The 144,179-nt window shown below is 41.8% G+C and overlaps 7 protein-coding genes across 23 annotated transcripts in view; 5 read left to right on the forward strand and 2 right to left on the reverse strand.

Moving 5' to 3' along the window:
* Window positions 1-5,767: 5,767 nt before the first annotated feature.
* Window positions 5,768-24,248, forward strand: LOC124049069. 2 transcript variants are annotated; one of them, XM_046370398.1, is made up of 10 exons: window positions 5,768-6,158; window positions 6,818-7,211; window positions 7,673-7,733; window positions 11,016-11,324; window positions 13,708-15,631; window positions 15,780-15,836; window positions 16,051-16,255; window positions 18,913-19,046; window positions 19,166-19,237; window positions 20,511-24,248. In XM_046370398.1, the coding sequence occupies exons 2-10, from the start codon at window positions 6,837-6,839 to the stop codon at window positions 20,779-20,781; spliced, it is 3,408 nt and encodes a 1,135-aa protein (XP_046226354.1). In that variant the 5' UTR covers window positions 5,768-6,158; window positions 6,818-6,836; the 3' UTR covers window positions 20,782-24,248. The 2 variants fall into 2 exon arrangements, with proteins under 2 accessions (XP_046226354.1, XP_046226355.1); XM_046370399.1 differs by having other exon boundaries at window positions 16,054-16,255.
* A 1,523-nt stretch (window positions 24,249-25,771) lies between these two features.
* On the forward strand, window positions 25,772-65,691 carry LOC124049070 (phosphatidylserine decarboxylase proenzyme, mitochondrial-like). Of its 6 annotated transcripts, none has more exons than XM_046370402.1 (8): window positions 25,772-25,889; window positions 30,282-30,352; window positions 35,286-35,461; window positions 61,459-61,695; window positions 61,891-62,038; window positions 62,265-62,414; window positions 62,734-62,894; window positions 64,403-65,691. In XM_046370402.1, the coding sequence occupies exons 1-8, from the start codon at window positions 25,792-25,794 to the stop codon at window positions 64,676-64,678; spliced, it is 1,317 nt and encodes a 438-aa protein (XP_046226358.1). In that variant the 5' UTR covers window positions 25,772-25,791; the 3' UTR covers window positions 64,679-65,691. The 6 variants fall into 6 exon arrangements, with proteins under 6 accessions (XP_046226358.1, XP_046226359.1, XP_046226360.1 ...); XM_046370403.1 differs by lacking the exon at window positions 25,772-25,889 and adding an exon at window positions 26,946-27,035; XM_046370400.1 differs by lacking the exons at window positions 25,772-25,889; window positions 30,282-30,352 and adding exons at window positions 46,638-47,066; window positions 52,695-52,860 and having other exon boundaries at window positions 35,336-35,461.
* A 16,378-nt stretch (window positions 65,692-82,069) lies between these two features.
* On the forward strand, window positions 82,070-86,102 carry LOC124049072 (RING finger protein 224-like). Of its 2 annotated transcripts, XM_046370406.1 has the most exons (3): window positions 82,070-83,684; window positions 84,346-84,619; window positions 85,020-86,102. In XM_046370406.1, exons 2-3 carry the CDS (start codon window positions 84,347-84,349, stop codon window positions 85,320-85,322), a joined length of 576 nt encoding a protein of 191 aa, XP_046226362.1. In that variant the 5' UTR covers window positions 82,070-83,684; window position 84,346; the 3' UTR covers window positions 85,323-86,102. The 2 variants fall into 2 exon arrangements, with proteins under 2 accessions (XP_046226362.1, XP_046226363.1); XM_046370407.1 differs by having other exon boundaries at window positions 82,070-84,619; window positions 85,023-86,102.
* Window positions 86,081-119,269, reverse strand: LOC124049073 (high affinity copper uptake protein 1-like). 10 transcript variants are annotated; one of them, XM_046370416.1, is made up of 13 exons: window positions 107,980-108,135; window positions 102,932-103,067; window positions 100,196-100,268; window positions 99,886-100,054; window positions 95,997-99,602; window positions 95,833-95,891; window positions 94,842-94,975; window positions 94,570-94,744; window positions 91,444-91,603; window positions 91,123-91,211; window positions 90,810-90,890; window positions 89,996-90,191; window positions 86,081-86,596 (listed from the first exon to the last, which is right to left on the reverse strand). In XM_046370416.1, the coding sequence occupies exons 2-5, from the start codon at window positions 103,046-103,048 to the stop codon at window positions 99,401-99,403; spliced, it is 561 nt and encodes a 186-aa protein (XP_046226372.1). In that variant the 5' UTR covers window positions 103,049-103,067; window positions 107,980-108,135; the 3' UTR covers window positions 86,081-86,596; window positions 89,996-90,191; window positions 90,810-90,890; window positions 91,123-91,211; window positions 91,444-91,603; window positions 94,570-94,744; window positions 94,842-94,975; window positions 95,833-95,891; window positions 95,997-99,400. The 10 variants fall into 10 exon arrangements, with proteins under 10 accessions (XP_046226372.1, XP_046226370.1, XP_046226367.1 ...); XM_046370414.1 differs by having other exon boundaries at window positions 90,821-90,896; XM_046370411.1 differs by having other exon boundaries at window positions 90,810-90,896.
* On the forward strand, window positions 94,960-98,738 carry LOC124047696 (anaphase-promoting complex subunit CDC26-like). The gene is made up of 3 exons (XM_046368004.1): window positions 94,960-94,980; window positions 95,819-95,926; window positions 96,733-98,738. Exons 1-3 carry the CDS (start codon window positions 94,960-94,962, stop codon window positions 96,916-96,918), a joined length of 315 nt encoding a protein of 104 aa, XP_046223960.1. The 3' UTR covers window positions 96,919-98,738.
* A 1,231-nt stretch (window positions 119,270-120,500) lies between the features above and the next one.
* LOC124047905 (V-type proton ATPase subunit G 1-like) lies at window positions 120,501-122,593 on the reverse strand. The gene is made up of 3 exons (XM_046368239.1): window positions 122,215-122,593; window positions 121,274-121,374; window positions 120,501-121,072 (listed from the first exon to the last, which is right to left on the reverse strand). Exons 1-3 carry the CDS (start codon window positions 122,294-122,296, stop codon window positions 120,899-120,901), a joined length of 357 nt encoding a protein of 118 aa, XP_046224195.1. The 5' UTR covers window positions 122,297-122,593; the 3' UTR covers window positions 120,501-120,898.
* Window positions 122,594-131,288: 8,695 nt separating this feature from the next.
* LOC124049075 (3-hydroxy-3-methylglutaryl-coenzyme A reductase-like) overlaps window positions 131,289-144,179 on the forward strand; it is a 19,458-nt gene continuing 6,567 nt past the window's right edge. Inside the window, exons 1-10 of the mRNA XM_046370418.1 lie at window positions 131,289-131,422; window positions 131,970-132,171; window positions 132,343-132,454; window positions 132,590-132,677; window positions 136,345-136,429; window positions 136,714-136,926; window positions 137,112-137,231; window positions 137,351-137,511; window positions 137,858-138,117; window positions 138,248-138,453. Of these exons, the coding sequence (XP_046226374.1) occupies window positions 132,007-132,171; window positions 132,343-132,454; window positions 132,590-132,677; window positions 136,345-136,429; window positions 136,714-136,926; window positions 137,112-137,231; window positions 137,351-137,511; window positions 137,858-138,117; window positions 138,248-138,453 (1,410 nt within the window). The 5' untranslated portion in view covers window positions 131,289-131,422; window positions 131,970-132,006. The remainder of the gene's footprint in view (window positions 131,423-131,969; window positions 132,172-132,342; window positions 132,455-132,589; window positions 132,678-136,344; window positions 136,430-136,713; window positions 136,927-137,111; window positions 137,232-137,350; window positions 137,512-137,857; window positions 138,118-138,247; window positions 138,454-144,179) is intronic.

The raw sequence follows: 144,179 nt of genomic DNA on the forward strand, positions 1-144,179 counted from the left end.
ATAATAGCTTCCTCTGTCACTTTAGTGAGGACAATACTGTTCTGGTTACACTAGTATGTACAGAGGCCCTTGATCATCAGGTTTTGTCTTTTATTTTGTGACACTGTTTTTACGGTCTTTTTGTTTGTATTAGCTGCACTAAAATTTCAATCAACTCTGTTGATATGCCGATTGCAACAGTTGTCAGTTGGTGTGACTAAAATACAATTTCATGTCTTGTATATTTTCCATGCTTTTTCTTTTAAGAACTTTATCCTCGAGTGTTATAATTTCAGTAACAGCTACTTTGCTTTGGCTCTTATCACCCCATACATTTGTATGAATAAAATGAGAAATTAAAGTAATGCTATGTCTATGATCTGGTTTCTGAGTGGGATACTTTGCTGAGCCTACTTTCAACTGGCCTTTTGTATTTATTACGACTCCCCATTAGCTGCTGCAGGGGCAGCAGCTACTCTTTCTGGGGTCCAGCAAAATGAAGGCAGTTATAAACCATTAACAGATTTCAAAACACACTGGGTGCCCTCAGGCCACTACTCTACTACCACATATCTACAACATAAAATCTATGTGTGTGTGTGTATAGTGCGTATGTTATTGTGTGTGTCCCTTCACAGTCCCCGCTGTTCCATAAGGTGTATTTTTATTTGACTTTTAAGTCTGACTTTACTGCTTGCATCAGTTACTTGATGTGGAATAGAGTTCCATGTAGTCATGACTCTATGTAGTACTGTGTGACTTCCATAGTCTGTTCTGGACTGGGGGACTGTGAAGAGACCTCTGGTTGTCAATACTTCTCACAAATACAAGTAGTAATGAAGTCAATCTCTCTACTAGGGCTTGTAGGACCTGTCTTGTTGATAGCGTTAAGGCAGAACCATGCTTTATGGACAGACCTCTCCTCATTTTAGCTACTGTTGTATCATTATGTTTTGACCATTACAGTTTACAATCCAGGGTTACTCCAAGCAGTAGTCTCCTCAACTTGCTCAATTTCCACCTTAATTATTACAATATTTTGTTCAGGTTTAGCATTTAGTGAATGATTTGTCCCTACCAAATTAGACAGGACAACATGTTTTTGATGTAATTTTTTAACCTTAACCCCTAGTTCTGATTCAATCACAAAGGAATGAAGACCAAGAGCCTGTCTGGGGGGAAGCTGAAAATGTTGCCAAGGACCATTAGGCATGGCAATTGCATGTTGCTGCCTTATGCTCCCCAGAGGGCCAAGTACTGTACTTTCTATTGTCCTTGTCTCTAATGCTGAAAAGCCTGTGTGTAACACGTCCTGTTGGATGAGCATGGACTATCAGCTAAATTAAACGCAAATTCCAAAAGACTATAGTATGACCTACACACTGCTTTCATTATGGCAGTCATTGAGAATGTCAGAGATCACTCACCTCTGCATACAGCGCAGGAAAACGTGTCCTTCAGAACCTGCTGCTGAAAGATTTGCTGGTGGAGGCTGGACATAGGCCACCACTGCAGGAAGCTTGTCAGCTGCAAAAAACACTTCCTCTATCTTGCTATAAACCCTCCTGAGGGAAAAGGTGTATTCCTCCCTGTGGAAGGATCAGACCCTTTTTTCCGCCCAAAATGACATACCCGAATCTAACCTGGAGAATATAACACATTAGATCTGGTAAAAGACAAAGAAAAAAACATTTTTTTTGTGTATTTTTTTTGACCATCTTTGAAATTCAAGAGAAAGGCCATAATGTATTATTCCAGCCCAGGTGCATTTAGATTTTGGCCACTAGATGGCAGCAGGGTATCTGCAACGATTTAGACTGATCCAATGAACCATTGCATTTCTGTTCAAAATGTTGTATCAAGACTGCCCAAATGTGCCTAATTTGTTTATTAATAACTTTTCAAGTTCAAAACTGTGCACTCTCCTCAAACAATAGCATGGTATTCTTTCACTGTAATAGCTACTGTAAATTGGACAGTGCAGTTAGATATCAGATATGTCTATGTCCTGGGAAATGTTCTTGTTACTTACGTACAACCTCATTCTAATCGCATTAGCCAACATTCGCTCAACTGTCCATGGGGGACCCACCAATCCTGAAGAAGTAATGGCTTAAAAGAGATTAAAACAAAAATTGAGATGCAGGGTAACATCTTCTGAATATCATGTCCTTGTAAATTAACAAAACAGCAATTTACTGCCACACATCAGCTTGGCAGCAAACTTGCACCTAAACCCAATTTCTTGCTCAACGCATGCTTCTTACATCTAAGTTCCATTGCCTTATCCACACCCCAACATATTAGTATTGATACAATCAAGTCTAGACCTTTGATGACATTGCATTTGTTGACCATAATTTTATGTTAATGTGCAGATAAATAATTTCCTTATACAGCATGTGTACTTACAATAACCCTACTCTTTAATGAGTCTGGACTAATTACCTACATGACTCTATGAATAACTGATCGAAACCAGACATATCAATGGATATAATAACACAAATAAAGAATCAAATGTATATTTTCTACAATTGGAAATCTATAACTGGATTGGAGCTCTTTAACTGGCTATTAACCCATAGTTGGGGCAGTGGTTGGGTGTATCCACATTCCAGTGGGCATGCACATTACTCCTCTAAGACCCACTGCTACTGCAAGATCACAAGTAGTTTTGCCTAATTCGTAAGTAAGCTAGTAACCATATGTTTTGCCATGAGGAGGCACTGCAAGGGTCTTGGTGGTGGAGAGGCTACTGTCAGGGGAAGTCTTCCTACATCTAGTTTCAAGCTGTGGCCCTTGGAAACTGCACTTGACGCACTACTTACCCTGTAGTAGAACCACCAACACAACTCAAGTAGGGATACAAAACCTTTGTACAGTGGAGTACATTTATTTAGGAAATTATACTCACTTTTGCAGCACAATACATTATATGTATAGGATTGATTAGGGATAGCAGAAGGAGGATAAAAAAACTATTTATGCATGATCTGAAAATGGGGTCCGGAGGCTCCATGCTGAGGGTGTGAGACAATTGCGGAGCCTCTGGAGGCTTGCGGATGCCAAATCGAGCTCTGTAAGGCGATACCATGTGCCTCAAAGACTCTTCATGGTCAATCCACATCTGCAGTGGCTGTAAAGCATTTACTGCAATGCCTTTCTGCAGAAGTCAGCATTTCTCATACTTCTTGTGCTTTGAGGAGCTGTCATACTGCATCCAATAAATTGGACTGTACTGCACCACTCGTAGTGATTCAGGGTTAAACGCTATAGCCATCAGGTAATTACAAGCAACTGGCTAAACAAAAGACAAGACCTTACCTCTTCTAAAATGTTGGAGTCCGTTTCCGGGTGCTTGACTGAGTAGCTCAGCCAAGATAACATAAATTTAAAAGGCTACACTATTTTCCAACCTCAATCTCTATCCCGAATCTCCCCTTTGCCCCCCAGCAAAACTTTGCCCACATTTAGGCTATTGTTTATATGTGTATTTCACACTCTGTTGAGCTAAAATTCGGAGTATAATGCGTGTATGGATGTCAACCAAATACATATTAATGTCATCGTTATCAATCAACTGCATTACAATTGAAAACTACTTTGACTACCACCACTGATTTCTGTATGCTAGCTATGCTACCAGCTTATACGAACAGGAGTTAGCATTTAGCAGTCACCTTTTCTAAACCTGAAAAGGGACAACTTCTAAATGTTATGCAGCGAAAACAGCCAAATATCAAAATCTGATTTTAGTAACCCCATTGTGGGCCTGTTACAATACATCAATCATGACAGATTTGACAAATATCCACTTTATTGTATCAGATTTGTTGAATGTGCGCCAATCCAGCATCCAGCATCAAACACATGGAAACCATGTGTTTTATGTGTTCAATACCATTCCATTTATTCCATTCCAGCCATTACTATGAGCCCGTCCTCCCAATCAAGATGCCACCGGCCTCCTGCGCCCAATACCTCCCCAAATTCTTTCCAGGAGTTCCAACTCATAATGATGTTTTTATTTGTGAACTTATTCTGATAGCCTTTTGTCAAAGTTGTCCATATTTGTTGTCAAGGAAGTGAGTTTGTGTTTATACAATATGTACCTAAAGTTTCTTATTAGGAATTTTCAAATCAGATTTTTCTATATGTGGCCATGTTTGGAAATCAGTGGCAGTCGGCACCATTTAAGATTAGGAAGGACATTTTTTTTTTAATGAGCATCGCCTTATTTCTATTACAGCATATTGTAACATTGATGTACATAATATATGTAATATATGTAATATAACATCGATAGGTTTAGGCTACTATATGATACTCACATTTTCCCTATACACATCATGAGGTTGCTACAACCTTAGCCAAGTTTACAACGTTTGTGTACATGTCGAGATACATTTGAGTAATCAGGTAACAGACAGCACACATTCAATACCGCCTTCAACACTCTAGCTTACATCGAGCTCTCACATTTTCCCTTTGTTTGTAGACTTCAGCGCACAACACATCAACTGTCTGTGACCAGGTGAAAACACCTTTCCAAGCCAAACCATCATATCATAACCGCTAACCTCTAAACATAGCCTACATCGTTGTCACCATATTAGCTAACATCATAGTAAACATAGCTAAGAGAACTAACGCATTAGTAAACCCGCCACAATCATGCAGTACAGTGTACAGTCAGCAAGCAGTTTTAGCAGTTACACCGGCGGGACCCGGTGGAAATAAATGAATACCTTGACTTGGAAGAGTTCCAGTGTTGGATAGCCACAGTCAGCTAGCTAACATACTATCCCTCTCTGTTTAAGCTGAGTGTTTGTGTAGGCTAAACTAACGTTGGCTAGTTGCATTTGCTAGCAATGTAAGTGAAAGTGAAAAAAAACACAAGGAAATATAGCTAGCTTTCTCTCTCTCTCGCTTTGCCATAATATTTGAAGAAATGTATTTGTTCAAAACTTTTCAACTATTTTCTTTCTCTCTCTTTGAGTCAACTACTCACCACATTTTATGCACTGCAGAGTTAGCTAGCTGTAGTTAATGCTTTCTGTACAAGAATAATTATCTGATCCTTTGATTGAGTGGACAACATGTCAGTTCATGCTGCAAGAGTTCTGATAGGTTGGAGGACGTCCTCCGGGAAGTTGCCATAATTACCGTGTACATCTATGGAAGGGGTGAGAACCATGAGCCTCCTAGATTTTGGATTTAAATCAATGTACCCAGACTGCTGTTGAGGCTACTGTAGACCTACATTGCAAAACAATGTGTTTTAATCAGTTATTTGGTGACATTCATATATTTAGTATAGTTTTATCTAAAAAGTACAACTTTTTCAATATTTTACCATTTTTATTTCATTCCTCCTCTGAGGAGCCTCCATTACCATTGGAAATTGTATTTCAGGGCCAACCGTCAGTAAACGTGCAGTACCGAAGCAAAACTGTAGGAGTATTCGAAACCGTGCATCAAGACCGGAACCATGTCCCTTTGCCAGTTCTACATTTTTGTTGTTGTTGTTGTTGGGGACCAAATAAAAATATTTTATAATCTTATTGATATGGAACCCAATATGACAGCACCACTGAGGAAATTCAAAAACAGACTGGTTTTGTGTATGTGATTTGTCTAAAACGAATATATTGTAAATATTACGTCACGCAAACAAGGCCTATACTGTACATTATTTTGGTAACCCATAATGCAGTTTCTCATCGATGCACCAATGGGAGGAGAAGAGTGCTCGACCCGGCTGGTCTGCGCCAATGGCTGAGTCCTTCAAAAGGAAGTAGGCTACGATCCAAGCGAGATTCATTTATTTATTTGTTCGTAAACAAATCTGTATTTCTTGCAACAAAAAAAACATTGGCAGTTAGCGTATAACTATTTTGCAAATATACGGTTAGCTAGATTTTAAAGAGACATCTTGCCATCTCTGTATACTGGCTTACAAAGTGTCTAGGTTCTGAAATGTAATGCTAAACTTCCTTTTCGCCTTCCCATCAAGAGCCGCTTACCACCGGAAGCGCAGTTGAGATAGAAATCATTAGCACGGGACGTCTGGATGGAACAGCAAATTTGAATTTTATCTAGGAGTTTGTAGGGCACGTCTTGGGGCAAGTTTGGTAAAGCCACATATCCACAGTGGGCGCAGAGCTCTGTTCGAGGTATGTTATCACAATTCTCTAAACCTACCGTCTAAAATGCTTCAACAAAGAGCGACTCGTGTAACACGGGCCCTTCGACGTTTTGATCGCAGTGACTAGCTACATTATGCTATAGTATAAAATATGTAGACAGTCGTGTTATTGTAGAGAGTATTGGGAATCCAGGCAGGCAGGCAGTGAGTGAGTGAGTGAGTGATTGATTTACGCTTGATCAGTGTTTTTTTTTCTTCAATAGACTCGCTATTATGTTTGGTGTCTGTTTTGGTCATGCTAGTAGTAGTAGATTCGATCTGTCAAACCACAAAGCTAGCTTGTGCGTGTAGCGAGACAGTTTACTTGTTGTAGCAGTCGGGGATTATGCGTGGGGTTAGGTAATGATGGCTAGATTAACTAAATGTAACACTGCTGGGTAATAATAGAGAAATGATTTGGTATTCGCCTCAAGGTTGCATGCAATAATTAGATTGAAATATGTTTATTTTAAACATTTTTAAAATGTAGATTTGTTTATTAAATGTGGTTGATTATCCAGCTATCATAAGGTGTTATATTCAATCACTGGGCATCTCTTGGTTATTCAACCATGTTGTATTGGCAATAAAGTTATCTGAACCGGTATCTGACACAGGAACCCCTCTTGTCCACTCTCTGCTCCGCAGGCCCTTAAGCCCATGTGCGATGATGTTGTCATCTGTTTCGGCTGATCCGAGAGGTGCTCAGCAGCTCCCCGGCTCCACGTCGGTGGGTCCATGCCCTTCTCTCTCCCAACTGTACCATGAACAACTGGCCACGGGGTGCAGAGAGACTAGCAAGGACCAGAGGAATGCTGTCGAGGATGGAGGACCTCTGGTGACCGTGACTATGTCTCACAGACCAGCAGAGAGCAGAGATAGAGATGGTAGTCTTGGGATGGACTCTGGTGTGAGAGAGAGACAGACTCAGGCAGAGCACAGGCAGAGGGCTTTGGGTTCAGTCTCCAGTTTGAGAGGTCCTGTCTATGGGACTGCAGGCTCTTCCGATTTCAGAAGAACAGAGACACAAGTGTCAGACCAGGTGGGGAATGTGTGTGGTGTTCTTAGTGCAGCGATCATCAACTAGATTCAGCCGTAGGACTATGTTATTATTATTTTTTGTGAGTGGCGGCCGGCCGTAAAATAATTACAAATCATTGTTAGACTGCAAATTAACCGCAATCTGTTGGACCTAACATATCTGTTTGACTAAAACATAATCATTTCAAACCTGGTTTACGTTTGTGTATGTTCACGTGTGTATATTATGCGTGGGAATACTTGGCAACATATTTATTAAATTGAAGCCACTTGGAGCTGATTTCCTGGTGTTTTTACAGTCTTATGTCCAACAATAAAAATACCCCCAAAAACCGTGAAGGGCCAAATAAAACTTGGGCCGCCGGTTGGGGAACCTTGTCTTAGAGTATGCTTATGTTTTTGCATGTGTATCCAATGTCTGTGTATTGGATTGTGTGTAAATTTGTGCGTGGTCATTTTCAGGTCCAAGGCACCCAAAGACCCGGCAACAAAGGCAATGTCTGCGTTCATCCAAAACAACTAGGTAATGTACAATTGTTGTTATCAGTTTCTTGTGCATAGAAACTAAGGGGGTGCCAACCTGGCCATACTCGTGATCATATCTGTAAATTGACAGTTGATAGCCGAATTGGATCGGAAGATACTCATGTTCAGAAAACACGGAAGTGTTGTAATATGCCTAGTTATTTTGTCAACATGTACTTATCAGTCTACAAGTTTAAAGACCAAAAATGCTTCATATTAGGCGTAGCGCTCGAAGGTGTGTGTGTGTCTGTCTGTCCTTAACTTGCAGCGGGCAGACAAATTTGCAGTCACTCAGTAAGAATGCGCCTCGGGGCCTCCCGAGTGGTGCAGTGGTCTGAGGCCCAGCATCGCAGTTCTAGCTTTGCCAGTCGAGATTTTTTTGTTCAGGTCCAGGCTCTGTTGCAGCCGGCTGTGACCGGGAGACCCATGAGGCGGCGCACAATTGGCACAGCGTCGTCTGGCTTAGAGGAAGGTTTGTCCGTCAGGGATGTCCTTGTCCCATGGCTCACTAGCGGCGACTTTTGTGGCGGGCCGGGCACAGTGCATGCTGTCTCCTCCAACACGTTGGTGCGGCTGGCTTCCAGGTTAAATGGGCATTGTGTCAATAAGCAGTGCGGTTGGGTTGTGTTTCGGGGGACGCAGGCTCTCGACCATCGCCTCTCCCGAGTCCATACGGGAGTTGCAGCGATGAGACAAGACTGTAACTACCAATTGGATACCGCAAAATTTGGGAGTAAAAGTGGTAAAAAAAATATATAAACATAATGCGCTTTGACATTTTATATTTACCTACCAATTCACCGCTTGTTAGATTGGCTATTTTTTGTATATATTTTTTATTTCACCTTTATTTAACCAGGTAGGCAAGTTGAGAACAAGTTCTCATTTACAATTGCGACCTGGCCAAGATAAAGAAAAGCAGTTCGACACATACAAACATACAGTCAATAATACAGTAGAAACAAGCCTATATACGATGTGAGCAAATGAGGTGAGAAGGGAGGTAAAGGCAAAAAAAGGCCATGGTGGCAAATTAAATACAATATAGCAAGTAAAACACTGGAATGGTAGATTTGCAGTGGAAGAATGTGCAAAGTAGAAATAAAAATAATGGGGTGCAAAGGAGCTAAATAAAATAAATACAGTAGGGAAAGAGGTAGATGTTTGGGCTAAATTATAGGTGGGCTATGTACAGGTGCAGTAATCTGTGAGCTGCTCTGACAGCTGGTGCTTAAAGCTAGTGAGGGAGAAGTGTTTCCAGTTTCAGAGAGTTTTGTAGTTCGTTCCAGTCATTGGCAGCAGAGAACTGGAAGGAAAGGCGGCCAAAGGAGGTGTTCGCTTTGGGTGTGACTAGTGAGATATACCTGCTGGAGCGCGTGCTATGGGTGGGTGTTGTTATCGTGACCAGTGAGCTGAGATAAGGTGGAGCTTTACCTAGCATAGACTTATAGATGACCTGGAACCAGTGGGTCTGGCGACGAATATGTAGCGAGGGCCAGCCGACTAGAGGATACAGGTCGCAATGGTGGGTAGTATATGGGGCTTTGGTGACAAAACGGATGGCACTGTGATAGACTGCATCCAATTTGTTGAGTAGGGTATTGGAGGCTATTTTGTAAATGACATCGCCGAAGTCAAGGATTGGTAGGATGGTCAGTTTTACAAGGGTATGTTTGGCAGCATGAGTGAATGATGCTTTGTTGTGAAATATGAAGCCAATTCTAGATTTAACTTTGGATTGGAGATGTTTGATATGAGTCTGGAAGAAGAGTTTAGTCTAACCAGACACCTAGGTATTTGTAGTTGTCCACGTATTCTAAGTCAGAGCCGTCCAGAGTAGTGATGTTGGACAGGCGGGCAGGTGCAGGCAGCGATCGGTTGAAGAGCATGCATTTAGTTTTACTTGTATTTAAGAGCAATTGGAGGCCACGGAAGGATTGTTGTATGGCATTGAAGCTTGACGGGAGGGTTGTTGACACAGTGTCCAAAGAAGAGCCAGACGTATACAGAATGGTGTCGTCTGCGTAGAGGTGGATCAGAGACTCGCCAGCAGCAAGAGCGACATCATTGAAGTATACAGAGAAGAGTCAGTCCAAGAATTGAACCCTGTGGCACCCCTATAGGGACTGCCAGAGGTCTGGACAGCAGACCCTCTGATTTGACACACTGAACTCTATCAGAGAAGTAGTTGGTGAACCAGGCGAGGCAATCATTTGAGAAACCAAGGCTGTCGACTCTGCCGATGTGGTGATTGACAAAGTCGAAAGCCTTTGCCAGATCAATGAATACGGCTGCACAGTAATGTTTCTTATCGATGGCAGTTAAGATATCGTTTAGGACCTTGAGCATGGCTGAGGTGCACCCATGACCAGCTCTGAAACCAGATTGCATAGCAGAGAGGGTATGGTGAGATTCGAAATGGTCGGTAAACTGTTTGTTGACTTGGCTTTCAAAGACCTTAGAAATGCAGGGTAGGATAGATATAGGTCTGTAGCAGTTTGGGTCAAGTGTCCCCCCAACCCCCCCTTTTAAGAGGGGGATGACCGTAGCTGCTTTCCAATCTTTAGGAATCTCAGATGACATGAAAGAGAGGTTGAACAGGCTAGTAATAGGGGTGGCAACAATTTTGTCAGATAATTTTAGAAAGAAAGGGTCCAGATTGTCTAGCCTGGCTGATTTGTAGGGGTCCAGATTTTGCAGCTCTTTCAGAACACCAGCTGACTGGATTTGGGCGAAGGAGAAATGGGGAAGGCTTGGCCACCCGTAGAAAAATCCTTATTGAAATTCTCAATTATAGTGGATTTATCAGTGGTGACAGTGTTTCCTATCTTCAGTGCAGTGGGCAGCTGGGAGGAGGTGTTCTTATTCTCCATGGACTTTACAGTGTCCCAGAACTTTTTTGAGTTAGTGTTGCAGGAAGCAAATTTCTGCTTAAAAAAGCTAGCCTTGGCTTTTCTAACTGCCTGTGTTTAATGGTTTCTAGCTTCCCTGAAAAGCTGCATATCACGGGGACTGTTCGATGCTAATGCAGAACGCCATAGGATGTTTTTGTGTTGGTTAAGGGCAGTCAGGTCTGGGGAGAACCAAGGGCTATATCTGTTCCTCACCATTTGATTTATCATAGTAGTAGGCTAACAGGAGGCAGCAGCAATCTAAATGATCAGACTGAAACGCGAGGAGAAGTGATCGGGTGAAATTATGAAAAGGTCTCCTTTAGCTACCTGACAATCAACCTCCCCAGTTCCAACTCACCCTCTCTGTGACTGTGTTCTGTGCACAGAGCCTACCTCCCCTCCTCAGGTGTGCCCCTCTGATCCTACTCCCCCGGCTGGCCCCACGGGAGAGCAGCTGGGGACCCTGAAGCGCTGCCTGGAAGCCCACCAGGCAGAGATGAAGCGGCTGCTGACGGGCTCCCTCGGCTCCCTGTGCCAGCGTCTGGAGGTGGTGGAGAGGAGGATGGAGCAGCTCTGTGAGCAGGGAACCACGCATGGCAACAGCCTGTCTCTGCTCAGGATCCAGGTGGGCCAGCTGGCAAGAGGGATGACTGCTGCTGTCGCCAAACAGGACCTGTCACCTCTCCATGGTCTGGGTGAGTTCAAGTTGACTCACTAAAGATTAGAAGGCACCACGGTGAAATGTGTGTGCATACCTCCCTGCTACATTTTATTAAGAAATTTACAAAAGGAGAAAAGTCATGTTTTTAAGACTGAGTGTGGATTATATATCGTTGAAGTCAGAAGTTTACATACACGCAGGTTGGAGTTCTTGAAACTCGTTTTTCAACCACTCCACACATTTCTTGTTAACAAACTATAGTTTTGGCAAGTCGGTTAGGACATCTACTTTGTCCATGGCACAAGTAATTTTTCCAACATCTGTTTACAGACAGATTAATTCACTGTATCACAATTCCATTGGGTCAGAAGTTTATATACACTAAGTTGACTGTGCCTTTAAACAGCTTGGAAAATTCCATAAAATGATCTCATGGCTTTAGACGCTTCTGATAGGCTAATTGACATAATTTGAGTCAATTGGAGGTGTACCTGTGGATGTATTTCAAGGCCAACCTTCAAACTCAGTGCCTCTTTGTTTGACATCATGGGAAAATCAAACAGAAATCATCCAGGACCTCAGAAAAAAAATTATAGACCTCCACAAGTCTGGTTTACCCTTGGGAGCAATTTCCAAACACCTGAAGGTACCACGTTCTTCTGTACAAGCAATCGTACGCAAGTATATACACCATTGGACCACGTAGCCTTCATACCGCTCAGGAAGGAGACAGGTTCTGTCTCCTTGAGATGAACTTACTTTGGTGTGAAAAGTGCAAATCAAATCAATCCCAGAACAGCAGCAAGGGACCTTGTGAAGATGCTGGAGGAAACGGGTTCAAAAGTATCTATATCCACAGTAAAACGAGTCCTATATCGACATGACCTGAAAGGCCGCTCAGCAACGAAGAAGCCACAGCTCCAAAACTGCCATAAAAAAAGCCAGACTACGGTTTGCAACTGCACATGGGGACAAAGATCGTACTTTTTGGAGAAATGTCCTCTGGTCTGATGAAACAAAATTATAATTTGTTGGCCATAATGACTATTATGTTTGGAGGAAAAAGGGGGAAGCTTGCAAGTCGAAGAACACCATCCCAACCATGAAGCACGGGGTGGCAGAATCATGTTGTGGGGGTATTTTGCTGCAGGAGGGACTGGTGCACTTCACAAAATTGATGGCATCATGAGGGAGGAAAATTGGGGTTATATTGAAGCAACATCTCCGGACATCAGTCAGGAAGTTACTTCCAAAGTTGTGGCAAACTGGCTTAAGGACAACAAAGTCAAGGTATTGGAGTGGCCATCACAAATCACTGACCTCAATTATATAGAAAATTTGTGGGCAGAATTGAAAAAGCATGTGAGAGCAAGGAGGCCTACAAACCTGACTCAGTTACACCATCTCTGTCAGAAGGAATGGGCCAAAATTCACCCAACTTATTGTGGGAAGCTTGTGGAAGGCTACCCAAAATGTTTGACCCAAGTTAAACAATTTAAAGGCAATGCTACCAAATACTAATTGAGTGTATGTAAACCTTTGACCCACTGGGAAAGAAAAGCACTTTTTTTGTCCATTTTAAAATAACAGCATTTTGATCAGAAATGCAGTGTAGATTTTGTTAATGACTATTGTAGCTGGAAACGGCTGATTTTTAATGGAATATCTACATAGGCGTACAGAGGCCCGTTATCAGCCACCATCACTCCTATGTTCCAATGGCACGTTGTGTTAGGTAATCCAAGTTTATCATTTTAAATCATCAGAAAACCCTTTGAGATTGTTAGCACAGCTTAAAACTGTTGTGCAGATTTAAAAAAGCACTAAAACTGGCCTCCTTTAGACTAGTTGAGTATCTGAAGCATCAGCATTTGTGGGTTCGATTACAGGCTCAATGTCCAGAAAAAAATAACTAACTTCTGAAACTCGTCAGTCTGTTCTTGTTCTGAGAAATGAAGGCAATTCCATGCGAGAAATCGCCAAGAAACTGAAGATCTCGTACAACGCTGTGTACTACTCCACAGAACAGCGCAAACAGGCTCTAACCAGCCAGTTGTATGGCCAGTTGTATTGCTTCTTTAATCTGTTTTCAGCTGTACTAACATAATTGCAAATGGGGTTTCTAATGATCAATTGGCCTTTTAAAATGATAAACTTGGATTAGCTAACACAACATGCCATTGAAAAACAGGAGTGATGGTTGCTAATAATGGGCCTCTGTAGGTATTTCCAGCTACAATTTGTTTGTTGTAAATGACTGTCTGCACGGTATTTTTAATGGACAAAAAATAAATGTGCTTTTCTTTAAACAAGGACATTTCTGAGTGACTCCAAACATGGGGGCCACGGGCTGCCAGTGTTTAACTACTTGATTGAAGATAATTTTGTTGGTAAGTAATGTTTCTTGTGTTGTACAGGAAAGGAACCAAGAGTGCTGGAAGAAGAGGACTTCACCAAGTTGTTACCACACAGTCCTAACCCTTTGTGCAATATGGGCTCCTCAGGAGCAGACTTAGACCAGGGGAGTGTCACTGGATGTCAATGGATGATGACGACGACAACATTTTCACCCAGCCACAGTCCGGCCCCGAGCAGTGACCACAAAGAGGGGTTAGGTGGGAAAATGAAAAGAACAGAGTCAGGCCAGTCCGTATCCTCCAAGGGAAAAGCGGGGTGCAAACAAGGGAACTACTCCCCTGTGTCGGACATTGAAGATCTGGACGTGGAGCTGGCGGCCGAGAAGGGGCGGGATGCTCTTAACTGGTTGGTCAATTCTGCCCTGGCAGACACAGAGTCTAGTGACAGCCAGGAAGTGCCCCTTCCATCCCCTTCTCAGAAGGCACAATCTGGGAACAGGAGAGAGAGTATAGAGACCCATCCACACTCTCCTCATGTACACTTCCCCACTGAATCCCAAGGCCTGTCCAAAAGCACTGAGGTCCATAAGTGTCCACTTACGGGTAAGGGTAGGACTATGGCTGCATTTCCTGAGGGGGTACAGTTGAGCCCTATAGGAGCTTTCTCTCTGTCGCCAAATTCCGTTGAAGTTGTAAGGTCATCTAGGCCTGAGCACACGGGAAGAATAGCTCCTGCTTCAACTAACATCCAACTTAGGATCACCAGCCCACCTCGCACTGACCACACGGCCTACACTCAGTCCTCCAAAGAGGCAGAGAAAGACCAGAAGCCTGAGAGGAAGAGGCGGAACAAGAGGGAAGCGAAGGCACACTCGGTCGATGAGTTTAACTCTACCGCCACTAAGTCCGTCAAGAGTAGCTTCTCCGCTCAGATACAGGACCAACCACAGGTTGGTGTGGGCAGGGAGGCAGCCGAGGAGAGGCAGCAGAGTCAACAACACAAGCAGACTCTAAACTTTACAATACCTCATCAGCAACACAATCCATTGTCCCACGCCCAGCTGAAGTCTCCAGATGGAGCATCATCACTATCAGGTTCAGTCTTTGCACCCTCTTCCTGGTCCCCTCTGTCCTCCCCACCCATGTCTGGCTACGTGGACCCTCAGAAGGGCAAACAAGCCACGGATCGATCCTTCCTGCACTTCCACTCTTCCAGCCCCTCTCTAGACTCCTCCGTAGCCTCCAAGCTCTCCTCTCCCCGAAATGGCTCTTCTAAATCTCTCATGGTTGGTGTTGGATCCATTCACCCCCAGGGCCAGGCCCTCCTACTCCAGCTGTCGGACACAGCCAGCCGGCTTGTACCTTCCAGCCCATCCCCGGAGCTCCCCTCACCCCCGGATGGTGGTCAAAGTAGATGGGGGAACATCCCGTGCGTCTTCAACTCCAAGTTCAAGAACCACTGGAATAAGGACCGGTCCTCCTGTAAGAAGCGGCCCCTGAAAGGCGTTCACAGCACGAGTGGTGCTCTAGCCATGTCTCTCCCGGAGCTGGAGGAGGAGACGTCGCAGCACCACTGGCAGCCCCTGGTGATTCTGGGCAGCCCAGTCTTGCCTCTGTCCCCCCTGCAGCTAGGGCCCCTAGCCCAGACCTTCTCCTCCTTATGCTGTAGCAGCAAGGCCCTGGACAGAAACTCTTCTACCCTGCAGCACGGCCTCTTCCATGCCACAGGCCAGTTCCCCATGTCCCTCTTCAGCCAGATGGGCTTCTCCAAGTTCTCCAAGGCGGGTCTGAGCACTGTGCTGGCTGCATCCTCCCCCGCCTCCTTCCACCACTGGTTCAGACACAAGTGCCCCATGCCCCTCATGAGGTTGTCGGCCACAGCGGTGGAGACGGTGATGTGTCAAATTATAGAGTCACAGAAGAAGTACATGTATCCTCCCCTCAAGGACTACACAGGCCCTCCTGGCCTGGACAATGACCACAGGTCAGTATTGATAGGCATTTTAATGTGCTACGAGCCGTTTTCATAAGCAATATGTTAATAGAGAGAATAAATATTTACTTATTATAGTAAACATTTGAAGATATTCTGCTGATTTCTTGTTTGCTTGCTTGTTGGTTTGTAATTGCAGTTATGCTCAATCGTGCAGTCAAGAAGCTACCTCTGTCAGAATATCTAGCACAGCAAGGTGAGCAGACGTCTAGACATGGCACTATTGAATGTCCATGAAATGCAATGTAATAATTGATTGGCAAACTAATATGGGCTGGCTACATTACATCTGTTACTGCTATTGTCAGTGGCATCTCAAAGGATAAACAGCATGTATAAGTGATGCACAACCTATGCCTATTATTGAATATCATCACGAACTATGTGTCTCCATTCTGTTTTCCGCCCAGCAGTACGTCTCTCACCTTCTCACCGACAAGGCGACGTTGGGTCAGACTCCCCCCAGAGCGGGCCCTTTCCAGCCCCAAAACCAGTCATAGCCACAGCCCCAAGACCATGCGTCTGGATAACCAGCCCGAGCCTGTGCCCAGCTTTGCCATCGCCAGTGCCAACGTCAAATACCCTGGTCTGCATGGCCGCAGCCCAACCAGAGAGGTGAGTCTGGCATGTACAGTAACTTTGTCTTAGAATGGACTTTGATTGACTAGACAGGTGTGATTGGTGTGGGGGCCACACTCACGAGGGGCCGCATTTGCTCGCAGGTGTCTCTCACACTCTGCATGGCATGCACATGCTGGCCAACCACAAGCATCCCTGGTTAGAGCGTACATTTAGATGCTGGTGAGGAGAGAAAGGGCTTCACCAAAGACAGTACAGTATGAGGTTTAGCAACTGTGGTTTTACCTCAGTGTGTCCGGTGCTGCTAGTGCTAACAAGAATGTCAATTTAGTGCCAAGAAGGGCGCATCTTCAGTGCTATGGCAGTATTTCGGTACAGGCAAACCTCAAAAACTGTCTGAGTTGTCTCGACAATTGATTTAATAATTTGAAGAATAACCATCCACTACTTCATGATGATTGAATAGTAAAAAAAAGCACCCAACAGCAGCCAAGCCCCTCAGCCACAACCAGCCGCCTACGTGAAACACGCATTGGTTGATGATGCGTTTTCAAGTGTAACACCCTACAAAAGAACATCCCGTATAGAAGTCCGAGGCTATCAGAGCCAAAGACATGGTTCCTATTTACACAGTCAGCGAAGATGGCTTCAAGAAGATGATAAACAAGCTGGATAAGAAGTATACATATTTCTCCCAAATCACCATCCCAACACTGTATAACAAAATGAAGGGAGGAGTTGAAACATGTCACATTGAATGACTGGACCAGACGCCAATGTTTTGGACACAGACTGCACCTTGCAATCAGTAGGCTACGTGTTACAATTTTTTAAAGGCACTTTGACTTATAATAATGTTTCAGCCTATTTATACATAATTACACAATCATAAGCTTCATATTCCATCTGCAGCCCATGGCTGCTTGAATAAATAATTAACTTAAGAACTCGTATTGGGAAATAGGAACTCATAATGTTATTCATGAATTAATCAATAATATATTTTGTCTTGTTTATATGTAGGCATTATAATCCCATCTTTTATTACATTTACATTTAAGTCATTTACATTTAAGTCATCCAGAGCGACTTACATATAACAATGTTGGGAAAGAAGAGTTTAATTTGGTTTTGTGTTCAGTTAGCACAGTGTGTTAATCCACATCTCATGTTAGAAGTGATGTTCTCTACCCAGACAGTTGTTTTAACCATGTCTGATGGAATTACCAAGTTTTCACCCATGTGTTGCAATTCATAATAGAAATTGCAATATCTGGCCCAAAAATCGCAATTATATATTTTGTCCAAATCGTGCAGCCCTAGAAAAAAACATTTACGTTTTAAGTTTTAAAGCAAGTTTGCTACAATTCTACTCATTTTGCCATGGGGCGGATAGGAAAATTAGCTGTTTTACAGCCAATTTCCTGCAGTTCTACACATTTTGTCATAAGGTGGGGAGAAATGTTTGCAGTTTTTAATGATATCTGTAGCACTATAAGGCACTGCGTCTCAATTTCTAAAGATTAGTATTGTCATTGTGTCAACTCAACATTTATCTGCAAAAATGACAAATTTGTGGTTTTCAGATTTAAAAAAAGTAGGGGGACAAAAAGCATAGGTACCTGAGCTGCCCTATGGTTCAGCTCAGGTACCTACATACACACACACCATTGACATTGAGGAACACACACACTGAGGGCCACTCAGCTTAGAGAAGAAATCCAAAGCTCAGACAGATCCAGCTCAGAGGCCCAGCTCCTGAGCTCCCATCAACAGCAGATATAAATGGAAAATGAATGTTTTATGCAAAAAAATGCATGTAATTGTATCAAATTGATCCAAATCACATAAATTCATTCCCCTAATCAAACCAAAACACACAATTGATCCAAATGAAAATGTTTGCTATTGGAGCCAATGTATCTAGATGCATATCAAAGAAGAGATGCACATCCCTAGACACCATTCTTCCACAAGAATTTCCAGAATTCGGTGTTTTGTTGATGGTGGTGTAAAACGGTCTCAGGCGCCACTCCAGAATCTCCCTTAAGTGTTAATTTGGGTTGAAATCTGCTGACTGAGACAGCCATGGCATATGGTTATCATCGTTTTCATTCTCATAAACCATTCAATGACCACTCGTGCCCTGTGGATGGGGGCATTGTCAACCTATGGGGGCCAAAATAATGGCCCGCACAGAATTTGTTAACTCAGGAACCACACTTGTGTGGAAGCACCTGCTTTCAATATACTTTGTATCCATTTACTCAAGTGTTTCCTTTATTTTGGCAGTTACCAAAACTGTGGCTCTGATTCTGTACAATCCTTACAATTTATAGGGATCATGCACAACAAACGTTCCACCCAGATTTGAGCAATTTATCTAATTCTTAGTTGCAGTCTCTGCAGTCTAGTCCTGGACCTAAGGGGGCTGAAGAATGTTGTGTGACAGTGGGAACACCATTTTGGTGTTGACTGAGGTTGCTCATTTGATCCACAGAGTGACTTTTGTATTTTATTCCCTGTGAGCATCATTGATTTTTCAAGGAAGCACCTCTTCCATTGTCTGAACACAAACTCTTGCAATCCAGCTAGTTGTACCTCTTCCTTGTGACTTATTTGCTATATTATTAAAATTCAATTATTTTCTGGTTCTGTGATCTTGCTCACTTTTTCTTTATTTTGTTCTGTAGGGTGGTCTTTATGATGCGAGTGTGGGAACCCAGCCATGCCAGCGCTCCAAGAGGGTATCCCAGATCCGCATTCGGAAGACTGTTCCCAAACCAGACAACAACCTCACTCCCATGGGCCTGCCCAAACCAAAGAGGTAAGTTTTTAAAAACTCAGTAACTAACAAAACAATGGGATTATTGAAATACCACGGCTCATGTGATCACACAGAGTGCCAACTGTGTTTTACATGTTTTTTTGCGTACATCCCATCAGGCTGAAGAAGAAGGAGTTCAGCTTGGAGGAGATTTACACCAACAAGAATTACAAATCACCCACTCCCAACAGGTCAGCCATCATCATATTTATTATTCAAACTATACCTCAAGTTGGAGAACATGACAATTGACAGTATATTGAAACCGCTTGTTGTTGGTCAATAGGCTATTAAAATAGGCATAGGCAATTCCAAGTTAACAGAATTACGCTGAGGCTCAGATTTTTCACTTTAAAATGTATGCCAAACAAAAACCATTGATTTAAAAGTTTAACAAACCATACACCTCTATGCACAATGACTACTTTGAAAAATGTATAGAGTAAATACAAAAACATTAACTGTAAAAACTGTGCAGATACAAAGTTTGGTAACAGTTACTGTAAAATTTCCCTGAGTTTTATTCTGTTAACAAACTTTGTATCTGCACAGTTCTTCTTGCACATGTGTTTTAGTAACATTTTCTGGGGAAATTGTTAAAAGTAGTCCTTGTACATAGTTGTATGGTTTATTAAACTTTGATTTCAATGGTTTTTGTTTGGTATACATTTTAACGTGAAAAATCTTAATCTCAGTGTAATTTCCGCTTTAATATTGTTCATCATATGGTTTATCATTTTGTTTAGTGTATGGTATTGCTCAGCAGTTAACTGACATTTCTGTTCTTGACATTTTTAAACAACTTATTGACTAATGTTGGTTGTTATTTGAATTCCATTTCAGTCTTTTTTTTGTGAGCTTGTAGTTTAGCGCAGAAAACATGGTAATTAACTACAATGACCATAATCCATTATGTGCCTACTTGTTCGGTCTGTGTAGCTTTTACGCATGTTATGTAAAAGAGACAGAAAAATGTGTCATCATGAGGGGAGGAGTTGCGAGGTCTCTCTACCTGAAAATACATGATCTTAGTGATTGATAGTTGGTATTCAGCAGTCATACCAGAATGCCTTATTTACTTTGAAAAACTTCTAAAATAGTTTATTTTTATTTTTTTAGATTTTGTCAGACAGCATAGATAGCAGCTCTATAGAGATGACTTATAATGAAATAATAACTCAAACAAACTGAATAAAATAAAAAAAAGTAATATCAATATATTCTGATTTAAGTGATGAGCAGTAATGGGCAGTCACTACCATCATGGGACTTTTATTAATTGTTTTATTCTGTGTTGAAGCATTCGACACACATAATGCATAGTGCATTTAATGTTTTTTATTTTAAATAACAGGAATCGAAAACATTAATTTATTTTTTTAATAATCGAAACTGAACCGACCTCAAAAAAGCACTTTCACTCAGCACTAGTATATGGTTGATCATATTGTTTTCCCATACCAGGAGCCTGGAGACCATCTTCGAGGAGCCCAAGGAGAAGAACGGATCTCTGGTCTGCATTGGCCACCAGAAGAGGAAGCGTGTACTGGACTTCCCCGACTTCACATTGCCGCGCAAACGCAAAGTCCGGGCCAACATGGCTCCCCTGCGCATAAAGGGCCCCAGGGGGCGTGGTCGGCGGGGGAGGCCTGACGATGCCGACCTGGATGTCATGCTCATCGAGAGGCTGAGCGAGCTGGAAGACTTCTTCACCCGCCAAGGCCTGGAGGACTGAGCAGTCCCACAATACCCCTATTTCACATCCAAATACAAACTCTCACAAATGGTACTCTATTCATCATAGTGCTCTACTTTTGACCCAAGCCCATCGGGTCAAAGTAGCATATTATAGAGTGAACAAGTTATCATTTGTGACATGCTACACACATGCATTGCATATGGTTCATCATTCTCAGTTTTTGGACAGCTTGTTTTGTAAATTGATTGGGCTTATGAAACTGGATTTTAATAATTAGATCATTTTAAGAGATTTCTATGATCGTGTTAGGTTTTTCTACTTCGGGGCCCCTGAAATGCCCATTCAGATGATTTGTTTCAGAACTGGCAGACTTTGAAGTGCTAGAAAAAATTGACTTAATGTGTGCCTTTTATGGAAATTTAAACTCAATCCAGCAAAGAGGATTTTTATGATATATAATGAATAGTGGTTGAACAATTACTACTTTGTTCTTAGGAACTATAATTGAACCTGTGATAACAGAATTGTGGGTGCTCATACTTGGATGTGTGCGTTCGTACACACACATGGAACTTTCGCATGTGAACACATGGAAGACAAGTTTGACAACTCATACCTGAGCACTTTCCCTCTTACCTCATTCAGATTTCTCATCAACTCATTCATTAAATTGTTGTTTTGAACGGGACCTTGTGAGGACACAACCGTTTCTGACAGAGTCAACGGTATATGTGCAGCTTTACTCCCCTGATGACAGCCTCACTGCTAGCCTGGCCTTAGGAATGGAGGTAACTGACCAACTGGATTGGTGCCCCATGTCTCTCTACCTCTTCATGCATTGTTGGGAAAGATGCTACATGTGGGGGCATCAGTTCAGTACATCTCCCTGATAACCCGACTGGGATCTAGATGATGAGTTCCCATCCTGAATCCTAGTGAAACAATACATGTATTTTACAGTATTTGTAAAGAAAAGGAAAAGTCAGTCTTTTTCACTTGATGTACATCATCCGGTCCATCATCTGATGTGCGAACACAATTTGATACATATGTGAAAATGTCATTTTCTTATAGATGGTATATTATCTCTACTTCAGTCTTGAGGACCTAGATCAGGACTGGACAAACTATGAGCCCATAGGATGTTTGAGAAATACAAGTTTAAAGTAAAAATGATTATTTTGGGTTAGATAAAATACTCAAGGCCACTCTTGGTCATTTAAATCTAGATGGTATGTAGAAATTATAATGGGCCTTTATTTTTTTTTCTGGACCGCAAATTGATGTTAACAAACCCGTCCGTCCCCAAAAGAATCTGTGCGGCCCTCCATTGAATTTCGAAATCCTGATGTGGCCCTGAAGCCCAAAAGTTTGCCTTTCCCTGACCTAGCTACACAGTCGTACTACGGGGCCATTTTGGGTTGAAAGGCCTCAAGGTTTTAGTCCCTTGGCTCACTGTAAAGGACTCAGTACCTATGGAAATGGTCATTTGGTAGAAATGGACCTAATCTTTGATCACAAACTGGATTTTTAAAACTTTTTTTTGCAGTTTCTTTCTGTGGATTGATTTTCCTTTTTGGTGCATCATTTTTCTTTGGACATATGAAATATGCAACATCTTTGTGTTTAGATTTTCTTGTAGGCAGCCCCTTTTTTGTTTAAACTGTCAGACTTCAAACTCATCTGCATAGGGACTCATGATACCATTGACCATGTCTGTCTCCCAGTATTCTAATGCTGGATGGTCACAGGTTAGGGTTATTCAATTGTCAGGCTGTGATATGGCCTCATCTTCTAATAGCTGCTGAACATTTCTAGGGACAGGATTTTTCCTGAACATGTGTCCTGGAAAAACTCTGGGCCCTAGTTATCTCAAATGCATACTCCTTGTGTCCTCTCTCCTTTTCAAAACCCATTGGATGAGAGAGCCAGAGGTCCCTTCCCTCTGACCTCCAATGGGTTTTAAGAAGTAGACAATGTGAGGCGTTTTCAATTGAGATCTTCCCACAGAATCTTTCAGGTGGTCACATGGTCAGGAAAAACTCCTGGCTCTAACCATTTTCCAATGGATAAGAATGTGTTTGAGGATTTACAAGTAATGTGCACTGAGTGGTCCTGTGCTTGGATAAGTGAGTGTGGGCTGCGTGCCTGTAGATATTGTCCTAATTCCTATTGCTGCTAAACCACCTACCTAGTATATTATATTGCAAAATGTATATTATAGATGTTAAAGTTCAGAATGGATTTTTTTTGTTTTGTTATTTAAACTTTATTTTTTTTATTTTTTACATGTGATTCATAAAATCCACATCAGTCCATGCCACATGATGTGGAGCAAAATATGGATCCACTAACTGGTCTGTCTTACAACAGCATTTACCCATCTTCTCTTTGTGAGTGTGCAGCAATCTTTCATGTAAAAGTTAAATCAGGCCTGTAAATAGGTCCATTAAGAACTCTGATGCCTTAGATTGGAAGACCTAGCTTGGTTGCCCGATCTGTTTCTAAACTTCTAGCATTGTCATACCAAACAGCCTGTCCTTATTGCAATCTCATTTTTACATTGAATAATGACTGTGGAGATAAGGATTTTGTTAAAGCAGAAACTTATCTAGGAACCAGCAATGAAATAGTTGTAGTGTTCAAATTCATTACCATAATTCTCATCATGCATTATTTTTAAATCATGACCATTTATTGTGGAACACTCATTTGAAGTGAATACTTTGTCTATCTGGGGTCAAGCATCATTACATATCAGGTCTTTGTTTGGAATCAAGTGGAAACATTCAGCTCAGCATCAGCACACATTGACATAATCCTTTCATGAATTGTTCAGAACAATTTTTCAAGTGTCATTACCTGACTGATTTAATGGGGTTTGCATTTAACACCCAAGTATTCCACTGTTCAAACTTGTCCATAACTTTATACAGTGTTCTGCCATTATATAAAACAAATCTGGAGTTTTTTTTTTTTTTTTTGTCATTTTCTCTTGTATTTTTTTTGTAAGTGTATAGATACTTTCTAAGAGAGCCTTCATGCAGATTTCAATCGTTGTTTATATACTCCTCCACTGCCCTGGACCTATTTGCTAGTGTGGCAAAAGTCTGCACATATTTACTCCCAAAGAGCCAGACCCTGTGAAGTGTTCTAGTGCCCCTTCCTCACTCTGACCTCTGCTCTTGAGGCCAGACATGGAATGGTAGAAAAATGTGACGTGAGTGATGTGAAATCTTTTTTCTTTTTAATTTGACAATAACAGGATTATTTAGTTTACACTGGTGTGTAGTGGAAAACGTGACACATTTTGGGAACCCCCATGTCTGAAAATAAAACTTTATATTGCTTTTTATTTTTTTTAAAGTTCCTTATTTCATCCTATGTTAAGTGATGGGCACTTACCGTAGACATGCATCTCACAGACCAACACTAAAGATTAGTATTGTCAATCATTTTAATTGTAATATTTTACGAATAAAATAGTGTATTTGTGTAATTTATTAATTTGTTGGATATGTAAACTGATCTATTTGTTTGGCTGAAATAACCATCTTTCCTTTTGAGAAATCTGGAAGTGAAACAGACCATGTAGGTGTAACAGTATAGCTTCCGTCCCTCCCCTCTCCCCAACCAGGGCTCAAACCAGGGACCCTCTGTACACATCGACAACAGCCACACTCGAAGCATTGTTACCTAACGCTCCACAAAAGCTGCGCACCCCGCTAACTAGCCATTTCACACCGGTTACATAGGGTAAACCGTCTATGGACAAGGTATGACAGCAATCCATGCTTTGGTTTTGTTTACCTGGCCTCTGTTACAACTTCAAATTATAACTTTTTAGCATTTGTGGCACAAATCCAAAGTAAATCAATGCTACCTTTACTGAACAAAAATATAAACGCAACAATTTTACTCTGTTATAGTTCCTATAAGGCCCTAATATATGGATTTCAAATGAATAGACGGGTGTAGCCATGGATGAGCCTGGGAGGGCATAGGCCCATCCACTAGGGGGCCAGGCCCAGCCAGTCAGAATGAGTTTTCCCCCACAGAAGGTGTTATTACAGACAGAAATACTCCTCAGTTTCATCAGCTGTCTGTCTGGGTGACTGGTCTCAGACGATCCCGCAAGGGGAAGAAGCCAGATATGGAGGTCCTGGGCTGGCGTAGTTAATGTGGTCTGCGATTGTGATTCCGGTTGGACGGACTGCAAAATTATGGTAGAAAAATTATCAGGTAACAGCTCTGGTGGACATTCCATCAGTCAGCATGTCAATTGCTCGCTCCCTCAAAACTTGAGACATCTGTGACAAAATGGCATATTTTAGAGTGGCCTTTTATTGTCCCCAGCACAAGGTGCTCCTGTGTAATGATCATGCTGTTTAATCAGTTTCTTGATATGCCACACCTGTCAGATGGATGGATTATTTTGGCAAAGGAGAACTGCTCACTAACAGGGATGTAAACAAATTTGTGCACAACATTTGAGAAGTTTTTTTTGTGCATATAGAAAATGTTGGCGATCTTTTATTTCAGCTCATGAAACATGGGACCAACACTTTACGTTTCTTTTTATGTTCAGTATATATTTGCGTGTTCGCGCTTCTTGACCAAATCGGGATATTCACCAATGCTGGAAGTGGGGCCGAGAATAAAGGTTTGGGAATCACAGATCTAAATAACTTATTGTTTCTATACTAAGTGAAATAAAATAATGGCAGAGAAAACATTGGCCAAACTGTGAATACATCTGCCATGTTGACGCACTTAAAGTTGGTAAGCACCTCCGTACAAGTACAATACCAACGCTATGGTGCTTCCCGAGGACAGTGATGTTAGCTGATTGGCATTCCACGGTGACATCCTTTTATTTCTTTTGATTTAACTAGGCAAGTCCATTAACAACTAATTCTTATTAACAATGACGGCCTATCAGAAGGCAAAATGCCTCCTACGGGGGCCGGGATTTAAAATAAAATATAGGGTAAAACACACATCACGACAAGAGAGACACCTAAGAACATAGCATGGCAGCAACACATGAAAACACAACATAGTACAAACATTGGGCACAAACAGCTCAAAGGTGCAAGAAGGAAGAGATACCAATACATCACGCGAAGCAGCCACAACTGTCAGTAAGAGTGTCCATGATTGAGTCTTTGAATGAAGAGATGGAGACAACAGTTTGAGTGCTTTCTTTTTTGCAGCTCATTCCAGTCGCTAGCTGCATCGAACTGAAAAGACGACCGACCCAGGGATGTGTGGGTTTTGGGGACCTTTAACAGAATGTGACTGTCAGTTCGAACGGGTGGAGAATGAGGGCTGCAGTAGGTATCTCAGATAAGGGGGAGTGAGGCCTAAAAGGGTTTTATAAATAAGCATAAATGTAACCTTAGCTTGCATCGTTATGACGTATCCTTATGAATACTAACTGTCATCACAGATGAATGAGCAAACCAATATACAGTCTATAAATAAAAGCATATTTTCTACCATCGCCAAAGGTCCTAACTTTTGGAAGCTATCATCATAGCAACATAATACTCCAGGAAGTCAAAACTCCCGCGGTATTTCAATTGTAAATCTCGCCACAACCCACACTCAAATTTAGAACAATGAGACAAGATATTTATCCGGATGTGACCGGATGTTAATCGGATGTGTAGTGAGATAGAGCAAAATGGATTTTGCCCCTCATTCTGCAAATTTTCCCCATCGATTAAACATTTCATCTAAATACAGTTTTCTGTTTCAAAAACTAAAATACGTTATGAGTAGAGTGGACTAAGTTTTGTAGACTTTACCCTTTGTCAAAGTTTGAAAAAATGTCGTTGTTCAGAAGGAATGCAAGGGCGAATTAAGAAATGGCACACGCGCACCTCACAGAGTATGCGTTCCCTAACGGAAATATGCCAATACATGCTAGAACGCCCCAATAGCTCGTGCTTGGCTCTGCCCACCTTCTTGCTCGTTCTGCCCGCTATGATTAATTAGTTCCCATAGGAAACAACAGTCTGTGTTCTATCTTGGGTTAGTTATACAAATCTTTGCCATACTCTTTGGCACAATCAGACACAGTGTTATAGTATTACAATCCTTTAGGTGGCGACAAAGACCTCCAGCAAGGATTAATATTCGTCTTGCGAAGACGAAGAAGCTTTCCTCAATACCGAGTTCTGATTGGTTGTTTAAACGATTGTTCTACACACTCACAAGATGGCAGCGTCCTTCGGAAAGTTGTGCTGTAATCAGCTGCCACTGACAGCGAGGAAAATTAGCAGGTAATGTTGTAATTTGCTTGTAAACGTTTATTTGTCAGAATTATGTTGCTATTCCAATGCATGGTGGCTACACACCATTGGAAGAGTAATAATATAATTGTGTTGATGGGAGAAAATGAACACCGGTTTGCTAAAGTTCTTGCGGCTAGCATTAGTTACCTAGCTCTTATGATGCCAATGTCTTGTCACTCGTGTCAATAACATTTTATATTTAACGTTACTACTAGTCAGTAATATTTGTGTTGTTTACAACCCCACCTACTATGTCATGATTCTGCATTATGACAGTGCCACTAACAGTTTAGTAGTTTGGCGAACATGCTGGCAGGAAAAATATGAAAGTACTTTTGGCGCAAAAATTTGAACTGTTTTAGACTGATCCAATGATCCATTGCATATCTGTTCAAAATGTTGTATCAAGACTAGAGGTAGACCGATTAATCGGAATGGCCGATTTCATGTTTTCATAACAATCGGAAATCGGTATTTTTGGATGCCGATTTTGACTTTTTTTAACGTTTGTTTTAATTACATTTTTAAAAACCTTTATATAACCAGGCAACTCAGTTAAGAACACACTCTTATTTTCAATGACGGCCTAGGAACGGTGGGTTAACTGCCTTGTTCAGGGGCAGAACGACAAATTTTTACCTTGTCAGCTCGGGGATTCAATCTTGCAACCTTACGGTTAACTAGTCCAATGCACTAACCACCTACCTCATGAGGAGCCTGCCTGTTACGCGAATGCAGTAAGAAGCCAAGTTAGATGGCTAGCTAGCATTAAAATTATCTTATAAAAAACTATTAATCAATCATAATCATTAGTTATAACTACACATGGTTGATGATATTACTAGTTTATCTAGCGTGTCCTGCGTTGCATATAATCGATGCGGTGCGCATTTGCAGAAAAGGACTGTCGTTGCTCCAACATGTACCTAAACATAAACATCAATGCCTTTCTTAAAATCAATACACAGAAGTATATATTTTTAAACCTGCATATTTAGCTAAAAGAAATCCAGGTTAGCAGGCAATATTAAGCAGGTGAAATTGTGTCACTTCTCTTACATTCATTGCACGCAGAGTCAGGGTATATGCAACAGTTTGGGCTGCCTGGCTCATTGCAAACTAATTTACCAGAATTTTATGTAATTATAACATAATATTGAAGGTTGTACAATGTAACAGCAATATTTAGACTTAGGGATGCCATACATTAGATAAAATACAGAATGGTACCGTATTTCACTGAAAGAGTAAATGTTTTGTTTTCGAAATGATAGTTTCCGGACTGGACCATATTAATGACCTAAGGCTCGTATTTCTGTGTGTTATTATGTTATAATTAAGTCTATGATTTGATAGAGCAGTCTGACTGAGCGATGGTAGGCACCAGCAGGCTTGTAAGCATTCATTCAAACAGCAGGGGTGCGCGCTAATAGCGTTTCAAACGTCACTCGCTCTGAGACTTGGAGTAGTTGTTCCCCTTGCTCTGCATGGGTAACGCTGCTTCGAGGGTGGCTGTTATCGATGTGTTCCTGGTTCGAGCCCAGGGAGGAGCGAGGAGAGGGACGGAAGCTATACTGTTACACTGGCAATACTAAAGTGTCTATAAGAACATCCAATAGTCAAAGGTTAATGAAATACAAATGGTATAGAGGGAAATAGTCCTATAATTCCTATAATAACTACAACCTAAAACTTCTTACCTGGGAATATTGAAGACTCATGTTAAAAGGAACCACCAGCTTTCATATGTTCTCATGTTCTGAGCAAGGAACTGAAACGTTAGCTTTCTTACATAGCACATATTGTACTTTTACTTTCTTCTCCAACACTTTGTTTTTGCATTATTTAAATGAAATTGAACATGTTTCATTATTTACTTGAGGCTAAATTGATTTCTATTGATGTATTAAGTTAAAATAAGTGTTCATTCAGTATTGTTGTAATTGTCATTATTACAAATTTTAAAAAAATGGCCGATTTTAATAGGCATCTGCTTTTTTGGTCCTCCAATAATCGGTATCGGTATCAGCGCTGAAAAATCATAATCGGTCGACCTCTAGTACCTATGATAAAAATTACAGACCTCTACATGCTTTGTAAGTACGAAAACCTGCCAATGTTGCAGGTTATCAAATACTTGTTCTCCCCACTGTATATAATGTAGGTACGTCAGCTTTGACATCGGTTATGCACATTGCCGTTAAACTAGACATCGGGCCGATGTCATTTTTAGCAAATATCGTCTGATTCCAATATATGCTCCGATATATTGTGCAGCTCCAATCTCAACATCAACTGTTCCAAGGAGACTGCGTGAAATCATGCCTTCATGGTCAAATTGCTGCAAAGAAACCACTACTAAAGGACACCAATAAGAAGAGACTTGCTTGAGCAATGGACATTCAACCAGTGGAAATTTGTCCTTTGGTCTGATGAGTCCAAATTTGAGATTTTTGTTTCCAACCACTGTGTCTTTGTGAGACGCAGAGCATGTGAACGGATAATCTCTGCATGTGTGGTTCCCACTGTGAAGCATGGAGGAGGAGGTGTGGTGGTGCTTTGCTGGTGAAACTGTGTGATTTATTTAGAATTCATTGCACACTTATAACCAGCATGGCTACCACAGCATTCTGTAGTGATACGCCATCCCATCTGGTTTGCGCTTAGTGGGACTATCGTTTGTTTTTCAACAGGACAATGACTCAACACTCCTCCAGACTGTGTAAGGGTTATTTGACCAAGGAGAGTGATGGAGTGCTGCATCAGATGACCTGGCCTCCACAATCATCTGACCTCAACCCAATTGAGATGGTTTGGGTTGTGTTGGACTGCAGAATGAACAAAAAGCTGCCAACACGTGCTCAGCATGTGGGAACACCTTCAAGACTGTTGGAAAAGCATTCCTCGTGAAGCTGGTTGAGGGAATGCCAAGAATGCAAAGCTGTCAAGGCAAAGGGTGGTTACTTTGAATAATCTAAAATATTTTGATTTGTTGAACACTTTTTTTTCTTTTTTTTTCGTTACTACATGATTCCATATGTGTTATTCCGTAGTTTTGATGTCTTCACTATTATTCTACAATGTAGAAAATAGTAAAAAATAAAGAAAAACCTTTGAGTAGGTGTCTAAACTTTTGACCGGTACTGTATATTGTAGCTCCGATCTCTTAATGTGGTATTGGGATAGTTATTGAAATATATAACTAGAGTATGTGCTTCTTCTGTCTGCCTGCAGTGGCTGGCTCCGGTTCAGAGCACAAGGAGCTGGACAGTTTCATCCAGGGCCATGGTGTTCATTATCCAGTGGTAAGTTTCACACTGACATCCTCACACAACAGTCCCAGACAAGATCCAGGCTTTTACAACCAACATGGTTGTAACTGGGGCTGTCAAACACTCTTTGACTACATTCCCAGTAGTCTCTGTGCTAATAAGATGAACATGCTCAGTGGTAGTAAGTAGTGTGTTAACCAAAAGTAAGGTGACATTACTGCTATCCTGTATCACTTAAACTCTCTTTAAAACACCTTAAAGACCCTTACAAGTACATTACTCCAATGGCGTCACAGGGGCACCATCTATCCTCTGACACCAGTGTAGCAAATTCAGAAACTGAGGTGAAAATTGTAGTACCAATTTACTGAACATTCCAATGGCCTTAGTAGGTGTATCAATCAGTTGCTATTGTTGTATTCTTTTGACAAAGCCATTTATTTTTTGTATTTTACAAGACATTTGAGTCTTAAATTATGCGCTAAAGGATTACACGCAGTAATGTAGTGGGTAACAAATGTGTGTAAATGCTTGTGCAAAATAAAAAAAGGTTGGTAATCATTTACCCTCTGCTACACCTCTGATTACACCACAATGGTTTCAGTGTGCATTGATGCAAAAAAAATCGAGACATAACTTGTTAGGCCTAGATATTATTCTACGTTTGGCGCAACCACCCTGGGCTGTGGGATTGCCAAAACACTGGTTTATTAATTGTTCGTATTAGAGCTTCTCTCATTCTGGCCAGTACATTATCAGTTAAAACTTTCAGACACAAATAATTACATAATTTGTGAGTCAACTCTATCACACTATCCAGCGAGTAGCCTAGGCCATTGTCTCAACTCAGTAATTAGTCTACCCGGTTCTATGGCGTGAACATTTAGCTACAATAGGAATTATGATTAAAAAATATATATACAGTACCAGTCAAAAATTTGACTATGTCACGCCTTGGTCATTGTATTTTGTGTTTTTGTTATGTGTTTGGGTTGGCCAGGGTGTGACATGGGTTTATATGTTGTTTTCATATTGGGGTTTATAGTATTTGGGATCGCGGCTGATTAGGGGTGTGGTATAGGCTTGGCTGCCTGAGGCGATTCTCAATTAGAGTCAGGTGCTTCGCGTTGTCTCTGATTGGGAACCGTTTTTAGACAGCCTGACTTTCACTTTGTATTTTGTGGGTGTTTGTTCCTGTCTCTGTGTTGTAGTCACCAGATAGGCTGTAATTAGTTTCACGTTCCGTTCTGTTGTTTTTGTATTTAGTTTCAGTTATTTCATGTACCGCGATTCTTTCATTAAAGTCATGAGTAACCTACACGCTGCATTTCGGTCCGACTCTCTTCTTTCAACAGACGAACGCCGTTACAGACTACTCATTCAAGGGATTTTCTTTATTTGTACTGTTTTCTGCATTGTAGAATAATAGTGAAGACATCAAAAATATGAAATAACACATGGAATCGTGGTAACCAAAAAAAGTGTTAAACAAATCAAAATATTTTAGATTTTTCATAGTAGCCACCCTTTGCCTTGATGACAACTTTGCACACTCTTGGCATTCTCTCGCTTTTCCAACAGTCTTGAAGGCGTTCCCACATATGCTGAGCACATGTTGGCTGCTTTTCCTATGGCCCTTTGAAATCAGTTTTAGTCTTTTCCAAATTCTTTTTTAAATTTTTTTTTTTTAATTTTCTGAATTCTGTGTTTTACGATTTACACTAATTTTATCATCAGAAAGAATGTCTATTCATATGAATGAATTAAACGTCAACAATTGAATAAGATGATGCAACATAACAGTGCACTATTTTTTTTAAATCAAGTCAAGTGCTTCAATACAGCGTTCTACTAAGTGTTTCATTATACATTTTTTTTTAAGTCATGCAAGAATCTAGGTAAAATGCAGCAACCTTCTCCGTTTCCAGCTGGCTGAGGATGTTTGTGACTGCCTGGGATGATAACTTTTCTGCCAACAAAAACTCTCTGTACGGATGAACATGCTCTGCATGGTACTTCACTGCCTCAAACCAGCTATTCCATCTGGAGCTCACTGCTTCAGGAGGAGCCTTGGCCTGCACAAACTCCTTCATAATGAGGAAGCTCACCCATCTTCTCTTTCCATGTCACAACTTCAGAGAAGTATTTGTAGTGTTGCCAGGTCTCACCCACCAGATTGATGACATGGCAGAGACCGGTTACATGGGCACTGTTGGGCATCACTCCTTACGAGGAGGTTCTGAATGCCCTGAGGCAGTAGGAGGCATCATCTGTGACCAAAGCCCAGGCATCATTCAGGTTCAGATCGTTGCTGTGGAGGGAGGCTAGTATAGCTTGGGAAAAGTTGAGTAGTTGCATCGGTCCATGAAAATGACATCCACCGGAAAGTACTGGTTTTCTACACCTGCAATGAAAGATACGGAATAGCTTTAATTATGTTTTAACCTAAAATAATATTGTGAATAAGTTATTTACATTTCAAGTGTAAACACTATACAGCGATAATTGGCTAGATGGAGAGGCAGATAGCTGCTGACATTATGCATCGCTATATTTCACCACGATATCTCGTTGTTTGGAATATCACAATTTGCATACGGACAGTTCACATTGCAGAATGTAAATGTAGGCTATTGCAACGATATATAAATAGGCTGGTAACATTTACATTTACATTTAAGTCATTTAGCAGACACTCTTATCCAGAGCGCCAATGACGATTTTTAGAATCACTTGCCTCTGTTGTCTCGTCAACAACCACCGCAAACTTCTTCTGTAGAACGGCAGTCATGTTGGTCAAACACACGGGGCAGGTGAGTTTGATGGAGGCTGCTCTCATTTTCGGGCAACGCTCCTCCCTGTTTGCAATGCTTCACTAGAAACTGCTGTAGCTTTCTTAGCTTTTCTAAGGGGATGTCAGACTTGGCGCACACAGCCACAGAGTCCTGAATAAATTATCGTCTTGAATCTGCTGATGCACTTGCACTAGTAATGGTCATTTGAAGAGGCATGCTCTGGCTAACTCGGTGCTTTTCCTTGTCCTTCACATGGGCTTTAGACTTTAAGTGGTCATGACACATTTTTACTGGTCAAATCAATAGTATGTTTACAGAATTTGCAGAACAGCTTATCGCCTAACTCGTAGTCCTTTGGGTATTGCTCTGCTCTGAATTTAGGGTTTAAGGTCAAATTTAAATTTAAAAAAATAAAATAATAAAGTCTTATATATATATAATGAATGAGACAACTTGGCCGTCTCAAATGGCCTCTTTGACATGTTTCTCAAAGTGACCACTAAGTTGTGATGTGAAGTAATGGTCACATGCATTCACAACCCAATCAAAAACAGCTTTAGGTATACTCGTCTAATTTGACAATTTTGAAATAATTTAGGTTATTGCATTAATATTCCGTCCGCATTTTCCGCATCACGGAAATCATAGGGCCCTATTTTCCTTCACTCTACGGTCCAATTCATCCCAAACCATCTCAATTGGGTTGGGTGATTGTGGAGGTCAGGTCATCTGACGCAGCACTCCATCACTCTTCTTCTTGGTCAAATACCCCTCACACAGCCTGGAGGTGTGTTGGGTCATTGACCTGTTGAAAAACAAATGATAGTCCCACTCAGAGCAAATCAGATGGGATGGCATATCGCTGCAGAATGCTGTGGTAGCCATGCTGGTTAAGTGTGCCTTGAATTCTAAATAAAGCACACAGTTTCACCAGCAAAGCACCATCACACCACCTCCATTCTTCACGTGGGAACCACACATGCGGAGATCATCTGTTCACCTACTCTGCATCTCACAGAGACACGGCGGTTGGAACCAAAAATGTCACATTTGGCCTCATCAGACCAAAGGACAGATTTCCACTGGTCTAATGTCCATTGCTCATGTTTCTTGGCCCAAGCAAGTCTCTTCTTATTATTGGTGTCCTTTTAGTAGTGGTTTCTTTGCAGCAATTTGACCATGAAGGCCTGATTTCATGCAGTCTCCACTGAACAGTTGAGATGTGTCTGTTACTCGAACTCTGTGAAACATTTATTTGGGCTGTAATTTCTGAGGCTGGTAATTCTAATGAACGTATCCTCTGCAGCAGAGGTAATTCTGGGTCTTCCTTTCCTGTGGCGGCCCTCATGAGAGCCAGTTTTATCATAGCGCCTGATGGTTTTTGCGACTGCAGTTCTTGAAATGTTCCGGATTGACTGACCATATCTTAAAGGAATGATGGACTGTTGTTTCTCTTTGCTTATTTGAGCTGGTCTTGCCATAATATGGACTTCGTCTTTTACCAAATAGGGCTATCTTCTGTATACCCACCCCTACCGTGTCACAACAACACTGATTGGCTCAAAACGCATTAAGGAAAGAAATTCCACAAATTAACTTTTAAGAAGGCACACCTGTTAATTGAAATACATTCCAGGTGACTACCTCGTGATGCTGGTTGAGAGAATGCCATGAGTGTGCAGAGCTGTCAAGGCAAAGGGTGACTACTTCTGAAGAATAAAAAATATGAATTCTATTTTGATTTGTTTAACACTTTTTTGGGGGGGTGGGGTACTACATGATTCCATATGTGTTCATAGTTTTGATGTCTTCGCTATTATTCTACAATGTAGAAAATAGTTTTAAAAAATAAAGAAAAACCCTTGAATGAGTAGGTGTGACCAAACTTCTGACTGGGGCGGCAGGGTAGCCTAGTGGTTAGAGCGTTGGGCTAGTAACCGTGAAGGTTGCAAGTTCAAACCCCCGAGCTGGCAAGGTACAAATCTGTCGTTCTGCCCCTGAACAGGCAGTTAACCCACTGTAGGCCGTCATTGAAAATAAGAATTTGTTCTTAACTGACTTGCCTAGTTAAAGGTCAAATAAATCAAATAAAATACTGAATATGCAAGACCTGTTATGGAAAGAACTGTAACTGTTCGTAATATTACCCTTGTGTTATATGCATGGTGCAGGGCGACAGCGGTTCAATGCAGCCTCTCTCGGCCTTCAGGCTCGCATCAGGCCCTTTCCTCTCCTCATCGCCACAGGTGGAGGCTACATGGGATACGACCAGTACGGCCACTACAAGGACCGGGAGCTAACAAAGATTGGTATCGAGGTGCCTCCACGCATCGCCAATGAAACCCAGGTAGGGAGAACTTCTGGTTTCAATCTACTGTATCTTTGGATCTAGTCATGGTCCCAGGTAGCAGGATGGGTATTATGGAGAACAATATCACATTCTTATGCTTGCCGTCAACACTAGTTCAGCCCACTATTTACTGATTTGAATTTAAAAAGCCTAATCGAAGGAAAATCCACACCCGGTATAATTTAATTTTATTGGTCACACACACCTATTTAGCAGATGTTAGTATACGGGTGTAGTGAAATGCTGGTGTTCCTAGCTCCAACACTGCAGTAATATCTAACAATTCATAACAATACACACACATCTAAAAGTAAAATAATGGAATTGTTTTCTATCCAAATCTAATAATAATAATCTAATAATATGCATATCTTATCTTCTGGGGATGAGTAGCAGGCAGTTGAATTTGGGCATGCATTTCATCCGGATGTGAAAATACTGCCCCCTGTCACCAAGAAGTTAACGATAGATTGACAGCAATGTCGTAGTGCATCAGAGGCAGTAAGACTACAAAGATCTAAGACTTTGTTTAGAGCACACCTGTCGTGATATTTTTTATTTATTAACTTGTTATGCCTGCAATCCCGGTAACAGGATCGATATGACAACTACCAGTGAAAATAGAGGGCGCCCAATTCAAACCACAGAAATCTCATAATTCCAATTCCTAAAACATACATGTGTTTTTTATCATTTTAAAGCTATTCTCGTTGTTAATCCCACCAAAGTGTCTGATTTCAAATAGGCTTTTCAGCGAAAGCACTACAAACGATTATGTTAGGTCTCCACCAAACCACAATAAGCACAGCCAATTTCCAGTGAAATATAGCATTCACAAAAACCAGAAATAAAGATAATTCAAGGTTAGTGATTCATTTTATCTTCATCAGATGACACTCATAGGACTTCCTGTTACACAATGCATTCATGTTTTGTTTAATAAAGTTAATATTTATATCAAACAATCTTAGTTTACATTGGATTCACTAGTTCCAAAAACATAAAGTGATTTTGCATAGCCACATCGTTTCAACAGAAATACTCATCATAGATGATAATACAAGTTATACACATGGAATTATAGATATACCTCTCCTTAATGCAACCGCTGTGTCAGATTTCAAAATATTTTTTACGGAAAAAGCAACACATGCAATAATCTGAGACGGCGCTCAGAACAGAAGCCAAATTAGCCGCCATGTTGGAGTCGACAGAAACCAGAAAATACATGAACTTCATCAAAATGCATTCCTAGGAATGCCAGGTCCACAATAAATGCTGGATTTGTTCGAAAATGTCCTTTGTTTATGTCCAATTAGCTACTTTGGTTTGCGCGTTTGGTAAACAATTCCAAAGTCACAAAGCTTGTCCACTATAACGTGACAATGTCCAAAAGTTCCGTAACAGTCAGTAGAAACATGTCAAACGATGTACTGAATCAATCTTTAGAATGTTGTTTTGAATAACGTTCCAACCGGAGAATTAGAATGACTTCAAATGAGCGGTGGAACGCAGGTGCTTCCCCTGTGAACGCGCATAGTGAATGCATGGTCAACTCGTGGCAATGGTGACCATTTCCTGTCATTCGATTTCCCCCCCCCCCCATTCACATTAGTCATCAGACAAAGTTCTATTGACTGTTGACATCTAGTGGAAGGCGTGAGAAGTGAAAACTCATATCTCGCTGTAATTTCATTGAGAGCTTGGTTGAAGATCTGCCACCCCCAGAAAAAAAACAGACAGTGGAATTTCTCAGGTTTTTGCATGCCATATGAGTTCTGTTATACTCACAGACATAATTCTAACAGTTTTAGAAACTTCAGTGTTTTCTATCCAATACTAATAATATTATGCATATATTAGCAACTGAGACTGAGGAGCTGGCCGTTTACAATGGGCACCTTTTCATCCAAACTACTCAATACTGCCCCTGCAGCCATAAATTAATCTGTCCTCTCTGGACTTCTGTAAATCATAGCTTGAAATTATGCCCGATATGTTGTCTTCGTTAGTTTTAGTGCTACATTTTCATTCTGTCAATTTTGTTTGAGTGCAGAACTAGGCTTATTTGGTCTATCCCTTTGTCTCTAATGCCTTACAAGTTGTTGACCTAATCAAACTCGTTTGGAACAGCTGGATTAGCAAACTTATTCCAGAAGTGATACGGAGGCTCATTCCGTGGGATTTTGTTGGAATAGTGATATTTTAAGTGTACGTAGTGTTAGTGTCATAGGAGTAATCCCGACAGGCCCAATGTCGGTGTGTCATGGTAGTAAGCGCAACAAGCTCCACGTAGCCTATTGTTTGTTTAGGCTATTTAACATGGGAGACTGCCAAGTGTCAAAATAGGTGATGTCATTGCAGATAACCAACAACCATAAGATCAGACCGATCAGAAGGACCAAGCGTACGCCTGTTTTTCATGCCATTTCTGTGACTTTTCCCCTCTATTTCTGTAGTGTAATCATCTTACCATACATGTGTTAGTCTTTGACTTGGTCTTACAGTATCTATCAAATCACTGGGAGTCTTTTAGGGGCACATGCGAGTAAAATGGTTGCACTGTAGAGCCCTGTGTAACCTATATATGAAGCAATATAGAGCTCTATGCTAGCACTAATTATCATGGGGAAAGCCCTGCATTTGCAGGTGTTGGCACTGTGTATGTTTTGAGGTCAGGTGGTAGCCTGTAAGGTCCATGTTGAATGCCTAAGGGAAAAGGTTTAAGTGATATAGGCTAAATCATGACTTTGTAGAGTCTAAAACAGGGTTCCCGAATTTGGCCTGCTAGTGATTTTAATTTGGGGCCCCCCAAGTTTTCTGAGCAAAAAATAAGTTAAATAAAATAATACTTTACAAAATTAGCATTTTTGTTCTTGGACATGATTGTAATATCACCAGGAAATGAGCTCAGTGCTTTTTCTTTATTTAGGAAATCTGTTCACAAGTATTCCCACGCATAAATAGGCATATGCAGTGCTTGACATGGGCAGGAGCTCACTGGGGCAAAGTACCGACAGCTCACATTTTCTAGTGCTTGAGCTCCTGCTCATCTTATAGAATATCATCTCAAAAGTATTGTGGAGCTCCTGCACCTAAATATAAACCGGCCGTGATTGGGAGTCCCATAAGGCGGCACACAATTGGCCCAGCGTCGTCCAGGTTTGGACGGTGTAGGCAGTCTATTGTATTTAAGAATTTGTTCTTAACTGACTTGCCTAGTTAAATTTAAATATATATATATATATAAGTCAAGTTCTGGGCATATATGATCATGTACCAAAGTATTCCTGGTTTGAAAGTATTCTGTTTTTCTCATACTATATCTGTTTCGGTTTCTTGCAGTCGATTTGCAGTGTACAAATGATTTATACCTATGTTCCGACCATCTGCTCAAGGAAAAATCGTCCCACAGCTGAATGTGATTTGGACCCCTGGTCGAGGACTTGTGCCACTGGCACATAATTATGTAATTTTACAGATACCATGGGACCGTATGAGAATTGAAAAAAGCACAGAAGGCATCAATTCAAATTGTCTTCTCTTAATTTTATGTACATTCATTAACCAAATAACATACAGAAAATAAATGGAATCTCCCCCAACCCTGTAAAAATGTCTATGCCATTTCTATCCTCTCTCCCTCTGTAGAATCAGTGCTGTTGTTTGTACACCATAGTCTCTTTTATACTGTTATACTACTGTGACCCACAGAGAATTTCTTTTGACATAATCGTACTTGACAAAATACCCCTGTAAACTTTCACTTCTGTATATAAAGGAACTAATCTTATGTAAATGAACAGATTGGTGGGCTTATTTGCTTTAGCTACAAAAGGGTGAATATTTATACGGCAGTACTGTAATAAATACTTGCCTATTTTGATGTGTACCCTTTGGGGGACTGGTATGCAGACTTTCTCAATAGGGCTTTGCAATGAATTGAGTGTGGGGTGAGGTTCTGTCACAGTGCAAATGGAAGCTCATTGGCTAGTTTGGGTGTTGGGTTAGGGAATTTCCCAGACTTAAGTTGAAGTTTTTGTCTCGCTATATTGTAAATAAGCATGGAACTGTCAACGTGGTGGACTTTTGGTCGCACCCCCCTTTTGAACTGTCCAATAAAACATGCAACTATCAGAAAGTGACTTGGCAAGGTCCCCTGGTCACTGTCAAGGTCAGCATTGTCATCATGGCATCTCAACTTCCCACCGTGACTATGAAGACACACACACACTCACCTTATATTAGTGCTGAGCAATTAACCAAAATGTTGGTTTATTTTATTTTTTAAATAACTGACTGAAGTCCAAGTATTTGAATTCCATGTTTTTTTGTGTGCTCAACGCACCATTTGTGCTGTTTCTTTATAGAGATTTGTCTCTGGGATATGTTGTCCCAACTCATCATAGTTAAGCGCCGAAAGATGGCAATTAACTACAATGACCAGAATCCATTGTGCCTGTTCTCATTGGTTCTTTCTGGGCAAGCCTGTGGGGCAGAGGAAGAGTGATAGATCGACACAAGGGGAATAAGGAGTGGTTGTTTAGGTCTCTACACGACAGTACATGTAATTGATTGATAGTTGTTATTTAGCCGTGTTAAAAGTATGCCTGATCTACTTTTGAAGAACTACTGAAATTGTGATTTTTGTCAGACAAAAGTCAGCAAGTCTGCTATGGTTAGCCTGAAGGATGACTCTGGAGAGCTACAGCCTGAGCAGAGATTATATGAGGAATTGAATAAAATATTAAGTCATCAAAAAAAAAAAAAATTATATACAGAACTGAAATATTTTATTAAAGTAATGTGAATAAAGGATGGTTTATTAATAAGTGATATGCTGTAATGGCCAATCACTACCATTTTGTTTTTTGTTACAGCATTGAAAACCGAGATTTATATGAACCGACTTCAAAAAGCACTTATTGCTCAGCACTACTGTGGACACACACACACACACTTGTCAGAGAGTTAGGCTCACACTTCACAAGTTTCATTTGGCTTCTCAAAGACCCACATGCATATGACCTCCTAACAATGGCCTGAGTACTTCTCAGGGTGAATCTGGGCTGAGACGCGAATGGAATGGTAATGAGCAGACTAGACAGGGGCTCTCAATTTCCCTTCCGACAAGCCAAAGACAGCATTCTGAGCCAGCTACAGGGAAATTGGGGATAGGAGCATTTCCTGTCTCACACTCTCTACAGACAGATTTATCAGTTCCTCTTTGGGTAAAGACAGAGGTATTGTAGTATGGATAAATGCAGATATACACTACTGTTCAAGTTTGGGGTCACTTGTTTTTAAAATGTCATCAAATTGATCAGAAATACGGTGTAGACATTACTAATGTTGTAAATGACTATTGTAGCTGGAAATGGCTGATTTAAAATAGAAATATGAAATTGAATATATACATAGGCTCATTATCAGCAGCGTTGTTAGCTAATCCAAGTATATCATTTTAAAACGCTCATTGATCAATAGAAAACCCTTCTGCAATTATGTTAGCATAGCTGAAAATTGTCCAGGTTTAAAAAAGCAGTAACTGGCCTTCTTTAGACCAGTTGAGTATCTGGAGCATCAGCATTTGTAGGTTTGATTACAGGCTCAAAATGGCCAGAAACAAATACATTTCTTCTGAAACTCTTCAGTCTATTCTTGTTCTGAGAAATGAAGACTCGGACCGATATTGCCGATAGTCCCTTTACACCAGTCGCCACTTTCCGCCTGAGCCACGAGCACTGCACCATGCCAAGGAATGTCAATCTGTGGAAATCACACCAGCTCATTCTCCAACAGAAAGGTGCAGTTTTGAGAAGTGGTTGACTGACACAGTGACCAAAATCAAACTCCTGTTGCAAATATTAGTTTTAGTTAATTCACTAATATTAAGGCTCGTGTCGACTTTCCCGGATATGCATGCAATAAGCAAGCTAGCTAACCAGATTGCTATGTGACCTGTTAGCAAAGATTACAATAACTAACCCTTTCATCTGTGCTGTTAGCTATATTAGCTACTATGCTAGTTGGCTAGATTTTAGATGGTCCTAAGATATTAGATGGGAGGTCATAGAAAACGTAGCTAGCTTTAGCTGGTTATCATTTTGAACATGCACCATTTTCGGCAATGAGCCATCAGACTTGCGGTGTAATGTTAGCTATTTACTGGTGTGCTGATCTGACCAGCCGCAATTGTGTGCATAAATGGTCATATTATGTAAGAACAATGGTGCAATACATAAATAATATAATAATATTATTTTTTAAGCTAATGCACTTTCTCTCGCGTTGCATAGTGGTTGCTGTCCACGGTTCTGAAACACATCAGTGCGCTGTTAAATTGGCACCTTTTCCTTGACTGTTGCTTTGTGCATATTAGCGAAGTTAACCACCATATTGGTGTTAAGAGCAATGCGGCAGAGGCAGCAGCAGAGTTTAGGAGACGAGAAAACAGCCCTTGCCTTAATTGTCTAAGAAAAGAGAGGATAGAGGAAACCCCAACTTAATTAGTTCTATAATCAATAGCCTAACTGTTAAAATGCGCCTGGCTTTAGAAATCATCCATATATATCTACAGAAATGAGACAAATCCTGATTTATGTTGACTGTTTGAGTGTTTGGTTGAAAGCCTACTGATTCCGTGAGCACCAAGTCTCACACATCAATTTCACCAATTCGGCAGTTTTTAATCTTTACTATGCTGTGATTAACACTTTGCACTTTTCATTAGTCCAGCCTCCCTGGTATTATTTCTAATTTATTTACTGTTTACTCTTCCAAATTGTCAAAAATAGATTTATAATAATAATAACCCTCTTTTTCCCTGATCTTGTTGTTGTTATTATAATAATGACATTGTCATTAGTAAGCTTAGTATAGCAGCCAAAGTTTGGACACACCTACTCATTCCAGGGTTCTATTTGTACTATTTTCTGCATTGTAGAATAATAGTGAAGACATCAAAACTATTACATAACATACATGGAATCATGTAGTAACCAAAAGTGTTATCCCTATTTGGTAAAGTGTGTTTATCTTCTGTATACCAACCTTACCTTGTCACAACATAACTGATTGGCACAAATGCATTACAGACAAAAAACTTCACAGTTTACATACATTTTAAAAACATTAACATGAATAGATACTTTTATTTGAATGGAAATATAATACACCCATTTTATAAAGAGATTTACCATTCAAATCAATGGTGGCCCAATGCCCTATTAAGACATTTTTATGTTGGTGTTTCCTTTATTTTGGCAGTTACATGTACATGGCTGCTTGTAGGCTTAGTTGATTACACAGTGCTATCTGTACTGTACACATTTGAATATTTGTGAAGTCTAGTTCATCACCCCAAACTTATCGTTAAGATGGCCCCACTGTCAATTTGATGAATGATGAGATGATTATCGTATTTCTGCTGTAGATTCTACAGTAGATTTGTGCAGTTGGACCATTAGGCTACTTTAGCATGTGGTGTGTCAGATGACATCACCCAGCAATTATAGTCCCTTGAACGTGATATCTGCCCGCCCACCCTCTAGTCTCTTAAAGGGCTTGTCCAGCCTGTACGCAGGACTTTATTGTGAGAGAGTAGAGGGTACTGACTAGCCTTCACCTTTAACTAGCACGCAGTGAGAGACTTAGCTTCCCCTTTGTCTATTTGATTCACTCTTCAGACAACAGAAGGTAATGTTCGGAGTTTCTTTTTCGAAAATGGAAAAACACAATTTTAGATGAAAGTTGTATAATGCATTTTCTGAAATATGTAACTATGTTTATGGAAGTGTTCAATGTAATCTAATTCAACAGAATAGTGTTTAATAGGGAACTGTTACAGGAAGTGGTAACAAAATCCAAAGTGAATTTTGGGATAAACAGAATCTGTACTTAAGTATTACTCTGACAGTTCCTATGTCTTTACAGTAACTGATATTATGAGTAGATTACTCATAAGAGTAGTCCGTAGCATCAGTGTGTCAGTTAAGGAAGGAAGTGGGTGTTGTCCTGCTTTTAGGGACCGGCTCCCTGTTTGGTGAAGACATGCGTTGCTTGAGAGACTAATAGTGTTAACTGAAGAATCTCCCCTCCAAAAAAGGTGCAACATCAGACTGATGGATAAACATTATTGAGAAAATAGTTGGACGCTCTGGGAGTGCTATTTTTCTAAAGAGGCCTTCTAGGTCGCGTTTTCATACTTTTTGGGACCGGTGGGGACCTCGTTTGTGATAGCAAATTCATTATGGTGCCCCTCGTCAGCACACAACTCGCGTTAGATACAAATAGCATATGAGTTTTACTATAACTTCGGCAGTGCATGGCCAGATCAACCAATAATGAAGGCCCGCCTCTTGGCATCGGAGAGAGAACTTTGCTGTTTTCAAGAGAATTTCCTGCAATTCTACACATTTATCATAGTTCAGACATATTTTTTGTTGTCGCTTTAAAGCTAATATCCTGCAATTCTACACATTTTGCTATGTGGCAGAACTTTTCAGTTTTAAATCTTAAATGACAGTACATTTAGGTAAAACAATGAAATGGGGGGGGGGATACAAGATGTTATCATGTTGGAAACTGTATAATTCGTGGAGTACTGTGGATACCAGGCCCATGTTGCTCAGTGTTAAAGGAATATTCCACCCCAAAACTATCTTTTGGTATTTGTTTCATTAGTACATTGTTGATATAGTGCCATTTATTTTTGTTGCATATCAGCAATCATGTTTTCAAGATGTATAATATAGAAATACAGCCGGTATGATGCATTATTTTCCTTCACAAATATTTACTATTTATTAAAATGATTAATAATGTTTTGTAAATGAGTTCATGCCAACAAATCCAATACAAAAACTATGTTTAATAAGCGCAACTTTTTTTATTTTGAAACAATCAGACCAGTGGTCCTGTTTCTTTTACGCTTGCTACGTTAGGTTAGGCGTGAAAAAAACACTACAGCAACCTGAATGGCTGAACATGATATGCAACATCCACAATTAGCATTTAGCCTCTCTAGCACAGTGGGAGAAAATGGTGTTTTCATAAAGTCCACTTCTTATTTTTTTTCACCTTCTCACCATTACAGTTGAGGTCAGAAGTTTACATACACTTAGGTTGGAGTCATTAAAACTAGTTGTTCAACCACTCCGCAAATGTCTTGTTAACAAGCTATAGTTTTGGCAAGTCCGTAAGGACATCTGTTTTGTGCATAACACGATCATAGAAGCTTCTGATAGGCTAATTGACGTAATTTGAGTCAATTGGAGGTCTATATTTCAAGGTCTACCTTCAAACTCAGTGCCTCTTTGCTTGACATCATGGGAAACTCAAAAGAAATTAGCCAAGACTTCAGAAAATGAATTGTAGACCTCCACAAGTCTGGTTTATCCTTGGGAGCAATTTCCAAGGTACCACGTTCATCTGTACAAACAATAGTATGCAAGTATAAACACCATGGGACCACGCAGCTGTCATACCGCTCAGGAAAGAGACACGTTCTGCCTCCTGGAGATGAACATACTTTGGTGCGAAAAGTGCAAATCAATCCCAGAACAACAGCAAAGAACCTTGTGAAGATGCTGGAGGAAACGGGTACAAAAGTATCTAGATCCACAGTAAAAACGAGTCCTATAACGACAACCTGAAACGCCGCTCAGCAAGGATTAAACAACTGCTCCAAAACCGCCATAAAAAGCCAGACTATGGTTTGCAACTGCACATGGGGACAAAGATCATACTTTTTGGAGAAATGTCTGATGAACCAAAAATAGAACTGTTTGGCCATAATGATCATTGTTATGTTTGGAGGAAAAAGAGGGAGGCTTGCAAGCCGAAGAACACCATCCCAACCGTGAAGCACAAGGATGGCAGCATCATGTTGTGCGGGTGCTTTGCTGCAAGATGGATTGGTGCATTTCACAAAATAGATGGCATCATGAGGCGGGAAAATTATGTGGATATATTGAAGCAACATCTCAAGATATTAGTCAGGAAGTTAAAGCTTGGTCACAAATGGCTTCCAAATGGACAATGACCCCAAGCATACTTCCAAAGTTGTGGCAAAATGGCTTAAGGACAACAAAGTTACGGTATTGGAGTGGCCATCACAAAGCCCTGACCTCAATCCTATAGAAAAGTTGTGGGCAGAACTGAAAAAGCGTGTGTGAGCAAGGAGGCCTACAAACCTGACTCACATTTGATATTTAACCCAACAGTTTTTGTGACAAAAATATCGGTGCAGTTGAAAATGTGATGGAAACACATTGAACTTTTAGATTTTTATTCAGTGGATGACATTTTTTAAGCGAAAAAGTACATTTTGTGCACACTACGTCATCATGCACAGATTTGTATCCGCAACAACTCTGTTTGGTGTAAACACCACTGGTGAGGAAATGCACTTTTTTTATGCACATTTTTGAACATTCAAATGAAAATCTGTCGCCAATTGGATGGAAACCTAGCTAATAAGATCATGATCTGTTATCTCTTCACTCCCTGCTGTTTTGTAAATAGTGAATCATTTCAGAATGTTAAGTGTCATTGTTAGACATCTGTCTGACTGGTATTTTTAGGGATGGTTTTAAAAGGCTACTGAAGATGCATTTCAGCCCTTTGAACCGTAATTAATGTAACTGACACCAAACAAAAGGGATTATTTGCAAGTGCATGAAAGCTATTTTTTGTGTTAAACAAGTCATGAGATTTTGTTGAGAGGCTATTTAGGAAAAGTCAGACAAGTAAGAAAGCCGAAGGGCTTTAATAATAGACATTTAACCACGTTATCTTCATGGTAACCAATGCTTAACGTTCTGAAATGATTCACTCTTTACAAAACAACAGGGAATGAATAGATAGACTAATTGTCATAATCTGCTAATTTCTGTTATTCCTGTGGTTAGGAGAGAGGGTCCAGACCCCCCCCCCCCCATCGGTTGAATGTAGGATAGGTTAAGGTAGGAAGCAGTGGAGTCTAGCCAGGCTTTCAAAACAGGCCAAAACCTACGTTAAATAAACAAGGTAAGGCAAGCATCCTTACGGCAAGAATGCCAAATTATACTGTTACACAACACTTATTAGCAGTATAGGGGAGCGGCCAGGAATCTTTAACAGGGTCCATGAACACTATAGCTGATGGGATTTTTTTTTTCTCTCTATCAAGCTGCCCCTCCCCCAGGCAGACCAGTCCTCCTCCAGTCTCTCACTGTCACCAGTCTGCTGCAGCTCCTCTCAGATCAGCTGTGAAACAGTCACCCCACCTTCTGGCACCCAGGCTCTGCCCTCTGGTACAAAATAACTTTGAGGCCCCTGGAACCCTGAGAGAGCGAGAGAGAAATGACAGAGAGCGAAGAGAGGGAGCGAACGGATTACCCCCCTTCACCACGTCACATCCGTCCTACCAGAGAAGGGGGCCGGGCTTGAGAATAGCAGAGCGAGAGAACAAGATCCAGCGAGAGAACAGACGTGTCCACACTGAGAGCGAGAGAAGCAGCCCCAGTGAGAGAAGTGTCTGTAATCCCCCCACACCTTCAGTGATAATGTGTCAGAGCAGGAACCTGCAGCGGGCAGCAGCGCGGAGCTCAGGGAAATGGTGAGATGCTGCAAGTCTTTGCACAGCCCTCCGTCTTGCTACAATCTCCACAGAGTTAGGGTTGATGTGCGCCGGCTCCGGCCGATCAGCTCCTCTGGGGAGCAGGGGGGAGTCAGCGGCGGCAACAGCTCAGGCCAGGGCACCCAGGGGGCCCAAGCACTCAGCCACAGGACCCGATTCAGGTATGCTGAGAGAGAGAGAGGGAACGAGATGAATGACTACAGGATGACTTGACGTGTGTGTATAACATGCCTGCTGTCCATGAGAGAGAGGACCTACATGGAGAGGGAATGAATGGTACTTAGCCTATAGAGGGACTGTTTACAGTACATGAGTGGTAGAGATGGATTGAAAGAGCCTGAGAGGGATGACTTGAGCGAGCATAGAGGGAACTATTAATGTAATGTTCTGTCGTGAGATTGAAGGTGTGGTTTGTGAGTGGGTGGTTGTGTTGTGTACTTTGTGTTGAGCTGTGCCCTGGCTGGGGACAAGTGGGTGACTATTGAGTGGGTACAGTTGGTCTGCACTCCCAAAGCCCCCTCAATGTTTTTTTGTCTCTCTCTCTCTGTGTCCCAGGCAGCACAAAGCCTCTGTTTGGCCTAATTGCAACGTAATGTCCTTAAGCCCCGAACAGGCAAGCCAGTCAAAGGGTTGAACAAAGCATCTGGTCCAGCCTTACCCTGCCAGCCTCAGAAGTGGTCCTGAAAGAAGTAATGGAGAGATGGAGTTTTCAATAGCTGTGTGAAGGCTAAGACTCAGCTTGTGTGGATAGAGGCAGGAGAGAGAAAATGCTATGCAGTCAGTGATTGGCTAATATGTGCCTGCATTGAGGAAGAGAGGGGGGTGCTGCTGGAGCGTGCTTTTTGTGTGGTAGAGAGCGAGCTAGAGACGGGATAGCCAGGAAATTTAAATTTAAAAAAGGGTAGAAGTGTATTCTTTACATGTTGACTTTGTTACTTCTGTGGCATTTATCCGGGTGGCTGGGATGTTTAAGCTGTACGATGGCTGAAACCAAGGCATATGACAGGTTATGGTAAAGATTTTAAGTATTTAAAATGTTCTGCAATGGTAGACTTCTATGAGAGTTGAGATTCAATTACATTTAAATTATTTCTTTGCCTTTTTTTATATCCTATTATGAAGGAGTTAAACATTATGCCACTATACTTTATTTATTGGCTATATTAGCTCTACTCTTATATGCTGCTGTGAGTAGTAAATATTGTACTCCTGTTTAGAGTTTAGAAAAGATGAGTGGCCCAATGTCACACTGCAGTCCAAACCAGGCCAGCCAACCAGCAGTGACTATGAGGAGGGCAGTCGCCAGCTCCAATACACTACCTACTGAACGGCACCATGCAGCCACATCAGCAGCATGCCTCAGTGGAAGTCATCCCCTACCCAGCCATCCGTGTAGCCAAAGTAATCAGAGATGTGATTTTCCAGGTTTCTAGAACCAGGCGTATCTTAGATCTTTGCTGTGGATCATTAGATTTGTTGATGACCTTTTTCCCCCTCTGATTGTTATGTTGTGGTGATCAAACCCTTGACAAATTAGACCGTAAAAGATGGTGATAGGACTGTCTGTGTAGACCCACTGAACCGCACAGCTCCACACACTGCTCCGGATCTAAAAACCATCCTCAGATCTGTGTGTGTGTGTGTGTGGAACAATATGGGCAGTGTTCTGTCTGTGCTGGGGACAATCGTTAAGCACTGTCTGTAGTTTCACAAAGGGTGCATCAACACCAACCTGTAAAGCACCATTCAATTGATCTGATTCAGCTCTGAGGCAAAACAGGTCTATAATGACACATGGATTAAAGACACAACAGGGCCACTGACCGACCTGTGAGTGTGTGTCATCAAATCAAATGTTTGTTTGTCACGTGCCAAATAAACCTTACTGTGAAATACTTACTTACTTACTTACTTACAAGCTCTTAACCAACAGTGCAGTTCAAGAAATAGTTTAATCAAATATTTAGTAAATCAAATAAAAGGTAACAGTAGAATTGCATAACAATAATGCGGCTATATACAGGGGGCCCGGTACTGAGTTAATGTGCGGGGTATAGGTTAGTCAGGCTATATACAGGGGGCCCGGTACTGAGTTAATGTGTGGGGTATAGGTTAGTCAGGCTATATACAGGGGGCCCGGTACTGAGTTAATGTGTGGGGTATAGGTTAGTCAGGCTATATACAGGGGGCCCGGTACTGAGTTAATGTGCGGGGTATAGGTTAGTCAGGCTATATACAGGGGGCCCGGTACTGAGTTAATGTGCGGGGTATAGGTTAGTCAGGCTATATACAGGGGGCTGTGTGGGGTATAGTCAGGCTATATACAGGGTTAGTCAGGCTATATACAGGGGGCCCGGTAGGCTATAGAGTTAATGTTAGGTTAGTCAGGCTATATACAGGGGGCCCGGTACTGAGTTAATGTGCGGGGTATGGTTAGTCAGGCTATATACAGGGGGCCCGGTACTGAGTTAATGTGCGGGGTATAGGTTAGTCAGGCTATATACAGGGGGCCCGGTACTGAGTTAATGTGCGGGGGGGCCCGGTATAGGTTAGTCAGGCTATATACAGGGGGCCCGGTACTGAGTTAATGTGGGGGGTTATCAGGTTAGGGGGCAGGCTATATTACAGGGGGCCCGGTACTGAGTTAATGTGCGGGGTATAGGTTAGTCAGGCTATATACAGGGGGCCCGGTACTGAGTTAATGTGCGGGGTATAGGTTAGTCAGGCTATATACAGGGGGCCCGGTACTGAGTTAATGTGCGGGGTATAGGTTAGTCAATGTGATTTGTACATGTAGTTTAGGCGTAAAGTGACTGCATAGATGATAACCAGCGAGTAGCAGTAGTGTAAAAAAAAGGGGGGAATCAATGTAAGTAGTCCGGGTGTGCATTTGATTAATTGTTCAGCATTCTTATAGCTTGGGGGTAGAATCTGTTAAGGAGCCTTTTTGACCTAGACTTGGCGCTACAGTAACGCTTGCCGTGCGGTAGCAGAGAGACACATGACTTGGGTGACTGGGGTCTTTGACAATTTTTTGGGGCCTTCCTCTGACACTGCCTAGTGTATGGGGCGGCAGGGTAGCCTAGCGGTTAGAGCGTTGGACTAGTAACCGGAAGGTTGCAAGTTCAAACCCCCGAGCTGACAAGGTACAAATCTGTCATTCTGCCCCTGAACAGGCAGTTAACCCACTTCCTAGGCCGTCATTGAAAATAAGAATTTGTACTTAACTGACTTGCCTAGTTAAATAAAGGTAAAATGAAAAAATAAAATATAGGTCCTGGATCGCAAGAAGCGTGGCTCCAGTGATGTATTGGGCCGTACACATTACCCTCTGTAGCGCCTTATGGTCAGATGCCGAGCAGTTGCCATACCAGGCGGTGATGCAACCGGTCAGGATGCTCTCGATGGTGCAGCTGTAGAACTTTGTGAGGATCTGGGGGACCCATGCCAAATAGTTTGTCTCCTGAGGGGGGAAAGGTGTTGTCGTGCCCTCTTCACGACTGTGTTTGAACCATGATAGTTTGTTGGTGATGTGGACACCAAGCAAATTGAAACTCTCGACCCTCTCCACTTCAGCCCCGTCGATGTGAATGGGGTGCCTGTTCGGTACTCCTTTTCCTGTAGTCCACGATCATCTCCTTTGTCTTGCTCACATTGAGGGAGAGATTGTTGGCATGGCACCACGCTGACAGGCCTTTGACCTCCTCCCTAATGGTTGTCTCGTCATTGTCGGTGATCAGGCCTACCACTGTTGTCATCGGCAAACTTAATGTTGGTGTTGGAGTCGTGCTTAACCACACAGTCGCGGTTGAACAGGGAGTACAGGAGGGTACTAAGCACGCACCCCTGAGGGGAACCTGTGTTGAGCATCAGCGTGGCAGATGTGTTGTTGCCTACCCTCACTACCTGGGGGCGGCCCGTCTGGAAGTCCAGGATCCAGTTGCAGAGGGAGGTGTTTAGTCCCAGGGTCCTTAGCTTAATTATGTTAGTGTTTCAGGATCAACTGTTGTAATTGAACGTGTCCAGTCCTACTCTATTGTTGTCATTAGACTTGCCTTCTCGGTTTGGCCTACAGGTCACCTCTAGTCGGCAGTGTCTGTGTGTATGTCAGTGGCAGGTGTTAAGGTGCTGCTGACTGTCTATTAGGGTGTCAGTGTTTGTCTCTTATCCTGATTAGAGTGGACTGGTATTCTTTAGGCCTATAGATAGCTGTACAGCAGAATGTATTATACCCCCTCTCTCTCCCTTCCCTCCGTTTTCAGGCCTGTTAGCTCTGGCTCATCACTCTCAGGGCCAAGTATGATCCACATCCCCTGACATGCTGAAGCTAATGTGGACATAGCAGAGCCATTCGTTCATTATTATTTGAAAATGTATATACTATAAAATAAATAATTTGGGTATGCAAAAAATATAAATATATGTATGAATGTACAAATTATTATTATTATTTTTTGCATATCCAAATACCTACTATTTAGAACGCAAGTGCGGGTATTCGTACACGGCCTGTGGTTTTGGACAAAGACGGTGGTTTTGCACATTGCGTGCGTTGGATGTCCCTTGTTGCGGTAACATTGGCCTCCTCCTTTAGAGTCCACTGCTGCATCACTGCTGCCCTAGTTGGTCCTATTGTACAGAACCAGGGCAATAATACATCACAGACACTTAAGCCTATTTTAATAGACTGTTTTACAGTGCAGCCAGGCATATTCATGCGCAGATGATTTGATTTGGCTGTTGGGTGGATATGCTGTTTCTATGCATTTTATGTGGTGTGTTGCCCATCCACACTTTGACAAGCACAAGGTTTGTCATCAAAATCCTGCTCCGCATTTATAGGCTAAGTGAAGGTTAAGGCTAATTTATTTTTTTGCCATTTTAACAAGGCATATTGAGAGATCTGGATGGATGGTAGTTAGGCATTAGGATATTTTAAAGACACACAGTTGGCCTGACTAAAAGCAGTCTGAAGAGTAGGGTGGATTCTTTGTGAAATATGAATATATGAGGAGTTTCTTAGGAAACTAACCATGTGGTGGTTTGGCTGAGATACTGTAGAAGAGTACCATCTGCATTGTTGAAGAGAGTTTGGGGATACAGTGGGGAGGATGTGTGCAGTCAGGACACGTGAACGTACAGTAGCCTATTTCCTGATAGGAATGTGTTGTGTGATTGTGTTTGACCAGTATAAAGTAAGAGGGCATCATTGTGTCATTTTGTTTTTCCCATTATGCCGGTATTTAACATGTCTTTGTGTAGGACCATTGTGTCATGTCCCTTGTATGGACATAGGTATGCGCATTATTCACGTGCTTTGCCTGTGTGGGTGTTTGTGGGGTAGAGAGTCTGTGGTGAATGTGTGAGCCACTGTCCTGCCTGCTGGGCTGTCTGCCTGCCGGGTGGACTGCTGGCGGTGTCCCTGCCTGCCTGCCTGTCGGTGTCCCTGCCTGTCGGTGTCCCTGCCTGTCGGTGTCCCTGCCTGTCGGTCTGCCTGCCTGTCGTCTGTCTGTCGTCTTTCAGTGTTTCTGTACTGAGACTGTTTTGTGTGTACTATGTATACACAGCCATACCTGTGCCAACCCAGCATTTTGTATGGTTGCCTAGGTTGCAGTTCCCTCAGTTGGCCTTGCGGCGTCGTCTTGGCCATTTGAGCTGCATGTCCCGGCCCGCCTTGCGGCTGCGCTCATGGCCGCTCAGCTTCCTCTACTACTTCCTGACCTTCGGTGCACTCAAGCCCCTGGCAAAGGTTTGCTGGAGACCAACAAGCAGGGTGAGTATTTACCTGCTCACAGATGCTGCATAATTTATTTGTGTATATCTGGGGGTTTGTGTGTGAATGTCAATCTCAGCATCCAGGGGTACCAACTCTTAGAATACTTGTGGAGTAGATTGAGAGTTCCTCTCTTACAAGGTAAAGTACAACGTGAACACTTAAAAAGCAATATCATCACTCTAATAACCCCTATGGTCGTTAGTTTCCCCTGCGTCGTGGCGCTAGGTTTTCTCGGCTAGAGGTGGTGTGTTAGAGGCACTGATGTGGGTGTGTAGGGATGGGCACAGTTATTTAAATCTCCGAACAGACGTTAGCATTCCATTACTTTTATTTATTTATTGAACCTTTATTTAACTAGGCAAGTCAGTTAAGAACAAAATCTTATTTTCAATGACGGCCTAGGAACAGGGGGGTGACCTTGATAATTTATTGTTAAAACGAGAGGCTGCCTGGATCTTTAACTTAAAGACCCTTGCGCCCTTCGGTCTCAACGTAGACTTTGATCTGAAGCCAATTCTTGTGATTTTGCCATTGTAATTGTTTGTAAGCTTGTGCAGTCAAATAATCTATCCATTTGTTTGTATGCTATTTTAATATTTGATAATTAACCAATGATATTAGGCCACGATTACAGACACCTGTGTCTTTTGACACTACATAATCGAGTCATCCCGCAGTGTTTGTGATTATACCCTGATGAAGACAGCTTGGCTGTCAATGTTGGTAATTACATTTTTGCATCTTAGCTCCTAGAGTGTGCGGCTCTCTTTTATTTTCAAGACCTAGGAACAGTGCCTGTTCAGGGGCAGAACGACAGATCTGTACCTTGTCAGCTCGGGGATTTGAACTTGCAACCTGTAAGTTTACTAGTCCAATGCTCTAACCACTAGGCTATCCTGCCACCCCATGTTATGGCAAGAACAGCTGAAATAAGCATAGAGAAACAAAGAGCATAAGAGAAACGACAGTCCATCATTACTTTAAGACATGAAGGTCAGTCAGTCCAGAAAATTTCAAGACCTTTTGAAAGTTTCTTCAAGTGCAGTTGCAAAAACCATCAAGCACCATAATGAAACTGGCTCTCACGAGGACCGCCACAGGAAAGGAAGACCCAGAGTTGCCTCTGCTGCAGAGGATAAGTTCATTAGTTACCAGACTCAAAAAATTGCAGCCCTAATAAATGCTTCCCAGAGTTCAAGTAAAAAACATAATCTCAACATCAACTGTTCAGAGGTGGTGTATAGCGAGAATAGGAGAGGGCCTAGAACAGAGCCCTGGGGGACACCAGTGGTGAGAGCGCGTGGTGAGGAGACAGATTCTCGCCACGCCACCTGGTAGGAGCGACCTGTCAGGTAGGACGCAATCCAAGCGTGGGCCGCGCCGGAGATGCCCAACTCGGAGAGGGTGGAGAGGAGGATCTGATGGTTCACAGTATCGAAGGCAGCCGATAGATCTAGAAGGATGAGAGCAGAGGAGAGAGAGTTAGCTTTAGCAGTGCGGAGCGCCTCCGTGATACAGAGGAGAGCAGTCTCAGTTGAATGACTAGTCTTGAAACCTGACTGATTTGGATCAAGAAGGTCATTCAGAGAGAGATAGCGGGAGAGCTGGCCAAGGACGGCACGTTCAAGAGTTTTGGAGAGAAAAGAAAGAAGGGATACTGGTCTGTAATTGTTGACATCGGCGGGATCGAGTGTAGGTTTTTTCAGAAGGGGTGCAACTCTCGCTCTCTTGAAGACGGAAGGGACGTAGCCAGCGGTCAGGGATAGCCAAGTTATTCTCGTCGATACCCTCAATAGATCGAAGGACGCACCCCCACAACAACTTCACCCTTCACCAGCCCACAATCCAACATTCAGTTTATGTGGAACTTGTTCAAACCTTTCCTAATTAGAACACTATTCCCCGAATCAGTTCAGCAGAAAAGGGTAACACTTCTGTTGATGAGCGAGGTGAGGTAAGGGAGAAGGTCTCCGGAAATGGTCTGGAGAAGAGGGGAGGGGATAGGGTCAAGCGGGCAGGTTGTTGGGCGGCCGGCCGTCACAAGACGCAAGATTTCATCTGGAGAGAGAGGGGAGAAAGAGGTCAGAGCACAGGGTAGGGCAGTGTGAGCAGAACCAGCGGTGTCGTTTGACTTAGCAAACGAGGATCGGATGTCGTCGACCTTCTTTTCAAAATGGTTGACGAAGTCGTCTGCAGAGAGGGAGGAGGGGGAGGAGGATTCAGGAGGGAGGAGAAGGTGGCAAAGAGCTTCCTAGGGTTAGAGGCAGATGCTTGGAATTTAGCGTGGTAGAAAGTGGCTTTAGCAGCAGAGACAGAGGAGGAAAATGTAGAGAGGAGGGAGTGAAAGGATGCCAGGTCCGCAGGGAGGCGACTGTTTTCCTCCATTTCCGCTCGGCTGCCCGGAGCCCTGTTCTGTGAGCTCGCAATGAGTCATCGAGCCACTGAGCGGGAGGGGAGGACCGAGCCGGCCTGGAGGATAGGGGACATAGAGAGTCAAAGGATGCAGAGAGGGAGGAGAGGAGGGTTGATGAGGCAGAATCAGGAGATAGGTTGGAGAAGGTTTGAGCGGAGGGAAGAGATGATAGGATGGAAGAGGAGAGAGTAGCGGGGGAGAGAGAGCGAAGGTTGGGAAGGCGCGATACCATCCGAGTAGGGGCAGTGTGGGAGGTGTTGGATGAGAGCGAGAGGGAAAAGGATACAAGGTAGTGGTCGGAGACTTGGAGGGGAGTTGCAATGAGGTTAGTGGAAGAACAGCATCTAGTAAAGATGAGGTCGAGCGTATTGCCTGCCTTGTGAGTAAGGGGGGAAGGTGAGAGGGTGAGGTCAAAAGAGGAGAGGAGTGGAAAGGAGGCAGAGAGGAATGAGTCAAAGGTAGACGTGGGGAGGTTAAAGTCGCCCAGAACTGTGAGAGGTGAGCCGTCCTCAGGAAAGGAGCTTATCAAGGCATCAAGCTCATTGATGAACTCTCCGAGGGAACCTGGAGGGCGATAAATGATAAGGATGTTAAGCTTGAAAGGGCTGGTAACTGTGACAGCATGGAATTCAAAGGAGGTGATAGACAGATGGGTAAGGGGAGAAAGAGAGAATGACCACTTGGGAGAGATGAGGATCCCGGTGCCACCACCCCGCTGACCAGAAGCTCTCGGGGTGTGCGAGAACACGTGGGAGGACGAAGAGAGAGCAGTAGGAGTAGCAGTGTTGTCTGTGGTGATCCATGTTTCCGTTAGTGCCAAGAAGTCGAGGGACTGGAGGGAGGCATAGGCTGAGATGAACTCTGCCTTGTTGACCGCAGATCGGCAGTTCCAGAGGCTACCGGAGACCTGGAACTCCACGTGGGTCGTGCGCGCTGGGACCACCAGATTAGGGTGGCCGCGGCCACGCGGTGTGGAGCGTTTGTATGGTCTGTGCAGAGAGGAGAGAACAGGGATAAACAGACACATAGTTGACAGGCTACAGAAGAGGCTACGCTAATGCAAAGGAGATTGGAATGACAAGTGGACTACACGTCTCGAATGTTCAGAAAGTTAAGCTACGTAGCAAGAATCTTATTGACTAAAATGATTAAAATGATACAGTACTGCTGAAGTAGGCTAGCTAAGAATCTCAAATATAAAATCTATTTTGATTTGCTTCACACGTTTTTGGTTACTACATGATTTCATCATTTTGTCTTCACGATTAGTCTACAATGTAGAAAATAGTATAAAAAAATGTCAACCCTTGAATGAGTAGGTGTCATAACTTTTTACCTGTACTGTATCTGACTGCTTTTTTTAATGTAAAGACTTTGTATTAAATGTAATATAATTATTAGACTATGCCATTATACATTTTAATAAAACAATAGTTTCATGAGTGCGCCCCATTTAATAATAATAAAATGTACCTGTAGCCTACACACTTTTCACTCTTGTCAATCAAAGCATTACCGTTAGAGGCTCCATGTGTAGCAAGTGAAGTGAGAGATTTTTAATCAATGTCAAATGGATTTACAATTATGGAATTAAGTTGGCTTAATTAGGAGTAGGCTTCAATGATCAACCAAATGGTAAGCTGTTTAATATGAAAGAGTTGTTGTCATCAAGGACGCACAACAAAATGGCCTCAATTAGCCCAGCTAGCTAGCTGGCTTACTAACTTAGCTGACGTAAAGGAGCTAGCTAGCTACGTTAATCAAGACACACTACCAGATGAGAGGATAGAGAACCTATCGCAGCAACAAGTTTTTCTATCTCCCTCCATGTCAGACACATCCGCCCCTGGTCCTCTCGCTCCCCTCCCCCACCCGTCTTTGCTGAGGGCGCAGTCCCCACCCCCACCCGTCTGTACATAGTGCACTGCCTCTCCTGAGACGAATAGTGAAATCATTTAAAATGCCCATCCTTGTGTGAGGTGTACTCCCCCCCCTTCCCCCGACACAGATGGCTGGACCCATATGGACCTGCAGAGCTTCCCTGTACAGGCCCTACCGTACAGCCTATCAAATGCCCTTTGTGTGGGCCACACAATAACAGAGAAATGCTTTGTTTTGTTCTTCTGCTTTGCTCGCTCGTGCTGTCATAGTCACAGGGCGACTGAGTGCACTTAGTTTCAATGGACGCTGTTTTTCCCTTACCATCAGCCAATAAGCATTTAATGTTAATTAAATGTTGATCTATTCCACCTCCCCTGGACCATTTTTCAAAGGGGGAACTCAGTCGTGGAGATGGAACTTGTCTGCCATACATAGCATCTGTTGATCTCATTTTCTGCAGTTTGGACATTATCTGTGATTTATCTTTAGCTACAGGAACTAACTACCTGTGAATTATGTGGCCGGATCTAGACTCAGCAGGCAGCACCGGTGGCTTAAATTCAGGACGGTGTGTTACGTTCCAGAGCATTCAGATAGTAATGTTGTAGAACAGACGTACTCTATATACAAAAGTATGGTTACTCCTTCAAATTAGTGGATTCTGCTTTTTCACCAACACCTGTTGCTGACGGATGTATATAAAACTGAGCACAAAACCATGCAATCTCCATAGACAAACATTGCCAGTAGAATGGCCTTACTGAAGAGCTCTGACTTTCAACGTGGCACCGTCATAGGATGCCACCTTTCCAACAAGTCAGTTCGTCAAATTTCTGGAATGCTTTAGCTGCCCCTGTCGACTGTACGTGTTGTTATTGTGAAGTGGAAATGTCTAGGAGCAACAACAGCTCAGTTGTGAAGTGGTAGGCCACACAAGCTCACAGAACAGGACCGCCGTGTGCTGAAGCGCGCAGCGCGTAAAAATCGTCTGTCCTTGGTTGCAACACTCACTATAGAGTTCCAAACTGCCTCTGGAAGCAACGTCAGGAGCTTCATGAAATGGGTTTTCTTTGCCGAGCAGCCGCACACAAGCCTAAGATCACCATTTGCATCGCCAAGCGTTGTCTGGAGTGGTGTAAAGCTCACCACCATTGAACTCTGGAGCAGTGGAAACGCGTTCTCTGGAGTGATGAATCACACTTCACAATCTGGCAGTCTGATGGACAAATCTGGGTTTGGCGGATGCCAGAAGAATGCTACCTGCCCCAATGCATAGTGCCACCTGTAATGTTTGGTGGAGGAGGAATAATGGTCTGGGGCTGTTTTTCATGGTTTGGGCTAGGCCCCTTAGTTCCAGTGAAGGGAAATCTTAACACTACAGCATACAATGACATTCTCGACGATTCTGTACTGGCAACAGTTTGGGGAAGGCTGTTTCAGCATGACAATGCCCCCGTGAACAAAGCGAGGGCCATACAGAAATGGTTTGTTGATCGGTGTGGAAGAACTTGACTGGCCTGCACAGAGCCCTGACCTCAACCCCATCGAACACCTATGGGATGAATTGGTACGCCGACTGCGTGCCAGGCCTCATTGCCCAACATCAGTGCCTGACCTCACTAATGCTCTTGTGCCTGATTGGAAGCATGTCCCCGCAGCAGTGTTTCAACATCTAGTGGAAAGCCTTCCCAGAAGAGTGGAGGCTATTATAGCATCAAAGGGGGGACAAAATCCATAGTAATGCCCAAGATTTTGTAATGAGATGTTTGATAAGCAGGTGTTCACATACTTTTGGTCATGTAGGCTACTTCTCTATCAATTAGTTTGATCTGTACGTTATAGTTCATCTGCAAAGTTCCATATGTTGCGACCAGGAAAACTGGAAAATGCATTTTTTGAGGACCCAAACCGGAAGTGAACTATACTGTTCCGGAACAGAACCGTTATTTTAAAAGCTTGGGAATAATGTTATTTTACTTTCCGGGAACTTTCTTTCTCATCAACAAAGTGCCTATGCAAAGCCCTCACTCTCACTCAAACTTGTTCCAATGTCTGCCTGCCAGCTTAAAATCTTTGCCAGTGAGTGTATAGGCTACCTGCGCTTCCCCCTCCAAAGCATAGGCTACTGTAGCCTACGGACGTTACAAGCGTGGTACAGAAATTAGGGACAGATTTTTTTATTAGATTTAGAATGGATTAACTTTTTCAATGTTTGTTGAAGATACTATAGTTACTATAGTAATGTTTCACATTGGATTTAATTAACTACTAAAAGGTAAGACGTGTTTTTATTTAAATTCTGGTGCCTCTACATCCACAAGCTTGTTAGCTAGCTAGCTGTGGTCCAACGTTAAGTCAACTCTGAAGGTCGAAGACATTCAAAGTTCCTTCATAAATGCCGCTCCCCCGTAGGTATAATTCTTTGGGCCTAATTCAGATAGTGCATGTCATAAGATGCTGAACACTTCAAACCAAGCCTCCTTCTCCAACCTTTCTTGCTCCCTCCCCATCTACAAAATTTGTCGCATCTCGCACCCAAATTTGTCTCTCCAATGCATGTGAACAGCTATGACTTGCTTCCTCCATAGCAAGCTGCTCTATGCGCACTGATTGGTGAAGTCATTTGATGTCGAGCTAAATGATTTTTTTAAACGGATCAGAAAGCAACGATATAAACATTCACTTTTGGGGGGTTTGAGTCAGTTCGGATCTTCATTTTGCTGGCTGGAAGGGGGGGAAAACAATGGTTCTGTTCAGAACGAAATGATTGGAAAATAATTTGTGTTGTAACCCACATTAATTAAGCCCCAGTATTTCTCCCTACGTTTATATTTCTGTTCAGTCTGAACTCTGATTACCTTCATGGTTTTTAATTTAGCCCTGAACTCCATGTGGATTGAGCCACACTATGGATCAAATGGATTTTCTAGACCATTTCCCCTCCTACCTACCTACTTACCTGTTTAACTCCTATTCTATTTTAAGTCTATTTTAAATCTGCCATTGTGTTTATTAATTATTCTGTCCTCGCATCTGAGGCCATGTAAAAAAATATATATATATATATTGTGCCGCGGTCTATTCGTAGCCGTGTTGTACTTGGACGGATTTGATCCTGTAGGCTGCAGATCCCTAAAGTGCACAGTCAACTAATTATAATTAACAATGCTTGCTTCCACACATCATGATTAGCCCGGTATTAAATTAATCATGTTTTGCGTATTTAACCCCATCTATATCATCAGATATCTTGCAACATCCGATTCGCAACATTTTCGAAGGGGAGGATAGGTAAGCTTTATTAGAGCCCTTTTCTCCTCCTTCCTCATGTCAGCTGGTTCAGAACCTGACTAATCCACTTAGCTAGGCAGAAGCTATTGAGGATGCCAGCCTGGCCCAGCGAACAGCTAGAAGCAGCAGCAGCAAGTCAAGCAGCAAATCATATGGTTCGCTCAGGCGATAGAGGAGTCTAAACAGTCCTGACTGCTTGCAGGTGCTAGGAGGGTCAGATCATCAGATCGCTTTGTCACTCTTCACTTCAACGCACACTGAATTTCATGCTTCACATTGTAAGTGTCTCTGCGTGAGTCGCAGATGGATGTTCTACACCTGTGCAGAGAAGTCAAGTGACAGGCGGCTCCTTCAACTTGACTGGTCACATCTCATGGATACGGACATAAATAGAGTAGAAGGGGATGTAGAAATCAATGAACTTTCGATTTGTTTTTTTTATGCTGCTGCTCAGATGTGGTTGTGTTTTGGTGAGTGCAGCTTAGAGCTAGGTTTATGTTTAGATATCCTTAAAGCCGTGAATTGATGGCTTTGTATGCAACTGAAACTGCAGTTATCTGGAAAAGTTGAATTTGCAACTACCTGTTCACTTTAGGCTTTTACAATGCACCTGTAAACTAAGACAGAACTTCAGGTGTGCAAAAGTTTGATCTATTCAGGCACCTTAAAATGCTGTCAACACCTCAACCTTACTACCTGTCCCGCACATGGCCTTGATGCAATTGACCTAGTGGGAGGCTAATACTTTTATTCAAGATGTCACCTTACCTTCAATAGCCTTGTCTGCTAGGGTTCTAGCTTCTCCTTCTAGAGTTCTCCCAGTAGAGAAGAAGTTGCCCGGTGCCAGATCTGTTTGTGCACTGTTGCCAACTCCTATGGTCGTTTGGTGTAACAATGACCATAGGAGTTGGCCAGACCACAAAAACAAGGAGCCAGGATGTAGCCAATGTGAGAACATGGAGTTTAGCTATGTGTAGTGTAACCCAACATTCTCCTCCTCCTTCGTTCAGGTTGCTCTGTACAAGACCATCCCGACACGGCTGCTGTCTCGGGCCTGGGGTCGGCTGAACCAGGTGGAGCTGCCGACCTGGCTGAGGAAGCCAGTCTACAGTCTGTATATCTGGACGTTTGGTGTCAACATGCAGGAGGCTGCTGTGGAAGACCTAATTCAGTACAGGAACCTGGGAGAGTTCTTTAGACGGAAACTCAAACCGGCTATCCGGCCCGTGTGCGACTCACACTGTGTGGTAAGTGTGTGTTTGTGCGTGCGTGCGTGCATGCATGTTCACAGGTATATGTGAACTGTCTATGTGTGTGAACGGTGTGTATGAATTTGAACTACTCTTCCTGCTCTGTGTCTGATCAGTGTTGTCTCTACTGGCTTTTATACACACAGAGGAGTAGATCCCTGGCTAAAGCCATAATGTCTGTGTGCTTTTCAGATCAGCCCAGCAGATGGGAAGATCCTGCACTTTGGGCGGGTGCGGAACTGTGAGGTGGAGCAAGTCAAAGGAGTCACATACTCTCTGGAGACCTTCCTGGGACCACACACCTGGGCTGAGGCCATCAACAGTACCATCAAGCCATCAAGTGAATACCTCTACCCTTTCCCCCTCCTGGTCTAATGCCCAATCCCAATTTGACCCGTAATCCCTCCCTACCTCCTTTAGACTTGTTGATCTCAAAGGTTTGTATGGAAATATTACACGTATGTTATAGCCCTAATAGACTCAGAGATTAGGGCTCATTTAGGATTGGTTTGTATGACACACCTTGCCTGCTGACCAGAACGGTGGATGTATGTGTGTTTTCCCAGATGAAGAGGACCCCAGCTCGTTTCAGGACCTGCTGGTGACTAAAGAGGGGAATGAGCTGTTCCACTGTGTGGTGTACCTGGCTCCAGGAGATTACCACTGCTTCCACTCCCCCACAGACTGGAGGGTGGCCCACAGAAGACACTTTCCTGGTCAGTACCCTGTTAGGACTGTCCTACTCCTACTATACGCATCATATATAAACACCAGAATTACTCTGCTATGGTAGGATGATGCTAGGACAATCCCAGGATGTCCAGGACACACACCATAATCATTCTACATACTCAGACTTGCCATGCTGCACCTTGCACCCTCACTCCTATCTGATCTAAAATAGCACAGTCCTAAAAATCATATTTGGTGTTTAAATATGGTGCTGCTTGCAGTGTTTGTATTATACCTCATGTTTTGTGTCATGTCTGTATAGCTGTGTATTTACCTCCTGCTCCCTGTCTGTGTCCCTCCCAGGCTCTTTGATGTCAGTGAACCCTGGCGTGGCCCGCTGGATCAAAGAACTGTTCTGCCATAACGAGAGGGTGGTGTTGAGCGGAGAGTGGACGCACGGCTTCTTCTCTCTCACCGCTGTAGGGGCCACCAACGTGGGCTCCATACGTATCTACTTTGACAAGGTTAGTTATCGCTACAACCCACTTAGGGTGAATGTTTACTAGTCTGACCCATAGACATTAAAACCAGTAGATAGTGATAGCGCAGACTAGAAGTCATCCACGCGTCATCGTGAGATTTCCATGAAGTATTTGAAGCCCGCCATATTGCTGACTGGCACAAAAATATCGCTAAGGATCAAAGTGGGCATAACTAGCAAAGGATCATGGTCATCCTGCCCAAGAGACACGCAAAGAGTGCATGAGGGCGAGAGCCTCCTCGTAACCTGCCAGCCCGTGATTGGTCTGTGTCAGCACGTGGTCCTGTGTGACGACAAATGTACTAGTCAGAATGGATCACTATTTAACTAATATCTCAATTTGTAGCGAACTTTAAAATAATTCACGTTTGGGATCGAACTTGATCATAATGAATACATTTTAGTGCCCAAAACAGACATAAAAATAAAGAATAGTTTGGCTGTTCTGACGATCGTAATTTACATAGGCTTTCTAGGGCAGACCAGGACTTTTGACACCACTAGGTAGCTACACAGTAGCCGACAAGCAGAGCTGGTCCAGACCAGACACTGGGGGCCTGGTCTGAGTCTATTCTGGTACCGTGCCAAAGTATTTACTCAAAGATGAATTATTAGGACATAACAGTACATACAGTAGAAATAATGCTGATTTAAGAGAGGTTCTGACCCATTGTCACTCTGACCCCTATTACACTTCTTCTCGCAGTATGAGCTTTCACTCCCTTCAGCTCCCTCTGCTTCCTGTCCCACTTACCTGTACGTCAGGCCATTTCCCTAAGCTGCCAACACACACACCGGATAGGCCTATTTAATCTCTCCACTCTGTGTTTAAACTGACTGATTTCCCATAGGAGCCATATACTTCCATTGATTAGACCTGAGGCTTAGGATGACGTGGTCGCTTTAATATGTAGGTGAGGCGGTTAACTGTAAGCCATCACCATCACCTGCTCTGGGTTTGGCTGTCATTAAGAAGAGCCTGATCAGGAAGGGGGAAGCGAAGGAAGGCTGAGAAGAGGGGGGAGGTGGAATGGGAGGGAAGACAACTAGGAGGGGGGAGGGAGACGAGAAAGATAAAGTGAGGGGGGCCAGTGGCACAAGATGTTCCCAACCAGACCGTCAACATCATAACAGGATGATATGACTTCATTCAGCAGCTATCATGCTGCTCATCGTCTAATGGGGCTTAGTCCAATTTAACTATTCTCCTCAGATTTTTTACACATCACATGATGGGCACTGGATAAATGGGGCCGTTATGAGATATCCTTTCAGTGTTAAGGGTCGGTTGGAGCAGGGTGCATTTAACGTCAGGGCTATGGGTTTGATTCCCCCATGTGTCACGTGTACTTAATATATGCGTGACTAAGTCGCTTTAGATCAAATCCTTTCCACCAGATGCTCAAAACACTTGACATTGTATGCATTGGATCATTATTATAATGTATTTACTAAACTGTATCCTATCTCTGTCTCTCTGTCTGTATCCAGGAGCTGCGCACTAACAGCCCACGCTACAGCAAAGGCTCGTACAACGACTTCAGCTACTTGTCCAACAACAACCAGGAGGGAGTGAGCATGAGGAAAGGGGAGCACCTGGGAGAGTTCAACCTGGGCTCCACTATAGTCCTTCTCTTCGAGGCTCCGCACGACTTCAGCTTCAACCTGAAGGCCGGCCAGAAGATCCGCTACGGAGAACCCCTGGGGACTGTGAGCCGAGATGGACAACCAGAGAGACACTCTCTGGGGGAAAACGGACTAAAATAAACTGATGGGGACACTAACATGTGTGTACAGATTTGAGCGGAGGTGCACAGGCTGACTTAGACACACACTCATTCACACACTGATGGACTTACAGAAAAAACTCAGTCACCACTGTTGCATTACTACCAAGGGGTCTCCCCTGTTGCATTACTACCAAGGGGTCTCCCCTGTTGCATTACTACCAAGGGGTCTCCCCTGTTGCATTACTACCAAGGGGTCTCCCCTGTTGCATTACTACCAAGGGGTCTCCCCGTTTTCATCAACTAGAGTTTCTATTAACAATTTACTTATTTTGTCAGTTGGACAGTTGATTACAACTAGTGTACATACCTGACCAGCAAAAGCAAGATAGTTTATTGCAATTAGTTGCATTTACTTTCCATAAGAATAACGACATAGCTTTAAAAAGAAGAAAAAAATGTCACTAAATTGTACCCATATTGCCTTTTGTCAGGGGTATCCTCTTCAACTAGGAGTTCCTCCTGAGATTTCAGACACAAGCAGCAAGACACCAGCCTGATTACAGATCTGGCTAGTGCTGTGTAGCCCAGCTCAGATCTGGGACCAGGCTAGCAAGACACATCTCCACACATACAGATAACCCCTGTCACACACAGCCTCTATCATGTGGACAGGCTTCCCTATACAATGTACAGTATACACACATCTACAGTACACATACCACAAAGAAGGAATGTACCAGAGGCCACACGTCTACCCTCTTCCTTGTCTAATTTCCCTTCATTCTGATACTGAATGCCTTCCTGTTCTCCTTTGGTCTCTCCCTCTTCTGCCATCCCCAGAGAAGGTGCTTGTGTTGGGGGTGATTATGTGGACTCTTCCCTCCCTGTCATGGAGGTACAGACTGACACCACTCCTCCCAGTCAGACAAGTCTGGGTCTTATTCATTAGGCACCTGCCAGAAGAAAACAGGCTGAATACTTTGACTTTCCGTTGTAAAATGTTTTGCCTCAGTCTGCCCTAATAAATACAACCCTGTTGTAGTAAGCCCATGATGTACGATCTCTGCCATCCCAGCTATGCGTTATTACTCACCATTAGTGGTAGCTAGTAGCGTTGCCTGCCTGATGCCAATTATCACTGTTGTTTTACTGTAAGTGATGCCTAACAGGCAGTGCTTGACTTGGGACTGAGCTACCCGGAGGCCTTACCGACACTTCAAATGTTTGATGAATTGCGTACCGGCTCCTATATAAAACAAAGTAGCCTGTCACCGGTCTAGATTCATACACAGAGACAAAGTTTGATCAAAGTGGAATGAAGGCAGGATCTGCATTGACTAGCAATGGCCAATGGGTATTCATTTTCTGATTCCGCTTTGTTCACGTTTATTTGCCAGTAGGATGTCAGTTCAAGATTGTGCCTATTGAAAATTAGCCAGCCTGAATGCGCATGAAGGGCTTTTGCCAAAAGAGGGTTTATCAGGTCATGAAAAGGCATTTCATGATTTTTGCTAATGTAATTCATGAAGCCACACTTAAAAATGGACATATCAGCCATTATCGGAATGACCCTTCAGTGTGTGTGCTAATTTCTGCTGCAGGTAACGTAAAGAAAATTATAACAATTGACAACCTTCTGTAGCTCAGTTGGTAGAGCATGGCGCTTGTAACGCCAGGGTAGTGGGTTCGATCCCCGGGACCACCCATACGTAGAATGTATGCACACATGACTGTAAGTCGCTTTGGATAAAAGCGTCTGCTAAATGGCATATATTATTATTATTATATTACAAATAACTTGCTGTGCATAGATCTCCCCTGAAGCATGAATATTTGAGCCTTATACATAAACATGTATAGTAGCCTACCTTATCCATTTGATCTCTGATTCATTTAATGAGGGAATCATTTTATTAAAAACAAAGATATTGGGTTGTAGTGTTGCAATATTTTATATGAAGTGTGGCAATCATCCTCCAGGATAGCTACTAGGTGTGTAGGCTTTTCTTCAAGTCCTGGTCTAACCACATTGTAGCATAAACATCAGCTGCTCGACAGAACCTTGATAAGAAGTGTTTCAGGCCTGGAGCAAAAGCGAAGCCTGCACACCCAAGAGCTCTCCAGATGGAGGGTTGACCACATGTTGACAAGATTGTGGGGGGTTAAGTGCCTTGATTAAGGGCACAATGGCATTGAATGCCTACATTGAATGCCTACATGGGATCAGACACAGCAGTCTTCCAGTGTCAATAATGCTTACTATTTCATGTAGGCTATAATAATAGTCATGAACATTTGGTTAAACGTCCGAATTAATGGAAAATGTCTATGAACTCTTAAAATAATCTCTGTAGCATACCAGTTGTGAATTTCGGTGAACGTGATCTAATGGATAGGCTGGGGCGGCAGGGTAGCCTATTGGTTAGAGCATTGGACTAGTAACCGAAAGGTTGCAAGTTCAAATCCCCAAGCTGACAAGGTACAAAATCTGTCGTTCTGCCCCTGAACAGGCAGTTAACCCACTGTTCCTAGGCCGTCATTGAAAATAAGAATTTGTTCTTAACTGACTTGCCTAGTAAAATAAAGGTAAACAACAACTTGGAACAAGACAGCTCCTGTAATACTTTCATTCCAAGTCAAGCACTGCTAACAGGTGTCTACATGGAGGGGGTTCAAACCCCTCTTCTATTGTAGTGTTACAGTTTAGCATGGCAGCATAACTCACATGGCACTTTCATTCCTAAATGGCTGCTAAAAGGTATGTCACGTTGTTTAACATATGATGATAAATTGTGTTAATCTAACCCAATCCATTAATGGACTAAATCCTGACATATTCCTCTGAATGGAGCCATACCTTTTTATGCTAATATACAGTGCAGCCCTCTGACCGTCATTCCAAAAACAAACCTATGACAATGTGCAGCACTGGTGGTAGGATCATGGGAGAGAATGTGCAAACTGGTACCGGCAACTGATACTTTTGACTTCTACTGTTCGCTTGATTTGGAATAAGTTGTTACTGGAAGTTATCTGCCTATGACAGTGTTAACAAAAGTTTATTTAAGATTGTAAAAGCTTAAGTTATGCTGATATCAATACTAACTATGTATCATGCACTTAATGTATAATGATTGTGATACCCAGGGCTGAGCTGGTTTAAAGCAAATGTTTTATGTAGTTCTGTTAGTTTTATAGTAGTGCCAAACATTTATTTTGGGGGTTTTAGTTTTTCAGTGTATTTTTTTATGTTTTGCTTTGAACAAATGTGGACATTTGTGCTTTTTGTGTTGCTGCTGCTGGATTAATTCTCTGCATGAGGTGGTAGAGACCTCACCTGACTCTGACCCGTGGGTAAAGGACCTTTTAACTTTAGCCTCAGAGGAGTGGGGGTCACAGATGTGACAGACCAGGGCGATGCCGGTGACACAAACTCCCCTTGGCTACATCGTTGTTCCACAAAAAGTGTTGCATACAGAAACCAAACACCAGGGTCTGGCCTGGCTACTGCCTGTTGCACACTTGTTTTTATATGTACATTGTAATATACTTGAATCATTCAACACTGCATAGATTTTAACCTGAATTGTTTGAAAAGCAAGAAAACATGTCTAATAAATTGTGTATTCTTAAAAATGTGTTATTGTATATGTGTGCGTGATGAGAAAGTATGTACTTCACATATTTATAGGATTAGAGATGACCTCCAGAGCTAAGCTACTCCATGCTGATAATGTTGGGGGGATTTGATTGGAACACAAGGACAAATGTCACATTGGGTAATGGGAGCAATCCCCTGCTATGTAAATTAGCTTAAGGTAGAGGTTGCCCTAAATCACAGATCTAGGATCAGATTCCCCTACCCCCATTCCTAATGTTGATTGTAAGGATAAAGAAATATGACACTGGTGAAGCAATTTAAACTAAGCTCAGCTCCTTGTGCTACTTCCTCTCACTGATGAAATGAGGGTACTGCACCGACCTAAGGGGAAAAAGTGCAATGTATGTCTACATGGTCGTGAGGCCAATTCTGAAAGTGAAAAATGACTGATGATATATGCAGGCTAAGAACAAATGCACAAAAAAGGTACCACGCCTTATTAACTAATGTGAAAAGGGTTGACGAGGAAAACAAAAGGCCATAGAATTATCTTACAAAAGCATGACTTTGAGCATATTTTTGTTGTAGTGGGGACAGTAACATTAATCTGTAAAACATGTACTTAAAGGCAAATACAAATGTAGAAATTAATACATGCATTTCTAAAGCTTCCAAAATATTTTGTACAATGTTGGGGGAGTGCCAAGATGGAGGCACTCCTATTAGTCATCGAGTGTGTATATATAAATCATTGTGGTTTACGTGTGTGTGAATGCCTGCCTGCATATGTGTGGGGTGTGTTTGTCTGTAAGCAAACTCTTGTTCACTTTGATCCATTTAACAAACATTGGTATGAGGAATTGTTGCTGAGTGCAGACACGTGCAAATGTAAAGGTTCTGGGTCAAAGCAGAGGAAATGGCTGCAGGAATGTGTTTCATATGGACCAGGTTGATGTTTAACACTGGAACTAAGCATAAACACCCATTTAGGCAGCTATGTCAGCAGTCCTGTTCAGATTGACTGAAATATCCTGATTTAAACATAGAATGCTCTCTATTTTGATTTAGTATAAACCATCCCTGCAACTAAAAAAACTATTAAATACAACAAACGCAGACTAAAAATAACAAACACAAATCTTTGTCATAGGGTTTTTGCTGCTGTCCTTATCATGACCAACCTGTGTGATTATAGCTTTGAGTGTTTACACTGTCATTTACCAGTTACATTATATTAGGGCTGAGTGAAGTGAATATTTGCAATGGGTGGTGTTAGCAGCAGGCGACAGATACAGATTGAGATATTGTGATTGAAAAAGAGAGAGGAGGGGCATGGGGAGAAAGAGAGACTAGGGCCGTTTCCACAAAGCGTCTCAGAGTAGATGTGCTGATTTAGCATCAGTTTTGACTTTTAGATCCTAATGAATAAGCTTATATGGACATCCTAGGTCAGCACTCATACTCCGTGACGCTTTGTGGATATGGGCCCTGGTTGCCATGACAAATACGCCTGTGTTTTGAACAGCTCGAGGAATGATAAACCAGGGCTGCTGCTGCCAGTCATCACCACGCCCTCTTTGCGTTTCAGGTAGCTGCTCTGCTCACGTAGGGATTGGATCAGGTGACTCCCAGATACGCCAACAACACTCCTCCTCACTTGACAGCCTGGCCTCAAAGTCTATATGTAACTTAGCAAACAGAAATCTTTGACACTCAAATTAGTATGATATGTTACGTTTGGTATGGTTGCATAAGACAGAATGTTACTAAAGTTTTTTTTTAAAGGGGGGGGGGTTGGTAAAGGGAGGATGGGTGGGCGTATAACACAAACGTCTAGAAACCCAATTGTTGTGTGTTTGAATCACATCAAGGACAACTTTAGCATGTTAGCTAATTAGCAACTTTGCAACTACTTTTAGCTACTTTGCAACTATTTAGCATGTTAGCTAACCTTAACCTTAACCCGTACCCTTAACCACAACAAAGTGGAATTCGTAACATATCATATGAAATGGATGATAGACATCCACAAACTGATACATACCATACGAAAAGCAACATACAGTATCATACTAAATGGAGGGAGACCGATTTACGTTTACTATGTTGCGTCTATCCTTGAGTCAAGGTTGCACCTGTGTGTGTGTGTGGCCACCACCACCTCAGTCCTCACTCTGACACACATCGCTACAGGTGTGGCTCCCTTTTCCAATGAAGACACAGTGGGAGTACATTAATAAAGATCTGCAAGAGACAACCAGTCAACCTTCAAGTGCTCACTGGATTATATGAAACGTCAGAAGACCAGGGGACTTTACATGGGATATCATATAACACTTGACTGCTGAGGAATTCCACAAGTTCAAAGGGTAAGCATAAACAATCAGTGCTTTTATTGGTGAAGTTTTACCTTTACTGTTGGTATTAGGATGCGTTTTTTAAAGATGTAGTCATCCATATTAAGGTGTCAACATGACATTTGTTCCACTGGATGTCATAAGGTGAATGCACCAATTTGTAAGTCGCTCTGAATAAGAGCGTCTGCTAAATGACTTAAATGTAAAATGTAAATGTAATATGATCATTCATTTTATTTGGAAAGAGAATGGGATCGAATTTGAGCTATATGAGGAGTTTATCGATGAACGATTAGGAATACGCAGGAAAATAATGAAGCAGTCGAGATGAAAATGAAAAAGAGATGCATCCAAGTGTCATTTCACTGCATTGTGATAATACTTTTTTCTCCGAATTTCGTGAAAGTCAAGCAGAACAGAACCAGAGCTTTTATAGTTTCAGGATTCTCTTTATAAAAATACAGTTGTATTAAAATGATTAAATCTGTCTTTTACAGGAGTATTCTTGGAGCCAGTTCAAGTCACCAGAGGAAACTAGAACGTTGACAGCAAAGCTTCAGATCTGAGCCTCAATACCCTGTCTGAGATCCAAAACATCAAACCAAAAGCCTGTCAATAGATTGACAGCCACAGACTCTATCTGCCTGTGTTCTATCTGCCTGTGTTCTATCTGCCTGTGTCTCAGCCTTCCATAATCAGTCAGTCATAATGAATTCGTCTCTGGAAAACCCTTATGGAGACGTGACCATCCCTCGGGCCAAGCTACATTCTGCAGAGGACAGCACGATCATCATCAACCCCATCGCTCTGGACAGTACCTACAGCAACCGCAATTACTCCCTTAACCCCTACGGTGCCTTCAAACCCGGGGGGCAGTCGCCATTCCCCTCAGAAGGTACCAACAATGGCGATGGTGGCGCCTCAAACACCCCTTGTTATGACGGCCAGACTTCCTACACAGTGAAGGAAGACACAGAAGAGGAGGTTGGACGCTGTCGTACCTGCTGCTTTCGCTGCCGACGGAAGTAAACCGGCAACATAGGCCCAGATCAGGAAATAGTCCTACAACTCCCCGGCCACATAGGATTCTGGGTATATGAACTAAGACAATCAAGGGACACTGTCTGAAGACACTGTCCAATCTAGTGTTACCAGCTGGTTTAAAAGCCAAAAGCCGTTACTGGTTAAACATGTATAGTTTTTGAAGGATTCATCAGTGGTATCATTTAAATTGTATGCAATTCCGAAATGGATTCTTCTTGAATGCAAAATGCCCTCACAGCCAGCATGGCAGAATCTACCTTTGAAACAGAGGTCTTTCACATAATCTTTTCACTTATGACTTTGTACGCTTACTTTTTTTTCTTCTTGTCGAACACGACAAGCTATGGAAATATTTGTTGCTTTATTTATACCCTAATGCCTTTGTGCCTGATTTTGTTTTTGTCAGTCAGTGTTTGAATGATGTGAAACAGACTTCACTTAGCCGGTTTTCAGGGAGTGTTAGAGAGTATGACAAGTGCTACAGTAGACCGATGTCAAGGAATAGAATGTGAATAGCACTTTACATCTTCCCTTAAACTGACCCGTCACAAAATATGACATTCAGGCCTTTGGCTTGGCACTGACAGACTTGGCCAAACCAGTGAGGTGAAACTAGAGGGGCAGCTAGCTTAGAAGCTGGTTCAGTTTTCATGGGCCTTACTGATCAGCCCAGTTTCCCCACCCCAACCCATTCCACGCCATAACACACCACTCCATCCTGCTTATCCATCTGCTGCTGAGGGTTTACAATGCTGCCTTTGTGCAACTAGGTCCCAGGAAACCAGGCCACAGGTCCTGCAGCCCAGCCCCAACCCCAGTCATTCTTCTCTGTGTATGTGGTAGACAGCACCTTACTGTCCCTCCTGGACAAAAATAGTTGAAACAAGAGGCATCAATTCATCTGACTGGATGAGAATTGAAATGTAATGTGATCACACACAAGCTGTCTTATTTGTTTGAGTTACACAAAACCATCCATAGTTTAGCCTTGTGAAACCATTACTAAAATTCTACTCTGCATCGTTAGCTTATAGAAATTATCTTTCATTTTTAGCACGCTACTACAGCATATCAGGGTCACCTCATCATGAACTGGTTCCATGTGTGAAAGCCTCTCTTTGTTTTTTTACCTTTATTTAACTAGGCAAGTCAGTTAAGAACAAATTCTTATTTTCAATGACGGCCTAGGAACAGTGAGTTAACTGCCTTGTTCAGGGGCAGAACATATTTTTACCTTGTCAGCTCGGGGATTTGATCTTGCAACCTTTTGGTTACTAGTCCAACGCTCCAACCACTAGACCCTAAGCCCCCAACAGAATTACATGGCAACACATGCATGAGTATGAATTGCTACTTTCTCTCCAGTCAGCAGTGGACTACAACTACTCAGGTGACTAGGACCCAAAGTTAACGATCCAGTCAAATTCATAACATATTGTACGAATCAGAATATCATTTTCTTGTATTCTTATTTTTTTTTTGCAATTCGTAACATATCACACAAAATTTAAGACATAGTACAAAATTGTGTTAAAAAAAATTGGGGACCCGTTTTGGCTCGTGAGCACTACTTTTAGAACTACTGGCTGAAATTATTCAAAACCTCTGGAGCAACACTTTAAAGGCCACTGTCAAACAGCAAGGAATATTAACAAAGACCTACGAATGATATACTGTTGTAATAAGAAAGTGCAATAAGAAAGAAGAAGGGATGAATTAGTGAATTGTTTGAGTTGTGTGGTTCTGTTATTAACTGTGTTAACTACATTGAATAACTATTATTGTTAGGGTTTTACAAGATAATGTGACTTAACCAAGAAAAACTGCAGGCCCCAGAGATTTTCCTGGCCAGGTTACCTCTTAGGTGAGGAAAAACTGTTAGGTAATTATTGTTCAGTCCAAATACAGTATGGGCCTTTTTCATGATGGGGTGGCAGCGTAGCCTAGTGGTTAGAGCGTTGGACTAGTAACCGGAAGGTTGCGAGTTCAAACCTCCGAGCTGACAAGATACAAATCTGTCGTTCTGCCCCTGAACAGGCACTGTTCCCAGGCCGTCATTGAAAATAAGAATGTGTTCTTAACTGACTTGCCTGGTTAAATAAAGGTAAAATAAAAAATAAAATAAAAATGTCTTATGGGTTTACTCCTGCAATCTTCTTTCTACCCATGACTAGTTTGTGGTGTAACAGTCACACAACAATGACGACAGAACTGGTGTAGGTTGAACCTGCTGTATTTCTCAGAGTGGGAGTAGTGCTACACTTCCTAGAAATCAGCTAGTGTTCAATTCAATCAAACCTGTATTGTGGTATTTATTCAGTAGCTTGTTTTCCCAGTCAAATAAAATATTGGTTACTGTAAAAATGTGGCACTACTGCAAGATACAAGACTCCCTTCACAGGTAAATGCTTCATGTTTTCCAAATAATCATTGTGCAGGTAGACATGCATAAAGACAGTGGGTAAACACTCAATTCCAGCCTTAAGCTCCTCTTGCTCTCACCAGCCACCTTATCAGACCGGTTTGAAAGGAAGAAAGACAAGGACATGAGACTAAGCTCTGGGGAATATTTGAGTCAGGAACCAAACATGGTGTCTTGTTTCCCGTCTGATAAAAATTTGTGACCTAGTCAAAATTGGGTGAAACTATTGATTTCAGATGGAGTTTCAAATTCAAGTCATGAATAAGAACTTCATCACGGGGTCAAATTTAATCTAGCACTTCTACAGTCAATTATTCACATTATTGGTGATGATGTGTTACGGATTATAATTCATATTATATGTTAGGAATTTGCTAAACCTATTATATTTTATGAGTTCTAGCTAGGTGACCAACGTTAGCTAGCTGGCTAAGGTTCTTTTAAAGGGTTAAGTTTAGGGGAAGGGTTAGCTGAAAGTGTTCAAGTTAAGATTAGGGTTAGGGGAAGAGTTAGCTAACATGCTAAGTAGTTGCAAAGTAGCTAAAAAGTAGTAAGTAGTTGAAAAGTGGCTAATTAGCTAAAATGCTAAAGTTGTCTGTGATGAGATTCAAACTCACCTTTGGGTTGCTAGACGTTCGCGTTATACGCCCAACCCATCAACCCCGTTTGAGTTATACGCCCAACCCATCAACCCCGTTTGAGTTATACGCCCTCCCATCAACCCCGTTTGAGTTATACGCCCACCCATCAACCCTGTTCGAGTTATTCTCCCACCCATCAACACTGTTCGAGTTATACGCTCACCCATCAACCCCGTTCGAGTTATAGGCCCACCCATCAACCCTGTTCGAGATATAGGCACACCCATCAACCCCGTTCGAGTTATACGCCCACCCATCAACCCCGTTCGAGTTATAGGCCCACCCATCAACCCCGTTCGAGTTATACGCCCACCCATCAACCCCGTCCGAGTTATACGCCCACCCATCAACCCCGTTCGAGTTATAGGCCAACCCATCCACCCTGAGTAACAACCAAGATTTGCGTTATATGCCCACCAATCAACCCCTACCAACCACCCTACCCCAAATGTAACATATCATAATAATTTGAGTGTGCCGAATTTACATTTACTATGTTATGTCTAGTCTATGAGACCAGGCTGAGTAACTATATCACTTGTTAACAATATACCATCATACTACTGTGTCTGCGGGTTTAAAGGAATGTATTCAAGTCACTTTACAGATTTCTGTCCTCATTGGTCCTCAATAAGAATGAGCTGTCAGAGTACCAATACCAGTTCTGAGTGTATTGCTCAGTGTCACTGGTGTCATAGAACAATTCATGCACCTGTTCCAGCTCACACATTCCATTAGAGGTTGTGATTCTTCAGGCATATGTAAGTGTTCCATGACACTGCTGGAAGGGAACTGGTGTGACAGGAGGGCAGGCCTTACAAGGTACTGACTGGAATAACTGGCACTCCCAGCCTCAGGTGCTCTCTGCCCATAGGATCTTAATTTCATCACCTTGTTGCAGGATAATTTTTTAAAAGTTGAAGTTTATTTGAAGTTTAAAAAGGCTTCTGAAGTTTGTAATTTACACTTTGAATTTTCCCTTTTGAAAAATGTCCAGTAATTATAATCCAAACAATTATTTTCCTGCTGTAGCTAACTGGCTCAAATTAAGATCCTACATCTGTAGGTCCCCACCCCTTGGTCAACAGTAGAAAGGTTATTTTGTGAGTGTGTGTGTGTGTGTGTGTGTGTGTGTGTGTGTGTGTGTGTGTGTGTGTGTGTGTGTGTGTGTGTGTGTGTGTGTGTGTGTGTGTGTGTGTGTGTGTGTGTGTGTGTGTGTGTGATACTGAGAAGAAACATGAGACGGTAAGTGTATTTGTTTTACTTCCTCTGGATAGTTGACAGTGTAAATAGAGTTAGGTCATAGCTAAAAATAATCACAAAAATATCATGCAATGTACTTCTCGTGACATGCAAAACCTCATACACTAAAGATCTCTACATTTCACAGAATACAATACAACAATACAACACAATACAATACAATACAACACAATACAACACAATACAACACAATACAATACAACATTGTTAGGGAAGTTGGTTTTGCTTGTGCACATACAACCCAGAAAGATAACATTTACCAACATTTAGTGGAGAAGTATGGAAGATAAGTCCATCAGTGTAACTACAACCTCTAGAATATGTTATGCATTTCTGTGATGTCAAAGCCAGTAGGCAGGGCCTTGATTGTATTGTCAAATTATGTGGCAGGAGTCGGAATCAAGATGAGGTCAGGTTTGACATTTGAATACAAAACAACATAGGTCACCATAATCATCAGTGATGAGAGTTGCCTAGTTCAATCTCTCTCTGCATCTGAAATCACACCCTAATCCCCATAAAGTGCACTACTTAATGAAGGGCTACTCAGGGGACTGCTGGTCAAGCAGCGCACAATATGGAAAATGGGGTCTCATTTGAAATTTGGCCAATGTCATCAAGGGGGATATGTAAAAGTTGTTCACTGGTCTTGAATCAGATATTGACACCTTCCTGATGGAATGATGATTGGGGAAGTAGGTTAATCTCATCCTAGATCAGTGGTTGGTTGCGGACAACTTCTCTCGGGCCACATCAAACCTTACTGTCTCCTGTACTGCACAACTGAGTGGATGAACAGCATTCCTGAATGAGCCTCACAAACTTTATTACGAAAGAACTGATCACAGGTACTTCCAGTGCAGAATGTTTGCTAGTTTCATGAGTGAGCAGTATTTCAGTTTCAGTGTATTTCAGTAGCTGGTGAAAGGCAGATTGAAACTTGTGTAGATACCAAAATTCCAAGTATCGCTTAAACAGGCTTTACATGTTTACTGCAGGGGCGCAACTTTGGTTTTATAAGTGTGTGGGGGGGGCATAATTTATTAAATTTATTAAATACTCCAAACAGCCTACCCGATCGCTCTGAGGCGTCCACATGGTCCTAAAGCACACTGTTTTTAAAAAATCACATTGCAATGATAAAACTGGGGGGGACAAAAATGTAATTTCAGAATGCGGGGAAAACATGTACCCCCCCATGTTGTTTATTCCATTGCCCCCACTGTTGATCAGGCTCTGTCTGAACTACAGTTTGCTTTCATTGTTTTGCAGAAATGTTTTAGTTTAAATTGGGCACACAAAAATTATTCTAATGATTTAAACATAGGGACCTTGGTTGGTGCCCAAATTGATCTGCTAACAAATATCTGGGCATTTGGATAGACGATAAGCTCTTTTAAAAAGCATATATTTTAAAAAGCATAGCATAACTAAATAGCAGAATGCAGATCATTCAGTCAACATTACCTTTTGTCCTAGACTATGGCTAGATCATCTACATCAGGTATTCCCAAACTGGGGTAGCCCCAGGGGTACTAAACTGGGGTATAGGGTATATATACACTGCTCAGAAAAATAAAGGGAACACTTAAACAACACAATGTAACTCCAAGTCAATCACACTTCTGTGAAATCAAACTGTCCACTTAGGAAGCAACACTGATTGACAATAAATGTCACATGCTGTTGTGCAAATGGAATAGACAACAGGTGGAAATTATAGGCAATTAGCAAGACACCCCCAATAAAGGAGTGGTTCTGCAGGTGGTAACCACAGACCACTTCTCAGTTCCTATGCTTCCTGGCTGATGTTTTGGTCACTTTTGAATGCTGGCGGTGCTTTCACTCTAGTGGTAGTATGAGACGGAGTCTACAACCCACACAAGTGGCTCAGGTAGTGCAGCTCATCCAGGATGGCACATCAATGTGAGCTGTGGCAAGAAGGTTTGCAGTGTCTGTCAGCGTAGTATCCAGAGCATGGAGGCGCTACCAGGAGACAGGCCAGTACATCAGGAGACGTGGAGGAGGCCGTAGGAGGACAACAACCCAGCAGCAGGACTGCTACCTCCGCCTTTGTGCAAGGAGGAGCAGGAGGAGCACTGCCAGAGCCCTGCAAAATGACCTCCAGCAGGCCACAAATGTGCATGTGTCTGCTCAAACGGTCAGAAACAGACTCCATGAGGGTGGTATGAGGGCCCGACGTCCACAGGTGGGGGTTGTGCTTACAGCCCAACACCGTGCAGGACGTTTGGCATTTGCCAGAGAACACCAAGATTGGCAAATTCGCCACTGGCGCCCTGTGCTCTTCACAGATGAAAGCAGGTTCACACTGAGCACATGTGACAGATGTGACAGAGTCTGGAGACGCCGTGGAGAATGTTCTGCTGCCTGCAACATCCTCCAGCATGACCAGTTTGGCGGTGGGTCAGTCATGGTGTGGGGTGGCATTTCTTTGGGGGGCCGCACTCCATGTGCTCGCCAGAGGTAGCCTGACTGCCATTAAATACGGAGATGAGATCCTCAGACCCCTTGTGAGACCATATGCTGGTGCGGTTGGCCCTGGGTTCCTCCTAATGCAAGACAATGCTAGACCTCACGTGGCTGGAGTGTGTCAGCAGTTCCTGCAAGAGGAAGGCATTGATGCCATGGACTGGCACGCCCGTTCCCCAGACCTGAATCCAATTGAGCACATCTGGGACATCATGTCTCGCTCCATCCACCAATGCCACGTTGCACCACAGACTGTCCAGGAGTTGGCGGATGCTTTAGTCCAGGTCTGGGAGGAGATCCCTCATGAGACCATCCGCCACCTCATCAGGAGCATGCCCAGGCATTGTAGGGAGGTCATACAGGCACGTGGAGGCCACACACACTACTGAGCCTCATTTGGACTTGTTTTAAGGACATTACATCAAAGTTGGATCAGGCTGTAGTGTGGTTTTCCACTTTAATTTTGAGTGTGACTCCAAATCCAGACCTCCATGGGTTGATAAATTTGATTTCCATTGATAATATTTGTGTGATTTTGTTGTCAGCACCTTCAACTATGTAAAGAAAAAAATATTTAAGAAGAATATTTAATTCATTCAGATCTAAGATGCGTTATTTTAGTCTTCCCTTTATTTTTTTGAGCAGTGTATATTTTTTTATATTTTTTTTCCTTCACATTTATATTTTCCAATGGGGCTATACATTTGGGAGAGGTTTTTTCTTCTCGCCAGAGAAGCCTCGTTTCACTGCCCATAATAAAATTAAACCATCTCGTGTTCAGCGAAATAACAACACAATGTCAAATGCAGGTAGCCTAGTCAATAGTTAACATCCAATCACGTTAACCATTACTCTCTCGCAGGAATTCCACTAACGGTCCGTATGTAGCCAAACTCATGTTGGTATCTGTACAGATGGCGCAAAAGCCATGACAGGGAGACATAGTGGAGTGGGCTTTCACTCAAGAGTATCCTGTCTTGGCAAATTGAGCTGTTAATTTAAGTCTCTGATGCCCTTTCAACCACATACCTATGTGAGAGTGGATTCTCGGCCCTCACTAGCATGAAAACTAAATAAAGGCACAGACTGTGTGTGGAAAATGATTTAAGACGGAGACTCTTTCCAATACAAACCAACATTGCAGAGTTGTCGTTTTATATGCAAGATGGTTAAATGAAGAGCAAAATTATTGATTATTATTATAACACTAATTCTTATGTTTAATAAATGTATTGTATAGTGTGTGTGTGGCAGGCTTACAATGATGGCAAAACACAACATTTGAGAGTGCGCTGACCCTGGTGCTAGAGGGGGTACGCAGCTGGAGGTTGAATGTTTGAAGGGGTACGGGACTATAAAAAGTTTGGGAACCACTGATCTACTTGAATGCAGCAGCCACTTCAGTAAGCCGTTAGATGCTGTTCACCATATTGCACTTTATTTTATCTCGGGACAGGTTTTCCACTCATCACTGCTTGCTCTATCAGAATGTAGGATGGCCCTCTTTGACCTGACATAGGTCAAAACACTGCATTTTATTAATTTATAAAGCCCTTTTGCAAAACATTTATTTATACCCATAGAAGTACGATTTATCATACCCAATAACAGGGATGGCTAACTCTGTAAATTCCATCTTTTACTGTTACAGGCTTAGGATAAACAGCTTTAAGTTTCTTTGCACTCCATGTATGGAAGATGTATCTTCAGAGTTCCCTACAAATGGATGCATTGGTGCCTTTCGGGCAGTTCAGAGTGTTGATTGAGGGCCTCTGTTGAGGAATGTGATTGTGTTTTATTTTATGGTTCTGTACTGTCTTTATATTTTCATTTTCTGCGTGTAATTTGTTGTTTAATGGTAAGATACAGGGCTCCCTTGCAAAAGAGACTTTGGTCTCAATGGGACCTTGAAAATAAAGGTTAAATAAATATATAAACATGAGCACACAAAAGGACAAAAGGTGAGTGATGATCCCCTACTTGGGACAGCATCCTGTTTTTGTTCATGTAAAACATGATCATATATGAAACAGACCTGTTCTTGTGTTGTGTGCCAAATAGTCCCTATACTGAGACACATACTAACATTGGGTCAGTAAATATGCAAAGGGTAAAATGTTCCACTGTCTCATTTGTTAATCATTGACCCATACAGACCAACGTTAACAGTGCTATTACTTTGTATGACACTATCGTGGTAGGCTTGATTATCGATGAGACGACCTACAGGGAGGTGAGGGCCCTCGGAGTGTGGTGTCAGGAAAATAACCTCACACTCAATGTCAAAACAAAGTAGATGATGGTGGACTTCAGGGAACGGCAGAGAGAACACCCCCCTAGCCACATCGACGGGACAGTAGTGGAGAAGGTGGAAAGTTAAGTTCCTCGGCGTACACATCACAGACAAACCGAAATGGTCCACCCACATAGACAGTGTGGTGAAGAAGGCGCAACAGCGCCTCTTCAACCTCAGGAGGCTGAAGGAATTAGGCTCGTCACCGAAAACACTCAGTTTGTGAGTTACAGATGCACAATCGAGAGCATCCTGTCAGACTGTATCACCGCCTGGTATGGCAACTGCTCCGCCCACAACCGTAAGGCTCTCCAGAGGGTAGTGAGGTCTGCACAACGCATCACCGAGGGCAAGCTACCTGCCCTCCAGGACACCTACACCATCCGATGTCACAGGAAGGCCAAAAAGATCATCAAGGACAACAACCACCCGAGCCACTACCTGTTCACCCCGCTATCATCCAGAAGGCGAGGTCAGTACAGATATCTCAATGCCATCAGACTGTTAAACAGCCATCACTAACATTGAGTGGCTGCTGCCAACATACTGACTCAAATCTCTAGCCACTTTAATAATAAAAACAATTATGTAATAAATGTATCACTGATCACTTTAAACAATGGCACTTAATGGCACTTAATGTTACATACCCTAATGTTTACATACCCTACATTACTCATCTCATATGTATATACTGTACTCTATACCATCTACTGCATCTTGCCTATGCCGTGCGGCCATTGCTCATCCATATATTTATATGTACATATTCTTATTCATTCCTTTACACTTGTGTGTATAAGGTAGTTGTTGTGAAATTGTTAGATTACATGTTAGATATTACTGCATGGTCAGAACTAGAAGCACAAGCATTTCGCTGCACTCACATTAACATCTGCTAACCATGTGTGTGACAAATAAAATTTGATTTGATGTATTACTTTGTATGATTAAATAGAGGCCTTAGTCAAAATATATATGGAAATCAAGTAGAATGTATTTCCATCTCATAGGAGACAGTATAGAGTAGACATGAATTATATAATGTTATTTCAAGGAATGTTCCACTAACAAAAAAATAAAAACAACTTCTTAAAGGGCTAAATCCGGTTTGCAGAAGAGCCACATTACAGCACGATTGAAATATAAAGGTAATTTCCGATTGAGAAGACAAAATTCAGCGTTTACTGTGAATCTCCGCGAACATTGGAACTATCACGTTCTGACCTTTATTTCCTTTGTTTTGTCTTTATTTAGTATGGTCAGGGCGTGAGTTGGGGTGGGCAGTCTGTGTTTGTTTTTCTATGTTTGGTTTCTGTTTCTGCCTAGTATGGTTCTTCATCAGAGGCAGGTGTCGTTAGTTGTCTCTGATTGAGAATCATACTTAGGTAGCCTGGGTTTCACTGCTGGTTTGTGGGTGTTTGTTGCCACACGGTACCGTTTTGGTTTTTGTAGATTTCACGTTATAGTTTGAGTGTTCATTTGTCTTTATTAAAAACATTATGGACACTTACCACGCTGCATCTTGGTCCGATACTTACTCCTCTTCAGACGAAGAGGAGATCTGCCTTTAAATTTAAATCGCTCTATAGTATGGATCTTCTTCAGTATGGGTTTAATCTTAACCTACTACAATAACCTAACCATAACATGGTGAGAACTAAAGCTAAATATGCTACGAAGCATGTACAGAAGTTAAGAGACACCTGGAAATCTCTATTTGCAGAAGATTAAGATAAGCACCAGCTGTTTTCTTCCTTTACTCATCTTTCATAGACCTGTTTTACGGCGCAAGGGAGGAAGCCACTTGATAACAAACAATAACTTTCGAAAAACATATGTTGCAATGGTCAGTCTGAGTAAATGTTTCATTCTGTGGCCGTCCTCTTCCCCCTAGGAGTCTGCCACCTACACTCACTCTGAACATGCCGTGGCTGGCTGTATATATATATATCTGTCTGATCTCTGCTACCATCTAGTGTCTCCACTGCATCTCAACACCAATGAATAAGGAAAACAACCACTGGTTCCTTGTTCTAGTCCCTAACACCTTGGTGTTTTCAGATCTCTAGGAACTGGATAGATATGAGTTCCATTAAGTCCATTACCAATCACCATATTGCTTACACTTATCCATTCTCTTCAGATCTGAAAGTGTTGTCCTGGGAGAAGAGGCTAATATGGGCTTGGGGTCATTTTCAGACTGGACAAGGCAATGTCACATTGTGAAGGTTACAAGGACATCTACAGTATGTTGTGTATGGGCCCTGTGTGACTGGGTCTTATGGATTTCAGGCCTTACTCCGATGAGTGCTGGATGCTAGCGAATGGAGTGTAGGGTTTCTGCTTGTCTATTGTTGCCAGTGTAAGCTGATCTGTTACCTACTCCCTCAATACAGGAATGCGAGCCTGGTTCGCCTGTGTGTGTTATCGTGTGCATGTTTGCGTGCACGTGTGTTTGATTGTGTACGTGGTAGGGCAGAGGCAGAGGGCCCATCCCATCGGCCCAATAGATGAGGATAATAAGCGCTCTCTACCCCTGAGAACCCCACTGTTCTCTGTGGCCTCTTTAATATGTAACACACTCCATTGACAGGCCTATGAGTGTGAGTTCACAGGGACGGGCAGCCTGAAATATTAAACGGCCTGAGGAGCCGCTGCAGGCTCAATTTGTTTGCTCATCATTAGAGCAGCTTCTGTGGAAGAGAAGAGTTGAACAACAGGGGAGATAAAAGGGAGGAAGACCTACCCTCCAGGGGATTGTACTAGAGACAACATCTGACCCTATACTGTAGTGTCGATTTAGTTTGTCAGTAAAGGAGTACAACACTGGACTGGTCCTGGGACGGAGTTTGCTTTGAAAACAGAAGTCATGGCAGGTCTCCAGGGAACTACCAAGGACCTTTAGGAGGTTTGGAGGACAAACCAGAAGGTACGCCATGTTTTATGTTTTTTTTTCTCAGTTCTGTTAGGCAATGTTTTAGTGAAGGACAGTCAACAGGTACTAGCGAACAGATGTTCTCATACCTCTCCTCGGGGACCCCAGACATTTCACAACTTTGTTGTAGCCCAGAACTAATTCACCTGATTCACCTTGTCAAGAGCTTGATGATTAGTTCACAATTTGAATCAGGTTTGGTAGCTGTGGAATTGTTCAAATACATTTAACAGCAAGGTTTGAGAACCCATGGTATAGAAGATCTGATACTGACATTCGGTTTTAGTCATTTAGCAGACACTCTTATCCAGTAAATAGATATTGGTCTCTGCTTACAATCAACCTGTTGTCTTATACCATCACACAACTGACTGACCGGACAGAGAATATCCACAGCTGACATCAAACATGGGTCTCAATCCTTTTTCTTGAGTGTAAATTCCTTATTAATTCCATTCCTCTAGTTTCCTCACCATTTGTATTAATCAACTGTTCGTTTTCTCCAATAAATTAGTTTCAGGTGTGTTTGATTATTTGAACTATTAAGCATTGGGCTGCAATGTATTACACATGACCGGTGCTATAAATATTTTTTCAGTTGTAGTCACATGGTCACCATCAATATGTGCCATTCATAATCTAGTTTCCTGTACAGGATGGAGGAGGAAGCCCCAGTACCTGATGCCCAAGACTTTCATGCCCCAGAAGCCCCCGCAGAGGCCCCTGACTTAGAGGCCCCAGAAGATCCCCCTGTAGAGAGTGGTGTGTCGGCCGGAGGAGTTCCACCATCCAGAGAAAGCCGTAAACTGGACTGTATCATCTGCTTCTGTGCCTTCAACCTGGCTGAGAGGCTGCCACGCAAGCTCTACTGCGGCCACACCTTCTGCCAGGCCTGCCTGAGACGCCTTGACACTATCCTCAATGAGCAGGTGGGTCTGACTGTCATAACAGCAGTCCTACAGAGGCAGCATCTCTGGTTAATTAGGGACTATAAAAAGTAAAAGATATTTGGACCACTTTCAGAATAGCTCAAACAGACTGGGCCTTGTCAAGCTATAGCTAGCTCACGTGTTCCTTTGATTTAGTGAAAGTTATTTGATAAAGGGGAGAACTGATTTGTTAGGATCGGCCAATATGCATAATCTTAAATTAACCTGACCAATCCTAAAGAGCAACAGATTCCTTTCCGGACACTTTTCGAAGAGGAATGCTGTATTGAGAGCTCATTATTAGCTTCAGCAGTCATAACTATTAGTCTACCTAAATATCTATAATTGATTGACAAACCAACGTGTCCCAATCAACCTTGCTCCCTATCCTACTCCCCAGCAGATGTGGATCCCCTGTCCACAATGCCGGCAGAACACTCCGCTACCTCGCGGGGGAGCTACAGCCCTGGACCTGGACCTAGCAGCCTTCCTGGGGGTCAAGGCTGACTTGGACAGCCAGAGGTCCAGCCCCCAGCAGGGAGGAAGAGAACTTGGCAACCAGCTGGAGCTAAAGCCCTCCTTTGGGAAGCAGCCCATCATAGAGCAGCCTCAGGCCACCTGGAACCATGGAGGACTGGCTGAGCCTCGCTTCCACAGGAGCCCTTGCTGCAGGCGCTTCTTCTGCTGCTGGTGGTGCTGCTAGGATGCCCAGTCATGTATGAATGACAAGAGTTTTTAAAGCATCTGGGCAACAGTTTTCCCATTACAGTGCCAGCTGTAATTGATTATAGGAATGCCTGAGCTTCAAGGCTAAAACAATGGAAAATATAGGTTATAACTAGGGCCTGACTGCGTTATCTGACCAAGGAAAAATGTACTACTGAAAGAAAAAAAAACACTACTGGGGATAAGTGTTCACGAGACTGACAAAGTTGTGTGGGGGACAACATTTTTTCCCCACATCGTGGGAGAAAGAACATTTCAGCACTCACAATGGGATGCTGGATAAAGACCTCAATGACCTCACCTACAACCTAGACTCCTCTACTGCCTCCTTTCAACTATGCAGTTGGACATATAGGCTATTGGTACCTTGATTGTTGAAAGTCCATTATTTTATACACATTTCGTTGAGTTATAGTATAATTTATCTAGCCGCTCTAGAATCTCCCATTAGTGTTCAGATCAATTGGTTGAGATCTGGTGACTGATAGTCATCAAACCATTCAGTGACCACTCGTGCCCTGTGGATGGGGCATTGTCATCCTATAGTAAGCCATGGTAGCTCAAATATATGCCTGTCCAACATTTTTATGCATGACCCTTAATTAATTTACAAACCACACCTGTGTGGAAGCACCAGCCTTCAATATACTTCGTATCCCTCATTTACGTGTTTCCATTATTTTGTATGTAACCATTTTGTCATGTGCAAGTGTAAAAGAATGGAAAAAGAAAATATGGAGTTATTGTTTTTATTAAAAACTAGACAAAAGGATCGACTTCTGACACCAACTGACTCATGTTTACAAATCACCCAAAACATATTATTTAACAAATTATCTGGGAGAAAGGACAGCTTCAAAGTTGTAGACATCAAGAGACTAACATTGTTGTTCAATAATAATTTAACCATCTACTAAATGTAAATCAGACAAGTGTACAACTCAGAATATTTAGGATGTTCAAAGACTCATCCATCAATTGTGAAAATGCTAATATTTTATGATCTTCTATTTGTATGGGATGACAGTTCGGTATTACCATAGAAATAGAAGGTACCATAGAATGCCATTCTCTTTCTATGGGTGATACTCCCTTCCCTGCTCACTCTGACATCCAGAGTTTGAAGGTGCGGTCGTAGGAGCAGGTGGCGATGTCCACGCCCATCACCTTGCCCTCGTGGCCCGCCCTGATGGGTCCACACCTTGGCTGTGTTGTCACAGGCCCCGGTCAGGAGGAAGTGACCGTCATTGGCTAAGAGAGGAAGAGGGAAAAATTGCAACCAGTTATAACAGTATATAACTTGCTGCTAAACCTTTACCGTGTGACTTTTGAAAATCATTTTCAGATATTAGTTGGCATGAGTATTGTGCAAAGGGTTACCTGTATGTCATTATAGGGTCAATCAAGTATTTTCAGTTCATATGCTGGATCAATTTAAATTAAGTTAAAGGGATACTTCGGGATTTTGGCAACCAGGCCCTTTATCTACTTCCCCAGAGACCGATGAACTCATGGATACCATTTTTATGTCTGTGTCCAGTATGAAGGAGGTTAGAGGTAGTTTCATGAGCCAATGCTAACTAGCATTAGCGCAATGACTGGAAGTTTACGGGAATCTCCTAGCATGGACAAAGAAAATTGTATCCACAAGTTAATCTGACTCTGGGGAAGTAGATAAAGGGCCTAAATGCCAAAATCCCAAAGTATCCATTTAATGTGAAATTAATAAGTAGGTAGTCTCTGGGATCTGGAAAAACTTTAGTTGGAATTTGATAGAGGACACTAGGCTCTGATGGGAGGGGATGGTGTAGATGCATTTCCTGTGACACAGGTCCCACACCTTAAAGGTGTTATATTTCACCTTTACTTAACCAGGTAGGCTAGTTGAGAACAAGTTCTCATATTCAACTGCGACCTGGCAAAGATAAAGCAAAGCAACGCAAACAACAGAGTTACACATGGAATAAACTAAACATACAGTCAATAACACAATAGGGAAAGAAAGTATATATATACAGTGTGTGCAAATGAGGTAAGATAAGGGAGGTAAGGCAATAAATAGGCCATAGTAGCAAAATAATTACAATTTAGCAATTAAACACTGGAGTGATAGATGTGCAGAAGCTGAATGTGCAAATATAGATACTGGGGTGCAAAGGAGCAAAGAAATTACACAAAATCAAATACAAATAAATAACCGTATGGGGATGAAGAAGTTGGATGGGCTATTTACAGGTGCAGTGATCTGTGCACTGCTCTGACAACTGGTGCTTAAAGTTACTGAGGGAGATATGAGTCTCCAGCTTCAGTGATTTTTGCAATTCGTTCCAGTCATTGGCAGCAGAGAACTGGAAGGAAAGGTAGCCAAAGTAGGAATTGGCTTTGGGGGTGACCAGTGAAATATACCTGCTGGAGCACGTGCTACGGGTGGGTGCGGCTATGGTGACCAGTGAGCTGAGATAATGCGGGGCTTTACCTAGCAAAGACTTATAGATGACCTGGAGCCAGTGGATTTGGCAACGAATATGAAGCGAGGGCCAGCCAACGAGAGCATACAGGTCGCAGTGGTAGTTAGTATATGGGGCTTTGGTGACAAAACGGATGGCACTGTGATAGCAAATTGGAGTCCGAGTACAGCGTTGGAGACTATTTTGTAAATGACATCGAAGTCAAAAATCGGTAGGATAGTCAGTTTTACGAGGGTAAGTTTGGCAGCATGACTGAAGGATGCGTTGTTGCGAAATAGGATTCGATTCTAGATATAATTTTGGATTGGAGATACTTAATGAGAGTCTGGAAGGAGCGTTTAGTCTAACCAGACACCTAGGTATTTGTAGATCCCCACATACTCTAAGTCAGAACCATCCAGAGCAGTGATGCTGGACGGGCAGGCCGGAAGTGATCGGTTGAAGAGCATGCATTCAGTTTTATTTGCATTTAAGAGCAGTTGGCGGCCACAGAAGGAGAGTTGTAGTCGCTCTGGATAAGAGCGTCTGCTAAATGACTTAAATGTAAATGTAATGCATTGAAGCTCGTCTGGAGGTTGGGTAACACAGTGTCCAAAGAAGGGCCAGAAGTATACAGTTATCCCCATTTCTTGTTGCTGCGTGGTAGCAAAACAGGGGAGAAGAGTTTCAATGCTGGACCTACAAACACACACTCTAAGGCTTATCATCATCAATATGTAGGGCCAGGAGTTTTCACCAGGGCCGTAGTTATAAACTCAGCAAAAAAAGCAACATTCCTTTTTCAGGAACCTGTTTTTCAAAGATAATTAATGGAAATCAAAATAACTCCACAGATCTTCATTGCAAAGACACAGTTATAAGGTCACAGTTATGAAAACGTACAACACTAAAGAGGCCTTTCCAGTGACTTTGAAAAACACCAAAATAAAGATGCCCACATGCATGAACATGCCTTAGGCATGCTACAAGGAGGCATGAGGACTGCAGATGTGGCCAGGGCAATAAATTGCAATGTCCGTACTGTGACAGCGAGACAGGACGGACAGCTGATCGCCCTCGTAGTGGCAGACAATGTGTAACAACACCTGCACAGGATCGGTACATCCGAACATCACACCTGCAAGACAGGTACAGGATGGCAACAACAACTGCCCGAGTTACACAGGAACGCACAATCCCTCCATCAATGCTCAGACTGTCCGCAATAGGCTGAGAGAGGCTGGATTGAGGGCTTGTAGGCCTGTTGTAAGGCAGGCCCTCACCAGACATCACCGGCAACAACATCGCCTATGGGCACAAACCCACCGTCGCTGGACCAGACAGGACTGGCAAAAAGTGCTCTTCGCTGACGAGTCGTGGTTTTGTCTCACCAGGGGTGATGGTCGGATTTGCATTTATCGTTAAAGGAATGAGTGTTACACCGAGGCCTGTACTCTGGAGCGGGATCGATTTGGAGGTGGAGGGTCCGTCATGGTCTGGGGCGTTGTGTCACAGCATCATCAGACTGAGCTTGTTGTCACTGCAGGCAATCTCAACGCTGTGCGTTACAGGTAAGACATCCTCCTCCCTCATGTGGTACGCTTCCTGCAGGCTCATCCTGACATGACCCTCCAGCATGACAATGCCACCAGCCATACTGCTCGTGCTGTGCTTGATTTCCTGCAAGACAGGAATGTCAGTGTTCTGTCGTTGGCCAGTGAAGAGCCCGGATCTCAATCCCATTGAGCATGTCTGGGACCTGTTGGATTGGAGGGTGAGGGCTAGGGCCATGCCCCCCAGAAATGTCCGGGAACTTGCAGGTGCCTTGGTGGAAGAGTGGGGTAACATCTCACAGCAAGAACTGGCAAATCTGGTGCAGTCCATGAGGAGGAGATGCACTGCAGTACTTAATGCAGCTGGTGGCCACACCAGATACTGACTGATACTTTGGATTTTGACCCCCCTTTGTTCAGGGACACATTATTCCATTTCTGTTAGTCACATGTATGTGGAACTTGTTCAGTTTGTCTCAGTTGTTGAATCTTATGTTCACACAAATATTTACACATGTTAAGTTTGCTGAAAATAAACCGTTGAGAGTGAGAGGACGTTTCCTTTTTTCCCCAGTTTAGATCACACAGTCAGGATTATCTGGCCCTATCCATCAGATATCATTAACACAGAATCTATCCATGTAATTTACCTGTTGGGAGAGAAGTCGATGCTGAAAATCTCCAGGAACATCACACAGCACCCGGTTCGAAGGTCCCAAATACGCCCAAACGAATGCAGACCCGAGAGAGATTAATATCGAGGCAAACTAGGATTCAACTAAGAGTCCTGTAGACTGTGCTGACTGTCTTGACTGGTGCAAGTCACTTTCCAACAATAGCGTAGATCTGTACAAAAACACATCAGCTCGTGTGTCACATGGAGCCAGTTGTTGCATCTGCCTTAATTTAAAGTTACAACAATCACATAACAAGCTGCTAAACCTTCTCAGTCCTCCAAATTGCTCAGGCAGTAGATTTGAGTTGATTATATGTATGAGATCACTGTGCACTGAGAGTTGGGAAGTGTGTGTAAGACAGCATGTTATTAAGAGGGGACTTGAAGGGAATATCCCTGTATGATTCAAATCCAGCAAGCCACTGAGAGGCTATTTGTTCTGCCAAGCCTCTAATTGAGATAACTGGGTGGACATCTACTGGCCTTCTTGGAACAGATTATTGAATCACAGAATAAGACCATTGATTTACTATAGCCCCCATTCCCTTCTATAGGCCAAATAAAAGCCTTTTCTAATGTTTTTGTTTTGGAGAAGACACTGAGATCCCAGTTATCTGAAGGTTCGTTGTAGAAATAATGGATGGGATAATACTAATACAAAAGTGACCAGCCATTCGCTTGATTCGCTGGCAACATATATTGCAACAGGATGTGCAGAGACAACACAAAAATGTATGTTTTTTACCCACAATTGACAGACTTTCATAGTGCATCCAGTGCGATCTTACCCAGTGCCTACCAGAGTCATCAGGTTGGAAGTGCAGGTCGTGGACTCCTTTACTGTGTCCCTCCTGGTGCAGGATCTCCTCCTGGGCCTCCAGGAGTGTGAGTGAGTGGGTGAAAGAGTGAAAGAGAGTAAGGATTAAGCCCCACTTCAGAATCAATTCGAATGACAAGTCTGACGAGAGTAACATCTATCTATGGCTAAAGTTGAGACATTTGGTGCAAGTGATCATGTTTTGTTTATATTGTATTACCTGGATCAGACATTCTGAAAATGATAGAACGAATTAAAGAAAGTTTACAAATAAATTCACCCACCAGGTGGTGCCCAGGAAGCGTCCACAGGGGTGCCAGGCTACTCGCGCTACCCTCAGGAGTGGCCCTCGATGTCAGCAACAGGCTCATCACTACAGAGAGAGAGAGGGGTTACCATGGTTACAACACAACATGCCTTTAAATCGCCACCATTCATTTCACCAGCTCACAGTTAGCAACTGTTTATGATAACTGCGAACATTTAGAAAAAAAACAGACACTGCTTTTCTTAACCCCTCTCCTCCTGAATCATATTTGATCAAACTTTAGGTAGTTTCCCTCATTTGAGACAGAGAAAGACAGTACATATCAACCAGAGCAGACCTGTGGTCTGAGTTTGACGGTGCCATTGGCAGCACAGGAGGCCATGTTAACATCAGAGTCCTCCATAGTCAGAGTGGCCTGAGGATGGAAACAGATGGCCCCCACGTAGGTGTTGTGGCCTGAGGATGGAAACAGATGGCCCCCACGTAGGTGTTGTGGCCTGAGGACAGGAAAAGAGAATAACTATTATCAAATGATTAACTTATTTATCATTCAGGATAGGGCTGGACGATATGGCCAAAATAGCATATCACTGTATAAAAATAAAAAAGGACAGTATGACGGTATTTTATGTTTTTGAATAATAGTTCAACATTTTCTTCATGAGTAGTGCGTGACCCTACGGTGGCAACACAAATAAATTAATTAAAAAATCCTACAATGTGATTTTCTGGAATTGTTTTTCTAATTTTGTCTGTCATAGTTGAAGTGTACCTATGATGAAAATTACAGGCCCCTCTCATCTTTTTAAGTGGGAGAACTTGCACAATTGGTGGCTGACAATACTTTATTGCCCCAGTGTACATTAAGTGATTCCAATTGGTCTTTCTCCATTTTGATTATTGAAATACTGTTCAATTCAAAGAAATCTGCATTTTCATACATTTCTGCATTTGTTACACTTATTCGAGATCACTTCCACACTGCCATGTATGGCTGCACAATATGGGCAAACAACCTAGGCCTTATTTCTAGCCAAACATTGCGATTGCGATTTTACTAGCGATTTAGAGCAAAACACATGGGTGAACGGTTGGAATCATGGAAATAGAATGATTATTCTAATTCTATAGTTAGAATATAATAGTGGGCACTTTAAATACAGTGTTGTTTGTCGTGACAAAAAATGAAAATGCCAGGGAGGAGTTCAAGACAGTGTAAGGACAAGGAACTAAAGTGTTGATAAGTGTTTCTTAGGGGATCCTATAATCTTTGGCTACCTGGGGCTGCAGGTAGCCTAGTGGTTAGAGCATTGGACTAGTAACCGAAAGGTTGCAAGATTGAATCCCTGAGCTGACAAGGTAAAAAAAATAAAATAATATGTCCTTCTGCCCCTGAACAAGGCAGTTAGTCCACTGTTCCTAGGCTGTCATTGAAAATAAGAATTTGTTCTTAACTGACTTGCCTAGTTAAATAAAGGTTCAAAACAAAATAACTGAATGTTCTCTTAGCTACTTCATGTAGCTAACTTTTCTTGCTTTGCATATTCCAACACTGTTGCACAAACATGCTGTTTTCAGTCTACACCATCACTGGTATCACAAACACCCAAGTCACGGCCTGTTCACCACGCTATCATCCAGAAGGCAAGGTCAGTACAGGTGCATCAAAGCTGGGACAGAGAGACTGAAAAACAGCTTCTATCTCAAGGCCATCAGACTGTTAAATAGCCATCACTAGGTTACTCAACCCTGCACTTTAGAGGCTGCTGCCCTATATACTGTACATGGAGTCACTGCTCACTTTAATGTTTACACACTGCTTTAAAGCTCAAAATTCACCACTTTATTGACAACATTTTGATCTGAAATGGATCTTCATCAGGTCTGTTCTTTATTAGCCCAGCACCTATGTTAAGCATGTGCGTATGACCAAACTTTACATACTGCTTTACTCATTTAATATGTATATACTGTATTCTAGTCTACTGTAAAGTAAAAACCCAAACCGGTCCATATATCGTAAAATACAGTATACCGCCCAGCCCTAATTTAGGACAACAGAAATCAAGGAAAAGAGTAAATTGCAATGCAATTTCTCAAATGATTGAGAAAAATAAGATATTCTTCTAACCCCGAAGAGTACAGATAAGGGTGCGGGCAAACATTCCACAGTTTACACAGGCCACTCGTAGAGAGAACAAAAAACAAGTCAGGACGACAAGGACAATTCTTCTAACAAATGCTTATTTGACAGCTAAATGGATATAAAACACCATCAAGACCATTCCTGTCTGTGCAGTGCTATGAGAGGAGACTGAGGGACTCACCAAGCGGCAGTCACAAACATTTTGGAGTTCGGGCTAAATTGGCAGAAGGATTTAGGCCTGTAGTCACCGATTTGACTGCAGTAGTTATTCAGGTTCTGAGTAGGCAGAGAAAATGTTGATATTCTACAACAGTTTTTCACGAACAAGACACATCCTTGAATTATTTTGGAGACTTTGATGGAGGACATACGCTGAGGGTCTTGTGAAGTTCTTGTACTTTGGTTTAACACTTTTTGGTTGCAACTTGATTCCATGTGTTATTTCATAGTTTTGATATCTTCACTATTATTCTACAATGTAGAAAGGAGTAAAAATAAAGAACACTGGAATGAGTAGGTGTCCAAACGTTTGACTGGTGCTGTAAATGTATCTCCATATTGAATGAATGGAGTGAAAACATTGTAGTGAGATAAATACATTGGAGAGTCAAACCACATATCATACCTCCTGGGAACGTTTGGATTTCTCAAATCAAAGTTTATTTGTCATGTGCGCCGAATACAACAGGTGTATTCAGGAGGAGGTATGATATGTGGCTTGACTCTCCAATATATTTCTCTCACTACTACAACATTTTCACTCCATTCATTCAATATGGAGATAGATTTACAGACCAGCACTTCATGGCTACGGACGTGAGTGCTATGGGTCTGTAGTCATTTAGGCAGGTTGCCTTGTGTTCTTGGGCACAGAGACTATGGTGGTCCGCTTGAAGCATGTTGGTATTACAGACTCAATCAGGGACATGTTGAAAATGTCAGTGAAGACACCTGTCAGTTGGTCAGCCCATGCCCGGAGCACACGTCCTGGTAATCCATCTGGCCCCACAGCCTTGTGTATGTTGACCTGTTTAAAGGTCTTACTCACGTCGGCTACGGAGAGCGTGATCACACAGTCGTCCGGAACAGCTGATGCTCTCATGCATGCCTCAGAGGTGGATATAATGCATGCAAAATATAACTTTCGATGTGGTGTTTTCAAGCAGAAAGACAATAACTCAAAACTGCCATTTGAATTGGTAAGTTGACAGGGGTGACATGTTGTAAAAGCATCAGAGGATCTTCAGAGGGTCTTTAATTTTTAATCCACATATTAAAATATTAGAAAGGGAGGACAGGACCATGCTTGTGACTCACCTCTCTCGTCTCTCAGCAGGCCCCTCACCAAACAGTGCGATTGGCTCCCCAAGGGCCCGTAAGCAAGCTTTAACCTCTATATCGTCAATGGATACTGTGACTGAAAGCGAGCGAGAAAAAGTCAGCCAATACCTCAGACTGAAGCTCACTCACGTGTTCCGCAAGCTCAAGGGACCTGAGGGAAGATAGAAAGTAAGTTGAGTTAAGAGACACACCATATACAGTTGATGTTGACAGCCTCAATGCCTGCTTTGACAGAATTTTTGCCTGACCCAGAGGACTCTCGTCCCAGCTGCTCCCTCTCCTCCAGACTGCCATAGAAAATGCTGGTCTTCTTCACCAGCGGAGCTTCATCCTCTTCAGACATCTCTGGTCCCACTGTTCACCACAATGAATGATTACTGTCCTGGAGTAAACAATAGCCACACAGAGATATGAATGAATTGAATGAGTGTGTAGTTTACTAACTATCAATTTGCTGACCAAAAATGGACAACTCCCTAATCAGTAAATAAAATGGCTAGGACACATTGACAAAATCATAGGGGTTTGTAAAGTAGTCTTTACACAAGAACACGTTGACTAACTAGCTAACGTCAGATAAACTAGTTAGCGAACGACACTCAGCAGTTTGCCAAAAGCATCACCAAATAGACAAAATGCTCAACATTTAAGATGCTTAACGTACCTATATTTTAGTATTGGGTTTGAAATAACGCAATTACACAGGAACCGCAACCAGCTAGCAAAATCAAAACACAGGTGGTTACCTGTTCACATTTCACTGCGACATCTAGCGGAAAGGTCAAACATACCCACACGTGCACTGCTGAAAACTGTTACCCAGAAGCCCTTCGACAATTTATAGCGGATTCTACAGGGATATGCTGTCTAGCTACTGCTGTCCAAATAAACAACATTAACAAAATGTAAGCAAATATGAAATATTAGCCTGTTTCTTTGTGAGTACCACTGGATCCGAGACAAATTGACGTATGGAGCGCTCAATTTTGCCCTCTTTAGCCGTGCTTGGTCTGTCACTAGTCTTTTATGTAGTTAGCTTGACAGCTTGCTCGTAAAGTTAGCAAGTTGTTGCAAAGAGATTTTAGTGTGATTGATTTGTTTGGTAGCCTTAACATTAACTATTGTTTAGTAATTGTATATAGCTAGCTAAGTGGTTTAGCAAATGCAAGCCATATTATTACACTCGATAATTGATCTGTCACCTTTCTGTCTAGCCATCTAGTAGAAGTTAGTACTTACAGCCTTGTGCACATCTGCTTCACATCCAACATCGCATCTGGAATTGAAGTTGGATGACACTGAGGAGTTTGAGTGTGTCAAGAAACAGCTTGAGGTGAGTAGCCACAGCATCATGGATACATTTATTATCTGCAGGTATAAATGTAACTGACAGTTAGACTTACAGGTTATGTCGTTGTCTTTTGTTTGAATTGTTTATGTGTCCGTTGCGCGGGGGAAATGATAATACAAGCGGAACTACGTAGCTAATACTGTTGTATCGGGGATCCTTATTGTAGTAACACACTTTTGGAGGAAAGGCAATCCTGCGCTGCGTTAGCTAAGTTTTCATGTCATCGGGTGTAGTTCATAAAGGTTGAAGAGTGTATGTTAGGATTAAGTGTGAATTCATGCCAGGAATAATAAGTGTGAAGTTTGATTTCCTCCCTTCTGTAATAAGCAGCCAATGAGGTATTTGTTCCTTTATTCATGTGTTTAATCTGAACCCGTTATAACGCCGCTTAAACTGTTATGTATGTAAGCACTTCAGAGTTATACCAAGCTAATAAGTCACTCGTAAGATAAGGTTGTAAGAGTGTGCTTAACTGTATTTTTCATTTACTTTATAGTTCTCACGGAAGGTGATAATTCTGACTAAAACTACAGAATAAAGCCGCCAGTTAAAATCAAGGAACGGTTGTGCTCGTGGTTACTGAAGGGAGCTACAATAAAAGGCATAATAAAGAGGCTTTGCGTTGTTGATGGATTGCCTGCAACCAGTTTCTTAAATTCCTCATTAACTTTTAAGAAACGCTTGATTGGCATAAAATCCGCACCTTGGGTGTGAGAAAAGCACTTCATTTTTTTTACATGAATTATACATAACATAACTTTTGTCTAACAACCTTTGCCCCCCCTCAGATTCGGAAAAAACAGAGCGATGAAGTGGATGTTGTTGGTGTGGCTATGTTTAGTAATATGGTGGGGGCCAGCGGTGGAACAGGGGATGGGAAGACACGGGAACAGATGATCAACGAGAGAAGAAGCTACAAGCCCCATCCCAAACCAAACACCTTGCCCTCACTCTTTGGAAACCTGCAGTTTTAGGTTCCTAATAGGCACATTAACAAGACTGCTCAAACCAGTGTTGGTGTGTGGATGGCACAGTAACAATGCTATTGACATGGTCAGGGATACTTGTGTGCTTGCCTGAGGTCAGAATTCTCTTCAAAGAAATATGTAGTTTGAGGATGTTTTGCTTATAACACACATCTTCTAAAGTAATGTTGTTGCATTTACCTGAAATGTTATGACTTGCGATGCAAAGCGTGTGGCCTTTCATACAATATGTTTCATGGGAGTAGTTGTAGTAGTTTCCCTCCATTACACAAATCCAGACTTGGTAGTCCCAGGAAGGTGAAGGTAGCATCTTTTGGGCACAATGGAATGGACTTGATAACTAATCAGTGATTACTTAGAATGGTATGATTGTAGTTTTATTGGCCTTCAAGGCTGCATTATGAGAATGCAACAGAATCAAACATAGTTCTTGAATGATACCATTTATTACTTGTTTTCTCTAGATGATTACAGCACTGTAAATACGTCATACTATACAGACATGTCTGTGGACTTTACAGTCCAGGTAATGTTCACACTGTTGCTGCGCTGGAGTGGCAGTCAGACTCCCACTGCTGTTTTGGCCCATTAACTTCAACGCTCGAGTTGTATAGTAGACTATAATAATACATTTTGATACATGATCCCATGTGGTAAAGCAGAAACAGTTATAATATGTTCAAGTATACACCAACTATTAATGTCCCTGGCTTGATTGTAATGTAATGAGAATGTGCGGCAGTTAAATCCAGTTATAGCAACTAGGAATTTGACCCTCAAACCAGGCACAGCACATCACTAAGGCTGTGTTTAGACAAGCAGCTCAATTCTGATATTTTTTTCACTAATTGGTCTTTTGACCAATCACATCAGATCTTTCTACAACCGATATTTCTCCAGATCTGATTGGTCAAAAGACCAATTAACTGAGTGCAACAACAAACAAACAAAATCAGAATTGGGCTGCCAGTCTACAGAGACAGACAATTCTGACATTTCCGCTAATTGGTCCTTTAACCAATCAAATCAGCTCTATTGCCAAATCATTAAAAGATCAGAATCAGACTGCCTGTGTAAAACACAGCTTTAGGCAATTGATAAACATTTACTAGTCATTTCTCAGAGATGAAAAAAAATATAATCAAGAAACTAAAAATACAACTTTCTCTTTAGGTTCTACTTCATAGATATCCCCTCCTGTCAAAGTGTGAACTGTGAGGCGTAAGCACCGATAGGTCACAAGAGGTGCAGTAATCATGTGTTACTAGGCCAGTCTGAGAAAGCACTAGATCCATCCTCGTACTTTCCCATAGTTCCCTGCTTGCCCTTGGGATCTGAGCACTTGCTCCAATAAGGACACTAGTGTCCATGTTGTGTTGACATGTGAACTAATTTAAGCCTATTGAATGAATGCACCAAAAGTTACTCCCAAGTTATATAATGAACATTTTATATTGGCTTCTTGATGTACAAGAGCAATTTACATTTGTGTGTCAGATCAAACCTTCGAGTGCCAAGTGTCATTGGTAAATAATGAGGTTGTCATTCATAAATTACCAAAATTGAACACTGCATAGCAGTGTGTCTCATGAAGAGGGTCTCAAAGGTTGTCGCGCTCTGCTGCATTACACTAATGTATATAATCACACAACATTTAAAGTGTACTGTACTTGACTGCTTGTCCACTGGACAAACGTCTTTAAAATAGCACTGGCACTTGTCAGTAGACTACAGTTGGCCTAGGCTGTCATGTTTCCCTCCTTTAAGGCAAAGGGTTTAGTAAGGCTTAGTCATACAGCCAGAGCTGCCCCACCATCTCCACACAATCCCAAGTATGACCTTTGACTCCTGTAGTTGAGAGACCCTGATTATGTTAGACGACCCCCCCCCGCCAGATTGTCAGATGGAATGCAGATATGACAAGGCTTCAGAAGAACACATTGGCTTTAACTTGGGCCCAGGTGGGGTCAGGAAAAACTCTGGGCCCTATTCACAATGATCTTCAATGAGAAAAGATTTAAGGGTCATAAATAGCCCTCTGAGTAGAAGAGCCTAGAGCCCCAGTGCTACAAGGATGAACCTGCACTGGTTGTTGCGCAATAACAAAAACAGAATGGAAGAATGGCACGACTGGGGGAAGTGGATGTTTGGCCCTTGACAGAGCTGTGGAGCCAGACAGGAGTGGTGTTGGTATAACAGAAGCCAGCATTTGGAATACCAACATCATGCTAGTTGTCGAGGGTAGTCTTCTGGACCTACTAAAAGGACAGACTTGAATGTCACAAATGTAAAAGCTCAGTCGTAATTCACATTTTCCATCAAGCAACTTGTGTGACAACGTGAACCATTTAAATAAGATAAACGTATATAAAACTGGATGCATGATGATGACGATTACATGGAGAATACCTGTGTGTGAATGTATGTGTGTGTGTGTGGGTGGAGGATGGAGAGACCGGGGAGGGGGCCATTAGTGACAGTGTTCGGTGATATCAACAACCACAGCCTTTTTCCAGCTGAATAAGAAGTATCCGACGCCTGCCCCGGCTGCAACGGCGATACACAGATAAGCATTGTAGGTCATGAAGACCAACATGAGGAAATAGCTGACCACCACCTGGATGATGTGTAACACCGTCTGCAGCAAGTGTGCCATACTCAGCATCCGCTGGCTGCAGGGGAGAGGGGGAAACAGGATGGTTAAAATAAACTAATTGACAGCACTCTGCAAGTCAGGTGTTAGTGGCAAACTAAGCCATTTAAAAACTCCTGTTCTATCTACAACATTCCCCACATACAGTGAGGCTTCATATCCATTCATGATATGGAGCGCGTAGCCCTTGTAACTGCAATGTCTATAATTCTCATTATTGGGGTGTAAAATGGACCACTTCACTGCAGTACTACTATGTGTCCGGTTAGTAAAGAGTCCTGTTGCTTGGTTGTCTAACTTACCCTACAGTCTTGTGGGTCTCCATGACCATGGTGCCGTCTGCCCCCGGGACAGGCATGGAGTTGTAACGCACGTTGACCTGGTTCCTCCTCAGCAGAAACTCCCTGCCAATCTTAAGACCCTCGTAGAGCACAGCCAGCAGGAAACAACCAAAGCAGGCCGCCACCATCTCTGAAAGAGGAGACATGTTAAATAATTGACTGACTATCTAACCAATATTATTTGTAGTTTTATGAATAATCAATGGTCAATACATAAAATACTTTTTACATTACATTTCAAGTCTGAAAATACATTCTGGGAACAACTTACCTCCAGGTGTGTTGATGACAAGGCTGGCAAACAGCAGCTCCACGTTTGTGTAGCCAAAGTAGAAGGTCATTTTCTGGAGAAGAGGGACAGAAAACAATTTTTTAAAATAGTAACACCTATAGAGCCAAGGGGTTTACAGACAAACACGGACTACAAACGGATAATCAGCCACGTCGCAGACACCGATGTCTTGCTGCTAGACAAGCTAAACATGTTCTTTGCCCGCTTTGAGGATAACAGAGTGCCACTGACGCGGCCAGCTACCAAGGACTGTGGGCTCTCCTCTGTGGCCGACATGAGTAAGACATTTAAATGTGTTAACCCTCGGAAGGCTGCTGACCCAGACGGCATCCATAGCCGCGTCGTCAGAGCATGTGCAGGTGTGTTTACAGACATATTCAATCCCTTCCTATCCCAGTCTGTTGTTCCCACATACTTCAAGAGGGCCACCATTGTTCCTGTACCCAAGAATGCAAAGGTATCTAAACTAAATGACTATTGCCTTGTAGCACCACCGGTCACCCTACACCCACTTCAATTTGCTTACTGCCCCAATAGATCCACAGACGATGCAATTGCCATCACACTGCCCTATCCCATCTGGACAAGAGGAATACCTATGTTAGAATGTTGTTCATTGATTACAGCTCAGCATTCAACACCATAGTATCCTCCAAGCTCATCATTAAGCTTGAGGCCCTGGGTCTGAACCCCACCCTGTGCAACTGGGTCCTGGACATCCTGACAGGCCGCTCCCAGGTGGTGAATGTGGGAAACATCTCCACTTCACTGATCCTCAACACTGGGGCCCCACAAGGGTGAGTGCTTAGCCCCCTCCTGTACTCCCTGTTCACCATGACCGTGTGGCCATGCACGCCTTCAACTCAATCATCAGGTTTGCAGACGACAACAGTAGCAGGCTTGATTACCAACAGCGACGAGACAGCCTGCAGGGAGGGGAGGGCACTCAGAGTGTGGTGTCAGGAAAATAACATCACAACGTCAAAAAAACAGATGATCGTGGAAACAGCAGAGGGAGCACCCCCCTATGCACAGGACAGCAGTAGAGACGATAGAAAGTTAAGTTCCTCTGCGTACACATCAAGGACAAACAGAAATGGTCCTCCCACACAGACGGTGTGAAGGCGCAACAGCGCCTCTTCAACCTCAGGAGGCTGAAGAAATTTGGCTTGTCACCTAAAACTTGCGCGATTGTGAGCATCCTGTTGGGCTGTATCACTGTATGCTACAGCAACTGCACCGCCCACAACCTCAGGGCTCACCAGAGGAAACTACCTGCCCTCCAGGACACCTACAACACCCGATGTCACAGGAAGGCCAAAAAGATCATCAAGGACAACATCCACCCGAGCAGCTGCATGTTCAGTACAGGTGCATCAAAGCAGAGAGATTGAAAAATAGCTTCGATCTCAAGGCCATCAGACTGTTAAACAGCCATCACTAGCTGAGCGGCTGCTACCTATATACAGACTTGAACCCGTAGGCCTTGAAATACATCCATAGGTACACCTCCAATTCACTCAAATTACATCAATTAGCCTATCAGAAGCTTCTAAAGCCTTGACATAATTTTATGGAATTTTCCAAGTTTAACGGCACAGTCAACTTAGTGTACGTAAACTTCTGACCCACTGGAATTGTGATACAGTGAATAAGTGAAATAATCTGTCTGTAAACAATTGTTGGAAAAATTACTTGTGTCATGCACAAAGTAGATGTCCTAACAGACTTGCCAAAACTATAGTTTGTTAACAAGAAGTTTGTGGAGTGGTTGAAAAACAAGTTAATGACTCCAACCTAAGTTTATGTAAACTTCCGACTTCAACTGTATATCTTGCATTAATCATCTCATATGTATTCTATACTATCTATTGCATCTTAGCCTATGCCGCTCTGACATTGCTCATCCATATATTTATACATTATTCCATTCCTTTACTTCGACGTGTGTATTAGGTTTTGCGGTGGCATTGTTAGATATTACTAGTTAGATATTGCTGGACTGTAAGAACTAGAAGCAAAGTCTTTTCGCTACACTTGCAATAACATCTGCTAACCATGTGTATGTGACCAATAACATCTGCTAACCATGTGTATGTGACCAATAACATCTGCTAACCATGTGTATGTGACCAATAACATCTGCTAACCATGTGTATGTGACCAATAACATTTCATTTGATTCAGCTCACACAGCAGAGAGAAATGTCAAGCAGGCCGTTTGAACTAGAGTTGAATTAAAACCATTCATCTGAATCAGATTTACAACTTTGTGAGGAGGTCGTAGGAAGTGCAGAGATGGGGTGATAAGCATAAAAGCCCATTTATGGTCATTACAGTGTCTGCATTGAACATATAGCATTAACTGCGATACGGCCTCTTCAAAAGTCAGGGCATTCGTAATTCTTGCATTTCGTGGAGCAGAGCTGTTGTGGAGGAAGTTGTTAAGGGAGTGAGTTTGTGTTTATGCAGGATGTACCACCCCCACATACTGTCAACCAATCATATCAATGAGGAGCTATACGGAGCCCTCCGAATTATAAAAATCTTTTTGGGAGGAGCACGGCGATGCAGTACAGAGCTTGAATTGGCCCCCGCAATTGCGTCACCGCCTCCGGACCGCATTGCTGGATCAAGCATAAGTACATCCCACATTGTAACAGAGAGAAATTAGTGTGTGACTGATTTCTTTTTCAGAGTGCCAAGCTCACTCACCATCATATGGCCCCCTCCACCTCCCCCTAGATGATCCTCGTGGGAGCCTGTGACCATGGGAGGAGCCATGCTGCCAGCCATTTTGCTGTGGTCATGGTTATGGTTCGTGTGGTCCATGTTCGTCTCGAATGTATTACTGCAAGAACCAGGAAATAGAGACAAAAATAATACGTCACGCATACTTCCTACCTTTACACACATTTGTCCATGACAGGTTGTTTTTGATGTAGGTAGGCGATTCCAGCAGTATGAACATTACATTTGCATACAAAAATCACATCTTAATGTTTCAAAGAATGGACAAAGCAAATATAAATGAAACGTTTGATGTGTGCATCTACAGTACACCTTGGGGGGGGGGGGGGGTGTATACTCATGAAAGCAGACTTCTAAATATTGGCATGTTGTAAAACTCAAATATGAAGCGTTATTGGTGTTACATGTAGGCCAAGCTTTTTCTGAACATATTAGCAAAAGTCTGAGTTTGTACGACATAGGTCAAAACATGGATATTCATTAAGGAGGAAAGGCATGTCTGAACACAAACTAGAATTTATCATTTGTCATTTTCTTTAGTACTTTAGAGAGGAAAAACAACCGTTATGGATGTTAGACTTTACATTTTAAAGATTATCATCAAAACTTATGATAACAGTTTTTGGTAATTTGGAACGTTAAAAGGTCCTTGGTACTTCAGGATTGAAAAATGACATGTAGCTTTAATAGCAGTCATCACACCCAAACATAAAAATATAGCCTTCATTTCTCAGAGCAAGAATAAACTGACGAGTTTCAGAAGAAAGGTCTTTGTTTCTAGCCTGCAATCGAGCCCACAAATGCTGATGCTCAACTAGTCTAAAGAAACCCAGTTTTATTGCTTCTTTAAATCAGAACAACAGTTTTCAGCTGTGTTAACATAAGGGTTTTCTAATGATCAATTAGCCTTTTAAAATGATACACTTGGATTAGCTAACACAACATGCCATTGGAACACAGGAGTGATGGTTGCTGATAATGGGCCTATGTAAGCATATGTAGATATTCCATAAATAAAATATGCCGTTTCCAGCAACAATAGTAATTTACAACATTAACAATGTTTAAACTATTTCTGATCAATTTAAGTGATTTTTTTTTAATGGACCAACAACAAAAAAACACGCTTTGCTTTCAAAAACAAGGACATTTCTAAGTGACTCTAAACTTTTGAATGGTGTGTGTGTGTGTAATATATATATATATATATATATATATATATATATATATATATATATATATATATATATTAATTACACACACAGGTTTTTCAACCACTCTACACATTTATTAACAAACTATAGTTTTGGCAAGTCGGTTAAGGACATCTACTTTGTGCATTTCCAACAATTGTTTAGACAGATTTCACTGTATCACAATTCCAGTGGTCAGAAGTTTACATACACTAAGTTGACTGTGCGCCTTTAACTTCTTGGTGACAGGGGGGCAGTATTGAGTAGCTTGGATGAATAAGGTGCCCAGAGTAAACTGCCTGCTACTCTGTCCTAGGTGCTAATATATGCATATTATTAGTAGTATTGGATAGAAAACTCTGAAGTTTCTAAAACTGTTTGAATGATGTCTGAGTATAACAGAACTCATATGTACAAACAATAGTACGCAGGAAAAAACCTGAGAAAAATCCAACCAGGAAGTGGGAAATGTTGCACTTCCTAAGGCTTCCACTAGATGTCAACTGTATTTAGAAGTGGGACCGAATGAGAGAGGAATGAGCCAGGTGTCTGGCAGATTGCCACAGCCGCGGTCACGAGCGAGTTAGCTCTCGTTTCATTGCTTTTCGACAGACATAGGAATTCTCAGGTTGGAACATTATTGAAGATTTATGATAAAAATATCCTAATGATTGATAAGTTTCTACGGGCAGTAACGGAACTTTTTGAACTTTGTCCGACTGGACCTGAACGCGCTTTTGGATTTGTTAACAACAAAAGAAGCTATTTGGACATGAATGATGGACATTATTGAACAAAACAAACATTTGTGGAACTGCGCTTCCGATGAAGATCAAAGGTAAGTGAATATTTATAATGCTATTTCTGACTAATGTCCACCACCCAATATGGCGGATATATTTTTGTCTGCTTTGTTGTCTGAACGCTGTACTCAGATTATTGCATGGTTTGCTTTTTCCGTAAAGGTTTTTTGAAATCTTTTTGTATAATAGTCGTATCTTTATCAATGTTTATTTCTGTAAATTGACTCTGTGATATTGCAGAGAGCCACATGTTTTAGAACTACTGAACGTAATACGCCAATGTAAACTCAGATTTGTTGATATAAATATAAACTTTATCAAACAAAACATACATGTATTGTGTAACATTAAGTCCTATGAGTGTCATCTGATGAAGATCAAAGGTTAGTGATTCACTCCATTTCTGCTTTTTGTGACTCCTCTCTTTGTCTGAAAAAAATGGCTGTGTTTTTCTGTGGCTTGGTGGTGACCTAACAATCGTTTGTGGTGCTTTCGCTGCAAATCCTTTTTGAAATCAGCCACTGTGGCTGGATTAACGAGAATTTTATCTTTAAAATTGTGTAAAATACTTGTATGCCTGAGGAATTTTAATTATGAGATTTTTGTTTTGAATTTGGCGCCCTGCACTTTCACTGGCTGTTGCGGGGGGGGGGGGTAAGAAACACCATGTAAGAAACACCATTTCAAAATGTTTCTACATAGGCCCGAAACAGGGTGGTTGGTCACATGATTGGCTGAAAAGCCTTTGAGTCTTGCCCTCCTACTCTGAATTGGCCAAAAGTCATACACTTTCCTACTTTTCTAATAAAGCCAGAACTCTAACATATAGACCTCATTTGGAAATTCTTAACTTTATTTGGGCATGCTCAGGTTAACCTTCCCACGGAATCGCCCAAATTGGCCTAGATATTCAGCTGTGCCAAAAATGTTGCAAAAATTAATGTTTGAAGCTTCGTTTGAAGCTTCTTTTGAAGCCGAGACAGAAATCAGCCCAAAAACAAACGCACCCCCCCCAAACTCTAAGACCTAAGCAACACTTTGTGACTTCTACTTATTCTCCTCCTGTGCAAAACATTCAGTCTCTCTCCTGCTTGATGAGGAAAGCAACCACCATTACATTTTCCAGGTGTATACGACAAATTTAAGTGAGGTCCAGGTCTGTGTTTGACTCTGAGCTTGAAGAGGGATGAAGGGGGTAACCACTCAGACTTGGAGTAGCCTGGTCTTGGGCTTGGCGCCGTACCACCAGCACCAGCTTGAGGACAAGCCCCAGATCCTCTCTAATGCTCCTGGGTTAGCACTGATTAAAAAGTTAACACCATAATTAAACAAGTCAGTCAAATTCTCCAAAGTGCCTAGTGTTATTACTTTGGAGAGATGGTGATTGTGAGAGGTGTTGTAAGAGGCGTTGTAACCATGAACCCCTCAACGTACTGTACTGAACACACTGGTGGAGAACGCTGACTGGGGTGTATTGTAAATGCTGGTTGAAACCATTTCCTTGGACATCAAGGACATGCAAAAAGAAGCACAGTATTTGGACTATGAACATTTGTAGCCTGAGATAACGATTGCAGCTTTGCCAGTTTGTAATCTAGGTATTGATAATGCAATTCCTGGTAGTTAGGGCTAATTATAGTTGTGTTTGGATGTTAAAAGTACCTAAATTGAGGAAAGCACATTTTAGGCTACAAACAGAACCACATAGTCCCAAGAACTGTGAAGCCAGTTCGGACCACTGTGTGCCAAGGCTATTTCATACACAGTTTGAGTCATCCATGTCTACTAGCCATGGCACCTTGAAAGCACCTTCACTCCCTACATGAGTGCGCAATCAATCAAGGTGGAAAAATTTGCTATTTGACTCAAGAGCTCTACCAGGACCATTACTAATTTAATGGCCAAACAACTAGAGGCCACATCCGTAGAAAACTGCCTTTATAACCCAATAAATGCCCACTTAATGGACATTAATGTTATTAAATTAGAGAAAAACATGTTAAACCAAATGTCTGGGACACCCTGAGGCAGAAACCAATGACATCAGGGGACAAGGAAAACAGACATCGAGAATCAAAATGAAAAGACCCAAAATCACATCAATTAACCTGCCAGTCAAGACATCTGTTCTCATATTTTTTCTACTCAGCTCTGCTAGACTCAGTTGTTGCCACAGTGAGAAGTTGGCCCATATGTACAAAGGGCTTAATCCTCACCAAAAGAAACAGTCAAGACGCAGGTAGACATTATGACCAAGTACAACGAAATTGACCACTCATAAACAGTGTTATGAAGACAGACTATTCATAATGGGTGGTGTCCCTCTTAGCGTTAAGTCCAACACGTAAGTCTTCTTAGGTTTAGAAATAAACATTCCATCAAAGTCAACCTTAAATTCTTATCAGTTGCTGAAAAGTCCAAAGCGAAGACCATTGTGCCCTTTAAAGCAAGACAAGAACAGTCTAAAGTCGTGTTACACAGCACTTTGTCTCTCAGAGTTCAAAGAACTGTGAATATAATCACACTCCACATGAGGTTATAAAAGCCATTGTGAAATGTTCCTGCAAGTCCTTGGAATCATAAACGTAAGAACTCTGATCCTTAACCAAAGTAAATCATCAGTAAACTGTTTTGTACCCGAGTGGAAACTATAGTAGGCTACACTATGCTTGAAGACAGTTACAACAAATACTGATTTTCAACATTCATGTAGATAGGGACTCAAATGACAAAAGACTGCTCTCAGTTGGTGAAAGTACAGTGGGTAACAGTTAATTAGCCTAATCCCTTCATATTAGCCCACTCAGTTGGGCTATACATAAAGCAGGAAAATAAGTCTATGCTTTTTTCCAGAACAACCAAAAAGATGCATTGGCGCATGCAAAGAAGTAAAAACAGCAGAAGTACATTTCATACAACAAGGAAATGTACATTATTAAAATGGTAGCATAAACATTCTTGATTCGATAATTGATATGAAATATTGTTATTCCAGTTTTTTATTTTTTTAACTTACCCAAATGTCTCACCACATGCAGAACTTCTGTTACAGCCAAATCAATGACAAGATACTTGTCAATGTGTGCGAGTGTTCATGCAACCCATCAATGTGTACAGGTGTGTAGTCTGATCCTGAGTGTGCTCGCCTGCTCGAGAGAGTGGGAGTGAATGAGTCATGCCGAAGTGCACTAATCTGCCTTCTCATGACTGTCCGCCTCATGTGACCATTCTGCCTCTCATTTCCTTTGATCCAGCCAATAACATGGTGCCCCCCGTCCCCAAAAATGAATGTAGCAACTGCGGATTGCCCCTTTAAAACACATCCAAAAACATACGTGCTGGACAAAACAGCCAACTGAAGAAATAATGTGATGTCCAGTCACTTTCTAAAACCGAAACGGCTGTTTACGCTATCCCTAATGCAGTGAAAAGAAATGAAGCTAGCTTTATGGGACATCTTTGAGGGCAGAACCATTACACCTTTGTTTGTGTAAAACCGTCCTTTAACCAGACAAACTGTCAGTGGTCAATCCACATCACTTAGACTGTTAAATTTTAAAAAAAACTTTCCTGATCAAAATAATTGATCATAAACTGAATGCTGATGCATAGAACACAACTAATACGCAAGTTTAGCAGATGTTATTGCGAGTGTAGCGAAATGCCCATTTCTCTAGCTCCAACAGTACAATACTATCTAACAAGTAATGTAGAACAATTTCACAACATGTACCTAATACACAAATCTAGGTAAAGGAATGGAATTAAAGAATATATAAATATAAGGATGAGCAATGTCAGAGCAGCAAAGACTAAAATACAGTAGAATAGTATATACATATGAGACGAATAATGCAAGATATGTAAACATTAAAGTGACTAGAAGGGATGTACGATATAAAATTAAATCGGTGAACATATCAGAATCGGACGATAATAGCTAAAAATCCCAAGGTCGGTATTGGCCCGATGTCTAGTTTAATGCTGATGTTAAAAACTGCTGTCAAAGGTACTGTGCATACCTATAGAACATAGGTACATGACGTAATGACTCCACGTAAAATGTTACGCAACACGTGCAACACAGCATTCCTAACCTTGCTGATAATGTCAGCTGTGTGGATCAAGCAGTCAACAAGTCGATCAGTCATTTGAAAGAGTAAGAACTTTTCAGCAAGACAACTCAAAGGCGAAATCCATTAACACCAAGATAATGGAATTCATTGCCTTTGACAATCAACCGTTCTCTGTCATGCGTGATTTTGGCTTTTCGCTTACTGGTTGAGCACCGATACACGCTACCAAGTGTGCTATTTTTCAGATGTTGCCCTACCGGAGTTAGACAGTACTAGCTTCAAAAATCACTGAAGTTGAAGACGTACACCTCCCTCACTAACTTCAAGCATCAGCTGTCAGAGCAGCTTATCGATCGCTACAGCTGTACACAGCCCACCTGTAAATGGCTCATCCAACCAACTACCTACCTCATTCCCATATTTGTTTTATTCTGCTCTTTTGCACACCAGGATTTCTACTTGCACATCTATCACTCCAGTGTTAATTGTGAACTTGTAATTACTTCGCCACTATGGCCTATTGACTGCCCTACTTCATACGCACACACTGTATACAGATTTGTTTATCCAATGTTTTTAATGTTTGAGGTTTTGATTATGTTTTACTGGCAATGGGGACATATGTAAATGCCAACAAAAGCATTTTTTGGTCAGTGTGGTGTGTGTGTGTGTGTGTCCTTTATTTAACTAGGCAATAGAGGTCGACCGATTAATCGGAATGGCCAATTAATTAGGGCCGATTTCAAGTTTCGATTTCAAAAACAAAAAATATATATATTTTTTTTAAATAGCTGAAGTTGGAGACTTTATCTCCCTCACCAACTTCAAACATCAGCTATCTGAGCAGCTAACCGATCACTGCAGCTGTACATAGTCTATTGGTAAATAGCCCACCCATTTTCACCGACCTCATCCCCACACTGTTTTTATTTATTTACTTTTCTGCTCTTTTGCACACCAATATCTCTACCTGTACATGATCATCTGATCATTTATCACTCGTGTTAATCTGCAATATTGTAATTATTCGCCTACCTCCTCATGCCTTTTGCACACATTCTATATAGACTCCCCTTTTTTCTACTGTGTTATTGACTTGTTAATTGTTTACTCCATGTGTAACTCTTGTCTGTTCACACTGCTATGCTTTATCTTGGCCAGGTCGCAGTTGCAAATGAGAACTTGTTCTCAACTAGCCTACCTGGTTAAATAAAATAAAAATAAATTAAAAACACAGATTTTCACCTTGTCAGCTCGGGGGATCCAATCTTGCGACCTTACAGTTAACTAGTCCAACGCTATAACCACCTGCCTCTCGTTGCACTCCACAAGGAGACTTGTTACGGGAATGCAGTAGAAGCCAAGGTAAGTTGCTCGCTGGCATTAAACTTATCTTAAAAACAATCAATCACAATCATTAGTTATAACTACACATGGTTGATGATATTACTAGTTTATCTAGCATGTCCTGCCTGGCATATAATCGTTGCAACGCTGGGGGATGATTTAACAAAAGCGCTTTTGCGAAAAAAGCACAATCGTTGGACTGTACCCAACCACAAACACCAATGCCTTTCTTAAAATCAATACACATAAGTATATTTTTAAACCTGCATATTTAGCAGGCAATATTAACCAGGTGAAATTGTGTCAATTGCATTCATTGCACGCAGAGTCAGTGTATATGCAACAGTTTGGGCAGCCTGGCTCATTGCGAACAAATTTGCCAGAATTGTACGCAATTATGACATAACATTGAAGGTTGTGCAATGTAACAAGAATATTTAGACTTAGGGATGCCACCCGTAAGATAAAATAAGGTAAAGGTCCGTATTTCACTGAAAGAATAAACATTTTGTTTTCCAAATGAGTTTCCAGATTTGACCATATTAATGACCTAAGGCTCGTATTTCTGTGTGTTATTGTGTTATAATTAAGTCTGATTTGATAGAGCAGTCTGAATGAATGATTACGGACCTGCTGCTGCTCAGTCAAACAGCACTTCTGTGCGTTTTGCCAGCAGCTCCTCGCAAAAACAGCGCTGTTTATGACTTCAAGCCTATCAGCCTAAAGTCTGGTGTAACCGATGTGAAATGGCTAGCTAGTTAGCGGGGTGCGCGCTAACAGCGTTTCAAATGTCACTCGCTCTGAGACTTGGAGTAGTTACTCCCCTTGCTTTGCAAGGGTTGTGACTTTTGTGGAGTGATGGGTAACGCTGCTTCGAGTGTGGCTGTTGTCGATGTGTTCCTGGTTCGAGCCCAGGTAGGGGGAGGAAAGGGACGGAAGCTATATTGTTACACTGGCAATACTAAAGTGCCTATAAGAACATCCAATAGTCAAAGGTATATGAAATACAAATTGTATAGAGAGAAATAGTCCTATAAATACTATATTAACTACAACCTAAAACCTCTTACCTTGGAATATTGAAGACTCATGTTAAAAGGAACCACCAGCTTTCATATGTTCTCATGTTCTGAGCAAGGAACTCATACGTTAGCTTTTTTACATGGCACATATTGCACTTTTACTTTCTCCAACACTGTTTTTGCATTATTTAAACCAAATTGAACATGTTTCATTATTTATTTGAGGCTAATTGATTTTATGAATGTATTATATTAAGTTAAAAGTGTTAACTCAGTATTGTTGTAATTGTCATTATTAGAAATTTAATTTAAAAACAAATAAAAAAGTCAAATTAATCGGTATCGGTATTGAAAAATCATAAGTCGGTCAACCTCTAGTTCCTAGGCCATCATTGAAAATAAGAATGTTCTTAACTGACTTGCCTAGTTAAATACAGATTAAATAAACAGTGTACTTAAAAAAATATATATATTTTTTTTTAATCGTCCAAATCGGTGTCCAAAAATACTGATTTCCGATTGTTATGAAATCTTGAAAAATCGGCCCTAATTAATCGTCCATTCCGATTCATCGGTCGACCTCTAGTCTGAAACTGCAACTTAAAGCGGGTACAACTTCAGGGTTCACAGTAAACGTGAGCTGGAAGTTGCACAGCATCCCATAACATTTTAACATGTTATATCATTCAGCCTACACCATCAGCCAATGTGGGGTGTTCAATGTGGGCCTACATTCCATGAGACTTTTGGGGGAAAGAAAACACAAAAAACATGCAGCGCTTGACAATTACCTGTTTATCTACTTCTCTTTCAGACAAGGAGGTGACTGAAAATTGTTTGATGCAAGAAACCACTTTACAAAATAAATTGTATTATTATTCCCATACATTATTACAGAGAACAGACAAATGATGCTATCCTCTGCCTATTTGTATATGTGTGTGGAGGCATGTGTTGCTTCAGTCCCCGCTGTTCCATAAGGTTCTGAACCAATTGCAATTTTCCTACGTCCTTTTTTGTGGCACCTGACCACACGAGATGTAGTTGAGGTTTAGGGTTTAGTGAATAATTTGTCCCAAATACAATGCTTTGAGTAATATAAATATTTAGGGACTAACTTATTCCTTGCCACCCACTGAAACTAACTGCAACTCTTTGTTAAGTGTTAAAAGCCACACTTAAGTCTAACAGTCCCCCCCCCTTCTCTCAGCCAATGAGTCATTTGTGTAAGTGCTGTGCTTGAGGAATGTCCTTCTCTATAAGCATGCTGGAAGTTTGTCATCAATAGGTTTACTTTGAAATAGCATTGTATCTGGTCAAACACTTTTTTCCAAAAGGTTACTACAGGTAGGTAACAGGCTGAATGGTAAAGGGGGCTTTACCATTCTTATGTAGAGGAATTACTTTTGCTTCCCTCCAGGCCAGGGGGCACACATGCTAGTAGGCTTAAAGTGAAAATAGGGCAAATAGGAGTGGCAATATCATCCTCTATTATCCTCAGTAATTTTCCATACAAGTTGTCAGACCCCGGTGGCTTGTCATTGTTGATAGAGAACAATCAATTCTTCACCTCTTCGACACTAACTTCATAGAATTTAAAATGACAATGCTTGAATTTCATAATTTGGTCAGATCTACTTGGATGTGTAGTGTCTGCATTTGTTGCTGGCATGTCATGCCTAAATTTGCTAATCTTAACAATTTTTAAAAAATCATGAAAGTAATTGGCAATATCAGTTGGTTTTGTTACAAAGGAGCCATCTGATTCAATGAATGATGGGGCTGAATGTGCCTTTTTTCAAAGAATTTCATTTAAGGTGATTCAAAGCTTTTTTTTTATACCATCATTCATCTTTGTTTCATAGTGTAGTTTCTTATTTTTATCAATTTAGTCAAATGATCTCAATTTGCAATAAGTTTGCCAATCAGTTGTGCAGCCAGACTTATTTTCAATTCCTTCTGAATCATCCCTCAACCATACAATTTTTAAAATTCAATCAACTGGGATTTAACAGTTTTTACAGTCATTTTCTTAAAAGCTCTTAGGGCTAGGGGGCAGTGTTATGAAGTTAAGATGAATGACTTGCCCTAAGTAAACTGCCTGTTACTCAGGCCCAGAAGGATACGCATATAATTGGTAGCATTGGAAGGGGGGGGGGGGGGGGGGGGGGGGGGGGGGGGGGGGAGTCACAGGCCATTTCAATGCTAGTCTATGGGAGATACAAATAAATGTTTTTCCCAAGGTGACTAATAAGAAAAGTAGTCTTGAATGAGGTGCGCGCTCTTCGTTATTTATCTTCCCTATTGAACATACTATTCTCAGTCTTAAATATCTAAATAAACAATCAAATTTGAGTACCTGAGGATTAATTAGAAACATCGTTTGACTAATTTGGACGAACTTAAACTTTTTGGATTTGTTTGTATGCATGTTGAACGAGGGGATGACCGAATCAAGCGCACCAACTATTGGGATATAAAGAAGGACTTTATCAACACAAACAACCATTCATTGTGTAGCTGGGACCCTTGGGATTGCAAACAGAGGGCGATCTTCAAAGGTAAGTGCTTTAGTTTCGAGCCATTTTGGATTTTGTGACGCCTGTGCTGGTTTGAAAAAGTATTTTGATGTGGGGCACGGTCTTCAGATAATCACATGGTGTGCTTTTGCCGGAAAGCTGTTTCGAAATCTGACAACGCGGTTGGATTAACAAGCAGTTAAGCTTTTAAATGATGTAAGACACTTGTATGTTCATGAATGTTTAATATTACAATTTTGTCATTTGCGCACTCCAGATTCACCGGATGTTGTCGATTTTGATACCGATAATGGGATCTGTGTGCTAAGAGGTTAATGGGTACATGCTTATTAGTAACTGGAATAAGCAATTTCATAAATGTGTCGAGTGCAGTGCCTATTGGCTACGTAGCTTATTGAAGTTTGCACTCAGCGGGACCTGAAATTTGCTCAGTGACAAAACATTGAGGGAATATTGCATGTACAGTGCATTCGGAAAGTATTCAGATAACAAAATATGGAAAAATTCATGCTCCATTACTTATTCTAAAATGGATTCAAAAGAATAAAGCTCAATCTACACACAATACCCCATAAAAGACAGACTAATTTTTGCAAATGTATTAAATAGAAAAAAACTGAAATATCACATCTACATAAGTATTCAGACCCTTTACTCAGTACTTTGTTGAAGCACCTTTGGCAGTGATTACAGCCTCAAGTCTTATTGGATATGAAGCTACAAGCTTGGCACACCTGTATTTGGAGAGTTTCTTCCGTTCTTCTCTGCTGATCGTCTCAAGCTCTGTCAGGTTGGATGGGGAGGGTCACTGCACAGCTATTGTCAGGTCTCTCCAGAGGATGTTCGATCGGGTTCAAGTCCGGGCTCTGGCTGGGTCATTCAAGGACATTCAGAGACTTGTCTCGAAGCCACTCCAGCATTATCTTCACTGTGTGCTTAGGGTCGTTGTCCTGTTGGAAGGTGAACCTTTGCCCTAGTCCGAGGTCCTGAGCAGGTTTTCATCAAGGATCGCTCTGTACTTTGCTCCGTTAATCTTCCACTTGATCCGGACTAGTCTTTCAGTCCCTACCGCTGAAAAACCCCGCCACAGCATGATGCTACCACCACACTTCACTGTAGGGATGGAGCAAGGTTTCCTCCAGATGTGACACTTGGCATTCAGGCAAAAGAGTTCAGTCTTGGTTTCATCAGACCAGAGAATCTGGTTTCTCATGGTCTGAGAGCCAGATGCCTTTTGGCAATCCAAGCGGGCTGTCATTTGCCTTTTACTGAGGAGTGGCTTCCGTCTGGGTGCCCTACCATAAAGGCCTGATTGGTAGAGTGCTGCAAAGATGGTTGTCCTCCTGGAAGGTTCTCCCATCTCCACAGAGGAAATCTGTAGCTCTGTTAGAGTGACCCTCGGGATCTTAGTCACCTCCCTGACCAAAGGCTCAGTTTGGCCAGGCAGCCTGCTCTAGGAAGAGTCTTGGTGGTTCCAAACTTCTTCCATTTAAGAATGATGGAGGCCACTGTTCTTAGAGACCTTCAATGCTTGCAGACATTTTTTGGTACTCTTCCCCAGATCTGTGCCTCAACACAATCTGGTCTCGGAGCTCTACGGACAATTCCTTCGACCTCATGGCCTGGTTTTTGCTCTGACATGCACTGTCAACTGTGGGACCTTATATAGACAGGTGCGTGCCTTTCCAAATAATCTCCAATCAATTGAATTTACCACAGGTGGACTCTAAATCAAGTTGTTGAAACTGCTCAATGATGATCAATGGAAACAGGATGCACCTGAGCTCAATTGAGTCTCATAGCAAAGGGTCTGAATAAATCAAACCAAAGTTTATTTGTTACATGCGCCGAATACAACAGGTTTACACCTTACAGTGAAATGCTTACTTACAGGCTCTAACCAAGTGCAAAAAAAATGTATAAGGTGAACAATAGGTAGGTAAAGGAAATAAAACAGTAAAAAAAGATAAGCTATTTACAGTAGTGAGGCTACATACAGACACCGGTCAGTCAGGTTGATTTGAGGTAGTATTTACCTATAAATATGGTTAAAGTGACTATATGATGCATATATGATGAACAGAGAGTAGCAGTAGCGTAAAAGAGGGGTTGGCGGGTGGGACACAATGAAGATAGCCCGGTTAGCCAATGTGCGGGAGCACTGACTGGTCGGCCCAATTGAGGTAGTATGTACATGAATGTATAGTTAAAGTGACTATGCATATACGATAAACAGAGAGTAGCAGCAGCGTAAAAAGAGGGGTTGGGGAGGGTTTATGTAAATAAGGCATTTCCGTCTTTTATTTTTAATATACATGTAAACATGTCTAAAAATCTATTTTCACTTTGTCATTATGGGGTACTCTGTGTAGATTGCTGAGGATTATTTTTTATTATTCTCACCTCCAGCTTTTAAAAACATGAATTAAAAGTAGGTCAAAGGTGTCAAGGCCGACGTGCCGATGTACAGCTTTTATGAAAGGTCAGCTTATGAAACTGGCTCATTACAATCCCAACCAAAGATGACAGTGACTGAATCAATTATGAAATGTGCAGTAAATAGCCCAGAGTACAAATGTAAGGAACCAAAATTAGCATTGAGACAATTACCAACAAAACATTCTATGATTGCACAAACTGAAACATTGTCGTTAGACATGATAATTCAATTATTTAGTAAAGACTACAATTTACTCAAGTGTGTGTACTATGGCTGGGAAATGCCAGGGAGTTCACGATACATGTTGTGAATCTCACAATTTTATATGTATTGCGATTCGATGTTCCAACACCATATGTTTGCTGCAGAGGGACAAGAGAGCCATGTTTTGATCAGTCACTGAAATTAAAGTGCTGCTAACAAATGGGCTACCTAATTAAAAAGATGGTAACAAACTAGTTTTGGTGCAGGTACAGCAAACGAATGCAAAAATAACATTGCGATATTATCAAAACGATAGTCAAAAATACTGCACTGTACGATATCACAATCAATGACCCCACATAATCAAGTAGACCTAAGCCTAATCCTTTCATGGTTAACAGCACACCACTTACCACATTTTGCCCAACATGCTGCATAATTGCCAGACTTCAAACACATTCTTAATGAATGCACAAGAGCCACTACTTGAGGCAAATACAGTACTGTAAAGGGTAGCTAGCTAGTTGCTTCACAGGCTTGCTAAAATAATAAATTGGCAATGTAGGCCTACATTCCACCTTTTAAAGCCTGATAGTGTGGAACAATACAGGTTGAGGTACAATAACCAAAAGGTTGCCAATTCAAACGTGATTTTCTCCATTACATTCTGATCACACTCATCATTCCATCTTTGATTTACAAGTGTTTAAGCCTTATTTAACTGTACCTGTCATTTGTGTTATCATTCCACTGCTTTGTGTATTATAAGTAGCAGGAATCTCATATAGGACCATTCATGGAATAGAATGGTTGTGTGTGACCCAAATGGTTTCAGGAAATCTGCAAGGGAGTTCCAGAAACAGATCAATGGCTTTTTTTGTTTGCAGGACATAAAACGTTCTGAACAACGGGTTTACTTTACGGACAGACTTATACTTAGGTTAGTTAATAAATGCAGTAGGGGACAACTATATTTGACTATGGCTTAAATTCCCTCCACCAGGCTTAACTGATCCGCTTAGAATTTGAAGTAGATTCTTAGTGATTGTTTGGATCTTGATTATTGATTGAAATAATCAAGATCAAAACAATCCACTTCAAATTCTAAGGGGGTCAGTTAAGCCTGGCGGGTGGAATTTAAGTCATAGTCAAATATAGTTGTCCCCTACTGCCTTTATTAACTAGCCTAAGTATAAGTCTGTCCGTAAAGTAAACCCGTTGTTGAGAATGAGAAGCCTTGCCAGGCAAACAAGTTTCAGTCACATCGGAGTGATGCCAATGAGAAAGAGGGCCAACTACAACAGAGCTAGAGGACAGCCTGGCCCATTGGATACTGTCACCCTGTCCTCCTAATACACAGAGACAATAGGGCACTGTTTCCCTCAGACCCACTCAAACATTCCTCCAATCCACATATCTGAGAGTAAATGAAAATATGACAAAGCCAGTTATGAGTTACTCTGTTATTTCAGAGCAATCTAATAGAAAGTTAAATCAAAAAGATGGAAGGGCAGATCTTGATGAACAGCCTCTTAATCTCTGAAGACCATAGATGTGTGCATTGGGGCAGTTTGCCGTGGCTGTCAAGTGCAATTTAAAAGCAGACTTTCCACAATAAAATCAGTGAGTACCGACTATGAGAGATAAAATAGATGACATACATTTATTCTGGTTGTCGGGTCTTGACCTTTTCTACTGTACTTTTGGTCTGCCATAAATAATTACCAATAGGTCATGGCACCTTTGGTCTGTAGGCACATTAAAATGTCCACTTGTCTGTTACAGTGAGGGGATAACTAATGGGTCGTGTTCCGAGATGGAATAGGTCTTGAAAAGCAACGAAAGAGGAATCCTACCGTAGTGCACTGAGCCTATAGGGGCCACAGTTGGTTACATGTTTCATCATCGCTCTGAAAAGGCTGCAATTGAATTAGCCTAAAACATTTAAATTAGTAGAACGTACTGTTGCATATTTGTTGCCTTAAGTTCCAGTTGTGGAATAGGGAATACACATTGAAATATTGAGTATATTTTAAGTTTGTGGTTGTGCTGAAGATGTCAATTTAACAAGCATGACAATTTGATCTAACGGTCTTGATAGCCTAGCTACTTGTTTCAGAATAGGTAGGTAGAGCATAATGGAAAAGGGCCACGTGAAACCTAGAAGTGGAGAGATCAATGAGTCGTTGGCAACAAAGTACTGTAGCGTTTTGTGTACTGTAACTAGCGAATAAAAAATCCTAAGTGTTTCTCAACCACAACTGACTTAATGAAAATCATACATTAGATAAAAATGGGATGTCAATCGCCAGGATAGATATTTAGAACATTTTGCTTAAATTGTGAGATGGTTGAAGTTGCACGATACCTCAAAAATATTTTGTTAGCCATCAAATTAACTCCAGTACGTGCTAGACTACTAGCTTTGCCTCGTAGCTAGCTTCATACAGAGGTCAAACACAAGCGAGAGAGGATAGTCTGGGCATGCACGCGCTTACCTCACAACATATAGTGAACTCGGTTCCAGCGGGATTTTCTTTGGTCTCAATAACGCACAACCGAATGATTAACTATGAGCTTTCAAATGAACGTCCAGATTCCCGTTTACTCTACTGGCAAAACGCCGACAGCACACGTCACATTTAAGTATAACAACCACAGCAAGATGACTTTTGACAAGGCAGGGAAATGTAGACGTAGCACGCATGTTTTCGTATGGTAGCCAATCAGACGACCGTTCAGGGCAAGCATTTCCGCCGTCACTAGTTACCACAGCCACAAAGTCATAAACCCCGCCCATTTCTACAATTTATCTTCTTACAATATGATTTAAATCTAACCTTTAAATTAAGACCAAAAAGTAATATTTTTTTTCACGATTTTGTGGCTATGGTAACTAGTAGAAACCCCCGCCACATGGCAGCCCGAACGATGACGCGATGTCGTATGATGTCGACATGTTATAAACCTACATAACATCGTATAACATCTGTGAATATCATGTTACCATCAAAAAACAAACATGTGTACGTTTTCATTTACAAATATCCTCAGTGTGTGTATTTTCGAGGTGAACTCTTACCTGTAGCCACATTACATGTTAATGATCAAAAGCATACTGTAAATTAAAAATCAATGTTGGGGCTCCCAGTCTAAGGCACTGCGTCTCAGTACTAGAGGCGTCACTACAGACTTTGGTTCGATTCCCGCCTGTATCACTGAGAATAATTATGTACTAAAGCTATTGTTTGAGGAAACGAGCATTCTTTATCTAAATCAGTTCTGAGATTACATGTATATATTGGGATGTTGTAGTGTCCTCTGGAGGATGAAAGTGGTACTTCATGAAGAACTTTGAGCAAAAAAGGCATGTAAACTCAGCAGGGGCAGCTATATCAAGATTGTCAATGTATGATATCTTATCCAGAAGTCACAGACATGGCTGCAGTTGTTCTGCTTTCTTTGGTCTATTCCAGTATTCCTGTATTGGGCTGCTGGACACGTCTGTTCTGGTGGAACCAGCCTTATTGCTGCATTCACCATTCTATTTCAGTGAACAGAGCAATCAGGCTGGTTCTAACAGTCTAGCTAAACAACATACCACAGGGCACTTGGGGTGAGGAATCGCACAACCTCTAGCAAATTCTACATTAGCTGTAGAATTTAGGAAATAAATTAGGAAAACAGGATATGGTCACTTCAGTCACTCAAGAATAAACCACGAGAACACTATTAGATTGCTGTGAACAGAGGAACATCCACTATAAAGGATAATATCTTCTTAGAGATTAAAAATCAAATTGGGACAGCAGGGAAACATTCAAACAAAACAGCAATCTTTTTTTCCCAGGCCCAACAGTCCATTAAGTGAAATAAGCAATGTATTTGTCTCCACAAATTAAACGAAGAACAATATGTCCATTTTAATAAACATTGCACAGCAAGACACACACACACTAATCTTTACATAAAAACCTTGATACTTCAAGCGATGAAGATGGGGAAACAAAGACACTGCATAAGACCAAAAGAACCTCTGCCTGCTTTGACTAACCAACAGAGTGAATATGCTTTATATTTTACTGGACAAATGTATACCTATTTGAATCATATACACATATGTTGATTATATTTATAGAGAAAATAAACTTGTGGGTATAGCATTAAAGTTATGAGCAGGCAGGCCAAGAGGTTTGCACCATGCATGGGTGTAGTAGATGGGTCAATGAAGCATGTGTCAACTGATGGCAGTGCAATGAGTGTCTCAGTGTTTCCTTAGTTTAATAAGGGGTTGTGATGAGGGGGTTTAACCAGCAAAACGGTAATTGACATGGATCTCTGGCTTGATGTCACACACCATCTTAAGCAGGTTGCCCAGCACCCCTTCCCGGTTCTGCTGGTAGCTGGTCTGGATGCTACCCATCTTGCCCACAGTCTCTTTGTCCACCTCTACAGCAGAGTTACCATGGGATCCAAGAGCCTAATGGAAAAATGGAAGACCGATTTAGGCCACCTTTCAAGACAAACCACTTCAAACATACAGTAAGTATTAAATAAGTTATTATATGGCTGGTGTTAAGGTCTTATCAATATAGCTACCAACTACAGTGCCTTATGATTAGGAAAATATGACTCATGTTTCCCATTTGCAAAATAAAACGGTCCCCCCCCAGTGTCTCACCGCAGCCTCCTTGGTCTTAAAATCCTTCTCCCTCTGCATACGGTACTGCTCAATCTCAGCCTGGGCTTCCTCCTTGGCCTGCTTCAGCCGACGGTTCTTACCTGATCAAACAGAAGAAAACAAAACTGCACTTAGGCCTAGTAAGTGAAATAAACATTAATTCAATTCCCCATTCAATAAATTTTTTCCCAACTACGCAGTTTGCTGTGTGGTTTCTGACAAAATAGGAAGTGAAATCCTAGTGTTTCATAGGGAAATGAGACTTAGTGAAAGAATTGTGAGGAAAGAAGCAAGTAGCCTACTGTCAAAACAGATTTTAAATCTAGGCCTAGTCTGGGGCTAAAAACCATGTTCAGTGGAGAATATCCATTTAAGTGTTTAGTCCAAAGGTAGGCTAATCCGGGTCTGGGAAACAAACCGTTGGAGTTAGACTGAAGGGTAAAGGATACATTTAGATATCAATTTTCCCTTTAAGACAGAGGCAACTTATTTTTTAAACGAGCTCCGACAGGGAAACAAAATCATTTTGAATGGTCACCCAACTCGGAATTCCAAGTAAGGAACTGGGGCCTCTTTCTAAAGCTCCGACTTTCCGACCTGAAGATCACTGACGAGTTCACGGTTGTCTTAAACGCCATTAAATCTATACAGGAAGCTTGTCCGAAACTAATAGTGCAAACTAATAGTGCAGCGGGTCGGATCTGCTGGCTAGGTAGCTAGTCATCTTGGATTGAAGGCCTTGCCATCTTCACACTTTGCAGTTAGGAATAAATATATATGTTGGCTGTCAAATCTGGGGTTTATTACAGTAGCTGTTATAGTTAACTAGTTTTAATGGCATACGTAACATTTTATCTTCCAGAAACAATACTAGCCAATTAAGCTAACGTTAGCTAGCTTAGTTTATCTACGCCGCTGAATGACAGCAGATTTTAACTTACGTTTGCGGGCTTCTGCTACTTTTTCTGCAGCTCGTTTTTCAGCTTGCAAAAGCTGCTGGATACCCTGGGACTGGCTTGCCATTGTTTAGTTCGGAGATAGATAGACGGACAAGAATATGTGGTTCCTCCAGCTGCTGGTCTGTGTTTGCAGCGAAGGTTGGTGAATTGACTGCAGTCAGCTGACAGCGCGTCATAGATAGAAGGGATAACCCTGACACTTCCAGTCGCGTGGAGTCTGAGAGGGTGAAACTGGGCGGACATTCTGCACAGTTTCTCATCGATGAAACAACTGATCTCAATACATTTTTATTTCCTCAAACTAGATTGTCACGAACAGCGCAATAAGTTTTATAGACTTGACTGATGTCTTGCCACAGTTATCTTACAATGCCAAAAAAGATGCAACACTGTTTCTGGGTGGTCATTACAAAAGGAGCAATTTGAGTTGATGTTTTCCTTAAACCTCTTCATATAGTGGTTTGCAGGATAATATTTATGAATAATTTTAAAGGAAAATTCCTTAATTTTTTTAACAAGTAGGTATGTGTGTGGCAACATCCAAACTTTTTTCAAACAGATATTATCAATAAATCCATTCCAATAAGGCATGACATACAACATCCTACTGAAACAAGGTTGGTATCGCTCTGTTGTTGAATGGACCAAAAGAGAAACAAATCTTTCCTACTGATGAGTCAACAGGGTCAATAGAAGGTAGGCTCTGAGGGTCAGGTCTTGACACGTTCCTGAATAACATAGCAACAGGGAATGGCATCTAAAACAATTGCAAAATCTTTAGGTGTTACAGGGACCTTGTAAAGTGATAATAATTATTTATAACTGAGTAAAAGACCCTCTGCATTTACCAGTTGGTTGACCAATAGGATATTATTTCTGAACTAATATTCTAAAAACACATTTGTATTTTTATACAATATATCCCGATTATTCCATATATAATATCTGTGTGGAGAAAATTTGTGTTTATAAATTAAGGACCATGACAAGAAAACCTGCTGATGAAAAGCAGAAAGTTTCACAGGAACTTTCTCAATATTATAATTGCAAAACAACATGAAGTTAAGGCCACCAAAAGTAGAGAAGACATGATGAGGAATAAAATTCCAGATAGAAGTGGTTCTTCTTAGGAATTGTTTTATCCAATTGATCTTAAAAGTATTATTTAAAGTAGAAAAGTCCAGAAAATTCAGTCCACCATTCTCAATAAGTGTTCATTACAACAGTTTTCCTAATGTAATGGGTACGGTTTCTCCAAAGAAAGTTGAAACGCATCTGGTCTATCTCTTTGCTTATTTTACTGTCAAGATATAAAGATAGAGCACCATATGTTAGTCTAGAGATACCTTCGGCCTTGGTTATTAGGACTCTACCTTTTAAAGATAAGTCCCTCTGTTGCCATTGATTTAGCTTCTTCTGAGTTTTTTTAAATAAGAGGGTTAAAATTTAGTAAGCCTCTAGACTTCTGATCCTTTGTAATGGTTATGCCTAAATATATAAGTTCTTCTTTTACTGGAATATCATAATATGAAGGTGTTACACAATCTTTGACAGCTATGAGGTCACATTTATTCATGTTAAGATATAGACCAGACACTTTGGAAAAGGATTGTATCACATTGATCGATATGGGAATTTGGTTATCGTCTTTCACAAAAAGTGTAGTATCATCAGCCAGCTGGGTTCTAATAATTTATTTACCAGCTGTGGAAATACCTTGTACAGGACTATTATTTAAAGAATTTGCAAGAAGTTGGCTGATTAATAAAAACAGGTACGGAGAGATAGGACAACCTTGCCTAATTCCTCTCTTTAACTCAAATCTAGGTGAGGTGCCATATTTAATTTTGATAGAGCTGTTACCATTTGCATAGGGAGTCTTACAGAAAAAAATCCCCAATGCCAAGTCTCTCAAGGGAGTGGAAGAGAAACGGATTCTCTACTGTGTCAAATGCTTTATAAAAACCTACAAATAATATGAAGCTATCCTCAGTTATTAGGTCTGAGTAGTCAAGTATGTCTAATACTAGTCTGACATTGTTAGAAATATGTCTGTTCCTCATGAAGCCAGACTGTGTTTCATCAATGATTGCATCCAAGACTTCTTTCATTATTTTTGCAAGTAGTAAGGCTAATATCTTATAGTCATTATTAAGAAGACAAATTGGACGGCAGTTATCGATGAGCAGCAATTCTTTTTAGGCTTAGGTATTAGTGTTATTAACCCCTGACTCATTGTAGGAGGGAGAACATTGTTTTTAATACTCTCTAAAAAGACTTCAAATAGGAAGGGAGCTACTTGTTCAGAAATAATTTGTAAAATTCTGATGTAATTCCATCAACACCTGGGGATTTATTGTTCTTTAGATGTTTGATATACTCTAAAATCTCTTCAACTTTGATGGGTTCATCTCACTGTTTAGATTCTATATCACTGATAGAGTGAACATTATTCAGTGAGTTAAAAAACATATCTGTGGATTCCTGAGCTATACAATTTTCTGTAAAAATTGCTACAGTATTTAGCGATTCATTTTTGGTCATCTGTAATAACACCATCAATGTTTAACTTATGGATAGTGTTATTTTTAGAGTGAAATTTCTCAAGTCTAAAGAAATAGGATGAATTCTGTTCTCCCTTCTCAATCCATTTTTTCCTAGATCTAATAAAGGCTCCTTCTGCTTTTAATTTATATATATTATCCAGTTTATTTTGTAACTCGATTAGTTACATCTTCTCCTACCCGAGAGGTCGGCTGGGGACCTCTGAGAAAGGGAAGTTATCTTAATGATCACCTTTTCCTCCTCAGCTCTTCTGGTTTTAGCAACATTACCACCATATTTTCTAAGGTATTTGGACACCTCACATTTAAAGAGCTCCCAGATCTTGCAATAGGTTTTTTCTTCACAAGCCCTTTCCCAAAAGTGTGAGAGCAGATCTTTAACCTCAAATTGAACTATATCATTATTTAATAATGAGCTATTTAGCTTCCAGTAGGATGCCCTACCAAAGTTAGTATCAGGGGTAAATATTTTGACATCAATGTAAATAGCCCTATGGTCTGTGAGGGGAGTAGTACAAATATTTGTAGTAACACACTCACTATCAATACATTTGGATATAAGCCAAACATCTATTCTGGATTGTCTGGAACCTGTTTTGTTACTCCAAGTGAATGATCTGTCGGCCGGAAACATCTCTCCATAAGATCAAACTTTTCCATTAAAAGTATTAAACCCAAATTCTGATTGGTTGACCTACCTGGGGGCCATCTATCTGTTGAATTATCTATAGTAATGTTAGAGTCCCCTCCTATCAATAATAACAAATTGGGAAATTTAGATAACCAATGAAGTATATTTTTCTCTATAGATTCAAGCAGCTCATCATTCTCATGTTTGGTGTTGTACCTGTAGAAGTTTACAGTAATGAGCATAATGTCATTGTAACTGGTCCTTCTGTAGCTCAGTTGGTAGAGCATGGCGCTTGTAACGCCAGGGTAGTGGGTTCAATCCCCGGGACCACCCATACGTAGAATGTATGCACACATGACTGTAAGTCGCTTTGGATAAAAGCGTCTGCTAAATGGCATATATATAAATGGCATATATATATATACAAATAAAGTGACCAAAGGGGTCACATTCCGAGTCTAGAATATTACCCCCAAAGGTATTTTTCATTGTAGTGACACCAGCGAAGCGTTCAGATCCATGGGAAACCCAAATATCGTTGCCCCACTGTGACCTCCAGAAGTTGGCATCAGACGAAATTGAGTGAGACTCTAGAAAAAAGAAAAAATATGTTTGAAATTGTTTAGAAAATAAAAATAAGGCCTTGCGCTTCACATTGTTTCATAACCCCCTAGGATTAAGAGAAACTATAGACAAAGACAAAACAACAAAGATTATATAAAAGTATAAACTGTAGTAGGATGAGTCAAAGACTTAGGAGCAGTGAACGTAAACGATAAGGAACCAAGATCTGCACCATTTAAGTCAATTTAAAGTGAAAATAGCTTATTCCATAACCTTTGAGCTAAATGTTATCTGGCTTTGAAATTCAACTCAACTGAAAATTATGTTCAAGACCAAACCAAGGGTTCTTGTAGTAAGAGAGACTAAAACCTCTCTTTAGTGTAATCAGGAACTATTCTGAGAAATAAAATAACAAATGTTTTATTATTTTTACCTTTATTTTACTAGGCAAGTCAGTTAAGAACAAATTCTTATTTTCAATGACGGCCTAGGAACAGTGGGTTAACTGCCTGTTCAGGGGCAGAATGACAGATTTGTACCTTGTCAGCTCGGCGATTCGAACTTGCAACCTTTGGGTTACTAGTCCAACGCTCTAGCCATTAGGCTACCCTGCCTAGGGGTACCTACTATTTTAAGCGCATATGAAAACTGATCATAAAATAATTGAATAAAAAATGTTTTACATATAAACATTCTTAAGACCTTTTTTGTAAATAAGTATTAATAACTAAATAGAGCAATAACCGTGTAAAGTCAGAGCAGACCTGTATGCCCTTTAAAACAATATCTTAGTTACTGTATACAGTTTTTTAAATACAGCTTTCAATCTTCTTCGTAAGTTTGTCAACAAAATAGGTCTTCTGGTCACACAAGAACAAACGAATAAATTGAAATACCTGAGTATTCCTGAAAAATAGTCACCTGATGTTTGTTAGGTAAACAACATAAGGAAAATGAGAATACCATGGCTGAAACAATCAACCTGTTCCTACTAGTGAGATTTTAGGGAGGAATATGGATTTCTAAACCTTTGATGAAGCCTCGTCCTCTGACGAAGTAAGCAGCCTTTCCCTCATTTCGTGCTATCTTGATCGTTGGCCACAACTTGTTCCTTCTTTCTATGTCCTCCGGGCTGAGATGCTCGGCGAAACGCATACCATGGCTCTGAAGGAATGTGTTCTTCCTAGCAGCTTTCCAGTGTCATGACGTTGGCCTGGGGGGTAGGTTTATGACAGTCAGAAATACCTCTTCCCCCCTTTTTCCTCTCTCTACCCTACTAAGGTTACATTTGCAAAACCCTTGGTTAACATAGAGATTCTGGGAACATCAGAAGGTGGGGGGAAATTAACTATATTCTGGCAATCCGAACAATTGAACATATGCGGTGGTACTTAATGAATATGATGTCAGTTCGGTTGTCATCTGAGACATTCTCATCAATGATAAGATGACATAAACTCTACAGTGGAAAGTCTACACATCAGAGTTATCGGATTCACATGGAATTGTTGTTCAATCTAAATGTTTGAATATTAAATTATTTGTAATTTTAGCTTCTAAAATGTGAGATTTGGGTTTTCATAAGATAGGGCTGCTCAATCAGTGGCCCACCCCTGTGAAGGGACATGGGCTATAAAACTTTTCAAACACGCCCTCCTCTCCCTTCCTATATAAGCCCTTGACGACAATATAACTTCCTGTTCAGATAATAACTACAGAACGAAGCCAACATCAGCGTGAGCTTTGGTTGCGAATGGTATGAACTTTGAACTCTTATTCACTACAGAAGTGATACCTCCTAGCAGTTGAGTTAGCAACAGCAGATGCAAATGAGGGTTAGGAAGGAACAGACAGAATATCCCGTCTATCACCCAACGATGTTACTACAACGTATCCAATTGACAACCAGATACATTCTTCAAAGGACTTGGTTGGGTAACACGGCCTTCCATTCTACCACCAACCTACCGAAGCGCAGCTCAGGGTAAATATTTATTGCATTTTCCTTTTCCAAATGGGCGGTAATTTAGAATGCACAAGATACTGTATTTACGATAGCACAGCTTCTTCCCTTTGTTCCTCAGTCTTCCCGCTCTTTCACTCAAACCCAGCCCCTTTTCTTTTGTGTAACCAGCTGTCATATCTGTTCTGCCCGCTAGGGACGTTTTCCTTTATGATGTCATTTTTAATCAAGTTATGATTTAATTATGTATATGTGTAATTATATGTGATTAGTTAGGTATTTAGTAAATACATGATTAAACCCAATTTTGTATTGCTGATTCAAATTGTTAGCCAGGGTTCGTGCAGATAACCAAGAATTTACAACTTTCAGATGAGACTGAATTAAAATGGCGATTAATATTGACTGCTATTGATGTAAAATATTACTAGATCTTTAAGAGTTTATTCGGAAGATAACAGCTCTATAAATATTATTTTGTGGTGCCTGACTCTTTAGTTAATTACATTTACATTATTAGCTCAATCAGGTAATATTAATTACAGAGAAATGATTTTATAGAATAGCATGTCATATCACTTAATCTGGCATACCCAAAAAGCCGACACCAGACAGCATCCCTGTAGAATCTGGCAGTCAAGAGGATGATGATACCCCTAGGTCTTGAATCGTTTTGCTGTTGCTTCTTGCCGAGGCGATGCACAACATCGATGGTATCACCAACTTTGTTCTTCTCTGCAGGCAAAACTTCTTGGCAGATACGGATAGCCTCTCCTCGCACATCTTCATTCTCCAACTCTGGCAAGCTGTAGTCTCAGGTTCCATTTTCTTGTGTATTGTTCCAGATCAGTGAGACGTCTATGGTAGACATTGTTATTCTTTCCCACCCTTTTTTCAACTTTTGCCACTCTCGTTTTCACATCCTTGATTTCACCACATGCAAACTTCAGTCTTTTTCAAGCCTTCGATAACTATGGTGTTCGCGCCTACCATTTTCTCAATGGCGTCACACCTGGAGTTGATGAGTAAGGAGAGGGTACCCACGATGTCAGAGTTCATGTTGGGTTTTTTGTAGGGTGGAGGTTTGCACGGAGTAACCGGTAAAGAGGGGAATTCGTCATCTTCAACAGCATTCGAAAGCATGATATTATCCATAGACCAAGTGTAGTTATGGCAGTTGTCTACAAGCACGTTTCTCTCTTGTTGATTAGCAATAGATCGGCTAACTTCTTCCTTTCTTTTTTTGTCACGACTTTGCATGGACATGTCGAAATAAATTATCCAATTATTATTTCCATTCACAGGAAAGGTCTTATATCTTGAACAAATAAAAATAGTAATGACTGTAAACTAGTTTTTTTCCCACAATCTTTCTGAAGTTTGGTAACGGAGCTCGGTAAAAAAGCATCTGTTCAAGACGCCATCTTGGCACCTCCTGGAAATATACTATTTTAGGTTAGAAATATCTTTGATGTCGTTGTCAGGCTCAAGCCACGTGATTGGGTAATTATTGGGGTGCGGCCGGTTTGCGTCAGTGCCGTATTACAGCAGTTTGGGGCAAACAAGTCTAAACTGAGTAGCAGTAGTAGCCTCCCACACTCATAACACACAACATTGTTCAATGTTTCACTTAACTTGCTTTAGCATAATATTTTTAACAAGAATTTAAGCTTTCTGCCAATATCAGATATGTTTTTGTCCTGGGAAATGTTCTTGTTACTTACAACCTCATGCTAATCGCATTAGCCTACGTTAGCTCAGCCGTCCCGTGGGCGGGACACCGATCCTGAATTTTTATTTACAATGACAACTACCCCGGCCAAACCCTAACGATGCTGTGCCAATTGTGTGCCGCCCTATGGGACTCCCAATCAGGCCAGTTGCAGAGTTGGAAAAAGTACTCAATTGTTATACTTGAGTAAAAGTAAAGATACCTTAATATAAAATGACTTGAGTGAAAATAACCCAGTACAATACTACTTGAGTAAAAGTCTAACAGTATCATATTTTAAATGTACTTAAGTACAGTGGCGAACAAAGTACTAAATTGTCATACTTGAGTAAAATCAAAATCAAATTCCTTATAGGCAATTTCCTTTTTTTGACAGCTAGGGGCAACTACAACACTCAGACATAATTCACAAAGGAAGCATTTATGTTGAATGAGTCCACCAGATCAGTAGCAGTAGGGATGACAAGAGACGTTCTCTTGATAAGTGTGTGAATTGGACCTTTTTCCTGTACTGCTAAGCATTCAAATTGTAACTAGTACTTTTGGGTGTCAGGGAAAATATATGGAGTAAGAAGTACATTATTTTCTTTGGGAATATAGTGAAGTAAAAATAGTCCAAATATGAATTGTAAAGTACAGATACACCAAAAAACTACTCAAGTAGTACTTTAAAGTATTTTTTTTTACTTAAGTACGTTACACCACTGGCCGGTTGTGATACAGCCTGGAATTTAACCGGGGTCTGTAGTGACGCCTCCAGCACTGAGATGCAGTTCCTTAGACCGCTGCGCCACTCGGGAGTCCAACATGGCTCAGACCAGTGCCAGTGGTGCTCAAGCCAGGGAACAAAGGGATCCATTCCCATTACAAGAGACGAACATAACTTCATGATGGACATAACTTCAATTTATTTGACCAATAACAATCATTTGAGCTGTATAATGGAAACAATGGTCCCAAAACTGCTAATTCCAATTTAAATCAAGCACACCTAAAAATATTTTCAGGTAACCTATATCTGATAATAAGACCAAATAGAGCTCCAACAGGGATCAAGTGGTGTAACATTAAGACAGTCTGGAGAAATGTTTGCAAAACTTCTCACTTCAGGTCCTTTGTCTGTGCCACAGGCTTTGACAATCAGCTTGCCAGAAAACATGCAAATGATCAATACCACACAATGATATGAGTTTGTAAAACATTAGGTGGATGCTCTGCTCAACATGAGACATTTTGATTCAAAGGTACAAAACAGTTCATGTTTATGTTGTATTCGGAAAGTATTAACCTTCCCTTTTCCACATTTTGTTACGTTACAGCTTTATTGTAGAATGTATTAAATATATTTTCAAGCATCGATCTACACACAATACCCCATAATGATAAACCGAAAACAAGTTTATAAAACTTTTTAAATAAAAAACATAAAGACCTTATTTACATAAATATTCAGACCTATGCTGCGTTCATGTGCTAGTTGGAACTTTCCGACTTGCTAACAGTTTGTGGTTATATACGTGCCGCGTTCATGGATTCAGCAAGTCGGACATTTCCTTGTTCCGACAACATGTGAAGGCGGCACTACTCTGAGCTAAGGCCCCACGTTTTAACCACGCCCACCATTTGACGCAGTAACCAGACGATTTCCTCTTTCGCCATTTTTTGTGAGCGGATTACATCAGACCACTAGCCGTGTGCCTGTGGATCAATTGGACATACACGACTCTTAAATGAAGGTACTTTTTTTGTTGTTGCTCTTACTTGTAAGCGATTAAGTTCAAATTACTTTTATGTTGTGAGTGGTTGATCTTATAATAGTGTGGCATAAAATGACCTTGATCTCGAGTGATTCGAGACATTCGCAGTCACACTGGACTTGGGCTGGAAGTGACAGCTAGTAAATTAGCAAGCTAACGATGCTGCTGCTAACTACTACTAGTTAACTTTACATACGCAAGTTAATGAACAATGTAGTGAGATATGTCAGCTACGTAATGGTGGTCACAGCTAGTTAGCTAGAGTTTGCTATTTGTATTGTTTACTAGTTACTGTAGCTAACGTTATCTCCTTTGCTAGCTAGCTATGTTATTAGTCTTGCCTAGTCATAACTCATAAAGCTAAGGTTAGCCAAGCGATGGGTGTGTTCTTTCTGTCAGTCTTGTTTTGAAACATGTTAATTAACAGGGTTCGTTTTTTTAAAGGTAAGTCACTCAGTATGTGTGTGTGTGTGTGTGTGTGTGTGTGTGTGTGTGACCATGTTACTTTTTCGCCGTGTTTCCCCAGTGACCCCAGCCAGGTGTTAACCCGGTGTGTATCCACCATGTTGAATGGGGTGTTCAGGCTGCATGGCCTGATGGTGGCGTCTCACCCCTGGGAGGTGATTGTGGGCACCATTGCCCTGACTGTCTGTCTCATGTCCATGAGCAACCTGGCCACTAGCGACCAGATCTGCAGCTGGAGTAATGGCTGTCCCAAACTACAGGAGGTGAGCTGGCCTGGCACACAATAGAAAGTGGACCCTCTAGAACAATTGTTATGTTTTATTCTATTCTACAAATATTAGTGTTGCATCTTAAAGCTGCTGTGACACCACCACAGCAAAGACATCAGTCATGTTTGGAAAGAATATTAAATAGAATGCTTTCTCCTTCTACAGAGAATCCTAAACAGTGATGTAATCATTTTAACGGTGACACGCTGCATGGCCATCGTGTACATCTACTTTCAGTTCCAGTACCTTCGCCAGCTGGGCTCCAAGTACATTCTTGGTAAGTCTCATTTCACAAGAACTGTAACAATATAAACATCTATTGTCTTGTGTACATTCACATGAAACTAACACCCACCTGATGATGGATGTTATGATTGTTAATATGTAATGGTCTGTTCTGTGTTGCCTCTAGGTATAGCGGGTCTCTTCACAGTATTCTCCAGCTTTGTCTTCAGCACCGTGGTCATTCACTTCCTGGGGAAAGAGTTGACAGGCCTAAAGTAAGCATCCTCTTACTTGACTCGCCTAACCGTCTTTGAGAATAACTTTTCCAGATTTGAGATGTGCAACACTTGACAATATTCTGGTCTATTTTATTTTGTTATATTACATAATGTTTTTTACTGTAAAATAGCGATGCACCAATATGATACATTTTTGGCCGATATCTGATATTTGCCTCTGCAAAAGAAAAGATACCTGATATTTAAAATTATAGTGTCCTTTTAAGCATTCTAGTACAGTTAAATAGTTAACCCACACGGACTCAGTGGTCGAAGGCACGGTATCTCAGTGCAAGAGGCGTCACTACAGTCCTTGGTTCGAATCAAGGCTGTATCACATCCGGCTGTGATTGGGAGTCCCATAGGGCGGTGCACAATTGACCCAGCGTTGTCCGGGTTTGACCAGGGTAGGCCATCATTATAAATAACAATTTATTTCTTAACGGACTTGCCTAGTTAAATAAAGGTTACACACACACCACACTGACCAAAACATGATTTTGTTTGCATTTATGTATGTTCCCATTACTAGTAAAATATAATCAAAACCTATTTCTTTCACTTACTTGCTGTGCTGTTTTGTTGTTCAGTCGTTTCATTCTCAACCTGGAGTTATGGGTCCGACCACAATTAATCAAATAAAAACTGTCTTATAAATTAGTTATTTTAAATTATGTTAGCTAGCTAACTACAGCTACTGAAACAGATGTTTTGCATCCATGAGCTAGCAAGCTAGCTTATATATACACTGCTCAAAAAATAAAGGGAACACTTAAACAACACAATGTAACTCCAAGTCAATCACACTTCTGTGAAATCAAACTGTCCACTTAGGAAGCAACACTGATTTACAATAAATTTCACATGCTGTTGTGCAAATGGAATAGACAACAGGTGGAAATTATAATAATATAATAATAATAATATATGCCATTTAGCAGACGCTTTTATCCAAAGCGACTTACAGTCATGTGTGCATACATTCTACGTATGGGTGGTCCCGGGGATCGAACCCACTACCCTGGCGTTACAAGCGCCATGCTCTACCAACTGAGCTACAGAAGGACCAAATTATAGGCAATTAGCAAGACACCCCAAATAAAGGAGTGGTTCTGCAGGTGGTGACCACAGACCACTTCTCAGTTCCTATGCTTCCTGGCTGATGTTTTGGTCACTTTTGAATGGTGGCGGTGCTTTCACTCTAGTGGTAGCATGAGACTGAGTCTACAACCCACACAAGTGGCTAAGGTAGTGCAGCTCATCCAGGATGGGACATCTATGCGAGCTGTGGCAAGAAGGTTTGCTGTGTCTGTCAGCGTAGTGTCCAGAGCATGGAGGCGCTACCAGGAGACAGGCCAGTACATCAGGAGACGTGGAGGAGGGCAACAACCCAGCAGCAGGACCGCTACCTCCGCCTTTGTGCAAGGAGAAGGAGGAGCACTGCCAGAGCCCTGCAATATGACCTCCAGCAGGCCACAAATGTGCATGTGTCTGCTCAAACGGTCAGAAATAGACTCCACGAGGGTGGTATTAGGGCCCGACGTCCACAGGTGGGGGTTGTGCTTACAGCCCAACACCGTGCAGGACGTTTGGCATTTGCCAGAGAACACCAAGATTGGCAAATTCGCCACTGGCGCCCCCGTGCTCTTCACAGATGAAAGCAGGTTCACACTGAGCACGTAACAGACGTGACCGTCAGGAGATGCCGTGGAGAACGTTCTGCTGCCTGCAACATCCTCCAGCATGACCGGTTTGGCGGTGGGTCAGTCATGGTGTGGGGTGGCATTTCTTTGGGGGGCCACACAGCCCTCCATGTGCTCGCCAGAAGTAGCCTGACTGCCAATAGGTACCGAGATGAGATCCTCAGACCCCTTGTGAGACCATATGCTGGTGCGGTTGGCCCTGAATTCCTCCTAATGCAAGACAATGCTAGACCTCATGTGGCTGGAGTGTGTCAGCAGTTCCTGCAAGAGGAAGGCATTGATGCTATAGACTGGCCCGCCCGTTCCCCAGACCTGAATCCAATTGAGCACATCATGTCTCATTCCATCCTCCAACGCCACGTTGCATCACAGACTGTCCAGGAGTTGGCGGATGCTTTATTTCAGGTCTGGGAGGAGATCCCTCAGGAGACCATCTGCCACCTCATCAGGAGCATGCCCAGGCATTGTAGGGAGGTCATACAGGCACGTGGAGGCCACACACACTACCGAGCCTCATTTTGGACATTACATCAAAGTTGGATCAGAAACAGACTCCATGAGGGTGGTATTAGGGCCCGACGTCCACAGGTGGGGGTTGTGCTTACAGCCCAACACCATGCAGGACGTTTGGCATTTGCCAGAGAACACCAAGCTTGGCACAGCCTGTAGTGTGGTTTTCCACTTTAATTTTGAGTGTGACTCCAAATCCAGACCTCCATGGGTTGATAAATTTGATTTCTATTGATAATTTGTGTGATTTTGTTGTCATCACATTCAACTATGTAAAGAAAAAAGTATTTAAGAATATTTCATTCATTCAGATCTAGGATGTGTTATTTTAGTGTTCCCTTTATTTTTTTGAGCACGGTATGTGCGCGAAACAACTTTACCAGCATCATAGCATACGTATCGATTAATCGTTGTGACATGACATACAAGTGATTGTAATCCATATCTAAAAAATGTATTAACTCGTTAAATTATTATGAAACGTGCAGTCATATTTAGGTCATGATTGGTCAACAATATTATTTTTTACAAAAATAACAAATAACGTTTTCTACTGGTCATTGTTTTCTTTTTTGACACGCAAAGACCCAAACGGCGTTCAATAGTATGTATGTCTTGAAGCTAATAGCAAGATCCCAGGAAGGTGTATTTTTCTCAAATGTTGTTCACAAATTTGTTTACATCCCTGTTGGTGAGCATTTCTCCTTTGCCAAGATAATCCATCCACCTGACAGGTGTGGCATATCAAGAAGCTGATTAAATGGCATGATCATTACACGGGTGCACCTTGTGCTGGGGACAATAACAGGCCACTCTAAAATGTGCAGTTTTGTAACACAAAACATAATACCACAGATGTCTCAAGGTTTGATTGAGCATGCAATTGACATGCTGACTGCAGGAATGTCCAGCAGAGCTGTTGCCAGAATTTAATATTAATGTCTCTACCATAAACTGCCTCCAACATAATTTTAGCAAATTTGGTAGTAGTAGGGCTATGGTATGGGCAGGCATTAGCTACAGATAACGAACACAATTGCATTTTATCGATCTCAGTTTGAATGCCAAAAGTAACATGACGAGATCCTGATGCCCATTTTGAGGGCCTTTTTTAAAGGTATGTGACCAACCGATGCATGTCTTTATTCCCAGTCATGTGTAATCTATAGATTAGGGCCTATTGAATTAAATTGACTTATTTCCTCAAATGAACTAACTCCGTAAAATCAATTAAACGCATGTTGCGTTTATAGTTTTGTTCAGTATAGATACATGCGCAACCATTTTTTTCACAGTGCAGGCATTGTTCTAAAAATGCCCGATTATTGTTTTTTGAGTACTCTGAAAAAAAGTAAAGGGAGTACTTGAACAGTCAAATCCCAGTCCTTAAACTTGTCTTACATGTTATTCAGAACTTCTTTATGAAATGTAACTGTGTTTTCTCTCCTCAGTGAAGCTCTGCCATTCTTCCTGCTCCTCATTGACCTATCCAAGGCCTGTACCCTGGCCAAGTTTGCCCTTAGCTCCAACTCACAGGTAAGCAACCTCTCTCAGTGTCTTCCACAGAGTACATAAAACACTAATATATGTATGCCAAGAAATAATATTGGGACTCAGCTGTTGTCTCAAGTAACAGTGGCTGGCTACTGGCATTTTTGGATTAACTCACTATTATCATAACTTTTCTGATGTGAGACTTCTGAACTAACATTTATGCCGGAGCTGCACTCTTGACCAGCGGAACAGAGATTCTTTAAATCAATGGGATTTAGTGGTTTATGTAAAGGGAAATCCTAACCTATATGTGTTTTTCTATATAGGAGGAGGTGAGAGAGAACATCTCTCAGGGCATGGCTATCCTGGGTCCTACCTTCACCCTGGATGCCTTGGTGGAGTGTCTGGTCATTGGAGTGGGCACCATGTCAGGTGTGCGTCAGCTGGAGATGATGTGTTGTTTCGGCTGCATGTCTGTCCTGGCCAACTACTTTGTCTTCATGACCTTCTTCCCTGCCTGCGTCTCCCTGGTCCTCGAGGTAAGGATGGGCACAGGAATAAAGATTCTGAGGTGTGTGTCTGAAATTGTGTGTCTCTGCGTTTGAGCTTGTGTGTGTCTGTTCTCTCTGGTTTTTAAGATAAGAGTTGGCAAGTGAAGGGAGTGTTTTCAGATGTGTGTGTAACATCTCCTCACCTCTTTCCGTGTGTGTGTGTGTGTGTGTAGCTGTCCAGGGAGAGCCGTGAGGGCCGACCCGTCTGGCAGCTGAGTCACTTTGCCCGTGTTATGGCTGAAGAGGAGGACAACAAACCAAACCCTGTTACACAGAGGGTTAAAATAATCATGGTAAAAATTGACCAACCTTAGCACTACCCCGAACCCTTAGTTAACAACCGTAACCCAGACAGTCAAGATCATATGGAGAATTAACAGCATAAAGAATGTGGTCTCTTCTCTTCCTGTAGTCTCTAGGTCTGGTTCTGGTCCATGCCCACAGTCGTCTGGTGTCAGAGCAGCCAGGTCAGAACCGGACAGTCGTTGGCGCCAGCAGTAGTCTAGCTCTCGATGGGCCTACAGTCCAGAGGATGGACCAAGACTACACTCTCTGGCCGATACCGCTCACCAGGTAAGTCATTATATCACCTCTCCCACCTCTGGGTGGTGGACTGGACTATTTCTAGAACATTCTCCCTCTACCCTTTTGTTCTTGGTGACTCGGCCTCAACTGGGGCGGCAGGTGGGTAGAGCGTTGGGCCAGTAACCGAAAGGTTGCTAGATCCAATCCCCGAGCTGATAAGTTAAAAATCTGTCGTTCTGCCCCTGAACAAGGCAGTTAACTCACTGTTCCTAGGCCGTCATTGAAAATACGAATTTGTTCTTAACTGACTTGCCTAGTTAAATAAATAAAAAAGAAACTGAATCTGTGAAAGCAAAATCTTGTAAAGTTTTTCAGCTCTCTCTTCTCTCGTTAGTATGGAGCTGGAGCAGGTGATAACCCTGGGTCTGGCTCTGCTGCTGGCTGTGAAGTACGTCTTCTTTGAGCCGGCTGAGACAGAGTTGTCCCTAAAGAGCCCCATCTCCACCTCTATCTCCGCCCCTGCACTGAGCCATAAGGGGGCTGAGGACTGCTGCAGGAGGGATCCTGCACCTGCTAAAACATCCCTGACAACCAACAGCACCCCAATCCCTTTGGCTAAAACTGATTCTAACATAGTGGCCAAAGAGGAAAGAGGTAAGCTGAGCCAAGGTTATTGTGCTTGATTTGTTTTGAGATTCCGCTGGTTATAAGTTTGTTGGTCTCATTGTTATCTTTCTCCCCTCCACTTTTTTTTCTCTCTTACTCACTCTCTTTCTCTCTGTAGTTGAGGTGATTCAACCCCTGGTGGCCTCAATGTTGCAGAACGGTCCCTTCTCTCTGAAAGGACCTCTCCCTCAGAGTTTAGGAGACAGTGCGTGTCCCCCACCTCTTTTCTTTACCCCAACTCCAGACACAACTACGTCTCTCCCCAACCCCCCCTCCCAGCCCCGCTCACTGGACCAGTGTCTGTCCATCCTCAGAAACCCTGAGGTGAGCTTCCCCTTTACACAACTGCGCTCAGGATCCAGCACCATACTATGTTAAACACAACTGTATTAAAACACAGAACAACCTCTAAAATATTACCATTCTTTGCTCACAATTACTTAAACACAGTTCCTTTTCAGTCAGTCAACTTCGGTACAACATACTATGGGGAGTTGCACTATTTGTGACTTTGGTTGAAGGATCTACAATCACGCCTGACAAGGCCAATAAAATCTTCACCTCGCTGGAAGTCTCTTCTTCCACAGGTGATAAGCGTGAGGCTCGAATTCATTCCTTAAAGGATTCTGCTTTTAACGCTATTAAAACAATTGGAACACGAGACTGTTTTGCATTGCGCAAACTGTCCATTATTGGTAGAGCTTGCTCACCCCCTGGACGTTGTGTGCTGAAGTTTGTATGGTTCTCATAAGTTTCCTAATCACAAACAATCAGTTATTCTTCGATTTGCCTGGCTATAACAATAAGTAAGATGGCTAACGTGACCGAAACAACAAAGGCTAATAAGCCGGGTTCGCGACCATGCCCCAATGTCTGTGATGGTTGTTTTTTATGTCTCGGCTCGGTGCATGCTCTTGCTTTTTTTGTGTATGAGACTAGGGGACGGCTGGCACTGTTCCACTACTAGTTCGCGGCGGAGGTTCTCTTGTCAACAGTGTAGGATTCTTTAGGGGTCTTGGTGTTGTTGATGGTGACTTCTTCTCCCGGGTGCCTGTACTTTGTCTTAGTTGCGGCGACGTTTCAGGTCGTTGGTCAGGTCGAATGTCTCCTGGCTCCTATGCACTCTTTCGCTGGTTACGTGAGGCTATTCAACGAGTGGGTGAACAAATTATGTGGGTATAGCCCTGCTGCCTGTGTCTGCCTTGGTTAACCTCTTCAGTCGACCCTCTACTTTTTCGAACATTCTGTTAAAAATCGCGCAACATTTCAGCGCCCTGCTACTCATGCCAGGAATATAGTATATGCATATTAGTATGTGTGTATAGAAAACACTCAGACGTTTATAAAACTGGTTAAATCACGGCTGTGACTCTAACAGAACGTGCGTTTCATCCAAAAGCGCAGGAAAATCTGATCACTGAAAACTGGAAAATATATCAATGCGCCACTTGCATGTATTGTCTATGGGAAAGCAAATTACCTGGAGCCGAGATTGCAATTCCTACAGCTTCCACACGATGTCAACAGTCTTGTCATTTGCCTAGGCTTTGTTTCTTGGTCAAACGAAGAAGAGATATCCTGTCGGAGACCTGAAGAAATGGGCTATTTTGGTTGAGATTTACCCGGACATTATTTCCAGACGTACAGCTATAGAATATACATCGCCTCGTGATCAATTTGATCGCTTATTAACGTTTACTAATACCTAAAGTTGCATTACAAAAGTATTTCGAAGTGTTTTGTGAAAGTTTATCGTCAAATTTTTAAATTTAGAATGTATGCACACATGACTGTAAGTCGCTTTGGATAAAAGCGTCTGCTAAATGGCATATATTTTATTATTATTATTAATTTAAAAAAGGATGTTACGTTATAAGACGCTATATTTTTTAGTTGATTACACAGTCTTCATAGATCGATATCTAGGCTATATATGGACCGATTTAATAATAAAAAAAGACCCAATAGTGATTATGGGACATCTAGGAGTGCCAACAAAGAAGATGGTCAAAGGTAATGAATGTTTTATATTTTATTTGTGCGTTTTGTGTAGCTCCGACTATGCGAATTATTTTGTTTACGTCCCCTGCGGGTCTTTTGGGGTGTTACATGCTATCAGATAATAGCTTCTCATGCTTTCGCCGAAAAGCATTTTAAAAATCTGACTTGTTGCCTGGATTCACAACGAGTGTAGCTTTAATTCAATACCCTGCATGTGTATTTTAATGAACGTTTGAGTTTTAACGAGTGCTATTAGCATTTAGCGTAGCACATTTGCATTTCCAGATGTCTAGATGGGACGCCTGCGTGTCAGGTAGGAGCAAGAGGTTAAGCACCGCTTGCCTCTCTTCCCAGAAGGATTTTGTCCCGGTTGCTTGGTTATTCTGAACGGACTGTGCTGCCGTCAAAGAGGCTAACTTAGACTAAAGAGCCTCCTGGCTAACGTCATCAAGCATGCATAACTTCCTGTGAATGAAGCTTACTAGTGTCCCCCAGCGCTTTGGCAAACCCATTCCTATTCTCAATTCCTGGAGTTTGAGGGAGTAGTGAGAGGGGGCTTGCATGCTAGCCTAGTGGTTAGAGCGTTGGACTAGTAACCGGAAGGTTGTGAGTTCAACCCCCCCGAGCTGACAAGGTACGAATCTGTCGTTCTGCCCCTGAACAGGCAGTTAACCCACTGTTCCCAGGCCGTCATTGAAAATAAGAATGTGTTCTTAACTGACTTGCCTGGTTAAATAAAGGTAAAATAAAAATAAAATAAAATAAATATGAGGAAGTAGCCTCCGAGCAGCTGCACCGCTCTACAAAAAATGTCTGTGACGACAGTGCCCCTACGTCTTGTTACGGCAAATGGGGTATTACGTCAGCCATTGCCGGAGCCCTCTGAGTCCAGGCTTCATGCGGGTTATACAGAAGCACAATGTATGTTGCAAGGTCGTCCATGTTTAACCTTTTGATTGTAGGGGGGCAGTATTTTGATGTTTGGATGAAAAACGTACCCAAATGAAACTGCCTATTTCTCAGGCCCAGAATCTAGAATATGCATATAATTGTCAGATTAGGATAGATTAGGAAAAGGAACATTTATTGTGTAACTGGGAGTCTCGTGAGTGCAAACATCCGAAGATCATCAAAGGTAAGCGAATCATTTGATTGCTTTTCTGACTTTCGTGACCAGTCTACTTTGCTGCTAGCTGTTTGTAATGTTTTGTCTGCTGAGAGAGATGTCCTAACATAAACGCTTGGATAGCTTTTGCTGTAAAGCTTTTTTAAAATCTGACATGCCAGGTGGATTAACAACAAGCTAAACTGTGTTTGCTATATTGCACTTGTGATTTCATGAAAATTAAATATTTTTAGTAATTTAATTTGAATTTGGCGCGCTGCAATTCAGCGGATGTTGACGGAAATGATCCCGCTAACGGGATGGGTGCACCAAGACGTTTTAAAGCCCCTCTGGTACCACGTGTTCCATGGTATTCACAGGGTTCAAGGGTTATATCAATCTCCCCAGAGTGGGAGTAGTAAATTGGGCGATTCACTCTCTGTCCACAACGGGTCACCCCTCCCCCATAGATGGTTCATTACTGGGATTCATTGCTGATTCCTGCCTGTATCTCACTAGTCCCTAATGAGGTCTCTAGTGAATAAGGTTATGGAACCTGTAGGCGATTGATGGTTGGTAGCGGAGTCGAGGGAACAAGCGGGGTTGGACACGACCATGCTATTATCCTACACACAGAAATTAGCTGTCTTTCTCCAGCTCAGCGCTTTTCATTCCTGGGAATAAGATTAGATTACGAATCGCCCATCTGTTACCACAGAAGGGGTCAGGTTTTCAGAGAGCCATTTGTCCTATTCCCAGCTAGGCTACAAGGTGCTAAAAAGCTGGAGAGCCAATACCTGTCGCCAGTAACCTCCATGATAATGCTTTTTCCCCTGGGTCTATTTTTAATACGTGTGGTCCAGTGCTAGGTGCCAGCCAGGATCGTTGTGACAACAGTACTGTCAATCGGGCTACATCACTTATCGCTGGAGTCATGGGACCCATTGTGGGTCAGACTTTAGGTAAACCTTTTTTTCAACTCAAGTTCCACAGTGTTCACGGATGTCAAAAGTGTTGTTTCCCGCATGTGAGTTTGATGAAAAGTGTCCCTTCTCCACATTCACACACACACTGTTGTCAAGAGTGGTGGTTCTTCATCCATTTCCAATCTCTCCCAGTCCACAAGGTGGTGTCCCGCCCCTTCAGATGGAAGGTCACTGGAGGCTCACTGTCTGTGAGTGACGTCAGGGTACAGGGTACAATTTGGTGTATTCATAACAACGTACAGGAACTCAAGTCCTTCTGCTCACCCAACCTAGAATTCCTTACAATCAAATGCCGGCCATATTATCTCCCAAGATAATTCTCGTCAGTTATCGCCACAGCAGTGTACATTCCCCTTCAAGCAGACACCAAGACGGCCCTCAAGGAACTTCACTGGACTCCATGTAAACTGGACACCATATATCCCGAGGCTGCATTTATTGTAGCTGGTGATTTTAACAAAGCAAATTTGAAAACAAGGCTACCTAAATTCTATCAGCATATTGATTGCACAGGTGTAATACACTCAATCACTGCTACTCTAACTTTGGCAATGCATACAAAGCCTCCACTGCCCTCCCTTAAGCAAATCTGACCACGATGGAATCTTGCTCCTACCATCTTATAGGCAGAAACTCAAACACGATGTACCAGTGACTAGAACCATTCAACGCTGACCAGTTGGAATCCACTCTTCAAGATTGTTTTGATTAAGCGGACTGGGATATATTCCGGTCAGCCTCAAATAACACCATCAATCTATACGCCGACTCAGTGAGTGAGTTTATAAAGAAGTGCATTGGAGATGATGTACCCGCTGTGACTATTAAAACCTACCCTAACCAGAACCTGTGGATGGGTGGCGGCATTTGCGCAAAACTGAAAGTGTGAACCACCGCATTTAACCATGGAGGTCTGAGGTCTGGGAATATGGCTGAATATAAACAGTGTAGTTATTCCCTCCATAAGGTAATCAAACAAGTGAAATGCCGGTACAGGGACGAAGTGGAGTCTCAATTCAACGGCTCAGACACGAGACGTATGTGGCAGGGTCTTCAGGAAATTACAAAAAGAAATCCTGCCACGTCACGGACACCGACGTCATGCTTCTAGACAAACTAAACAGTGCCACCGTCGCGGCCCAATAACAAGGACTGCGCCTCTCCTTCTCCGTGGCCGTCAGCAGCAAGGCTGCTAACCCAGACGCCATCCCTAGCCGCGTCCTCTGAGCATGCGCAGATCCAGCTTGCTGATGTGTTTACGGACATATTCAAGCACTCCATTCATTTTCTGGTGTATTTTCTATGTGTAATTTGTTGTTTAATGGTAAGATACAGGGCTCCCTTGCAAAAGAGACTTTGGTCTCAATGGGACCTTGAAAATAAAGGTTAAATAAATATATAAACATGAGCACACAAAAGGAGGTGAGTGATGATCCCCTACTTGGGACAGCATCCTGTTTTTGTTCATGTAAAACATGATCATATATGAAACAGACCTGTTCTTGTGTTGTGTGCCAAATAGTCCCTATACTGAGACACATACTAACATTGCATATTTACTGACCCAAAGGGTAAAATGTTCACACCGCTACCATCCAGAAGGCGAGGCCAGTACAGGTGCATCAAAGCTGGGACCGAGAGACTGAAAAAACAGCTTCTATTTCAAGGTCATCAGACTGCTAAACCGCAATCACTAAGTCTGAGAGGCTGCTGCCTCCATTGAGACCCAATCACTGGACACTAATAAATTGATCACTAGTCACTTTAAATAATGCCACTTTAATAATGTTTACATATCTTACATTACTCATATCATATGTGTATATACTGTATTTTATACAATCAATTGTACCTTGCCTACGCTGCTCGGCCATCACTCATCCGTCCATATATTTATATATACATATTCTCATTCGCTCCTTTAGATTTGTGTGTATTAGGTAGTTGGGAAATTGTTA

This window comes from Oncorhynchus gorbuscha, linkage group LG11 (assembly GCF_021184085.1).
Source record: "Oncorhynchus gorbuscha isolate QuinsamMale2020 ecotype Even-year linkage group LG11, OgorEven_v1.0, whole genome shotgun sequence".
Taxonomy (NCBI): Eukaryota; Metazoa; Chordata; class Actinopteri; order Salmoniformes; family Salmonidae; genus Oncorhynchus; species Oncorhynchus gorbuscha.

Excerpts from the sequence above, each read along its gene's own strand:
- LOC124049069 (XM_046370398.1), top strand. The coding sequence starts at position 6,837 with ATGATGTTGTCATCTGTTTCGGCTGATCCGAGAGGTGCTCAGCAGCTC. Across the intron at positions 11,325-13,707 it reads GTCACCTCTCCATGGTCTGG|GAAAGGAACCAAGAGTGCTG; the intron begins GTGAGTTCAAGT and ends TGTGTTGTACAG. Across the intron at positions 15,632-15,779 it reads GGCCTGGACAATGACCACAG|TTATGCTCAATCGTGCAGTC; the intron begins GTCAGTATTGAT and ends TTGTAATTGCAG.
- LOC124049070 (XM_046370400.1), top strand. Across the intron at positions 52,861-61,458 it reads GCTGGAGACCAACAAGCAGG|GTTGCTCTGTACAAGACCAT; the intron begins GTGAGTATTTAC and ends TCCTTCGTTCAG. Across the intron at positions 62,895-64,402 it reads TACGTATCTACTTTGACAAG|GAGCTGCGCACTAACAGCCC; the intron begins GTTAGTTATCGC and ends GTCTGTATCCAG.
- LOC124049072 (XM_046370406.1), top strand. The coding sequence starts at position 84,347 with ATGGAGGAGGAAGCCCCAGTACCTGATGCCCAAGACTTTCATGCCCCA. Across the intron at positions 84,620-85,019 it reads ACACTATCCTCAATGAGCAG|CAGATGTGGATCCCCTGTCC; the intron begins GTGGGTCTGACT and ends CCTACTCCCCAG.
- LOC124047696 (XM_046368004.1), top strand. The coding sequence starts at position 94,960 with ATGAATGATTACTGTCCTGGA. Across the intron at positions 94,981-95,818 it reads TGAATGATTACTGTCCTGGA|AAGTTAGTACTTACAGCCTT; the intron begins GTAAACAATAGC and ends GCCATCTAGTAG. Across the intron at positions 95,927-96,732 it reads GTGTCAAGAAACAGCTTGAG|ATTCGGAAAAAACAGAGCGA; the intron begins GTGAGTAGCCAC and ends GCCCCCCCTCAG.
- LOC124049073 (XM_046370409.1), bottom strand. The coding sequence starts at position 103,048 with ATGGACCACACGAACCATAACCATGACCACAGCAAAATGGCTGGCAGC. Across the intron at positions 100,269-102,931 it reads GTGGAGGGGGCCATATGATG|AAAATGACCTTCTACTTTGG; the intron begins GTGAGTGAGCTT and ends CCTCTTCTCCAG. Across the intron at positions 100,055-100,195 it reads TGTCATCAACACACCTGGAG|AGATGGTGGCGGCCTGCTTT; the intron begins GTAAGTTGTTCC and ends CTCCTCTTTCAG.
- LOC124047905 (XM_046368239.1), bottom strand. The coding sequence starts at position 122,296 with ATGGCAAGCCAGTCCCAGGGTATCCAGCAGCTTTTGCAAGCTGAAAAA. Across the intron at positions 121,375-122,214 it reads AGTAGCAGAAGCCCGCAAAC|GTAAGAACCGTCGGCTGAAG; the intron begins GTAAGTTAAAAT and ends CTGTTTGATCAG. Across the intron at positions 121,073-121,273 it reads TTAAGACCAAGGAGGCTGCG|GCTCTTGGATCCCATGGTAA; the intron begins GTGAGACACTGG and ends TTTTTCCATTAG.